This window comes from Pungitius pungitius, chromosome 17 (genome assembly GCF_949316345.1).
Source record: "Pungitius pungitius chromosome 17, fPunPun2.1, whole genome shotgun sequence".
NCBI classification, from domain to species: domain Eukaryota; kingdom Metazoa; phylum Chordata; class Actinopteri; order Perciformes; family Gasterosteidae; genus Pungitius; species Pungitius pungitius.
Window position 1 is genome coordinate 8,315,860 of NC_084916.1, and position 144,179 is coordinate 8,460,038.

Sequence of the window (144,179 nt, forward strand, 5' to 3'; positions counted from 1 at the left end):
TTGTTGACATTATGGCAAATTCAGCTGCGATGCCGAAGCTCTTCTCCTTGACATGTTTTTGTTTAACTGACGGTCTTATTTCCTTCCTGCAGGGCAGAGAACAGACTAAAAGACAGACCGTAAACACATTGGGCCTTCCTTTTTTGTGGTGATAAGGCACAATTGCATTTGAATAAGCAGCATGGGTATATGGTTCATTCCTTCCATTGGTCGAGATGGATGTGGTCATGCTGCTGGCTACCATCTATTCGCTGGACCACAACAGGGAATAGTCATCTTTCTTTCAGCCTAAACGTTGGCTTTTGTGTCCTGTTCTGTCAGATAAAGCACTTGGAAGGAATTGAACACGAAAGTCAATCTTGGTTAAAAAAGAAGTCTGGCTAACTGTTTAACAGGACTTTCCAATCCCTCCTTTACCCCTATTTCAAAGAAGGTATTTATGATAAATACAAGGGAGCAGTATCAGCTAACTATTAAATGATTAATGTTCAAATGACTTTGCCATTCATTGTCGTTAAGGCTTTAAAATAAATTGAGGGATAACTCACTTAAAGGCCTAAAACATTTAAACCACACAGATCCTAAAATGCTTAAAGGTTATTTTTGACTTTGCTCTTTTCTGTTGCTAAAGTTAGAGATGAAAACCATTGTTGTAATTAGGTGAAGTAATGTGTTTAATAATAACAAATAATCTAATGTGGGTTGGAGTGGTGATGAGTCAAAGGGCTCTGGTACCGACCATATAACAGCAATATTCACATTTTTGAGTCAACCTGGCAACTTTGGTATTCAAAATGTTTCCTCAACGTGACACATAAATAAGCAAAATTCAACTCATTGAAAAATGGAAGACTCTTTTTGATACACCAGGCAGGCATTTTCATAAGAAAAGTAGCTGAACGAGCCTCTTTGTTTGAGTAACTGGCCGTCTACAATACAGGCGTCTGCCAGGGAGCTACACTGACCAACTGGAAAAAATCAGCACGCCGCCGCCAGACAAGCGGGTGTGGAAGAGGGACAGAGACAAATGTAAGGAACTAAGCGCAGCACAATAGATTGTGGTTATACATACATAGTGTTGCTGTAGTTTTATTAAAGTTGTACCGGTCTTCTGTGCACACGACCATCCTTTTAAATATTCTAACAGAACAACGTGGTATTCCTTCGAATGGAGATTTTAGTGCTTGACTTTAGGAAACTGTCAGGGTAGTCCACACTTCAAGCAGACTTCATCAGGAACATGAACCTCTTCTTCAATATTGTGTTCTTCAAACTCTTTTTGTCTTCTACTTAAATCAATAACCGAGACATGCTCTTTTTTTGTTATTCAAGCTTTTTTTTCAGTACAGAGGTTTGGGTACAAACATTTAAAGTATTTAATAATCACAAAATAACAAAACTCTATTATCTCAAAAGCTCTTGATCTCACAGGGGTTGTGCATCTTGCTGATTACTGAAGTATGGTTTGCTGTTTATATAAACGCTCATTCATTGTCCTTTTTGTGTTTCCTAAATTAGGTCAGCTGCACCAAACACTGATGAAAACGGACTTTTACTTTTGTTTTCTTTTCACCAGACCTTGTCATTAAAAATAATATATCCTGTTTTTTTTAATTGGATTGCTAATGTAAATGCTAAAAATCATTTCAGCCGATTTTTTAACCTTAACTTAAATATTTTAAATCCATTCCATTTTCACTTTTTCTCCAGTTTTATACTTTAAAATCAGGTGTTGTTTTTATGAATCCTATTTCACAACACAAACACAATTGGCCTTTCCATTACCCAATTTACTCTTGAAAGATAGTCATTGCCCCGGATCATGTGCATCGGATCAATGCGTCCCTCACTAAGAAGAATTAAAGACGGGTCAGGAAGAGTGACACACTTTTTGCCATTTTGACTTTTTGCAAATTGTGTACTCTGTGACCACAAAAGGCTGATATTGCCTGCTGCTTTTTGGTTTCCTCTAACAGCCCTTTTCTATAACTACATGAGACGGAGAGAGCCGTTCGAGGAGGCAGAGGGAGGGAGCTGAGAGGGACGTGACGGATATACCTTGAAAACAGAAAGAAATGCCACATATTTCAGACGCAACATTGAGGAGGCGCGGATATAAAGAGGACTGTGACAACATTATTCAAACAGCACAGTGATGACAGTGACAACGTGAAACAAAAAGAAGGGTTTGTGGCTGTCATCACAGGTACATGTGTCATCGCAAGCAGGATTGATGCACTTTGTTATTGCCTCCACCCCCTGTTGATGAGTGCAGGAAACAAAAGATGAGGATTTTCTTTACCAACGGGACCATGTTGGTTCCCAATAAGATAAGGAAACCATGCAACAGGGGGAAAAACAATGTCTGCGTGGAAGGAATAGTGGAAGAAAAAGGCGAGGAAATGGGACATTTCTAAAAATAAATCTGTGGAACGCATATGTGATAGACTTGTGGCAGGTGGCAGGTGTATTATTTCCTCAATGTGACATTTCCTCTGTGGTCCGTCCGAAGCCTGCCCCACTCAGGAGGCGGTGTATCCAGCAGCGTGCGCCTGGAGGCTTTGTTAGCAAGAAAATCGCGCCTTTGGCTTTTGAAGGGCAGTGGTTGAAAACAAATGTTCACAGTCCCTTCCTCCCCATGGGGCATTGGGCGAGGGACTGTGAAGGGAAGGGTCACAGACTTCCCTCCGCAGCCCGGCTCTCACTCAATGCTAACAAAGGCAAATTTATCATTTAGTAGTATTATTGATATGTGGTTCTACATTGGGTGGGAATCCTATCGAGTTTGTCACTTGACTTATTTGTTTTGAATGTGTAGTCGGATTCTCTTGGTGCTGCAGGTGTTTTTGAAGTTCTTTTTAATTTTGCTTCACAAATTTCCTTAGGTTTTCCATTGAGGCTTAAGAAAAGTGGAAAAGTCATAGGGCGTCATTTTTTGACTTTTCAACAGCCGCTCAGCTCTCCTGCCTGGAAAGAAACGCCCTCCTCAGGTGCAGTCAACCAGGGGCTGTGTGCTGCCTGCTTCCCTTCGTTCTACTTTAGAACCGAACGTCGTATTTTGAATATTTTGTTCTCTTTGCAGAGTTTAAACAAATACTCACAAAGCAGTGAACAGAATATTGACAGTAAAACAGTGGCCCTATGGACCCGTACTGCCTCATCCATTGGTCTACCGAGTGAAATCATGAATAATATCAAATTGAGTTGTAACTTTACCTCTACTGTATCTACAGAGCATCACAGATGCACTTGCTATCCAAGACTTTGTAGATTATCATTTTATAATTATACATATCTCATGGAGATTTTTGATCCCGCTTGCCCAGGTGTCATTTGCCCTCAGGGTGAAGTGATACCAGATAAGAGCAATTAATATTTATGCTCATCCGATCATGCTGTGTAGAGGAGAAACCACGCAAAAATGTGTTTGATTAACACATGTATTATTAATCAGATCACCCAAGTATTACAATTAAGGTACACATGTTATTCAATTCTATAGTAAGATATTTGCATATTTTTCATTTTATAAATGTATTAAATGGTAAAACCATCCAAGAGGTACAATGCAAAAAAATCATTCTGCAAGTTATAGAAAACTAAAGAGTTAGATGCTGAACTGAACGTCCAATTTAGTAAAGTAAGTAAAATACGTGCACATGAAGCATCCTAGTCTGTTTTATATTTTCCATGAATCGTATGAATCATAATCAAATATCATTCAACTGTCTGAAGACGCTATTCATCACAATGCTTCCTTTGTGACATTTTAATACATTTCCTGCTCATACCTATTCCTTTCAAAGCAGGGTTTTTATTTGTAATGGGGTGTTTCTTCTATCAATATATTAATATTTTGGTAACAAAAAGATAATCAGTGTGTTTTATTTAACACTTAAAACTATGGAGTTTTTCCAGTAGTGCTATAGAGCAAAGTTTCAATATTGTTTTTATCTCATCCTGTAACAGTGTAACGCTACAAGCTTAGGGCGCAGTGATGTACATTCAATCTAACTCCAAAGAAATGCTACTGCATTTTAACAGTTGTTGGCGGTAATACAACATGAGGCAGTTGTGCACCAAAAAAAGGAGAAAGAAGAACTGTGCTGGTGCTTAATATTTTCTAACAAACGATTAGGCTACATTACTATTTAATGCCTTTTATGAGCATTATTTAAGCCTGAAGGAGAGAGTATTAATGTTCGTGAGATTGTGTTTATAATTAAAACTACAGTGTTCATTTAATCAATTCAGACTTCAGTTGAAATGTTAGTCAATTCTAAACGACTACTCAACAAGTAGTTTCTATGTTCTCACATTTAACATTTTATCATTATAGCTTTTGTTATCATTTGTATAAATAAGGTCATTAAAGTGCCGGTGTTCTTCATTTCAGTTGCTGATTTGGTTTTGTATAGTTTAGGTCGGGCTTAACTCAAACTTCTTCTCGGTCCTGGTCGAATTGTGTCCGAACTCTAATAGGTTAGATTGCAGTCAGCATCACTTTAAGAGTCCGTTTTCCCTGCTTTTAGTGGCGTAATTGACTTGGTTTGGTATCGACGCGGTAAACGAGTGAGCTGATGAGTGCGTGTCACTTTAAGAGTGCGTCTTCGGGTGGCTTCTTGATATTAATAGAGCTGCTGTGTCTTCCTCCTCTGACGTCATCCCCACAGCGTACAGAAAGACTGGCAGAGGTCCTGTCACGGCAACGCGATAACACTAGGCTGAACCAAAAAGTATATATATATATATATATACAATATATCAGATAACGAGCTGCTCTGGTTTGGTTTGCAGAGGCCAGCAAATCCGGGCTGCGGCCGGCCAGATAACATACTATAACATCGGAATATTGCAATACCAGAGACAATCTCACCAACCAGTCGGTATCAGCCTACTTTAAATGTGTTACTCGCCGCGAAGCTTTAACTATCTTTCTCTCTCCCTCCCCCAGACCAAAAGAAAAGAAAAAAAAGAGACAGCCAAGACACTGTCACCCCGTCCGACATCATCAACAAACAAAAAAAACCCTCACAAAGAGACGAACCGGCCAGCCAGCCACCATCTTAACAGGCTGCTGAAAGAGACACACACTGAGAAATAAGAGGCTAATGCTTATTTTGATCAACAGGTAAGCAGCACCAAAAGCAACACGACAAACGCGCGCCGTGCACACGGCTCTCTGTCTCTCTGCTACCTGGTGCAGTGGCTTTGCATACGGCACCACAACATCGGCGATGCACGGTCGGAGTTATAGATGGCTGACATGCATGCTCTCGGACCAAGTGTCTGTGTGTGTGTGTGGGGGGGCTGGCTGAGAGAGAGGGGGGGGGGGTGGTGGTTGAAAACGTGTTCCGGGGGGTGTGGGGTGGGGGAAACCGGGCTATCAAATGTTGCGTTCGGGGGACAAAACATTGCAGTTAGCCGTTAGTAGTTTTACGACGGGCAGCAGTCGCTTTGCGTCTTATGTAACTAACGGCCCGAGCGGCGTCGGCAAGGAAAGAGGGATCCGCTGAATGAGAGACACACACACAGAGAGGGAGAGAGAGGAGCGGCACCGCCGAATTCACATGGCAATTTACGTTTAAGGTTAGGACACCCAAACGCTGCTCAAATACAAAGTGGGGGGGCTTCGCGGGACGGCTACCGCTTTTGATTTGAGCCCCAGTGTGAAGTCAACGGCGAGGCGACGCGGAGTGACTTTAGTCGCCTCAAGTAGGTTTGTGTTTGTGCTTTTTTTTTTACTAAGTTTGGTTTCTTGTTGTTGTTGTTTTTGGGGGGGTGGCATTCATTCACGATACGCGGCATCCCGACTGGACTTGCTAGACAGTGATTTTTTTGTCACTGGGTAGCAGCTCCCGTGTAACTACAATGTGTTACTACTTTTAGAAAATATATATGAATCTAATTTTTTACACGTCTTTTTTTTTAACCATTGATAACTTTTCCATTTACTATTCTTGCCTGCGAGCTCGATGCCCAAGTTCAGAGGGCTCGCGTCCCGGCGAGTGACGCACGTCGCACAAGCGAACAGCTCGGTGCCGAAAAGGTAAACGTTAGTTTTTAGCCGCTCGCAGCAGTTTGTCTCGCGCTGAACGTGGGAACGCGCTGACACTCGAGATGAAAGAGATTGCGTTTGTCAAGTGGCTTTTACAGCCGATATGGTGCTGTTTTTTTTGTTGCACCTCTTTCATTGTTAGTAAGATGGTGGATGTGAAATGTCGTAAAAAGAAGAAGAAAGGATCCCCGAACACCCCCCTCTTGTCAACTAACGTTAAGTACTCCCCAAAACTACGTGTCGGCTCAAATATCGCGCATATATTGTATTTTTTTTGTTGAACTTTTCGCGAGTGACGCCGGGAAGCCTGAGTTGCGTTTCCACTCAACTTTGTAAAAGTCTACCCCCCCCCCCCCTCTCCTCCTCTTTTACCCCCCCACCGTGTCGTAAGAAACTGTGATGTTCCTTTGAGATAAGGGAGCCGGGTAGGCATGACAACTCTGTGGGGAGAGCGGAGTATGTGAAGGCAGCACAATGAGGCACACACACTGCAAGGAAGCTTTTTCACATAGTCCCTCACAGCTCTCCAGGCCGGGCCCCTGAAGCACTGTGCTCATGTGTGGACCGAATTTAATTCAACAGATAACCTCCGTGATTTGTGGGGAAGAAAAGCAAAGAAAGAAAAGCAGAGAAATCTCGTCAAACTTAAGTCTGAGCCTGCACAGTTTGTGGTTTTATTAGAAGTTGGTTTTTTTTTTACGCTGGCTTTACCCGTAAGTCCTTTTGCACGGTAAATAGTGTCTAGGATGATTTGATAATGTTGCTACACCGTTGTTACAAGTTGTTAGAAGTGATGATCTTTACCTCCTGCTCACCGTTGTGGCTTCAAATATTTCCTTGAAAAGTTACAAGTTTTTGAAAGTTTTGTGCTCTCTACCCTCAGTAACAGGGGACGGTGTACACACGCGTCTCCCAAGCTGTGGGGATCTCTTTAAGAAAAAATAGAAATCAAAATATGTGAGACTTTTATGTTTTGTTGGTTTTGCAACAAGCAGCATCCAAACACAAATCCGATTTGGAGGCTGAAGTCGAGCATTCGTATAAACTTTTTAAGCACTTTGTAAGCCAGCGTTCTCGATAAATGCTGGTTTGTTTTCCATGATTTAAAAAAAAATCCTATGCTTTACAAAGTGACAACTTTTTTTGAAGAACACATTCCACATTAGAAGCTCCAAATACTCCTGTCTCAGTTAAAGCCCCGTCAAAGTGTGTAACTTTTCCTCCTCAAATTCCTACGGATGCAATCCGGTTTTTACTTTTGCATTGTTCTCTCTCGCTAAGCTGCTATGTCTGATTTTAATTGAGCAGTTCTCAAGGCACTTTAAACACTGACTCTAAGTATACTTTGAAAACATCCCCTTTCCCTGGTTGTCCTCTCATGCCACATGAGTCCATGCCCCCTCGGGTTTGAGTATTTGTCGCTCATAACTTTGTGTTCTCATACACCTAGATATCTAGATAGACTTTGTTAAACTTTTGCAAACATTTAACAAGCTTCTTTTTTTTTAAACGTGATCAAGCGATGTATCACTCTAGTTCTGAAGGAAACGGTTCGTCCAGACACGAGATATTATTGTATCTCATGGCCTTGTTCTAGCTGCTATTAAACGTCAAAACAGTTGACGACTTCCTAAAGGAGACCTTTGCTTGTAAAATTCTTTCCTGTGTGTGTGTGTAAGAGAGAGCACAGCACTTTTTCCTGTATGTGTGCGTGTGTGTGCGCCATGGCTTACTCATATGGCTGCAACATGTGAAATCTCTGTGGTTGGAACTTGGGAAGAGGGAAAGTTTTGAGAGAGAGAGAGAGAGAGAGAAAGAGCACATGAACTTAGGGAAGTCAGAAATGTCCCACTAGCTGGAATGTCCCTGGTGTGTTTTATTGACTGTTTGATGCTCTATAAGACATGAGTAACAACTGTAGTGATTTTGCATAGAGTGCATGTGACTGATCTTACTGCCTCAAAGCATCATGGTCAGGGAGGTGTTTGGAAAGACAGAGACAAGTTTGTAATGCAGTGTAGTTTCTTCACATGCGTAATGATAGTCATCGGAATGGATAATTATCCAGGTGGGGAAGAGTTTGCTTTTTCTTTGTAAACCTTTTCGGATATTTTCTGTTTTGAGAAAAGGCAAAGTTTTCTGCAATTTGGAACTATAGGTAAGAGCTCATTAAATGTTTCTCCATGGAGTTCTTAAAAATAAATTGAGATATAGTGACGCAAAATGGCATCTTCTGAATTAATAATTACAAGCACATACTGGTTCAGATTCCTCAAAAAAAAGAAGTGAAATCAAAGTATTGTCTTTTTAAATGTCCCTGTATTTGTGTGCATGCATGTAAACACAGTCAGTCTGTAGCTGTATATTTTAGTTTGTTTTCTATAATTTCTCTCAAAACTTCTTAGTGTAATGATAAAAATACTTTGTGTTTTTTAAATGTCTAGTAGTTAATTCACACGGCGTATACAAAAATAGGCTCTACCATCTGGTTATTTTTTATAGCCTACTTATTAATTGATCACATTACCTGAAAACCTACTACAATGTGATGTATGTTGTTATTGATAAATGAACCATATCGCAAACGAGGTTTTGGTCGTAATTATTGCCAAAGAATGAGAAAACAGCAGCTTAAGTGTATAGGATACAAATATGGCAAAAAACTTTATAAATTGTGGGTCAAGACCTTCAGAAGTTGTAGAAATTTGAATGAATGGCAGAAAAAGGAATAACCTCACCCATGATCAATAAGAACCCAGACATCAAAAGAAAAAAAATAAGTTTATAGGATTCATAAAAGTTTACAAAACTTTTGCTGAATCTTCCTGTGTGTGTGTGTGTGTGTGTGTGTGCGCTGATGGCACCGAATGATCCCCTTTGCAGACCCGTTGCTCGCCACAGATGAATATTATGTTTTGGTAAGAAAAAAAAAGAATACGTTATTTGAAGTGGGACCAGCCTAGTCATTTAAAACTTTTGGTTAAGGGCTTTTCCTTGTGTGTATTTTGATGTGTCCGATAACTGAATAGAAACAAACAAAAATAATATGTAAACTTTTTTTTTTTACTTCACAAAGACGTTCCCGTGGTCCGTGATACCGTAGTCTACATAAGGTGGCATTTCCTTCATCCATGTGGATGCACCACATGGATACATGTCGTTTTTAATATTTAGTTTTTTGAATGAAGTGAAGTGTACTGTACGAACTTTTTTCAATAAGCGGAAAAGTGTTATCATCTACAGCACTTTGTCTTTAAATCAGATAAAGGAAAACATCTATTTGACACGGATAGTTTGTTTAAATGTAGCTTTTTTTTCTCTCTTGGATCACAGCTCTGTAGCTCACACTTCTGTCCGCACCGTCTCTTGTTTTGCTCGTATCTCAAGGACACAATGGGTCTGATCTTGTTCCACTGGCTGGAGGCATTGTTCTGCCTCTGTAATTGCTTCATTTCAGCTGCTTGGGACGCGGGTGATACACACGGATTTGAGCCCATTCTCATGTTGCAGTTACTGGAAGTCCTGCTGGAAAAGAGTGTCTGCTAAATGGCCCAAAATGTCATCCCCGCTCTCCGTCTGTGGTTAGCGCCGCTTTGTTTAGGCTTGAGTTTGTCTCTAATGTCTTTGGTTCTTTAAAGCCTGTCTTATAGAAAGGCCGCTTCAGATAACGAGCACATGGTCTTCGTTTAGGATGAAATAATTCCCTTTTTTTCATCTCCCATTTTGTAGTTCTCTTTTTTTTGAGTGGGGCAGACAAATCCTAAATGCAGCAAAATGTTTCTCTTTGATCTGAGAGTAAATAATCCCTCTGTCACGATACAGTGGAGCCTGATAAAAGTGTTGGTTGAGAGGATCCGGCAGAAGGTTGATGACACGGGCGCATTGCGGCGTCGTGGTCGGAGCGACTAAGCTGCTGCCAAGCGGCGGCGGCCCCCAACAGCACCTTCTGGCTCCTTTTTTCACCCCCCGTCATGTCAGTCAGTCCTGTTAAAAACACGCGGCAAAGGCCGTCGGTTTCGTCAATGGACCTCGGCGGGTACCAGAGGTGCTTTTGGACACCATTTTTAGGCAGGCTCGTTGTGTCACATGGTGTGAGTCGCCAGGTGTGTCTGCTTTGACTCGACCGTGTGTGTTTCCTGTGGCCCCCTGTCGCTCAGTATGACTTTGTGCCTCATGTGTGACACGGTGCACGATCTGGGCCCCGAGGCGGCGTTCCGCTGGCTTTCAATTCAAGCAGGGTCTCACTGGAAATGAATCCGTGGATGTTTGCTCGATCGTGAATGAGTAAGATCGGCTGCGTCTGGAGAGCAGCCGATGTGTGCTATCTGAGGGCGGTGTTGAAATTTGTTTTTTTGTCACATTTGCTGCACAGCTGGAGTTTCTCCCTACCAGGGACGGGCACATTTGAATTCATGCTTTTAATCATGCAGACACAATACACATTTCCCGCTAATCCCATATGTTTTTCGAGTTGCTCCACCCCTCCACCTTTTGTCTGAGCTTCACTGCAGGTGTTGTCCCAGAAAAACATTAGAAGGTGCGTTTGGTCGGGAGAGTCCGATCAGACTATATGAGAGTTAATAAGACAGGTGTTATACATTGTTGTCAAAGAGATGTGGACATGAATCGTTTGGGGGCACTGAGTTCCATGTTTGCAAAGGGAATTCAAACAAGATCCACTCCTGCTTTTTCCATTCTCATTGTGACACTATTTCACAAAGCTGTGGTGTGTGGAGCTGACCAAATGAACTGCCGAATGTGATGTCGCCGCGTGTACACGGTAGCAGGTTTGCTTTGATTTCCTCTCTCCCGAACAATAATCCCAATGGGGTCACTTTACAGAAGAGCAAACTCCAGCCTGTGTGTCTACCTCTTGGTATTTAGAAAGTTGATCTGTCCCAGTGGACGTGCAGCTTAAATCTGGTTTTGGGAGAGATTGTGTATTTCTTTGTGCCAGTGTTTACCTAACAGGAGTATGTCGTCTCCTCCAGTAAAGCTCTGCTCCTTGTCAGTAACCACGGAAACAACACCGGGAGGTCGGGACCTCTCTGACACAATAACGTTGTCATGTGCTTCTTGATCTATTGAAGGATTTCTGAGAAATTAACTTGCTCCTAGAAAATTGTAGTTAAAGCCAGAGGTCAGAGTGTAAATCAAGAGTAGTTTTGAGGTTTTTTCTAAATGTACACATGTGATATTAATAGATTTTTTTAACAGCATGGTACAATGAGGAAATAGAGTAGGGATTATACAGGCAGCCAATGCGACATGCTCGACAAGCTGTGACAAAAGCAGGCCTACTTTTGGTGTTATGAATACATTTTTGTATACTCGGCTCAAGTGTTCCCAGGAGCAGCCCCTTCGGTAATTTCTTCCAGTCTTCAACCAGCGTACTAGACAGCGAAAATGATCTGCGGAAACTGTGACAGTGACACAGTTGGTGTGAATGTGATTCGTGTTGTGAGCGAGCTTGACCATCTCCCGTCAGGACTGCGTGCTTAATTCAGCGAGACTTTTTCCTAAATCTTAGAGGTGTTTTTGTCATGTGGCGAATTCAAGGAAAGAGTACTTGGGATTTTATGCAGGTAGAAAAATTGCCCCGCTAGGGAAACAATACATCTGCCAGTGCAGAACTAAGCGCGCTCCACTTTTAAAGGTTCTACATTTGCATTTAACCAACAAGTCCTAATAGGCTCTTGGTGGGTGAGGGACAAAAGAAGCTGTATTTCATTTCACCTTACCGTAAGCTCCTAATCTAATTTTTGCACTAAAGCTGTATTTTAGAAGTGGCTGGTGTCTTTTCACAGGTAAATTGAAGCTTCCGCAGCACATTGTATTCCCTCAATACCACATACGTTCCTGTTGTGTATCAGGAATGAATCTTAGGTGCTCAGCTTGTCATGTTTTGGAGAGCATCCTCCGTTGTTGGGGTATGTTTCGGCAGCAGGCTGTCATTTCTTCTCGCTCGCTGCTCGGTTATGATTGAGTTGACTCACTGGTTGTATTTGTCTATTTCTGTACTGAGGGGTTAACCGTCTGTTCTGTCAACAGTTGAACCAAGAACCCCTGCACACACGCTGCTGTACGCAAACCCACTCAGATTTGTTAGCCGTCGAAATTTGTTTCTTTGCGTTTTATATTTCCCCTTTTTTTCTGTTTCCCTCGTCCTGTACTTTTCCATGTCTACATCTCTGCTTCTCAGGCAGAGGGGCTCGAATGCTCTGCGAGCACTGTCAAAATACTGCATGTGCTTGCTCTTGAGAGTGCAGTTTGGTTTCATTTCATGTGTAAATGGACGCTGACATTGTATTTGTATTTGAGCGTGTGATGGTGGGAAGTTCGAAGCGATTCATTTCAAATCTGAAACCGTACATGTCGCTTTGTTTTAACTACATGCTTACTGAGGAATGGAACTCATTTGTGCAGCTTTAAAACTATTTTAGCTCCCCCCGGCTCTCTCTCTCACACACGCACGTGCAGCCCCATTAGTGTTGTAGTCTAGGATCTGGCTAAAACATCTGGTGGCGGAGTAACTTTTCAAGGTAGCCTTTGTCCTTACTCTGTGTGCCTACATGCATGTGTCTGTGTGTGTGTGTGTGTGTTTGAGTGGTATCGGTCCCCACTATAAGGGGTTGACTTTTTACGGGGTCCTGTCAAATTACAGCTGTGATTTAAACAACTAACGTGTCCGCTCTTTTTTTATTTTTCATTAGAGCGAATAGCTACAATTTGTAGAGCGTGCTGCTGGCTTTGGGGCAGCAGTAAAATAATGATGGATCATTGGTTGAGTCGCCGTGACTCCAGTCCTGCATTGTTGCTTGTCTTTTATCTATTTTCTCAGAGAGCAAGGGAGAAAAAAGCACAGTGCGATATGACACCCTTCCAACTGGCCTCTGGTCCAGCTTGACATCTGAAAGAGCCAGTGACAGCAAACAGTCACCTGTTGTTCAAGGGCTGGGCTTTTTTCCGAGTGTGTTGAATAGACCTGCAGTAGCAGGGCACAGCACTGTAGACACATGACTAGCACTGAATCCTGCTACAAAATGTTCAGTTTAATGTGATTGTCATCTATAATTTAGGGCAATGGTCCCCCGACCAAAAGCTATTTTTATTTTTTTGAAAAATATTTTATTTTGAAAATGACTGGATCCTTTCCCAATTACATGCGCTTGTCCCTCTTGACACATTTCCCAAGCGTTTTTTCGTCGTTCTCGTCATCAAATATAACTCCTTTTATATTCTATGTTAACTGTATATGTATAAATTTGTCAAAAATAGATTTGATGGACAATTCTTTCCATTTGCAGACATTTTACAAAACACAAAAGGATTCAATGAATCCACAAAATCATGGTCAGATGATTGGAATGAAGAAAACTTTTTTGGAGCAGCCCTATCTGATTCTCACGGGATTGGGTGGGCTTACAGGGGAGTTCTTATAATTAAATGTTTGTACTGAACAAACATGGAATCATGTATTTTGAGTTTAGGACTTAAGGATACTTTTATTACTGTTGTTCGCAAGAAAATAAAAGTAAAATACGTTCTCTGAAGGAAGGAGTCATGAAACCATCTGCAAACACAGATATGTCTTTAAGTCTGTAAATGATCCGATATCTGTTATGATCAGCTTTCACTTGTTTTTCTCTCCAAAGTTGTGAGACCACTTGCTGAGGATTGTGTATGTGTTGCAGCGGGCTAAAGGGTCTGCTGTGTGTATGATCAAGTGGATCCTTGCATAGATGGATGATGGAGGGAGGGAGGTCTTTCTTTTTTTGAAATGGAAATTAAGGGGGCGCACATCTGGGGGTCTTTGAGACTTTTGTGGAGGGAGAGGAGAAGGTGGGTGTCAGAGGCCCACTCAGAAGTGTGTGTGTGTGTGTGTGGGAGGGGGGGGGGAGTTGTAGGAGAGGTTGGGGGTTTAGAGAAGAATGGATGAAGGGAGAAGGAAGGGGGGGAAATGCTTCTTTTTTTCATTTCTGGGGAGGTAGTGCGAAGATAAGGAACCGGGCTAAAGAGAGGTGTCTATGGTCAGGGTTGGCCTGTGGGGGGTTAGGACAGAGACGGGGATGGATGGAGCGAGGGAAGCAGAAAGGAAGCGAGACAAAGGGTGAGGAGAGTTAATAAAACAAGCCTGTGATAGACTTGAGAAAAGAAATGCTTAGAACAATAAGGTGGAAATGGAGTAGGAAAGGCAATAAAGGAGGAGGGGGCCGATGGACGGACAAGGAACTCATTTGCATAGGTACAGGAGTGGGAGGAGGAAAAGAGGGGAGAGGAAAGGGGGGGGCAAAAGATCACTCCTATAGTCAAAAACTTTACGGCTGACACTTGAATTTACTCTGGGCCTATTTGTGTGTGTGTGTGTGTGTGTGTGTGTCGGGGTGGGTGGAAAAGCACGGCGGGGGGGCACGGCGTTTGTTCTGCAACATGGCTTTTGGGCTTTTTCCTTTTTTAGCGCTTCACACACAACTCGTCCTCTCCGTTCTTTCTCTAATGGCTGATTCCACCCGGCTGTGAGTATCTCTCTTCCACCGCCTGCCGTCTCTCTCCTTCCTCTCTCTGCGGCTCTCTCAGATGACTCAGACCGCGAGCGAGGTGATTCGATTCTACAAATGCCAGTTCTTAGTTTCTGCAGAGCATCTGTTGGCAGGAGGTAAAAGGAAACTGGGGCAGATGACGACGTGCCTTGACAGACCGACTGAAAGCCTCTTCGGTTCGACCACTCCCTCTGTTGTCTCGTGTTCTTTCATTTGCAGGGACGTCCACCACTGTCACACTTAGTGTGCACTCCCCGGTAGCTTAGCTGCGTTTCTATTAGTTTTTAAATAAAGCATCGAGGGATATGTCTGTCGTGAGACAATAAAACGAGCGCTCGTTTTTTTTTTTTTTTTTTTCAAATCATAAAGAATCCTTTCAGGATTTGTTTGTGAAGTAGGGACGCGCTCGGGCTTTATGCTGACAGGTACCAAAAGTGGCTTTTAAAATACTGAAGTGAAGGATAAGATTCCAGTAATATTGCCCCGCAGGGCCCGAAGCTTCACTTATGGGGTTGTGAAGAGAAGTGTTCCAGGTCTCTTGTGAACAGCACTTGTGAAGAGTGAGGCAACGCCAGCAGCGTTCACCTTCTCGGATGAAAGCGGAGGAGAGGGCACAGACGGAAAGGGAAGAAGAATAAAGGAAAATTGTTGCGTGGGGTGGGAGGCAACGTATGTGAGCAGCTCGGGGAGCAGCGGTGGCTAAAAAGAGGTGAAGCAGAGCAAAAATTATAGTCATTTCCCATTCCCTTTTTGTCAAATATTAAAAAAAACCTGCGGAATAGAGTGAACGTGAGGATGAGTGAATCAACTCGCCTGGAGCCCGAGCCTCTGCCCGAAGAGAATACCTGCAGCAAAAGAGGCTACTTGGTTTATACTTGCAGATGTTTTGTACTGTCTTCGGTAATACTTTGATGCTAATGGAGTCCGTTGGATCTGAATAATAATAGAGTGATATGGCTTTGTGGCATTAAATCAGCTTCCTCCATCTCTTTGCATTTCAGCAACGCATCCCAAGAGACATTCCGCGCTGCTTGCCTGGCCAGGGTAGGATTCTTTGGTCATGTCAAAGAAAAACCGTGTACCTCTTAAGCACTACAAGGTTGAAAAATGAAGAAATATTTTAAAAAAGCACTTTTCATTTCTACAATAAATAAATGACAGCTAATCGCTGGGAGAGCATGAATATGGCTCTGAATTCTGAGTCCAGCGTCTGAATGGACTCCGGCGCTGCATTGATACCACGAGGCCTCCCGGAAAAAACCTCCCTGCCCCGACTTCCCGGTACCGTCGGACGGGAAACGCTGCTTCGCTTGGCCAGCGTGCAGCTCGAAGGGCTCCGGGAAGAAATATAAAGTCAACATTGTGGCTTGAAAAATGTTCCGTGGTGTGTGTGTGTGTGTGTGTGTCTCTACGTGCACTTTAGTTTGTCCAGAAATTCTTTCCTGTCGGACCGTGCCGCTTGAAGGAAACGTCCGATTCTGCAGGAGTGGAAAGTATGTACGCGTACGTGTGTGTGTGTGGACCTTAGAGAGGCAGTAGTTTTGCGACTAGCATTAAGTGCAAGGTCTTGTGCATCAGCGTGTGTGTGTGTGTGTGTGTGCGTGCCTGACGTAATGTTTGAGCCTACCCAGACTGAGACAAACTGTGTGTGTGATAATCAGATATGCTTGGCAGACCTGCGCAGGCTCGGTGAGACGTGTGCGGGTAAAGTGTGCGTCTCTGGCACAGCTGTGGTTTGTTTTCCGTATTTATTTTGGAGGGGGGGGGGGCGAGTGTCAACAATCAACATGTTGATTTGTGCAGCTACCAGTTCCTTCCATTACGCTTACAACTACCACTGAGGCAAAGGTTGTTCGCCATTATTTCTTGATGAATGAGGGTCTTGGCTGTAGGGAGCAAGGTCAAAACCAACAGGCCCGCGTTGATTTATGCGCCTGGGCTTCCTGCTACCGACATACATCGAGGAGGAACATTTACGCCGTGCATGCAGGGCGGATGTCCTCCTGACTGTGGTCCGTTGGTTTGCCGCTACCAGCCGCCCCACTTATTCGAACTTTGCCCAGCGAATTTTTCTAAATAAGCGGAGCAGTTTTAGAAGCACACTCGATTTCAACTACCCTTTTCAGATGCCAACTGGTTAAACGTAGAGCGGCCACAATGCGCTGATTAGTTACGTGTTGGACTAGGCAGACACATTTCTGTGGATTATTTGAGTGCCCAGAGTCAACCTCGGGAGCTTTTTGTTGCATGTCATTCCCCCTCGTTCTCTCCTCATCAGGGTCCATTCCAGGATTTGTTAAATGAGGTGTCACAGGAGGGGGTGGGGGTTGTGGGGGTGGGGAGGACAAGAACAAGAACCAGCCAAGGAAAACGGAAGGCAACCCCCCCCGTTGGCCCCCCACGACATTGCTACTTTTTTACCCTTATTAATCTACTACAGCTGTTATTAGTAGGCATTTTGATCATTTTTCATCTCGCTGCCACCAGTATACCGTATGGATCATCTCTGTCATATGCATTGAGCGTATTGTAAATCTTATATGCACATACACATGACAGCTGTTGCTCCATGGCCATCCTGGGGGAGGGATCCTTCCTCTGCTCTCCCTTTGCCAATGAGAGGGTTCTGGGTCGGAGGATGTTGCATGTGTACAGATTGTAAAGCCTTCTGAGGCCAATTTGGGAGGAATTGTAAGTCAAAATGTTCCTGCCGGGTGCCTCGTAGACGTCTTTGTGTGCAAGAAGCGTCCGTCCTCAGGTTTGGTTCAACCAATAATAGTACTACCTATAGTGTTCCCTCTAAAGGCTGCTGTGGGTGTTTAATAGGCGCTAATAGGAGCATATCTGTTACCGGGTCATACGTGTCACGGTGTCAGCAACTTGAAAGCTCTGGGCGTGGCTTACAGTCCTGAATAGACAGACCACACCTCAGCTTCTACCTCGACAACTGAGAGATCTGGTTGATCAAGATTTCTGATTGATGTCATTCACAAGAGAGGGAAAGGATATTTTTCTTAAACCCAAGGAAGGCGATGCGCAGAAAACCTTCAAAACGGAATCGCGTTACAGATAAACTCTGTGATGATCGGGTTTCATTAGGAGCTGTGAGATACTCGGTATGTCACCGTAGACCACAATCAGCACACTAATTTGACACGGACGTCAGCAGCTCCTCAACTGCTCCTGGTCCAGACCGTTTTCTGTCATGTCAGCATTTTGACAGATGACACTGTTGTCTGTTTGTCTCCACGTGGCAGAAAGCTGCTGCATAGGAGCTGTCAGGAAGTGACCCAAAGGGGCATCTTGTTCACTATCGATGACTGTAGGTGTTGCTGAGAAGAGGATCTATTTTTTCTTTTGAGCTTGTGATGTCAATTTTAAGCTGATTTGTTTGGAATGTTTGTTAATGTAGAACAGATGTACCTCCTCTGCTCTTGTTTTCCTGCTTTCTTTCTTTCTTCATCTTTTGATGTTAAATCCATATTGAAGTACTGATGAGTCAACAACTGAAAACAAGACACCATGTTTAGATTTCCAGGTTTTTCTGAATCGAGGGGAAATATAGCTCTGCAATATTAATCGCAACCAATTAAGAACTTTCAGACACTTTTTTGATAACCCAAGCAATGTATTTGGAACACAAGGCTAGTACGCAGACCAAAAACAACAAAAACCTTTATATAGGCCGATGCGCTAGTGGGATCATGTTCTTTTCAGAACAGTTTATTTTCTTAGTTCTACGTAAACCCATCATTTTAGGACTTTTGCGGTTGGAAAAAAAAAAGCAGCTTTTCCATTGAGTCTGTTTGTTATATTTGACTTCATGTCTGTCTCAAATATTTATATGGCTTTTAAACACCACACTTTAAAATACAAATAGTCAAAAAAGTGAATAAACCTCTTTTTCATTTTTATTTTTTTGATATGCAGCGTTGAAATATATAACAATGTGGTTTTCTGTCTGTCTGATGAGTAATTAAAGGGCCGTGGAACAAAACGATATGACGTCTAAAAGCAAACCAATACGCTTCTGATAAAAATCCTCTATATCCATCTGTCTGTTTCTATTGATACAAGATAAAATTGTTTGTGGTCACGCGAAGATCCGCTTTGTTTATTTAAAATCGAAAAAGCAAAACAGACTAAAATAATCCGATTCAGATGGAACGGTTGAGTTAAGTATAAAACAATGTGCTCTTTGTGCTGTAATGGGTGGAACGTGGAGCTCAACTCTGTCGACATAACATCGAGGAACGCAGTGAGACACGCGAAGAAAGGCTTTCAAAGACAATCATTTTTCCCGACGACTTGGGGGGGTGCAGGGAATCCCTGAAAGAGGAGGAAGAAACAAGCGTAATTAATTTGACCGCCGTGTCATTTGAAACGTCATTAGCAGTGAAAAAAATCCGAAAACGGGAAAATGAAAAATGAAAAGGGCTTATGGTTCATGGTAAAGATGAAATTGAGGGTTGTGAGTGTGCATGAGTAGTGTGTGTTGCCAGGATATATACGTGTGTGTGTGTGTGTGTGTGTGTGAGAGCGAGGCAGGGAGAGTTAGTGAGTGGGCATTTGTGTGTAATCATGTGCGTCAGGCCGTCATGAATGGTGTGTTTGAGACAGAGCGGAGTGTGGAGTTCCTCGGGCTGGACCAAATTGGAAACAGAAAAACAAACATTCCCTAGGAACCCCTGCTCTGCAACCCCTCCACCCCCACACCCCCCACCTCGGTCTGCCGGCTAGTTGCGCAGTTCAACCTGTCTGGGACAATGTAACGGTCTATAGCTGGACCGGACCACACACATTCGTAGGGGGGTGGGGGGGGGGGTCAGGAGGAGTCTGCGGATCTCACCCGTAATGACAGTTGGAAAAACAGACAGAAGAAGCATATGAAAATGACTGAGGGCTCAGTGATGGATTGATGGGAAAGGCAGCATGATGCTGGTGCTGTTGGGGGGGGTTGTAGTTGAAGTGTTGACATTAGATTTGGAAATCCGAGTTGTTGCAGAAAGGAAAACCGAGAGACAGGGAATGAAAAAAAAGAAAAGAAAACCGATGAGTCGTGTGGAGAAACAAAGAGCGCAAGGAGAAAAGCAGAAGGAGGGAAGGAGTGATTTAAGTAAATGAGTAAGCTGCCTGAGTCAGAGCTCCACGGGGAAAATATTTGGAGCCACACTCACTCTTTATGTAAAAGAGAACTTCAATCCCCTTTTTCTTTTACTGTTTTGAGCACCACCGCTGATTTTTATAATCAATTTTGTGGTGATTTTCAGGTAAAGGTCGGTGGGATTTCATGCTTTGTATCTTGCGTCATGGAGAAAAGATCACAATGAATGACATGAAAACACTTTGTGTTTGTTTGGTTGTTTGTATTGGGTCGGTGTGGCAGGAACATGCCAGATGTTCCCATTGAGGACACTTAACAAGGTCACATTGGGTCCTAGAATAGGTTTCATCCCAGACGTCTACCAACTATATTTATATCCTCAAAAACACTGTTTTAAATCACAGTTTTAAGAGGGGAGGGACTCTTAAAATGACTCAGAATTGCAGTAATGACTCACTCTGCTTCACTTTTCATGGAGGCAATCTTTTTCTCTTCTTTTCAAACAGCATATATCCTCTTTCAAATAATGACGCGCTTCAGTTCTCAAATGGCTGGTATGTTTATTTTCTATCTATAGTCCAAGCAAAGTGGGACCTGGGTGTGGATGTGGTGAGGACCACACTGAACCAGGTGAACCACTCAACAGGTATCCTGGAACAGTAAATACGACAGTGCTCCCCTTTGCTCGTGCTGTCTTGTTAAACTCCATCTTGTAAACATAAAACAGTTCTGTCATATCCAAGGAGGGAGTGTTTGATATATACACCCTTGGAATAACAAAGGTGATAAAACAGTGGCTTTATTAGGGACAGACGATGTTCTAAATATAGATTCTGCTCCAAAGATTGAGTGTGTGTGAGTGTGTGTGCGTGTGTGTGTTGAGATAAAAGACACGACACACACACACACGCTCTAGTCAGATTGACCCGAGGAAACGACTTTGTATAAATACAGACTCAGATTTAGATTTGTGGTGAGAGGGAGGTAAGATGGATGGAAAGAAGAAGGGGTGGCAGAGGGAGGGAGGGGGTACAGACGAACAGGGTGTGGTGATTTTTGTGGTTGGGGCAACAAAAGGGGGAACTGAGAACTGGAGAAACTGACATTTAACACTAGAATCGCCGAATGAAGAAAAACACAAGTGTCACAGCTACAGAAAACGTAATATGCAGCGATGAATGTAATTATTCCATCCCGGAAATTGCCTATTGATGACCGCTTTGTTCCGACTCATAAAGCAATCAATATTGAAATTGAGTGAGTAATGTAGAAACGGGGAAAGAGTTGCGTGCCGCTCCCACACACCGTAAAGTGTGTTCTAATTCGGATTAATTGCATGTGATATCATCAGTAGGGCTTCAGTGTCACACTGTCACTGTACACTATATTTAAATCATTTTCAACTGCTTCAATAAGCTATTAACACCGTGCTTGTTTTGGGCTGCACCAACATCTATTAGAGGTCACACACCTTTCTAACTCATTGCTGTTGTAAATTGCTGATTCTTTTAGAGAAAAATATGATACAAAAATAGGAAAGCTGCTTGAGGCTCTCCCCCGTCAATGGCACAAATGTTTTTGACATTTTCCAATATATAATCATCGGCTCAACTTTAACCAGGGGCCTTAAAAAAAAACTTCACATGCGGAGGGCTTTGTCAGCTGTCAACTATGGCAAAAAATTGGTACAATTAGAGAATTTGACTTTCAGGAGTCTCCGCAGGGCACCAGATTTTTACCTGTATCGTGCATCTTTGATCAGCCAGTCAATTTGGATGTCTGGACAAAATTTTTCCTGTGCACGTAAAATAGACAAAATGTCTGGCATTCATATATGTTTCAGTAAATGCTGCATAATGTGCACTTCTCTAATGTCTTTTGTCATTTTTTCCCAGGTTGTTAAGGTGATGGTCGACACCGACAGAGGACCTGAATCCTCCCCCGAAAACAAACAAAGGAAAAAACGTACGCAAATCTACGACACACTCGATCAGACTCAAAGCCGCGTTGCCCAGCTGTAGAGCGTTAAAGGAGGGCCAAAGGTCCCCAGCGCTTCTTAAACAAAAGTTCTAAGGCGGCCAAAAGGTTTTCGCTCCGATGTTCACGGACCTGTGTGGAGTTACGTGGACCCGATAAAGAAATGGAGGGATATTAGTTTGGGCCTCGACGCCTGGTTTCTGCTTCCCATCAACCGCGCGGAGTACAGAGGGCCCGGTGGCCAAACTGTTGGCGGCCGCTGGACGGCGTGGCACGCAGGAGGCGGGGTCCAATCAGACCGCTGCAGCAGAGCGGATGCCAAGGCCCGGAGTCAGCCATGATGTTTTTATAACCTGATGATCAGCAGAGGTAGGACAAAAAGGTCTTTATTCAGTCATTACTTGTTCAGGAATCCCTCGATATTACGGTTCATTTAATTTACTGTATATTTAGTATGAAGTAATTCATCATTTATTGTGGTACGCTTTTAAAGTAAACGTCTGAATGCTTCAGTAACATTCAGTAATCAGTGGTGGGATTATATCCCTTTAATTGCATTTAGTTATATTACATCATACATCGGTGTCATTTTCATGTATTAATTGATCTCTGTTCACAAACATCTAGATTTGCTCTAACATTGTTACATTTTATAATATAATACTTTCATTCATCACGTGAGACTAAATGGGTTTTTGTTAAATAAAATGATTTGGGATTTAAAGTTGAAAATACACAAAACAGCATGCATGATTTTCGTTTGGATGAAAGATAAGTCTTAACCTCTGTGTAGCTTTTCTAGATTGGCGCAATTGTCTTTAGCGAGAATGGCAACGGGGGTGGTGGGAATTGTTTTTTATCAACTGCTGATAAAATGAATGTTTACGCGGAGCATTGGTGTGGTGAGCAGTTTACTGAAAAGTGGCTCTTAGTCATCACTGTTAGAGGAAGTGACTCCGTTCGCTGCTTTACTTGCGAGGGTGGAAAGCGCGCGTGTCTGTGCCATATCCATCGAGAAAGAGCTGAGGAATGGCTGCAGCGTTACCCGCTCCGCTCCGGTTCAGTGAACCTCATTAGCAGCACAGCTCATTAGTTCCTTACCCTCTTTAAAGTTGAGTGGTTGCATCTCGCTCAGCTGTCTGATCGGAGGGATAAGATCACATGTACATGAGGCCAAGTCATTTCTACCAGCCGGGTCTCGTTAAGTGGACCTGCCTCTCATAACATCACATATATCTCCTTTTCACCTGCAAATACTGCAAACTTTTACTGCAGAGGGGGTAGTGTTGATAAATATTAGCAGTGTCAACCTGCTACATTAGTGATGAACCAGATACCCACCGGCCCTCGTTAATTGAATATAAAAAAGTCATTCTAATTCTTTCATTCAGTTACGCTGTGTATGGAAACATAAATATGATTTTAAAAAAACGTATTTTCTACTCATGTGTTGCATGATGTACTTTACCTGTACAAACCATACATTACTGGATTTAAAAAAAACACACACAATATGTTTAGAACTGCCTTTTTTCCCTTCGTCAGCAGTTGCACCTACACTTGTACAGCAACTGCTGTGTTATCCTTCGACACTTGTGTCACCACACGCACACTGAGGCGCTCTCCCACTGTTTCCTCTCTTTTTCACTCACGCTCATTGTCCTTTTATTCATTTCTTTCCTTCTATCTCAACAGTTTTTACTGTAAAATATAAAAAAAAGAAGGGTGTCCAAAGTGAGGCTTCTCAAACGGGGAAATCGCTTAAGTTTTTCCAAATATTATATAATATATTTCCTTTAAGGCCATTCACTCTAATGCTATTGACATAGTGGCAGAAGTCTGAAAGGAGAATTTCTCCAAATCTCCTCAAATAACGTCTGAGGCCAAAAAAATATTACAAGTGGAGAAAACTGTTTTCTTTGATCTTACCCTTTAACAGGGGTTCATTGGCTTACTCTGTGTTCTTGCTCACATGTGCGTGGTGGTATCCACTATTGACTTTCTGAAACTGCCTTATTTCTGTATTTAGATAGAGTTTTGGTGTGATTAACTGTAAAAAAAAAACATTTTTTAAATGAATATGTTATTTGTTTGCATAGTAAGAGTGTGGCATCTGTACGCATAAGCGTGTACGTCTTTCATCATGTGGCTTTGCTCGGTCATGCTGTTCAGCGGCGAAAATCATCTTTGAGCATCTTGATGCTTTTAGTTGTGGTCTATGTATGTGTGTTTACATGCATCCCTGCAACCATGTATGGATGCATGTGCATACACGGTTGAAAGGATGCACTTAAACACACACACACACAAGCGCGCTTGTGTGGTGTGGTATTGTAGTCTTTGATCTGTTTGTACAAGTCAAATTTGGAAGGCTGAGGAATGTGGAGTAGAGACAATTCAGTCAGGCCCACCAGCAAGTTTGACTCATGCTCTACACACAGAGACACAGCTTTCATTCTATAGGTGCCTGTGTGTGTGGGTGGGTGTGTGTGTGGGGGAAAGAAACAAATAGCCATTCATCATTCTGTAGAGAGGGCATTACACTTCTGTCCCTCAAACTCACTGACACAGCAGGTTTTCCCTCTTCGTCCGTCACATCCCAAACAACTATTAATTCCAATTAGGATTTATTAATTATGCCGACGAAGATTAATACAGGAGGTGTCACCAGCTGCCATGGCAATTAATGACTTAATTTGTTGGTGTGTTAATGATCAGCTTGTTTAAAGGTCAGCGAATCAATCAAAAATCAAAGTAATTGGTGAGTGCGTGTGCATCTGTGTGTGCGTGTGTGGCAATTCATATCGGATGACATTACCTTCGTCCTTTTACAAAGCACGCCGAGTCTAAATCCCAAAGCCAGGGCCAATACGAACCCCAGCGCACTCTGAGCCCACATCGTCCCCAAGTTTGCACAAATCTTGAAATTCACCCAATCCACCTATTAGTTCAGTTTGTCTATTGAGACACCCAAACAGTCAAAAGGGACATTCGCCTGCTGCTAAATTTTCCACCGCCGTTTCAAGCGTGCCTTTTTTCACTGTGCACTTTTTCCTCAGGAAAAAAAAATCCAATAATCAGATAAAGAACAGTGAGTAGGCAAAGCAGGAGCAATGCAGCCAACCTACTTTTCAGAGCCTCCTCCCATTTATCTTCGTCTGTGACTGTTTCTGCGTTTGAAGCAGAGTTAGGGTTAAAATCCATTATTCAGATTAGCTTAACAACTGACCACAAGCCCAACTATTGGTTCCGTATTTCCGTGTTCTAACTGTGTCCTACTGTACCCGCTCTGTTCCTAAGGCAGAGGATTCTTTTGTGGAAAAGTCATCATATGGGTCTGTATAAGTTGGTCTAACTGAGACTCAGTTAAGTAATGCTGCAAACTGCTTATGTGTTGTACCACACTAGCACTTGAACCCTTGCTTGATCAAAAGAGTGTATCAGTCTCTATGTATGCTTTTGTGTGCCTCCCAAGCCATAAGACCTGCGTGTGTGTGTCACTACTCGCTCCCACGATAACCAGCGCTGCACCCATTCACCGGCAAATCCCCTCTTTAGGGAGGTTTCCTTGTGTGCAAGGCTACCTTTTTGTGTGTATGAAGCTTGTGTGGGTGTGCGAAGATATGGGTGTGTGTGTGTGTGTGCGCTATGTTCAGTTTGGCTGCAGCAGCGTCAGTGTGTTGTAGCCAAGTGAACAAGTGTTAACAAGCTTGGTGCAGACTGTATTTATTTAATCCATATGCTGGTGAACTATACAGCTGTGTGCGGCCTCTGGTATGTCTGGGAGGAGAAATCCCTCCTCAGATACAGCCCAGTCTCAGAGGTAAAGTCATTCTCGCCAAGTCAGCTTCAATGTCACTGCCTATTTTGATAAAAACTTGTGCTGTGCTTTGTGTGCTTTATCCGTCCAGAATTTATTTTGGAACATTAGAAAACAACTAATGAGCATTATAACGCAATGGGAAGAAGTAATGTCACTGCCTTCTATGTTTTAGATAAGATAGCTCCTGAAATGAGCATGCCAACTGTTGGCTGTGTCCTCAGTCCATCATGATAGGACCGAAAAGGATCTTGTGTAAGTAGGAGGTCTTATTGCTGATGTGGTCATAGAGGTTTTGGGGGCGAACTTGCGAGCGGATCACCTCTTGTGGGGGGGAAGTACGCGGTTACTGTTGTCCTAATGTTGTACGTAGATCACCTACTCTCGGTTAGGAAACCGTCTCCATGTGCACACTGATGCCTCCCGACCCGACGTCCCTGCAGTTGGAGCCGAGGTGTGACGAGCACCGACACCGGGCCGCTGGAGGCCGTATTGCGGGTCTGGCTGGAGGGAAGGGAGGCAGGGAGAAGCGGAACCTCGAGTGCGAGGGGGCAGACAGTTTGACCCTGCTGCAGTAAAATTAGAGGCTGTGGTGCTGGCTCTAAAACCTCCCTCATGTCTCGCCAATGAAACATCCGCGGTCTGTGTACCTTTTTGAGTTTGTTTATTGGATTCATTCCAAAGGGTCAGAAGCGGGAAAACCACCCGAACTCTCGCCTCTTGCTCCTTGCTGACGGAAGGCTGCTTTACCGACAGGTGGAATTCCGGCTAGGCAGACCCCAGCGTGTGGCGGTCTGGTCTCAAGAGTTTCAGCAATCTGGATTTTGGGTATTGTTATTTTGAGCATTCTTGCCCTGCAGTTTGTATTGCATGGAGGCCGCAAAAGATTTTAAATGCTGACCATGTGGCTACATCCCACAAGTTGTCCTTTCTAAAAAAGCACTTTGCTGATGTTAAACAGTTTTGACCGTTTATTAGTCAATGCTGACGGGCCTTTACCGACAGTACTCGCTTTCTCCATTCACTCGTCTGACATTATAGGATGTGCAGTTTTGGGCCACGGATCAGCCAGCTAGCCAGACAACTTCACATTCTACAACGTGTTGTCAGAATCTATGCAGATTTATGAGAGCCGCAGTCCCCTGCTGAAGAAACGCAACAAAGACAGGAAGTGCCTCGGGCGGCCGCTGGTCATCCACAGCCAGATCAGCACCAGCTCGGCCAACCCGGGCCGATGAAGACTGGGGGCCGCTGGGAGCTGATAGGCTAGTGGCTAGCGGTGGCGCTGCCGCGGCGCGCCCAGCTACAGGCCCGGCAGCGTCAGCCGAGCGAGCCAGAACAATCCAAACAGAGAAGCTGGGGGCGGACAGATCCAGGTGCCCGTCGAAGCCAAATGTGAGCGAGGCAATGTTTGTAATAAGACATTTTAATGGTATTTTCTGTACCTGTTCTGTAGTTACATGCTAAATAAATGATATTTCTCTTAAATTAGTTGAAAAAAAGTGTGTACAGATGTCTATTCATGCAAGAACGCAGATATCTAGTTCCTTACCTCTTCTTGAGAGAGGAAGTTTAGCTCTCGCTGAGATGATGACTCAGTGCTGCTCTCCTTCTCTGCACCGTGTCTTACAGAAGTCACTTTTTGGGGTCTTAATGAATGACGGCTGAGTAAGCCGACCTGGAAAATCGGACGTTCTCGCTGCTTTGAGTCCCTCGGATCCGTTTGACTGCAACAACAAACACTGTTGAGTTTGACTCCTGAATCTTTTCAAGGCCAATTGTCAGTAATGGAACGTGCATCATTCCATATTGTTTTTGAATATTGGCAGACCTGCTTTGGGGGACTTTAGGGGAAATGGGACTTTGAGAGACTCTCCGAGGAGTAGACTTAAATACCTTCCTGGATAATACGGCTGTGACTAAAAGACTGGATAAGAATGTTTGAGGAAAAAAAAACAAATTTACACTTAAGTACTTCCAAAACGTTGGCCATATTCCATACGCTAAGAAAGACGCCACTGGAGTTAAAGGAGAGAAGGAGGAGGGAAGAGGGGTAAAAGACTGGATGCATCAGGTTCATGTTATGATGATCTCCAGGCAGGCTTAATAAGGAGGTGTTTCTGCTTTGTTTATTTAAGATCTTCTGAAGTTTGGCATGTGATTCTGTGCCAGAAGTGCTGCCGTTAAAGTTGTCACGTAGTTAAATTTGAATAAAAGCTCCTATATACAGGATTCAGAGGAGGAATATAGCAGCAATGTATTTGCCATGTATAGACATAGTAAGACATCAGCTGTCTCACTGATTCATTTGAAACTCTGTGCTGATACAGTCCATGTGAGCTAAAGCAAGATGCTAACAGCACTATATGAATCTGTCGACATACTTTAAGCTTTACTATCACCATCCACTGCAGATCTGATCTGAGATACATTTTCCACCTACTGTACGAGTCACATTGTGCGTACATATGCTTCGTTTGGCAGCCTACGGAAGGTTTTCATAGAGTTGCTATTGAACTTACTTTTCATTTGGGCTGTTTTGATGGCAACAAAATATTTCTAGTTCCATTTCAGTTCTATTAGCCAGGGTACCTCGTTGTATTCCTAAAGACCAGCTTCTCAAAGACCCAAGCTGCTTAACGGAACAGATTTACCACCGTTGGAATATTAAGTTGAATACCTACTTTTAGACTGGGGGAAAATAACTAACCCCTCTAATGGATAAGTGCCCTAGAATGCTTAATGCTGAGCCTCTGCGTGTTTATGTGTGTGTTTGAACGTGTGTGTGCGTGTGCGTGTGTGTGTGGTAATCTCCATGGCAGGTTTCTTGCCATTAGTGCACCGCTGAACAAGGCAGCAATTCATTCAGCAGGTTTAACTGTCTGGTGTGTGTGTGTGTGTGTGTGTGGCAGGTTTCTAAGTGCAGAGTGTGTGTTGTTTTAGAGAATTGTTTCCGTGCGCCTGTCTGCACCATATGGCCCAATGTGGAAAAGGGCCTCTTTAGGGGTCTGTGTGTATGGGAATAATATATATATATATATATACATACACATGCGTACATGTGTGTCTGTGTGTGAGAGATAGAATATATGCATTTGTGTGTATGCGTGTGTGTACAGCGGTCTGGTCTGGCCGGAGTGAAGCTGTAAAAACAAAAATGTCTCGAGATGTGAAGGAAAAAAGAAGACGACATAGCAGTAGTGATGTCAAATAACACACCGTTATCTTACACTAATGGGCCTGCATACACAGTCACTGTACTGAAGATTTTTTCTTTTTATGTCATTTTTTTCTTTTTGTGATTTTCTTTTGCCAGTGTCTCGCTGTTTTTACTTAAATAAGGACTTTTTTTCTTTTGTTTTTTTGCAATTATTTTCTTATCATTGGCGGTGTTTCATTTAAACGATTTCTTTTCTCTTGTTCTTATGTTTTCGCTCCTTGTTTATTTTGTCAATTTGGCATAAACCTGGCTGTGGTAATGACTTCTAAGGTTTCAAAACTTCTGCTAACAATCATTCACTTGCACATGTACACATTCATGAACATACCCACTTGCATGCCCACCCAAGGAAGCATGCATGTGCAGTGTACACCGTATCCTCAATAACAAGCACGTTCTTGCAAGGATGTTCACAGATACCTCTGCATTAACATTGTCGCATAAATCTGGCAAGATTTGATTCATGAAGCAAGTGTATAGCTTTACTTATTTGGTGCTAAAGATAGTAGCACATTTGCAGTAGAAAGCCCGATAGATGAAAGGTGTGATTTCAGCAAATAATTCCTGCTGGCCTTTACTGTAACATGTAAGAAACACTTTTTATTCAGAAATATCTCAACACAATCAAGAACTGAAGAAGAGATGAACGTAGCTGTCTGAATGAAATGATATGATGATATGAGCTCCTGTTAACGTCTAGGGAAGGATTGAGAGCCTCATTCAGTTTTGCTCTCTGGGTCAAATGTTATGAAATCGGCAACCATTGTCTGTTGTAATAACTACAGGTGTGCTTTGCACCTCAGACCAACATCCTTGTTGTAGAAATGGTGGCTCAGTATTTTAATATTGTCATGGATTTCTTTGTTTGTAGTTAAAGGCACCTTTTATGAGATTAAAATGAAAGAAAATAATAACAAAAGGACTTCCGACTTGAGGAAGGGAGAAGTGAGCTCTGTTCACTTAAGAATATCTTTTTTTTAAAGTTCATTTCTGATAACCGTATCATCAACCATCATGTGGTTTTTGAGCAGCCTTCAATGATGTTGCAAAATGTGACCGTTTTCATTATGGACATGATGCAATAATAACTGTAACAAAAGAAAAAACTCCACCCCCCTGCATTGAAAAGGAAGTTTGTGAGATCGTAGCGTGGGTGAATACACTGTTTTCCACTTGGAATACTTTCTTCTCTAAATGGCAGCCTCTGTGAGTATTGGTAAAGTTTATGCCGCCTGCCTGCCAGCATGAGGCCCTGGAGTGACGCAGGTTTCCGGTCTGTCCGTTCAAACTTCCTCTGCACTCAGCAACAGATCAAGGATCCCCAGATGCATAGCTCTAAGGTGCTTAGTTCCACTAAGCTTTATTGATGACTGGAGTCCTGCTGACTGCTGTCTCCTGCGAGTTCTCCTGGTGTGAACTCCGCTTTAATCTCGCTTTCTCTCTCGCTCTCTCTCTCTCGCTCTCTCTCTCTCTCTCTCTCTCTGGTATCTTGATATGGTCTGTGTTCTGCTGTGACTTTTAAACATTTACATTTCTGCTTTCAAGTGCTGTTTATATATGGCTCTTATCTGCTATCTAACACACACACACACACACACACACACACAGAGGAACATTCAGACAGGGACGGACGGTGAATCAAACCTTAGGTCGTCCCGACAGCAACACTGTTGCTATGTCCATAATAGGACAGGAGGAGAGTGAAAAGAGGAAGGCCCTAAGAGAAAAGAGTGCCACATAGACAGAAGGAGGGGGAGGCAATCATTTGCCACCAGAGTGTTGTGAGGTGAGGCTTGGAACTTTGGTGACTTTAGCTCACAGGCTGATTGTCCATTGATCCACTGAAGTGAAATGACCCCCTTGGATTGTAGCCTTCGCGTCAGAACAGCACCCCTGGGAGTTGCTCAAGGACACTTTAGCAGGAGGGATTCCTACAGTCACAGGGGAGATGACTTGGCCTTCTGGTTGAAGGATGCTTTAGTCTGTAGTTTCCTCTGCTACCTTGTTTTCCCGGTATCCTTGGCTTATGTGCTGGGATAAGTCTGAAAAAACCCTCTGGGAACGGTGGACCTTTCAATGGGACAGGAGAGAGAGAAAAGGCTTCCACAGCGCTACACTAAGCATACACGGGTGCTTAAATAAGAAGTCCTATTAGAGGAAACTGTCTTTTCTGACATAAAGTGGACAAAACAATTGATTACAAAGAGTGTACATTGATGCTAGTAGGCCACTGGCACAGAGGCAGTGATTTCGCCTGAATGCCCACGTCAGCTTGCTAACATGCTGACAATGACAAAGCCACCATGATGTCTCTCATATCTATAAACCCAAAGTACATCATGGGTTGTGGGACAAATAGTGTGTACTGAACAGAGGGAGGCGCAAGAAGAAGAGACCGCTAGAGAATAACATCCGAGAAGACGGCTTTTCATTTATTTTTCTTTTCAGTATATAGGTGAATATCTTTGTGGTCAACTCTGTTTGACAGCGCTAATCCTTAACTTTTTTTGAGGACTTTATGGCTTCGGGGAGAGGGGTTTGCAGGATGAAAGAGGAGAGGTGGCTGAAGGCGAGCGAGAGATTCTGAAAGGGCCTCCTTGAAGTGAAATTTTGATGGAAGTAAAACTCCATTTAAACCTCGCGTTCCGGTGCATTCGGGAGCGGTCAGATAGCAACCGGATAGTCCTTGACCACATCAAAGTACAGCTGTTAATGTGCCCCAAAGTGGCATCCAATCGGCCGAAAGATTTCCAGAGAGGTGGTCAGGGACAAGCGAGGTGACCACACTGAACGCACGTTCCATTGGATTCATCCTCCACACACAGCGCACTGGAAAACATCTGGTCTCGGTACTAGACTAGTGTCTCTCGGTCCTACAACAGTGCTCCGCGGTTCTTAATGGCTCTCTCAACAAGTCTGAATGCTATTTAAAAAATAAAAAGCGCCCGTGCAGAAGTAGGTAATAATTACGTCATTTGGGTAGCTTGGGGGGTCGGACAAAGCAACCAAATCTCAACGGGATACGGAGGACACGTATTGCTGTAATGCTGGGGGTAAATGTTACCTGGTTAAATATCTAGATACGTTCTGGGTGCAGGGAGATTTGTAATGCTACGTTTGAAGGGGGCAAGAGCAGAAGGAAGTGACACATAGGTGGAAAGAATCTCATCCCTGCTCCAGTCCACCACTGACTTTCTCTTTTACGGTGTGTCTCAACCATTTGCACAATTTACTCACAAACTATAATTAAGGACTTCTTGTCTTATCTCCAGAGATTCGAAGTAAAGCTACAAGGAGTGTGTGTCTGTGAGCGTGTGTGTCTGATTGTTATCACATTCTTTGACTAAGAGCTGCTTTTAAGGCAATGAATTCCCCTCTCGTCCTTTTTCTGTCCCCCCCCCCCCCTTCGTGGTTTAGCTGTGTGTCTCAATGCCGCCAAGTCTCTTCTTGGGTTCTAACCTCGCTTTCCGTGTGTAGCTCCATGCATGTTGCTGTGTGTGTTGCCCTCTGTGTGTTGCCCTCTGTGTGTTGCCCTCTGTGTGTTGCCCTCTGTGTGTTGCCCTCTGTGTGTTGCCCTCCGTGTGTTGCCCTCCGTGTGTTGCCCTCTGTGTGTTGCCCTCCGTGTGTTGCCCTCTGTGTGTTGCCCTCTGTGTGTTGCCCTCTGTGTGTTGCCCTCTGTGTGTTGCCCTCTGTGTGTTGCCCTCTGTGTGTTGCCCTCTGTGTGTTGCCCTCTGTGTGTGGCCCTCTGTGTTTTGCCCTCCGTGTGTTGCCCTCCGTGTGTTGCTCTCTTAGGTTTGACTGAGACAAGAACCACGAGAGTTTATACATGACTAGCTTCACATTTTACAGCATGTCATGCCTACAGGTTTTTCACTTTAGACTTTTACGGAGAGAGTTATTTTTTTTCATGGGTGGTTTGTTACGTTTGCCTTGTGGATCACTGAAGCATAATACCGCAGACACAAACATTCACTACAGACAACAGGTAGTGATTGATGGACATATTTTAAAGGCACAATTTGTACCGCCTGGCTAATTTTCCCATTGATGTTAATGCAGAATTGACGTTTTCCCCTATGGACATCTATTGTCTTGCACAGCCAAGGTATGGAGCTTTTCTCCTTGGTCATTCCTCTGCAGCGTAGATCAGACAGTGATTGGAGAAAAGAATAAAAAGAGATTGAAAGACAGTGAAGTCAGAGGGAGGGGCATTGAAATAATGAAAGGATTTAGGGTGCAGTTAGATCGGTTTAAGCCCTGAATGTTTTGTGTTTGTGCGTGCCTATGCTTGTGTGTGTGTTTGTGTATTTCTAAGGGTGTACCAGCAGTTAGATGGGTGTGAGAACTAAATATGACATGCCTTTCTGCTTGTTACTGATCCACACCCGAATCTCTTGTAAATCTTTGACCTACCTAATGTGGTCTGATCTAGCTGAGGTAGCATGACTGATCCTCAGCACGCCTTCAAAGAGCCTGATAAGCTCCAACACAACAGGCAAACTACGGTGTGTTAAGATTTCCCTTTTTAGCTTTCTTTTTACAAATGGGACCACAGCATTATTTTGAGGGCCTGGCAAACACAATTTGGGATATTAGAAAACAACGAATTATTGCTATTCTTTTCTCTCCAGATCCTTTAACTTTTGCCGCTGACAGGGTTCTATGTTGCTATCTCTTTATATTTCACAGTCCTTGTACTGTATTTGACAGGTGAGGTCAATGTACATGTGTATTAACAGAAGGACCAGATGGTAATGAGGAGAGATGGTTATCAGCATTGCTGTTTGTCTGTATATCCACGCTGCACCAGTAATACATGATGAAATATGCTGCACGAATCAGACAAGGTTGATGTAGTGTTGTGTCTGCCCTCGGGTGAGAATATGGCGAGAAACCCAACTGATGTGAGAATTTCCACATCAGGTGCTCACATTCCGCTGCTGGCTCTTTTTCTCAATTATTAGAGTGCATTGCAGAGGGGATGCCAGCGCACAATGGACCATTAAGGGTTAATAACCTTCTGTCGATATTTCAGTCAGAGGACCTGTGTCCAAACAACACTCCCCGAATAACTGCCACCTTCATTACAAAGGCCTCTGCTCCCCGGCCCTCTCTAAAATCACCCAGAGACGGATAATCACAGGATCGATTTCAGTTCATCACATTGAGAATGCAGAATAAGATCAAATCAGGTCAATGCACATTGCGGTCACCTCTCTCTCTCTCTCTCTCTCTCTCTCTGTGTGTGTGTGTGTGTGTGTGTGTGTGTGTCTGTGTGAGTGTGAGAGAGAGACACAATGTACGTGTATTAAGGAGCTGTCCGATGTCGCAACGACTTGCAACTTCCCCTAACACAGGAAAGCTCAAAGTGTGTGTGTGTGTGTGTGTGTGTGTGTGTGTGTGTGTGTGGGGAGGAGAAGAGATGAGGACGAGCAACAGGGGCTGTAACCCATTAGAGATGGATGTCAACTCACGAAAGCCCGAGGAAAACCTTCTCCATCACCGCACCACCGGGCAAGAAAGTAGCGGATTTAATTAGGGAAGAACCTTTGGGACTTGAAGAGAAATACAATATTTTCCCTTTGAATGTCTCGAGGTATCACCTTGTATCGCCAAATTCCTGTTTTAAGAGGGATGAGCTGAAAACGTGACACTTAAAACTCCTTCAGATTTCACCTGACAGAGTAACTGCGTCTGTGTGTGCTACCGGCCACAGATCTTCAAAGTGACAGCTTCGGAAGTAAAAGGAATATGTTGTAATTCTTCTGTTTGTTTTCTTATTGGTTTAATTCTTCTAGTTGATTTCATTCCAGCCACAGTAATTATTGTTCAGTCTGTCTTATTGAAATGAGCCTTGATTGTCTAAAGTCAGAACGGTCTTCTGCACTAATGGTCTTAGCTAGTGGTCTTCAGTGCCACTGTCGCCCCTCTGGGTAGGCCAAAAGTCTCATAACCATCCGCTCTCTCTATTTCTGTGTGTGTGTGTGTGTGTGTATTTGTTGGTTGTTATGCAGGATAGAGGAAATGAAAGCTCAGACTGAGCCTCAAGGCTTTCTAAACTGTCTCAGTGTCCTTCATGTGCGTGTGTTTGTGTGTTGCTGTGTGTGTGTCTGAGGCTGAGCACATCTGCTCCCATGCAAACGTTTGGGTGAAAAGACAAGTTAGTGACGAAAAAAAGGACAGAATACACTCAAGTAACCACATTCACACACGCGCACAGATCCAAATACACACACACACGTGCCTTAGAAGTGATTGAATCTCAGCTTTTTTTTTAATTCTAAGAAGTGCTGCCACCTCCTTCCCGTTTATTGTTCTTGTTAGTGTGTCTTCGTCATCTATTTTTTCTTATAAGTGATAGAACACACACACACACACCATTTTGTAGCACTTTCCATTAACGCTTCGCCGCGGGATGTTAACCTCCAAGCTCTATCCAGTAAAAGTGAGTTTTGGGTTAAAGTAAAGCATTGCGTTATCTTGAAAGTTTTTTTGTACAAAAGCAAATTTTTAAATAAAAATGCAATTGTTTATTTCATAACCATTTGAGTTGTGTGTGGTGTATGAAATTACCACTATAAGTGACAGCATTGCATTTGTTTGCTTTAATAGTGCGCTGAATATCCAATAGAGAAGCTTTAAATACCTCCACTTCCAGGAAAAACAACAAACACATTAGCTTATTCCGCCTGCTCACATTCCTACGACCCACTTTGTGTGTGTTAGTGTGTGTCATTTCCTGGTTGTCCCCCAGCAAACCCAAAGCTCTGATCACAGGACGTTGAGAGGAAGTTGTCGGGTCTCCACCACACAGACACACACATCTTATCCCCCGCTTTGACGCTGGTAGGAGGGACTTTAGTGGTGTGCAAAGAGTGACGAGCAGCAGAAATGGGAGGGGCCAACGCTCGGGTGCGATCGTCCTTTTCATTTCTGTTTTCACGTCCTGCTCTCTTTCCTCGTCAAGTGTGAAAATTCTGTCTGTTCCTGCGCCACCGTGCCATCTTTGTCATCTCACCTGTGCCCGGTCCTTCTGTGTGAGGCGTCTGCCGCGGACCATGTTCTCACACATCCGGCTCCTTGTAAACGGGTATATGGGGCCTGTTGTTGCGACCCCGGCGTCACCCGCTCACCTACTACGGCGACGTTGTGAAAAGGCGTGACTTTATGCAAATGTCGACCAGCTGACAGGATTCAAGTGGAATCAGCAGCAAGGAAAGCGCTGGCCCAGTTGGTACCCTTCAGTGACACTGGATTTTGTGGCCGCCTGCTACATGCTTAGCTGTTTGTGCAACATATCCACATTCACCTCACAAAGGCCGGCACGCAGATATGGAAATCTCTTGAGAGCAGTCTGTGGTGGGATGATAGGAACCATTGTTATTGATCAAAATAATTAAATCCTAAAGGAAAATCCGTTTGAGAAGATGCACCTTTGTCGCCGCGTGTTGCGTTCTGGCGCCAAACAGTTGGGGCCTTTTTTTTTTTTGGATCGGTTTGTGTGGCGAGTGGAAACTGTTCCTGATAGTTTTACAGTAGATCAACATCGTCACGCCGACTCAATCCTTTTGTGTCTGAACACCAGCGCAGGAAGTTTGGGAGCCTGCTATGAAACTCATAGGATACTGGACTGCTCTTTAAAGCATGTCTCGTGTACACCATGAATACCTATTTGAGGGGCAAAGGGGTAACTGTGCCAATTGTGTAGTGTGATGTTGTTTTCCTTTCATATTTCTATGATTTGGAGGGCGGCGCCCTTCTATCATTTCTTCACGCTGCTTTTGATGTGTTATTCTTTTCTGTGCATATAATGTGACTGTTTTGTGTATCTCTATGGTTTAGTTTATTTCCTTTGGTAACAAGATTGTTATTTAATACCATTTACCATAGCGGCGTACAATTGCTTTCTTTTTGCTTCGAAGAGTTCCAACACAAGAAAAACGTCTGTTTGTTTATTGGGTTTGCTCTCAGGCGGCAACAGATTTTCAACTGCTAATTGTGTGTGTGTGCCCGTGTGTGTGTGTCTGTGTGTGTGTGTGTGTAATGTGGCGCTTCGTTGATGCGCAGGAAGAAACTAAATGAGGATTTAATGAAGCTCCATTGTTTTTAAGTAATGTAAACGATAAGATGCAAATGGGGGAACTAATCTTTTAATATGGTTTTCAACCTTAATTATGATGGTATAGAATATAGTTGAATGGAATTCTTGTTGAGTTAATCAGTCCTTTCTGCAAAAGTGTGTTAATGTGTTTGTTCCATATGAAGGATAGATAAATGGTATGTTTGAATGTGTTTTCTCTTTCTCTCTCTGTGTGTGTGTGTGTCTGTGTGTGTATTTTTTTGCGTGTGTGCGTGAGCCTCACTGATCTTTTCTTCTCATCAATCTCTGACTCCTGGCAGCGAGAGTAACGATATTTAATGACACACCCTCTTTGCAGTCGCTGTGTGTGTTTCTCATATGCAGCGTGTGATGCTGTGCTCCCCCCTAACAGTAGTGGGATTTATCACTCAAGTTATTAATGTGATTTCACACACCCCCCTCCCCCCTCCTCCACACACACACCCATGTGCATTTAACTGTTGACCACATCTTGTGTACTGCGAAATCTGGTTACGGTGATGTTGTCAGCGATGGTGAAAGAGAGAGAGAGAGAGAGAGAGATTTTAGCTTTCTTAGACGTGACCGCACACACATGGTATGCTCCACAGTCACATTCACACACGGACAGAGTACGCTCTAAGGACCATACCAGGGGAGTGTATGTGTGTGTGTGCGCGTGTGTATGTGTGTAAAGTATGAATCCAGACAGTCATTCTAGAGGCCAGACTATTGAGTCTTATAAACTCTCAGGTCAGAGATTATTGAAATAGCAGAAGAGATATATAGTGTGTGTGTGTGTGTGTGTGTGTGTGTTCTGTTGCACCGTTTTACTAATACATTGCAAATTGCTGAGAAGACCCAGAAATACACACACACTTGAATGCTTGTGATGTAAAGAGCCTAGGTGTGTGTGTAAAAGATTTGGATTCATGCTGCTCGCAGCTTGGATCTGTGTGTGTGTGTGTGTGTGTGTTGTAATACTGATTTATTTGACCATCATTTATAGTCCCTTTGGGTACTGAACCAGCAACCTTTTGGCAGTCTCTCACACACACACGCACACACACACACACACACACACACACACACACAGGCAGCCCGTTGTGTAGGCCAATCGTAACAACATGTACCTTGCTTTAACCTAATAACCTCCAGCAATTTGGATAGAACAGCTTGGACAGCCTAATAAGGTCCCACACTCTCCTCCAGACAAACTGTGCAACTTGTTTTTAAACTCCTCTGACCCACCTGTGGGCCCACACTTCAAAATAAAGTTTTATAGAGTGTGGCTCCCAGGCTGTTGGTGCAGCGCACACACAAATGCGCCCAGATGAAAACAGCTAGTTTGTGTCATGCAGAGTAAGTCGCAGTTGGAGAGGTGGGGTTTCTCTCGCTTCTAACACGTTGTTTCCCTCTTGTGTGTTTGTGTGTGTGTTGTAAAGTTGATGCGTAAATTGAGCTTGAAAGCAGAAACACTGCTGTTTCTATTTGTACACCAGTTGGAGAGAGTCTCCCCCACAGAAGTGAGGAAACCTCTCTTCGTTGTCAGGTGGTTTTTGAGGTGCACATAGAAACCCCCAAGCTCTCTTTAGCCAAAAGACCATGGTTATACTGGACATGAACATGGACGTGTGTGTCTGTGTCTCCGGCCTCTACCAGTACTCTGCCTTTAGCTCCCCAGGGGAGGAAGCCCTCCTACAGAGTATCACACAGCCCGCACACTGAAGTGCTTCCCATGCAGACCCTGTGTGGTGCAGTAATCCCAAGCATTTAATAGTGCTCAGACTCCTCTTTTAATAAAGTTTATTTGGGAGTGGAGTGGGGGGGTATGTTTCTGTGCAGGAAGGATTGATACAGTAGTCTTCTGTGTGTTTTTAGTAATGTGTCGTGTATTGTCAGGTTCTGAATCATTGCTTTTTTGTGAAGTGTAATCAACAACATCGACTAGAATTATCAAGGCAGTTTCTTCATATTGTTTGTCAAAATCCAATTATCTTGTCTTCCTGTAGAACAAGAAATGATGTGTTCCTGCATGAGCTGGCATCATCCAATTTAGTCCATTAACGCCATGACATCCATTCATCAATCAATCTGCAACTCAAGAGCTTTGTGTGGAACTCCGTATCAGCTAGCGCATCCGTATAGCTACATTTTAATCCCGCCCACTTTCAAATAAGTCCCTACTGATTTCAAAACGACCCACATGCGCACACACACGCACACAGAAAACACAGGCCAAGACATTAGTCTCAGTCTCAGCCTGTTCCATTCTTTGAACATTTATTCGCCATATTTAATGGACGGATTTCCATCCGTCAGTCACACAGAGCGACTGAAGGTGTCGCGCAATCATCCTAACACACACTCACACTGCTACCAACACATCAAGGTTTATGTAAGGACAGCACAGAAGTATGGGCAGGAAACCAGTGGTGCAGATCGAGGCGGCTCCGGTGAAGGGGAGGTAGTCTCATAGCAAGAGGGAGAGGTATTGAAATGTGAACCTCTGATTAAGTTTGACATTTAAGATGGCATATTTCGCATGCAGTTACCCAATTACAAATGAGACCTACACAGACCATACGTGTGTGTGTGTGTGTGATTCGACTTGATCCGTGGCTGGAATGAATTGGGCCCCCGCTACCCAACAGATGAAAAGAGAGAGAGAGCGTGTGTGTGTGTGTGTGTGTGTGTGTGTGTGTGTGTGTGTGTGTGTGTGTGTGTGTGTGTGCGTGTGGTGGTCCATATTCAGAGGGATGGGTTTTGCAACCACGTGTGTGTGTGTGTGTGTGAGAAACTTCTGGCAGCGATTAGGGGCCTAGCAGGCAACTGAAAACTTTTAGTCTTAAAATGGCAGGTGGACTCTGTCTCGCAGTGATTTTATGTCCCCCCCCTCCTCTCTCTCTCCCTTCTGTTTCTGTCTCTTAACCCCCTCCCTGTCTCCAATTAGACTCCTGCCTCTGCCAAATCAATTCCAAGCTGTTACTTACCCTCCAAAACTGAAATGCTCCCTTTAGCCAATTCTGTCCATATTGTTTCACCCATCAGGCGTGGAACTGAGCCCGGCCGATTCCTATTATTATCCCTCCGCTCTAAATAGGCTCGGTTTCACGGCCGGAACGCTTTTGTCTGTGCGGTTACTAAAGCGGTCGCGTGCGCGCTTCCATTAATATTTCCCTCTGCTGCTTTCATTCACCGTCACGTCACCTGAAGGTAGCATCCAGTTCAGCGTGACTCCCATTTTGTGCACCAGTGGCCTTCCTGGAGCTAGTAATCTGTGACACCTTCATGGGAATAAACGACTGCTGTGTGATACGACGCAGTCTTGAAAGCTTGAACATTTCGCAGCCATCACAACAACAACAACAACAACAACAACAGCAGCAGCTGCCGTCTGCCAAGTCCTCCAGGGAAAAGTCCTTTTTAAGGACAGGACAGGAAGTGAAGTGTTTCCGCTCCCTGCAAGCTACTTGGCAGCAGTGGTATTTATTTGGTGTAACGAGACATTATTTAATCACGGATAGCAAGCCACAGGCTGAAGATACACAATGGGGTTTTATTTGCAGCCATAATTGTCTCCTTGATTCCTCTCCAAATCTGAATGTGAGAAGAATGTCTGTAAATTGTGCTTAACACGATCAATGATATCTTGATCAGAATACACTGGATCCAGTTGGGATGTTTTTTTTGCTGTCAGGTTGCTCTTTCATTGATCCAGCTGATTCGGCTAATAAAACACGCAGTTTTGTTGCTGTGGCCTGCAGAAACCACCGTGATGCACAACTCTATCTTCCAAGTTTTGGGCAAATCAGACCCAAAATGTGCCAGCAATCATGTGTTTGAGACTGTCTAAGTGTCCAGTGGCTCCATTGGAACACCGCTCTGCGTCTGTTGGCGAAACTCAAACTCACTTTGGGGATGAAGGGATGTTTTAAAGTAGACATACGAATAGTCATCCACCTTTTGGGAATGTGAAGCTCATCTGCTCTTTGTCTTGTTCCCTCCTGCTGAACTGCCTTTCTTTGCTCCTGTTTCCCCAGACCATCTCTTTTCATTTTTAAATGACGAAAATATGTATAGTCGTTCCTGTCTCCTCCTCTCTGAGCTCCCCTCCTTCCATTCACCCATCTTTGTTTTCATTAGGAGTCGTTTACCTTCGTTTTCCCTTTGCCCTTCCTTCCACAGTTAAACATACTCGCCCTCAATGCACCATCACTTCTACGTTCATCTATCGTTCCATGAACCAACAATGAATCAGAGGAACGGTATTACAAGGACGGAATGAAATAAAGACTTGAGACAACAGTATGAAACCAAAGGGCAAAGCTTGACGGATATCTCTGTAAGGCCCGGCCTTCGGCATTGTTTCTTCACATGTCACCCGGTAATCCTTTTGTTTATGAAAGTACAGGATGCCAATTAACGCTCACCCACAAGGAGGGGAGGAACAGAGCTATCTGAAGGCAGCAGTTATATGAGACTGCGTTAAGATTATGTATGAAACCCATCAATTAGAGTGACTTTATAATTAGCAGTCAGACAACGGGTTTGGAGTCACTGGATGTTGACAGATTTACTGTTTATCTATCGTTTTGCATTCGGGAGGTCGTTGGTGTTCTAATTAGAGTGTTATGTAAAGTGTTATGTGATCTCGTGCAATAGTTAACCCAAAGCCATCCCTGAGGAACATCATACCATATACTGATAAAAAACACAAAAGCTTTTCGCCAGGGATGAGTTTTATTACCATTGTAATTAAATTCACCAAGCTGGAGAAAGAAATCCTTTCATTTTATGACACAATCAAAATGTCCAAAGAGCAGAAATACACCACGGAGACGTACCTCGCCCCCCTGGGTACTTCCTCCACCGGATGTCTTGGGGGCGAGTATTGGCAAATTCAGACACAAGCCTCACTTGCGTTGGGGGTAGTTGTCGTTGATGGTAATGATTAACTGTCACATTCATCCTCTCTGTGGCATTGAGGCCATTGTGGTGTGTCGGGGCTAATTGTAGCTAGTAGCAGTAGTTGCTATGTGGTATGTTGTGGTGGGTTGTACCTAATTGTAGTTGATAGTAATGGTTCCAGTCTGTGTATACAGCCTGAAGCGGACAAAGGTTGTACTACATCACACACACACACACACACACACACACACCTCTTCTTCTTTCCCACCCACTGGATTCATGCAACTGGTGCGCCAGCAGTATGCAAAGAAATATATGATGCCAATGTAAATAAATGTTGGGTCATAATATCGCTCTTATAATTTACCTTTCCGCTCTCGTCCCCAAAGTAATTCGTAGTTTTCTTCTCGTTGCTTTGATTAACTTTTGAAGTCGCTGCTGGATTTATTCGGGGCAGATGGAAACAGTGTTGGGTCAGTCAGTGCTTCTTACAGTAGGTCGGGATTTCAGCTTCATCGCTTTACCACAACGATCTGTAGTTTTCCTGTGTGTGTGCGTGTGTGTGCGTGCGTGCGTGTGTGTGTGTGTGTGAATGATGAATTCTGACTGGGTGTGGTGAACATCAGATGAGATTTTCCTCTCTCCCTGCACTCTCTCACACACACACACACCCACAGTGAGTGCCAGGGCTGGTCTAGGCGTGGGCCCTTTCAGACATAAATTGCTTTATTTTAATAGTTGTATGGCGGAGAAAGAGGGAAAGAAGAAATGGTAAAATACTAGAAAAGGCCATACAGAGAAAATTGGATTCAACAAAGAAAGCAGGCCTGCCTCTGTCATTTCTCTACTGCCTTTTTTGTGAGTGTGATTTATTTTCTCTTCTCTTCCTAATCCTCTAGATGACAGGGTTGATAAAATATGTTCCTTAAATATAAGGTTTATTTATCTGTAAATCTTGTTTGTTTGTGGCCTTGTGATTTTCTGTATTCAACACTCCCTTTGTAATTGTCTTTCTCTAAGTGTGTGTGTGTGTGTGTGTGTGTGTGTGTGTGTGTGTGTGTGTGTGTGACTGCGCTGATTCTTTCGTGATTCTCTTTCACTGTTTGCAGTTTGCTATCAGTAAATAAAAACAAATGTTTATCTCTCACGCAAAAGTTAGCCACATGGTCGCACGCATGCTCCAACTGTTTCCAATTCACACATATCCTCAAAAAGGAATTACACACACACACAGACACACACACGCAAACACACACAAACGCCTCACTTTTATTGCATTGATATAAAAATGATCAGCTGTTGGCATCTTTGGCTTTGACTGTTTACTACTGCTCACACATACAAACACAGCGTATGGGTCAATGGGTTGACTGTGTTTACAACTGAATATGGACCACCGCACGCACGCACACACACACACACACACACGGTTGCAAAACCCATCTCTCTGCCATGACTGTTGTGAACAGAGCGACCACAATTGTTCTCTTTTCAAACAAAAGAAACATTATGGGTTTAACATAAAACACATGGTTGGTTACTTGATGGCTTTGTGGAGCGATTATAAGGGAAGAGATGGTGGGACAAAGCAGTAACTGAAAGAAATCTTTGTAATGATGGAACAACTCAAATTATCGTACCATCTCAAAGAGGATAGTGGAGACCAAAACATGACTGACTTTTGAGTTTTGTTATGTTGATTACAATGATGCATAACTAAAATGAGAGATTTAAAATGGGAAAGAAGAGCAGAGAATGAAGAAATGAGAAAAAAAGGTCAAGAGGTGATACAGAAAGAGCAGGAGGGACAATGAGAGATGAAAAAAATGAATCAAAGGCGCGTGGAAAGAGATGCAAGAAAGAAGGCGAGAGGGGATCTCCGGAGGGGATGAATTGCAGTCTGCCGCCTCCCCTCATCCATCTTTCTGATACGGCCAGTGGGGTTTGATGTGGTTGTCTGTCGTCCATTCTCCCCGTTCCTCCCGCTCCACTCTCCGTCTACCCCGTTTCTGCCTCGCCCTCCCTCCCTCTCTCTCTCACTCACTACCACCCCTGCCTCGCAGTCCCTCAGATATGGTTTTGGGTTTTGATGTGGTCCGGGCGTTGAAGTTTCCCACGGATGGTTTCCATAACGATAAAAACGATTCACTCCCTCGCTTAAGAGGGGAAGGAGAAATAAAGTTGCAACAAACATCCGAACACGCATCCATAGGAAACCTCTCGCAGCTTAGATGTTTCTGATTTGCTGAGTTCGCTGCTGAGCATCGTCACACACATTCATAAATCAAATCAAAGCTATTCTGTACACAGACATCATTGTCAGAAAATGTTATTAGCGTGTGTGTGTGTGTGTGTGCGCAATCCACTGTATATTATCGGAGACACCTTGTATCAGTTAGTGTCTTGATTTGAAGGGATTATGACAATCTGCTTGATATTCCCTACTCTTAGTTCTTTCCCATGTGCATGAACAATACATCATCTACAACATATCAGTGAACAATGCAGCGAAAACCAATTCATTCTGTCATTTTCTCCCGATGTCTCTTTCCAATTCTCAGCGATGGTGAGGAAGAAGAATCCCCCTATCCGGAGTGTAGGAGGAGAGGAGGAGGAGGAGGAGGAAGAGGGGAGGAGGCCAACGGGAGAAGAGGAAGAGGAGGGAGAGGAGGAGGGGAGAGTCGGAGCAGAGGCCGAAAGGATAAACCGGCCCTCTGAACCAGAATCCTCGGACCGGATCAGGGGCGATGAGGAGCAGGAAGAGGAGGAAGGGGGCGAGAGCGAGTGCGTCTCCTCATCCATCTCTCCCTTGTCTGTTGGGGAGCCCTACAGCAATGAGGAGAGAAGGGGGAGGAGAGAGAGAAGGGGAAGAGCCAACCACGGGGGAGCGGCGTTAAGTGACAGACTGGAGAGCCAGTCGGAGCTCGAGGACATTGAGAAGGGGTCAGAGGAAGGAGAGAGGAGGGAGAGAGGCCGAGGGGAGGCAGATCACCTCGCTGCTCATCTCCTCTCCGCCCCCCACCTCCTCCCCCGACAGGAAGGAGGGGAGGAGTCGACAACTGACACCCCGCCACTTTCTTCCAGCCCCTCTCCCAAACTCCAGGACTTCAAGTGCAACGTGTGCGGCTACGGTTACTATGGCAACGACCCCGCCGACCTGGTGAAGCACTTTAGGAAGTATCACCTGGGCCTGCACAACCGCACACGGCAGGATGCCGCCCTCGACACGCACATCCTGGCCCTCCACAACATGGCTCCCCAAAACACGCCTCTAGGTAACTCCAGCTCTCTCTGGAATGTCTTCGACTTGTAATGATGCTTAATGTGTAAAATTATTTACTGGAATTTATTGGAATTCAAACTAACAGGGATCTCAAAACCACATTTATTTTATTTTAATTTTGTAAAGCTTATTGATGTATACTCCAGGACGACCGGTTCCTTGCAACAACAACATCAACAACAAGGCCCTGATTGTCGATCTAAATGTTCCACTTCTTCTTGAGAGGTCACACATGTCCTCGGATGGTTTTGCCCCTGGCAGTCTGACCCCCCCTTTGTTTATCTGCTTTGAACCGCGTCTTGTGTTTTCTGCTCCCAGATGTCCAGGCCGGACAGGGGCAGAGGAACCAAGCCAAAGAGTCGTGGAAGACTAGACCAGATGTGCACATTCAACAGCACAGGACTGTTATGATGAACGGCACATATGACGTACAGGTGAGCACTCGCCGTGGTTAGTAAATACAGGTTTTGGTGTGACGGCATTGAATAAATGGGAAGGAGGGTAAGGTGGTCGACGGGTGAAACAAAGGCTTACCAGTTGAGTTGAGCTTTGGTTTGCAGCGTCCTGCCGTTTCCGCCGAAGTCCAATCCAAAGGCGCGTCATCGGAGCCGAAGGCCCTTAGCAACACTCACTTTCCTAATTTCCTAAAAGACTTCAACCCCACTGAAGTTTTTCCACTTGGGAAACATGGTTCTCGCTTTTATGGTTTTATCAATCAACATTTTCTTTTTAATTTGATGTCATGGTCCAAGAAAGCCAAAATGACAGAAAATACAGAGGATACAGTGTTGCCTCCTTTTTACTAAACTGCTCTCATGGCAACAGAAAATTGGGCATTATGAATGTTAGAGAGGGAAGGTGACAAGTTTTATTTCTAGAAGCTCTTTAGAGGTGTGCAGCGGCAAATGCCTCCCTTTTACATCTTTGCATCTGCCTGTCATGAATACAAACGTTCTGACAGCATATTGTTTATATATTTCAGTAGCATTTATTTCAAATGTACTACTGCAAAGACGGTACTTGGCAAATTCCTTAACCATTTACAATATTTTCCTGCAAATTTTTAAATGTTTGGGGACTCTCAAAATGAGGAACCAATTAAACGCTAACACCAGTTAGACAGAAGTAATAAATCTATGAATCTAATTTATTGGGTTAAACAATCTGCGACTGATTTGAGACATACGGTGTGTGTTATTTGGACAGTGAGGCATTGTGGGGCATGTCATGACATTTTATAGACTGGCCTAGAAAGACACTGAACAAATTGCACCTGGCAAACAGGCCACACACAGGTGTACTCACACATCAACAGGGACACGGTCTACTTATATATCTCTCGTTAGGTATTGCATCATAGTGGTGTAAATGATGGCTAACAAATCAGCATTTATTTCCCATCCCTTATATTCAGCACTAAGTTTGCAGAAAAAGGACAAAGTCCTTTATCGGATGGGAGCTACTGTGCAGGATAAAAGCAGGACTTTGGCAAACCTTTTGGGTGCAATTCATATTCCTTCAAGATACTGTCCATGTACTGAAAGATGATTAAATTTTACCTCAATTACTGTAATGATATTCCATCATGCCGCATTAAGATGTCAGTCAGTAATTTGCACCTGCAGTCTGGACATCAACAGATGAGACAATCAATTTGGGTCTTGGTGATTTAGTTTCAGTGAAACAGCCGTAGAGTTTGTTGAGAACAAAAAGCTGCCAAGTGTCTACTTAACATTGTACACAGTTTAATTATTGTAGATATTAAAGCCTCAGCCAAGTGTATTTATATGTTTATCTTTGCTCTAGAAATGTCACTTCAAAGCCTGCAAGCCCAGTATTTATTGCCTTGTGTAAACTCATGCAGATCTCTAGAGCTTCTTTTTAAGATGATTTATTGTAGCTGATTTATTGTATATTGTGTGTAGCATAGGTCTTTTTGGAAACTCGTATTGGAATATGCAATAGATACATATGCACTTATTGCTTGTTGGCAAGAATGGGAAACTTGATTAGATTAAATACAACTTAAATTAACTTTCAAGGGAGAAGTAGAAGTGAAACACCAACAACAGGCCATCATTGGAAAAAGAGGAAAATTTGTACACAAATGACTTATTGAAAGCAATTTTGACCTCATTACATTAAATGGATATGTTTAATTAGACAATTGAGATTGTAGTGTTGTATGAAAGCTGCAATATGTTCTGTCCATATGTTCTGGCTAATTATCAAGAATAAATCCATACAGATTAATGCTTTTTAGCAGTTGGACAGGTCATCACAATCCTTAAAAGTCCTCCCGCTCAAAAGTCAATACGGCAATTAACAAATAATTTTACTGTGTGCACATACATTTTAGTTACCTAATTGGATAATTAGTTGTATCTGATTTCAGTGTTTCATGATTCGTAAGCGTTTGTCTTAAGACAACCTTCCAAACAAGTTTTCTCCTCTAAAAGGAGCTGTCAAGGCACAGTTAATGGAGTCCCCCCCCCCTCCCTTGAGCATACCCTCACCACATGGCCTGTATCTCTCCAGCAGGTCAGATGTTTAACTGGGCAAGTCGACGCATCGGTGATCCTCCTGACCTTTAATTAAAGAGCGAGCATGGAGCCGACGCCAAATAGCCTCTCACCTGGGGCTTTCGTAGGAAGCCTCCAAAATCTGTGTGCGTAGAAGCCCGGGGCTAAAGACGTGCCGTGTTAAATAATCAAGCGTTCTCAGAGGCCCATGTGGGCGTCACTGGGCCCCACAGTGGTTGTTTGTAATTGTAATTTTTTTTTTCCTTGGTCTACTACAGTTACTGGTACACTTGGCTCAAGGTTTAGGACTTGTGTGTCAACAACAGAGCTTTGTCTGGAAGGTTTAAACGAGATGATTTAATAAACATGTAGGTTTTTCAAACTTGTTTATGTGTGTATGAGAAATTGTCGGAGTTTCATTCCACTTAAATCAGGACTCTGTAATGGCCATGTAAAAGTCACGTAATGTGCACACACGCACGCGTACACACGCATGCACAGTCAGAAATAGAAAATCCAGTGGGTTTAAGTTGTCATTATGGAGGAAAAGTGAAGAAAAAAAAAAATATATATATATATTTAAAGAAAAAAAAACGAATGAAAGGGCTCTCTATTCTCTCCATCTCTCCTTGCTCACTTTTTCTCTCCCGCCCACGTTTGGAAAATTCCATGTTGTCATTTGCTGAGGCGAGATTCCCTGTCAACCAATGACATTGCAGGGAAAAAAAGACTTAGGATGAGAGAGATGGAAGAGGAAAGGAGAGAAGGGAGCTGAAAGGACAGCTAAGAAGCCTTTGAAAGCAGTAGTTCTAATTGACTGTTAGGCTGTGTAATCAAACAGCTGTCAGACGCATTTAACTTTCTTTTTCTGGCTCTCTTCTCCAGTTGTCTCCCTCATCATTTGTCTTTGTCTTTGCTTCACCTTCAACTCAGCTCTGCCTTCTTTGTTTGCTCACTCCTTTCTCACTCCAACTCCCCTTTCTGTTGCGCTTACTTCTCAATTTGCTTTTCATCCATCTGTGGCCTCTTTCCTCTCCACCTTTCCACTCCTCGTCTTGCCCACCTTTCCCTCAACGTGTCCCACTTGTATTCGGCCTGTCTTCTCTCTAGTTCCCCTCCCCCACCGTGTTCCTCTCTGTGTCTTTCTCCCTATTCTGCTTGCCATAATGACTTGATGTTTGGCTTGTCTCTAATTGCCTGGGCCTGGTCCGTGGGACGTGATGATTGGATGATTGCTTTTGTGAGATCACACACAGTAATAGCTCTCATTTAGCCTTCTGAAGTAATTATCTTCCACCAAGCTGAAATGGACCGTTTCACATTTTTATTTTACTATCTGCCCTGTTTTTCTAGCGTGTATAAATGTTTTTCTCTGGCAATAGCTGACAGTTATTATCATTGTTATTATCCTTGACACTCAAAGAGGCGGACGGTTTATTGACCAAGATCTAATTGCAAAAATTGAAAACTAACTACATCTCCGTGTTATTCTCCTAAAATAACATAATTATGACCTAGATGGCGGCATTAATTAATGAAGAGAATATTCATTGAGCGTTTTCAACCACATATAAAAAAAAACATAATATGTACAATCAATTTAGAATTTCCACTGCAAAAATCCAGCTGAATGCCCTTTTATGAAATTATGAAAGCATGTCTTTACTTACTAAAAATGCTGCTTACCAGTTGCATTGCATTTTTGCCAAACCTCCATAACAATAATAACACCAATCCACTATAAAAAGAAACCAATCCATTTTGTGCAGCAATTGCAATGTATGTCAGCACAAGACTTGCCAAGTTGTCGGCTCACCGATATAACAAGCAGCACAAAATAATCTCCTTCAGTCAAGGAGCTGAACTAATAGAAAAGCAGGCTGATGGCTCGGTTATAACAAATCATGGCTTGTTGCATGCCACAATAGAGCCTGATATGAGTCAAGTCAGTTGGTTAGAAATGAATGACCTTTAATTGTGCCAGCTACATATAGAAAATTATGGATTGTGTTTGTTTTAGCATGAAGCATGGATTTAATACCTCCTCCATAGGAATTAAAAATGACAATTTCATTAGATTTTTGTAATTATGTTTAATCCCCTCACTGTGATGCGCAAGGAAAGAAAAAAGATGGGTTCTCAATCAGAACACAACAATGTTACTACATTACATAGACAAATCTTATTTTGCATCCCTTTAAATCAGGGACAAATCCTCAGTTTGAGGCTGATGTCTAAATTGCATATTGCCTTCAAAGTAATTGATGCACACTGATTGCTGAAGCAAAATGTCCTTAAAGGTCACCGACCTCTGACCTAAAAACAACAACTTTTGTAAAGTTTCAGGTAATACTACACATATACACTCACCGGCCACTTTATTAGGTACCCCATGCTAGTAACGGGTTGGACCCCCTTTTGCCTTCAGAACTGCCTCAATTCTTCGTGGCATAGATTCAACAAGGTGCTGGAAGCATTCCTCAGGGAGTTTGGTCCATATTGACATGATGGCATCACACAGTTGCCGCAGATTTGTCGGCTGCACATCCATTGATGCGAATCTCCCGTTCCACCACATCCCAAAGATGCTCTATTGGATTGAGATCTGGTGATTGTGGAGGCCATTTGAGTACAGCAAACTCATTGTCATGTTCAAGAAACCAGTCTGAGATGATTCCAGCTTTATGACATGGCGCATTATCCTGCTGATAGTAGCCATCAGAAGTTGGGTACATTGTGGTCATAAAGGGATGGACATGGTCAGCAACAATACTCAGGTAGGCTGTGGCGTTGCAACGATGCTCAATTGGTACCAAGGGGCCCAAAGAGTGCCAAGAAAATATTCCCCACACCATGACACCACCACCACCAGCCTGAACCGTTGATACAAGGCAGGATGGATCCATGCTTTCATGTTGTAGACGCCAAATTCTGACCCTACCATCCGAATGTCGTTGCAGAAATCGAGACTCATCAGACCAGGCAACGTTTTTCCAATCTTCTATTGTCCAATTTCGATGAGCTTGTGCAAATTGTAGCCTCAGGTTCCTGTTCTTAGCTGAAAGGAGTGGCACCCGGTGTGGTCTTCTGCTGCTGTAGCCCATCTGCCTCAAAGTTGGACGTACTGTGCGTTCAGAGATGCTCTTATGCCCACCTTGGTTGTAACGGGTGGTTATTTGAGTCACTGTTGCCCTTCTATCAGCTCGAACCAGTCTGGCCATTCTCCTCTGACCTCTGGCATCAACAAGGCATTTCCGCCCACAGAACTGCCGCTCACTGGATGTTTTTTCTTTTTCGGACCATTCTCTGTAAACCCTAGAGATGGTTGTGCGTGAAAATCCCAGTAAATTAGCAGTTTCTGAAATACTCAGACCAGCCCTTCTGGCACCAACAATCATGCCACGTTCAAAGTCACTCAAATCACCTTTCTTCCCCATACTGATGCTCGGTTTGAACTGCAGGAGATTGTCTTGACAATGTCTACATGCCTAAATGCACTGAGTTGCCGCCATGTGATTGGCTGCTTAGAAATTAAGTGTTAACGAGCAGTTGGACAGGTGTACCTAATAAAGTGGCCGGTGAGTGTAGGTTGTTGGTTCGTCCTCTTGCATCCACTTTATTGTCTCATAGAAATAATGACTTGGTTGCACTAATGGAAGTGTTGCACCCAACAATAGAAAGAATTGCAAAGGAAGTGGACAGTACAGAATGAATTTGTTCAAAACACCTTTTTACATGCTCTAATCTAGACTTCCATGTCAGTCTGTCATCCAAAATATCTACATCCAGACCCTATTTGAGTAAAGATTGTGGTTGTGTTGTTGCCGTTTCTTTCCCTCGTGGAAGAAACCTTCCAGTTTGAATCATATGTATAATATTCAGAGATTGATTGTCACCCCCGCTGTAACAGAATCCTCTCTGTCTCTTTCTGCTGGTCAACAGGTGACGCTGGGTGGCACGCTGATTGGGATTGGCCGGAAGACCTCTGATTGCCAGGGGAACACCAAGTACTTTCGCTGCAAATTCTGCAACTTCACCTACATGGGCAGTAATTCGTTAGAACTTGAACAACACTTCATGTCCTCGCATCCAAATAAAGTCAAAAGCCCGCCAACCACACCCCTGCTGGCCACCAATAACCTGGCAATGCACGACATCCAGGGGAAGGGGGGTAGTCTGATCCTAGACGGGGCGGAGAGAGTCGCGGTGCGAGCGGAAGATGACTCGTTGGTCGGTTACTCCATCCCGGTCAGGGGGTCCCCAGATTCGTCGAGCTGGACTGGGGAGCCCGCTCGAGACGCTGTGCAGACGTATTATTGGTGCAAATGCTGCAGCTGGAGCTGTGAGGGGTCCGGAGGCTCGGCAAAGCTTTTAGAGCACTATGAACAAAGACATAGAATGACCACGGGAGGTACTGTGAGCCCCGGCCACTCTACCCCTGGGGCGATGGACAGAGAGAGGGAGAGAGGGGGGAGACGAGAGGAGGGAGAGAGAAGCCGAATGTCATCCAAAAGCCGCAAAGACCTGTCATCCAACACATCCAGCACCAGCCAAGGTAATGAAACTGGAAGAAAGTATGTCGCAATGTGGTTGTGAATTTCTTTACGTGCTTGGCTGCAGAAGATCAAGTGCAGCAACTTTAAATAGCAGTCTCATTATTTTTACTTTGTCTAGTACTTCGTAGAGACAGATTTTTACTTATCTACTGCTTCAAATATCTCTACCCTAATAGGTGCCCCTACTCTCTTGTCAGCTCCGATGGTGGATTCGACCGTAGCAGAGATGTTCTTTTCAACAGGTTTGCTCTTTGTTTTCTGCTCCCAGGAGACCCCAACAGCAGTGATTCAGAAGCAGTCGTGACCAGTTACAACTGTCAGTTGTGTGACTTCCGGTACTCGATGGCCCACAGTGCAGACGTGATCGTGGTAGCACCTTTGCTACTGCACTACCAGCACAACCACTCCATCCACAGATGCTGCATCCAGCACTGCATGTACTGTCCGCAGGGCCTCTGTCAGCCACACAAGCACCTGGGGGAGGTGAGACACAAAGATATATTCAAATGTGTATCTGCTTGGTGTGTATTGGGGTTTACTTGGCAGTCGGGAGGAGAATTGCACTGTTTTGCAAGCACAGATGAATAAAAATGTAATATATTAAGTTTAAGTTTAAAGTTAATTGTTTTAATTTTCCAGCCTAGTTAAAATCCCTCGCCTCCACTACTCCGCCCACACACCCCCCACCCTCCTTTGTGCCAGCTGTTAAACGGTGCCGTTGCAGCTGTTAGAAATGAACAAAGAAAGAAAGATGGGGCTGACTTCGTTCAGTAAATGATCCACATTCACAGCATGTCACCTGCGTAGACAAAAACACAAAACAAAATGAACAAGATTCTGAACCCTCATAGTGTGCACGGTAATGACCGCAGCGTGCTTGTCTTCAATGACTCGTCCACACAGGTCTCTCACCCCTTTGCGTGTCGGAAGCCCAGCTGCCCCAAATGCTGTTCCAAGTTCCCGCCGTCCACCAAGCAGCAGCACCAGGACGCGGTCGGATCGAAACCCGCCGCCGCCAGCTCACCCAGCATGACCCCGCTTAATCCTAGAGGTGACCTCGCTGTGATTTCGGGATCAACTTTTTACGCCTCTAGCCCGGCCCACCCTGTTGTCACACAAGGTATTTGAGGTTACACCTCATCTGCTTTATTCTGGTCAATAGATTCCCTTTTGTTTCTTGCGTCCTGACTGTGTCCGGCTTTTTTCGCCTCTAAACCCAGGCGTCACCCACTTGTGTGACCAGTGTGCGTTTGCCACCACCGACATCGACGTGCTGCTGCAGCACTACGAAGGCTGCCACTCTCTGATCAACCTCAAGGGGGCGCCGCCAAATGTAAAGGCCGAGGAAGAGGCTGGCGGAGACAAAGAAGGGGGGAGAGGAGGAGGAGAGAGGGAGTACTGTTGTACAAAGTGTCACTTCATCACAGAGGTGGAAGAAGAGATTTTTCGACACTACAGGTAAGAGAAATTGGCACATAATGACACATTGAAGTCTGCTTTTCTACTTGACATATCGTTTTGATGGAGACACGATTGACATTTAAACATAATGCTTACCAACCTTTCTATAACAGGTCGCTGAATGTGAAACTTGATTTGCCAGCTTTATGACTAACTGTTCTTGTTACTGGATGACTGTTTACAAAGAGTTTACAAAGAAATCCAGTTTGATGATGAAGATGAAGTATTACTCGCTGTGGAGATTTTGAGCAAACGCACACAATTTCAGCATCTACCCATTTTAAACAGAGCCGACACCATAGACATCCACACATGGAAGCAACTCCAGGTTCATTGATATTAACAGATCTTTCAGCACAAAGCTGAGTATCACCATACGTGTGATGAGATCCACTTAAAAAGGCCCAAACATTTAGCAGCTCTACAAGTTCAAACGCTTCAAGACAAATTCTCCTTTTTACCAGAAAAGTATTCGCTCACTCTATGGAACTCATATCGATATCAAATCGGAGACAATCTAGTTTTGTTCCTGGAGAGTTTAAACAAGCGGCCTTCCATCTGTCCTGTGACACTTCTCTGTTATAGGTATACCTGAGATATCTTTTTATCCCCCCAATGTGTTGTCATACTTTGTATCCACTACAATCCAAAGCCTATGAAGCATTGGACTAATACTACTTGGATGATACTGCACAGGTTGTGTGTATGTAAACAGACATTTTGAAATAGCTTTTCCGTTGTTAGACTCTTCTTTTCAGCTGCAACCGGAAAAACTTTAATCTAGAAATCGAAGAGTAATTGATTCACCGATTGTCATTCTGGGTCTGAAGTATTTCTTTAACAGCGGCCTTGAGATGAGATGGGCAGTTTAGAAAAAAAGATGAAAAAGATTGCTGCAGGAGAACCTGAGATATCTTTTTATCCCCCCATTTTATTCCCAACATGCCGCCTTGCAAACTACGCACAATGCTACTTGCCTGGCTACATTTCAGCCAGAGATTAGGGGGTATTTTATTAGTGGCTGCAAATGTAGCCTCGAGCTGCAGGCCTCAAGCAAAGATTAAAAGCAGACATCAAATGTCAGAGTTTTTGTTTCATTTTCAAAATCGTACTTTTCAGTTTTCCTCAACTGATGCAATTAGATTCCATGCTGCTCCTTCTGGAGACACAAAAGGCTTTATTCAACTTAAATATGCAGCAGTACTCGCCATTACTTTTTGACAGACTTTGATCTGTGGTATCTTGGGTTCTGCTCTATTTCAATAAAGTACTAGAATTTCTTTACTCACTATCCTTCCTGGAGCAGCATTCTCCAAAAGAGATTTCAGCCCTGCCATTTTTTGGGGGGGTTTTCAACTAATACTAAACCGTAAAAATGTTGTTTCTTGGTACTGTACGTGTGTACCCTGTCTTCTAAATAAGACCGGCTCGGTTCCAAAGACCTTTAAGAGCCCGAGGGCTTAGACAAGACTGCACAGCGGTGAAAACACGCACGCACATGTTCACTGGGCTGTTTGTCACAAAACTTTCACTATAGAGAGAGAGAGAGAGATGATTGTGTGAGACATTTTTGTGTATGTAAGTATTGATCGTTGGAAGTTTTCAGATCTGGATTGCTCATTGATACAGGCTCACAAAAAAAGTCACATGTTTTTTTTCACACACACACACACACACATACACACAAGCGCAATTACTGTCTGAAAAAGGCATCTCGGTAAGTTTCTGCTAAGAATCAATGCAAGATTCAAAGGTTTGATTCATTTCGGGGGAGAGGAGAAGGAGATATAAAGACAGTAAGGAAAGTCAAATAGAAAGACAAGCCATTGAAAAAAAATCGAATAAAACATGAAATGTAGCCGTTTTATACTGCCACTAAAATCCACCACACCTTAAAGACCATGTTTTAGAAAAGCAAAACTCAGGATTGGCTTATAGCTTAAAGCTCGGGATAAAGGACCATTGTGTTTGGGGGAGAAAAGTTACGGGCTGAAACAAACTAAAGAATCTTCCTTTTTACAAACCCTCTAAGTGAGGCTCTGGTGCGTCTGAAAGGCTCGGGCACACACCAGCTGAGAATGTGCATCGTCCAGTATCATTACAATACTAGTATTTGTTGGACTATTTATGTTGAAGGTGTTTGGGTTTCAAAATCAGATGAAAGGATTTTACTCCACTTTTCCAGAGCGTGTTATGTGCAGGTGTGTGTTGACCTCAGAGCACGTCGGGTCCTAATCATACCCCAGGGATTGTTATTCTTGAGACTTTTTTGTTATGCACGGGGTAAATGTGTGGGGTAAGTTCTTTTATCCACATGGGGAAAGCGTGATGCCCGTACTTGTTGTTTTGAGGGATCCGTGCCTGCAACCCCCCCCCCACACACCGCCATTCATGGTTGTGAGGAAAATACAGCTAACCTTTCTTTAACACACTTTAATTCTCTTATTGATTAGTTTTCTATTACTACAGATATTTAAGGCAAAATAATGCAGCCGCTTCTCATACTTTTGGGATTTCAGCTCACTGTAAGAAATAACTTCTCAACCTTTTATTATTTTTCATAGATTGACCAAGTTAGCAAGTGTACAAACTTCATTAAGGTCACGGGGTCTTTGGTCAGCACCTGCAGACATTTGAGTCCAGTCCTTTAGTCGCACAATAAGTGCCACACATTAAGACATTACCTCTAGGCTAGTTTGATCCGATAAAGGATGTAGTGTAGTGGCTTACTAATAATAAAGGTAGTGTATTTGCTCTATGAACAAATACGTAAAAAGAAATAAAAAATCTCCTGTTCTCGAGATCAATCTGCATGAGAGAGATTTCAGATGTTTGCAATGAAAATGTTGGTATGATTATATTCCACTCATACAAAGCCAAGCCAATGCAATGTGGCAGCATTGTGAAGTCACTGGTGAGAGAAACTCAAAGCAAAAACAGCAGCAGTGTTGAGCAAATTGCTGCTTTTGGATGAGATATGAGTGAACTAAGTGGAAAAACTGATAATCCTATTCTGAGTCAAAGCTACACACTTGACTTATTTGCCAAATAATTGTCCAAATCAACTCCTACCCCTCACGCATGCCAAGTGAGACTTGTTTTTCTGTCATTTGCTTTAAAAGCCTTCCCTCCCAGGATAATCAGTCAGTACAACAGTCAAATAATTAGATTTTCTCAGTCCAAACAAAAAATATACCATTCCATTTGTTCACATGTGTTTTTTTGTTTATATCCTAGACCACTTTCTTACTATCATCTTTCCTATATTTCTAAATAAGAAGCAGCGGCCCATAATCCTCGTTATAGATGCTCCATTGATTCTGCTAGGTTGGCCGGCACAAGAGGCATCTAAACAGGTTCCAGAGCCAGGAAAAACCCCACGCTGTGTATGGTGTACGTCGTGTCTTGCATATTGTGTGGTGTAGCTTGCTGGTCAGCCAGGGCCGTGCCAACAGGAGGCCAAGGTGGTTTGTCGATGGGTGATTCATTTTTTGTCATTCAGATTAATTTACGCTCCTCGCCGCTTTGTCCTGATTCGCTGCGATTTATTGGAACAGCGAGTCACTTTTTGGCCACATGCTCGGTGTAGTGAGTAGTTCGGGGGCGGGGGGGGACAAATGCACTTAAATGCAATTTAGTCGATTCAGGGAGTGGATTTTCATCAAAATGTGATCAATGTAAAACTTTCTTATTGAATATCTGTCAGACGCAGCCTATTCAAAGCTGTTGGAAATGGACACTTTTCAAATCGATGGAAAGTGTGGAGGTATTTTAAATCTCCTGTATATTATATAAACATTTTAAAAAGGAAGGAATAGTATAAGCTTAAAAGCCGTAAACATAAATTATATAACAGATGAAGTGTGTGTAGCCGGACGCACTCTGGTTGAATGCGGTTGACCTCAGCAGGGTCAACTCTCATCTATACAGAGCGCTATATCTTGACCATTCCGTATATGGACTAATGTCTGGCATACCTGTGTTCAGCATCTCTCCCTGAAGCAGCATGGTTGCATGATTGAGCTTCATTGAAAGGAAATATTCTCCCCCCGTCTCTCCGCAGGCGGGTCCACGCGTGTTGCCGTTGCCGACGCTGTGACTTCACGGCACCCGATTCGTCGGCCCTCCTTGACCATTTTAACTCGACCCACTGCCACGAATCCTCTTCCTCTCTAAGCGCATTGACAACGACCTCCTTACCCTCCTCGCTGACTCCTCCGTTAACGCTCGCCGCCAACGGCTGCTCAGCACCCTCTACCTTGGCCATCAAGGAAGAAAGCAAGGGGGACCTTCGCCACCTCTACTCCCTCGCACCACCTGAGGGACGGTTGGCAGAGGGGGGCAGAGAGGAGGCTGGCGGGGTGGTGAAGAGTGAGCGAGGAGAGGAGAAAGAGAGAGAGCGGGAGAAAGGCTGGGTGCTTGGGGAGACGAGAGGATTAGGAGAAAGAGGAGGTGAGCAGGCCCACGGCTTACTCTGGGTGCCCAAGGAACGAATGGGACCCGAGAGAGGAGTAGAAAGAGGATCAGGAGGAGGGAGCCCCTCTCTTTTCTCCTCCCCCCTCTCTTTGTCGTTTGTTTCAGCCAATAACGAGGCCTCGCAGCAGAAAAGAGCCGTGACTTCGCCCAGCATGGTTTACCTGGGAGACACCAAGTCCTTTTTGGGAGATACCAAGTCCTTTTTGGGAGATGCCAGGCTGTATGGAGCAGGGAGGCCGGGAGGAGCCACCGCAGGCGGAGGGGAGAAACAGAGCCGGATGCCTCAGCAGTACACGGGAGGAGGAGGAGGAGGAGGAGGAGGAGGGGGGAGTGGCGGCGGTAGTGGTGGTGGAGGACAGGAGAAAGGACGAGCCGCTAAAGAGGAGTCCCAGTCCCTTCTACGGGTAAGTTGTGCACACACACCCCTCCCTCCCCATTCTCACCACCCCTCTGTCTTATATTCACCTCATTCTTTCATTTATCCTAATCTGTCCCTTTCGTCTCATTAACACCCTGATTTGAGCTTCTAGCTGCGACTGTCTGATTGAGGGCCTTTGTAGGCGGATCTCTGTTCCCAGATCCTACCTGCTGAGAGCATTAGTTTTGTGTGGACTTCCATTATTACGCCTTCATCTTCGTTTCCTTTGAATCAGATGTGAGGATTAAACCTCATGCAGAGAGGCGCTTCAATGAGACCTGTAATTCATCAGTCATATTTGGAGTGCTCATACAGATTATCGTTTGCTAGAAGAGCCGTCCTCCCGTTCAGATTTCTGAGCTCTTGTCCATGTGCTTGTGATTCCATGACTTCATGTCCTTTCCAATAAGTTGCATTTGTCCTTCTTTAAAATTAGATTTGAACTCGCAACAGGGAGAAACTTGCCTGTTGCTACAGTAACGTGGAGGCAAACTGACAGTCACCATGGCCACCAGCTGTCAATCAGTTCCGTCATCCTACTTTTCAGGCCACGATGATTTTCACTTCACAGTGATGTCATGGACCGGTAGGAACAGACTGTGGTTTGCCAGTGCTGCACGGCTTATTGGCTATGATCACATTAGATTGGAATAGACGTGTGTGTGTGTGTGTGTGTGTGTGTGTGTGTGTGTGTGTGTGTGTGTGTGTGTGTGTGTGTGTGTGTGTGTCTGTGTGTGTGTGTTTTTTCATGGCACTCACATGGGTCTATGTAAGTGGTAGTAATGAGTGTGAAGGGGTGTTCGGGAGTTTTGTGTGTGTGTGTGTGTGTGTGCGTGTGAGAGGTGTTGGCAGTCACTTGGCAGACTGCGCTGGGTGGGGCAGCAAGAGGTTTACTCATTATAGCGGGTGGGGCAGTGTGTGTCTGTGAGAGAGAGAGAGAGTTCATGTGTGAGGGTAGAAGGGAGGATAACTGAGATGAAGATAAAGAGGGCTTTTACATACAGTTTTCTCTTTTGTTCCTCTGATAAGAAGCACAGGCAAACAATAAAGCAAAGGGAGACATTTCACTTTCCAGCGTTCTCCTTTTGTTCGGTTATATGAAGAAATAGTCAAACCGGAGAATCCATTTATTTAATGGCCCGGACCATTATTACGTTCCAGCACAAACTCAGTTTGAGTAAATATTTGGTAATTGGGGCTCCCCCCTACCTGAGTTACTAATACAGTTGCACCGACTGCACGTGAGAACATCTGCATACACAGGCACCAAATGTTTTATTAACTTTTTGGGGACATTCCAGAGCATTATGTGCTTGCTGAAAGAGAGAACAAAAATACAATAAAAGTGAAGGGGAAAATACAAAGAAGGAGGCGTGGGAGGGAACAATTTAAAAATGTATTAGAGAAGCAGAACATGACTTATTACTTCAACAGTGTGGTATTATATAACCTTTGCTACTATCTTTCTCCCTCTCCCTCCTCTCACTACACAATATTTATTAACAGTTTCCATGGCATGCTTTTGACAAAACACACACACACACGCACACATGATGACTCATCAATGGGCTTAGTATGGGAGGGACACTGTCATATGAAATAGCTCAGTACATACAAACACAAGTAAATTGACACTAAAGAACACATGGATACGTTTTGTTCAATAAAATGTGACATTTTGACCTATCAGGGCAAAATTCTAATTTACTCTTTGTAAATGTCATGTGATAAGTAGTGAGGGAGAAGGGAGTAGGGCTCACAGGAGGGAGACAAAAGTCCTATTTCATCCAAAAATGTGTGTGTGTGTTTCTTTTCATATGCACTTGTGTGTGTCTCCCGAATCCCCACCTGTTCTTTTTTTTTTCACCCCAACATCGATCTGTCTCTCCCCTTCATTTCTTCATTCTTTTTCTTTCATTTCCCTTCTTTTCCTCAAAGGACAAGTCACCTGATACACAGGGATCGATACACACCTCGACCAACACACACACACACACATCAGAGTTCTTAGTATTCTTCAGCGTTTTGCTCTGCAGACAGAAGAGAATATTTTCTTTTGAAAGGCCTGATCTGTAATTGGTGCACAGTGTTTCCTTGTTGAGACATTGTCCAGCTATATGATTAGTTTTCAAAGTGATTTATTACATTGCAGACATTTTCTCAGGCTGATTTTATTCCTCTGACATTTTGACTGACTATATGAGGCAAGGATGGAAAGCTTATGAGGTTCAGAGATGAAATTAAAGTAAAAGCTTCGGTTAGCGTTCTAGTTTATAAATGGAATGAGACAGCCTTTTGAGTAATGGTGGTTTTTCGAGTTCGGCGGGGCTGAGAAAGGTCCGCCTCTGAGCCAAACATATGTGAACACGTGAAGATACCCAAACATATGTTGAATCAACCCCAAACTTGGATCATTTAATAAATTCCAGACCGCGCTTTCAAAGGGAATTCCATGTCAAGGACAGCAGGGGAGAGGAGATAAATTGACGCAAGCAGGGAAGGAAGAAGTTGTGGATGTGACCTTACAAACACAATATAATTGTGTTCATCTGATGTGGTCATATTGCAATACTGGAATGTGGACCTTCAGGGTTTTAAAAGTCCCATGCGTGACATCCAATTCCATATGAGCGGAGGGGCTGAAAATCGAGGGACGAACTGAGAGAGATAAAACGTGAATATGTGCTTTCAGCAGATCAGAGAAGAGTTTCATTAAAGTTTACATTTCTGCCTGACGGAGTTAATTAGGTTTTTAAAGAGACACACACACGCACACACACACAGATACACACGCGGCTGTATTTCCATAAAGTCTTCATTACTTTGCGTTCTATTTCCCGTCTCCCCTCTTTCCTTTGCGAAAATTCATGCGTGTCATTTGACACGTGCATCTGCACGCCTGTGTGTGCGTCTCACTGCCTGTGAACCTAATTATGTGCGACGCATTTGCATTCTCTCTGAGTGTGCGGGATTGCTTGTGTACGTGTGTGTGTGTGTGTTTTGTAAGGAAATTAAAGCATGAATTGACTTTTTTTTTCTCCCCGTGATGATAATTTAACATCACTTCATATCCGCTACAGGAAATTAGGGAGCTTAAGCTCAAGACAGTGTACGTGTTTGTGTGTTTTTGTTTGTGTGGGTCACTGTGCCGTGTTTATGTGTGGAATGCTTTTTTAATAGACAAAAAAAGGGGGATATAGAACTTTGGTGACTAAAGCTCTATATCCCTAACTAATAAATTGCAGCCCTTATTATCTGAACTGCTTTGTTATTTGAATCTTTTCTATTCTATTTCCTGGACCTTCTTTCCATTCTTTTGAAACTTGTGAGACCAGTCCTCTGTAATTGCCTTCATTGTGTATTAGTGCTCTGTACAGTTTCTTCTTTAGGCCCCATATATCAAAAGGTACCTTGAGGCTAGAAATTATCTAAAATAATTAATAGTGATACATGTGATTAAATATTTTTGTCCAAAAAAAAGTTCATACCGCACATATCTAGTTGATTAAATCCATAAGTATCTGAAGCGACTTACATTGCATTATAACCGTGCGTTACATTTTTGCCTGGGGAGCAATTAGGGGTTAGGTGTCTTTTTCAGGGACACTTCGACATTCGTACATGGGGCAGCCGGGATTCAAACCACAACCTTGTGGCTCCCAGCGCATCACACTACTCCATGTGCCACCATTGCCTGGAGATGGTTCTCATTAAAATGGTCCATCTTAAATGTCAGCCCGCCACAGTTGTCCCCAACCTGGGGACTACATTCCTCACTTTAATCATCAGGTAGCAGACCAGACACTTTTCACATTCATTCACCACAAGATGCACAGGCCCTGCACAGCCACCTTAACAGCTGTAATGTTTTGGGTTTCTTAGGCAAGCTATTTGTTAGAAGAAAAGAAGAAGAAGAAAAAAAAAAGTCACCATTAACATGAAGCCCCTTCGCATCAGACTTAAAGTCCACACACTTTTTCACAGAGTTGACTGTTCTGGGCCGTTCAGTTTGTTTGTGGAGCAGTCACCTTTCCCATCAGGACGCAGACTAAAATAAACACAGCCATGCTGGAAAGAAATATAAACGTGTGTGTGTGTGTGTGTGTCTGTGTGTGTGTGTGGTAAAATGGCCGGTAGAGGCTGTGTTTAGTGTAAGAGAAACATAATCAGACAACCGGTTTGCAGTTATTTTGACCCGCATGTTTGTGTTCTTTGTCTGTGGAGATACTGCTTGATGGGCTTGTGTGTGAGCATGTGCGCATACTGTTCACATGAGTGTGTGTGAGTCACAGTCATGACCGGTGTGTGGCTTTACGCTGTGTGACAGTCCACAGCAGTCTCATTGTCTGCTAGGAACATTACATTTGGCTTGAAAGAGAAATGACACCATTTTGCCCACATTTAGATCCCTTTGGGATGTTCCACACACGCCATGCTTACCCGCACACACTGCAGTTGACAACACGCGTGGTTGAAAGGTGACATTTTTGGGCTCCCACTATTCAAGAATCTGCGTATTTGCATGACTGTATCTTGGCTGGTGTTTGGACGTTAATCCTCTTTTCTTTTCGTGTTTAACAAAATAAATCAAAAAGCATTAAAAGTCGAGTCCTTCTCAACCTGCCTGGGGAAACCGCATCATACTACTCACAATAGTGTTTATGTCAGTCGTCAGTGACAGAAAAGAACATCAGATTGACTTTTAAATCCCACGTTTTGGCAGTTCTCTTGGGTTCGGGCTGAGGTGTCCTTGAGCGTGACATTGAACTATTAATTGCTCCGGGGCTGCTGCAGGGTAGCCGACCCTGCGTTCTGACCTTCCTGTGCATGGCGCGCTGCAACGTGAATCACTTTTCTGACACCAATGCGGCAATGTTTAAAGGATGCGCCCGATTGATACAAGAGCTTCATCCAAAATGCATTTTTACAAAGGTACCGTGGTTTATGTCTAGCAACAATGTTGCGTAATATGACATGATTAGCTTGACTTCAGGCTAACATGCCGTCCATTCAGATAGCTTGTCTTTCCACTGAGTGTTTCATTGGTTCAGATGCCCTCCGCTTCCACGCACTCTGCCTTTTCATTGGCTCGACCAAGGCACAGATGTTCCACCCTCCCTGCCAGTGAATGGACCAGGTGTTTTTCATCACGTCGTCATGGCAACGGGTAAAACACAGTGGTTATTTTAGCTTCTAGCTGTAATTTAAACGTTTACATCAATTACTGTTACAATTGACTTACACACTCACACTACTGGATCTGTGTGTTACTACACGCATGCACATTTGTGTTCTTTTCATGTTCCTCTGTGTTTTTCTGCAATGGCTCAGTGCTTGTAGGTTCCCCCCCTCCCCCCCCCTCCACCTTGTGTCTAATTTGGGAACAATTCACTAGAGGCTTTGTGTGTGCGCGTGCACATATGTCTATGTGCGTGCGTTTACACATGGAACCAATATTGAGGCCAGATGATCATTTTATCTACAACAAGACCTCTACACGCAACACAACACTAGCCAGCACCACACACACACACACACACACGCACACGCACACCATTCTGGCAGCACTTGTGTAATTAGGAAGCTGATTGGTTAGATTAAATGTCCATCTGACCCCTGACCAATAGATAATTTGAAAACCCTGTTTTTTTCCGTATCCTGGCTGTCCTTTGTTTTGCTTGGTTGTATCACCCAATCACGCCTTTTGTTTGAGAAAAGGGGACTGATATACTGCAGAAAAGGTATCCATGTAGTTCGTATGAAAATGTTAAATGACTCCAAATGGCCTTGTTTCAGTTTTTTCCATGAATGTAGCCCGTGTGTAGGATGCAAAATTGTCCGGCAAAGCAGAAACTGAAGACCAATGTACATTGATTTAATGTATATATTCTTGTCTTAAACATCTTCCCTTTTATTCTATATATATATATATATATAAAAGGGAACCTGTCCTTCTCTTCTCTACTTTACATATGATTCACAACTAGGCATTTTTCAGTCGAAGGATGTTCCCCGTAGCATTACAGCGTGTCACAGCATGCACGGTAAACGAAAAGTGGCCAATTGTTTAACTTATGAGGAGTGCAACTGTGCAGATCACCTGCCAAACTACAACGGTAAAACAAGGAATGATCAGTCCAGTTAATCCAATCTGCATTCCCACCTGCACTTTATTTCCTGTCAGTTGGCAGACTCTCCTCCCTCCTGACAAATCTAATATCTTCAGTATGTCTCGCATTTTGGCAAAGTTTGAGGTTGAAATATGGGAGTCATCAACTCGGCAGCACAAATTCTTTCAGTGTTAATAGGAATTGCAAAAGCTAAAGGTACAGCACCCATATTCAGATTCACATACACAAAAACAGAACCACACAATAATGTGGAGTGTATCCACACACCCACAAACTCAACCAGTAATTTGAATCAATCTCTCTTGAATCAGATCTGGTCACACCTTGTTTTGGAGTGTGTGTGCGTGTGCGTGTGTGTGTGTGTCTGGGCTTGCGTGCAAGATGGAAAAGACATTCAGAATGTGTGAGTGTTTTATTAGCAGGCAATGCCATGGCAACCTTGGCGGTCCAAGGCCCTCTCGCCGAGGTAGCAAGATGGCTCTGGGCACGTGCGCGTCCAGCAGACATTTCACCATGGCTCTGAGAGCGAGTGTGTGTATGTGTGTGCGTGCGTGCAAGCGGGTGAGAAGAATGTTAAGTGGGGATTTTCACTTTTAACTCTGGGTGGACACGCACATCCACCCTCAAACTTCTAATTCACTCACAGTGCCATGCATACTGAAAGCTGGAGACGACACATTGGTTCTTCCCTCTCCGTCTGTCTCTCACTTTACTCCTCCTTTTCGCTCTGTCTCCTTCTCAGTGTCCCCCGTGAGCTCTTCGCTCATTAGGAATTCTCCACTAGTGTGCGTCTGTGTGTGTGTGTGTGTGTTTATGAATTCTGCTCCACTGGCATGATGCATCTTGTATATTCGATTTCCCTGAGGATCATTTCTTGTCTGTTCTTTCTCTCTCTCAGTCTGTACAAGACAACAGGACCAGCCTCAACTATTGGAGACTTGTGCGCTCCCAGTTGTATACCCATGTCCATTGTGGTTTTCGGGAGTTCAGTGAAGAGAGCCAAAGCTAAAGACATTATGGACCGGCTGGGCCTTGTTTTGTTAAGTCTATACAGCTACAAAGCTCTGATGGGAGCCAGAATGGAACTAAGTTAGCTCAAGTTGCAGTGTGAACACAAATGTGGGCCTTTACTTTTAAACCTTGTGTGTGCTCATAAAAATGATGTCAAGTCAATTTGATTCATACAGTCCAACATCACGAATAAAACAAATGCTTTAAGGAGCTTTACAGTCGGCACAGCAGACAAACCTCTAGACAAAAAAAAGTGTGTCACAGGGAAATGATTGAAGAAACGTCAGAAGGGGCAGCCGAGGTGAGGAGTGATGCTTCTCCCGGGACAACAAACAAAAAGCCACAGTGTTTGTTTCCATAAAATCTGTGACCAATGAACAGAACCCTTTGGAGACTTGGAGAAATTAATCCAAAATAATTGACAAAGCCAAATGAGCTTCCTTGCATACTGAATTTCACAGCCCTCTAAAAGTTATCTGGCGTTTCACCTTATTGACACAAGTAATCAGAAACGCTCAATCAACCGGATAAATCTGATGCATTATGGGACATTATACCTTTTTTAATGGTAACTTTGGCACAAACGTTGAATTGTGTTTGTTCTGTTATTTGTGCTGTTACAAGTGGAAGTGCGTCATTGCTGCAGATGTTTGGCTTCTGAGGATGTCACACGCACACACACAGACACACATATATACCCTGACACTAACACAGTCAGGTCCCCTAGTCCCATCTATCCTGTTCCTTAATATACCAGGTGCAGTCAAACAATTGTGTGTGTGTGTGTGTGTGTGTGTGCTGTACTCGCATGTCCTTGAGTATTGTTTTTTAAAGCTGTATTTTTATGATTTTGTTGCATAAAACTGGATGCAAGACAATCTCACAAAACACACACACACGTGTTCACACGCACATTCCCTCACAGTGTCTATGGAGTCTGGCTGGACTTAAAATCGATGTGTGTTTGCCATTGGAGCAAACTTAGCTAACATAGACTCTTTGTGTCCCTTCGCAGCAGATCAGCACGATTACAGCACTGTTATCTCTTCCCGGATATATTGGAACCGATTTCCATCTCTCTCAATACAACTGAGTATTCTTCCGTTATTTAAGTTTGATAAGATCCACTTTTGGTCCTAAATTTGTTTCTTTATATTGGGTTCAGGTCACTGAGATAACCAAACCCGTTTTAGAGAGAAAATCCTGCCGCAAAGCACATCCATGTTATTCTTTTGATCCTAAACAGATCACTGATTAACAACATGAATGTGTGTGTGTGTGTGTGTGTGTGTGTGTGTGCTGCCAGGGCACTTGTTTGCTGTAAACAACATATAGATCAAATTCAAATTGATGAATGATTTAAAACAACGATTAAATAGGAGGCCGAAAAAAATAGTTATTCGGTTGAAAGATCTAGTTGTAATAAGGGGCTAACCGGCTCTTATTTTATATTTGCCATGTGACTATTTATATCAACAACAACATCGTACCAGCTCGCTCACTTCATTCCAGAGATCTATCCCGATGAATCATTTTGAAAATGCAGACGTTTTTGGATCATTTAAAATTCTGTTTTTCCATGGCTTGGTTTGTACCAGCACTGGATGAGTGGGACTGCGTGTGAGCGAGTTCTTTACAAAAAAACATGGACCCACTCGTGGAAAAAACACCACTCCATCGCGCTGCTTGTGGTGAAAAGAGTTCCATGGGCACCTTTGGGCACAGATCACACTTATGTTGGGGTTAGAGGGTTAGACTTGACAGACGTTTACAGTCTGCCTGTGTAAGTTAACGTGTTTTATGCTGCTTACAGCTAAAAGTTACACAGACACACGCATGCATACGCTAGGCAACACACGTTGCAAACAGATGAACATATGTGAAGGATCACCATTATGTAAAGCCCTCTATTTGCAGATCAACAAGGAAACAAGTGTTGCATTACCTCAAGACCACCGAGAGAGTGATCGGTCGGCCATGCAGAGAGAGAGAGGGAGAGAGACAGTGGGGAGGGCACGGAGTAAGAGAGAGAGAGCCAAAGTGACGAGAGCGAGACACAGAAAGAACAGAGACAGACAACGAAGACGGGAAGATGAGAGGGAAGACGCAGGGTGGAGAGACATGAAGGCATACAGAGAGAAATGGGAGCAGCTGCCAAGCTCTGAGTGGGGTTAAGCATCACCACAAGTAGAACCTAATAAGGTCCGAAAGAGTGCGCGCACACACACACACACACACACACACACACACACACACACAAACTCAGACTTGGCTAGTGTTCAGAATCTGTTTCTGCAGTAAGTAACAGTGAGCAGTAACTCACATCTGCCTCCTAAGCCTCCAAAGCTAAATACTGCTGTGATGCAGTTCCCTTTCTCTTCTTCTTTTTTTCCCCTCCCGCCGTTAGACGATTGAAACACATTTCATATTTATTATAGCGTTGCTCTTAAACAAAAGCACAACCGACTACTACGAGGCAACCAGCGTCTATTCTGCATCGGTGGAAATGTGTGACTCGCACATGGCACAGAGGAAGAAAAAGACGTTTTTTGACGTGGCAGGTCGTACTCGCACATCGATGGTCTCAGGCTGCGTGGTGACATCAGCCGGTGTCGGGCCTGCTGTGCTGTGGTGCGCTACCTAGCAAAGCTAAACTAGAGCAGGAGATTGCTGTCTCTCTGTGTGTGTGTGTGCAGTGTGTGTGCGCTCTGTTTTCTTGACAAGGCACAGTGTTTGTCAACACTACATGTAGCGCAAGTGTTTCTTTTCCCTCTGTTCCTGAAATTCTCAAATGTGGATTTCTGGGATACAGAACTGAGGTTTTTTGAAGTATGACTTTTTCTGGAGTTTGCTTTGAAATTATTGCAATGAATTATACCCCTCCCACCCCCCCAGCCCCCTCAAACCCCACATACCATTTCCAGAACCCACACTGCTTCATCCAATTGACTTGCCTGAGCATTAAATAGGGATCTCGTTAAGAGACTGAATGCAGGAAAACATTCCTGTGATTCACTGTAACTGAGCAGTTTTAATTAAATTTAAAACCCTTTATTGTTGTCTTAGTGTCTCTCCCACCAACTGTTTGTGTTTTTTAGTTTTGGTTCTCAAAATAGTATGAAATGATTGCAAAGGCCAAAAGTATTAGACGAAAGGCCGTGGTGTGTTTTCCACCATTACATTGGTAGCGAGTGACACGGCCTCACACTACAAGACCACAACATGCGACGTCGGACCGACGCCTACGAGCCTCACGGAGGCTGCAGCGTGGTTAAATTGGACAGCAGCAGTAGCAGGGAACGCCCAAACAATCTGTGAGCAAAGTAATAGATGTTCGGCCCCGTGTGTGGAGGGAATGTCGACAATGCAACAAAGTAACCTCCTATGTGGGCCAAAGATGAAAATGGTCAACTCCCAACCATAAAAATGAAATCACACAAACACGCATGTAAACTAAAGTAGACAACTCCTGCTCACTCCCCCCCCCCCCCCCCCCCCCCCCCCTCTCCCCTCTCTGTCAGGCAAAGGAGCTTTGCACAAACAAAATGAATAATGGGTGGATGAAGAGAGAACTTTGTGTCTCCCATCTCTCACCGAGTAGCTATTCTTCCCCCCCCCCCCCCCCCCCCCACTCTCTGTCCCGCTCTCCTCTTCTGCTGAATGAGATTAAAAGCTGATAGGATGTTGCAAAGACATGTAGCACTCCTGTTTCTGACACACACACACACACACACATAAAAACGGTAACATTAGCTCTTGTATAGCTTGGAGCTCCTGATGTAAAACACATGTTCCTACCTCGGAGTGTGCCGCTGTGTCCACGGCTGTTTAAACCAACTTTATCGCTCCATCAGTTCAGAGACAAGGAGCGATTCATTCAGAGGAGGGAGAGGGGGGTGGAGGTAGGAAAAAGGAGTGAGTGTGTGTGTAGATGTGTGTGGTTGGGAGACAGTGATTGACAGAATTCCTCCAATACTCCCTTCGGTATTGCCAAAATCAGACCTTTGGAACGTCAGACACGCTGACATTCAGGCTGGATTATCCAAACTCGTTTTAATTCTTTTTAATGATGGATGAAAACGGCTCCTCTGTGTAGTGAATCTACAAAACTTCTATCAAAATCAATTATGTCAATTCTAAAAAAAAAAAGTAACTGTTGGCAATTTTCTCTCATTATCTCTAACAGGTTTTGGAAACTAACAATATGAGCATCTCCTCCTGTGAACCAAAAATAAGTCATTATTAAAACATCACATTCTCGCAGCAGTAATCACAGAGAACAGGATGACTCTGTTGTGGAAAAAATAGTGTTGCAATTACCGCTGTCTACTTTCTTTCTTTCCATCCTGTGAAGTGATTCGCCAGATCTTCACAGTTCTATAAATGCGCCGGAAACGCTGTGATCGGTTCCTGTGTTTAGTTCCTGCGGCTTCTCTGTATCGGGAGGCTCTCAGTCAGAACGGCCTAGAAGCTGACTCATGGTGCCCAAGTTATAAGTATGCGTATAGGCCCCCGGAAAAGGGAGCAGCAGACCCGACACAATGTCTGCTTTAGGTCAGCCACCAGCCTGTTTAGTCTAGTGGAAAAGAGCAAAAATACCCGTGACTTCAACATGGACAAGTATTTTTCTCTCGCCATGCTGTGTTGCATCAGACGTCCAATTATCTCATCGTTTCGGTAACAGCGTGAAAAAGAACCAACAGGGACGGCTGTCTCCATCAAAGACGAATCGGCGGATTAACGTATGAACTGCTTTGTTTCTGCCTTTTAGTTTAGTTCCATCTCTGCAATTTGACGGCAGTGCGTCTCCTAAACTGTATTCACATTCACACCAGAGTGCCTCGACCTTGGAGCAACAAGACGCACGTCGATAGCGTTTTCTTAAAGCTCTTGATGGGATGGTCAACCGCGGCCGGTGAAACCGAAAACAAAGCGATTTGCTTGATAAAGGTTTCTTCTTACTGCTGCCAGGCGTTCTAGCAGACTGAACTCATCTACATTTAGATTCACCGGGCAATGTGTGTGGTCATCCGTGCCTTTGATTTACAACGGGCGTATTTGTGTGTGTGTGTGTGCGCTTTATTGACCTGCAGATGAAGGCTGTGTGTGTGTGTGATGAGAAACAGGCGACCAGATGGACTTATGGGAAATAAAAACCTTTTATTTATTTATACTCTTTGATTAAATGGCATTTGTTTCTGTCTCTTGTTGCATGTGTGTCCATGCGTGATGATGTGTGTTTGTGTGTGTTTGCGGGTGGCAGGGTGTGGGCCTTGTGTTTAATGACAAATAGAAATGGGGGATCAGAGCAATCAGGTTTGAATGATTACTATGGGAACGGGGGAGTGCGAGAGGAAGGGAGGGAGAAGGGACAAAGTTGGATTACAGAATCAACTAATTCTTACACAGCAGAATTGATCGCTTCTGTCCGGTCTCTCTCTGTCTGTCATGTCTCCTTCAGTCCGTTTTTACTGTATCTCTTGATTCACACTTCAATTCTTCCCCTAACTTCACTCATGTCATATACATCCATGACGCTTCTCTCTGCATCAGTGCTTCTGTAATAATGCCATTTAGCACAGCAGTTTTGTATTTTCAAAACTCTTGGTTATTTTATGATTATTTAATTTAATTATTAATTTAAAATGATTGAAGTAATAACATCGGGCTGATTGGCAAATAAATCCACTTGTTTGTCATCTATTTATTATCTATTTGCTTTAAACTATACAATTAGAAAATCATTACATTGTCACGCTAGAGGAGCTGGAACAAAATAACGGTTTGGTTTCATAATAGTGTGAAGTGCGTAGTTCTGCCAAAATGCATTTGTTGGCCTTCTAATTTAATATTCAGGGCATGTGCTCGTGCTGTACAGTGCAGCCTGCAAAGGTCAATACCCATTCATGCCAGTTCATAAATATTGCTTGTATAAGGCATTCATTCCAGGTTGGGAGAACTGAGATGTGTTTTATGCACCATCATCGTCAGGCTGTAACTGGAAGGGCTCTTATACTTTGCTTTTTTGTTTGTGGAAGTGTTAAGATGCGAGTCATGCATGACAAACGTTTAACAACTCAAGTAATCCCAATGGAAGTATCATATTTGTATCATCAACTGTTATATGTTGGTGTTTTTGTCCCGGGGGATTCTCTCATTAGGACCATTTTAGGTCTGATAGTCCTCCACAAAGGTTTTCCTGGATGTTAACTCAACTGATTTCAAAATGTGGCTCCCAGAAGAGCGGAAAAAAGCTGCTTTAGCCGTCCACTACATGTGTGGCTACAGCTTACAGGGGACGCAGTGTGCGACTGCACAACCTGTACCTGTCCACCGTACACCAACTAACAACCTGCTGCTTGCTTAACACGCTCAGTTTGGAAAGAGTTTGTGTGTGTGTGTGTGTGTGTGTGTGTGTGTGTGTGTGTGTGTGTGTGTGTGTGTGTGTGTGTGTGTGTGTGTGTGTGTGCGCAGGCTAGAAAGAACTGACCAAAGACGAAGAGTGTCTGCATATGTTCCAGCACAGATTCCAAGCTCATAAATCACTTCAACTGGTGTCCAACAGTCAATCTCTGTCTTTCTTTTCCTCTCTCTCTCTCTCTCTCTCTCTCTCTCTCGAAACACTGAGTTCTTCCTCTGCCAACAGTGAGATTTGTGTGTTCTGTGTCTCCGTCGGATAGGATTAGAGAAAGCGACGGAGAGAGCAGAAGGATGGAGAGAGAATGAGAGAATGATAGAACGAGAATGAGGAGGCACTAGATGGAACGGGTGGATCAAACAGAGGGAGGAAGACGCACGTGTGTGTGTGTGTGTGTGTGTGTGTGTGTGTGTGTGTGGTGTGTGAGAGCAGAGAGCGCCCTGGTAAGGCGTGTGTGTTGCTACCTGTCTTTGTGCTTCCACCGTTCCTTACCTGCTGGAGAGCCAACACACGGACCCACACTCCCACGCACACTTTAAACATGTGGACAAACTGCGTGATCAAAGTTTCCTGCAGTGTAATTGCCTGCATTATATATATCTACATATATATGTGTACAGGCTCTTTACTCCATCTGTTTACAATGTGTCCGGCTCCTGCTCTATTTGACCATCTGTGTTGGTAGATTTAAGGCAACTGGCAGCGATTGGGAGTCGACAGCTCATTGTCTTCTGTATTGTGGCTTTGTCAGAGCTGGGAGCAGACTATGTGCCAAAAGGGCCGAGCAATCAACCATTTTGGTTTCAAAGGTATGACGGAAAAGACGGCTATTTCTAACCATCGAGAGCTCTACATTTGACCATAACGTACAAGTAAGTTGCATAACAATGTGTAGCTGTGACTGTGGACATGTTTACGTTTTCAAACCATCCCTCCTAAAAGCATAGTTGTCTAGGTCTATTGTGAACTCTGTCCACATGGAACACGTACGATCTTTTACTTTCCCATCAAGCGAGTGAGATGTCATTTTGTCCGTGAATAAGATCTGGTGTCAGGTACACACGTGGCAAGCAAGAAGCGTCAGCTGGTCTTAAATCAAAACGAATAATTGATAGCACGTATGCGATGCAGAATGGATACCCAGCGCCTTGTCTTCCCACCCATCTGCGCCGACTATGTCCTGAGCCGGTGTTGCTATTTGTACTCGACAGTCACCTCTATGTGTCGTCCTCGATGCGGCTCACCGGTGAAACCACACAAGCAGTTGGCCAATGAGACGGGTTCTCTTCTGATCTCCGTAAATCACCAGAATCCAGCTGCCGTGCTGTGTCATTCCTTTCCTGCATCTTTACGTGATACTTGTTTACATCTTCCCACACTCAGGAGAAGCCTTTTGCTGCCTGCATTCATGTTCCATTTGTAGTCATTAATATTCCATCACTTTCTCCCGACTCTACTTACTGTCAATCATTTGACAGCTGCAGGTGGAAAGTCCCTGCCCTCAAAGTAATGTGTGTTTCCACCGCTGACAATATTATAAACAGAAACAGTTCATCTCAATTTAGGTTTGTCGCCTTGAGGGCAGGAGTTTTTCGAATAATAATGAAGTCACAAACACTTTCAGCGCAAAGTTGTGGAAATTGTAAAGGCGGAGCTAATCGGCGGGAGTCTTTCGGGTCACACAAGTCAGGAAGGAGGTGATTCTTCGACCAACAACTAGTGGCACTCCCGAGTGGAGTTTTGAACCACCAGAGGGAGCAACGAGCTCTGGCTTCCTGCACAAATAAATACAACCAATACGCCGCGTTTGCACAAGTGCACAGGCTGTGTGTGTGTGCAGAGAGACAGAGAGCTGTGTCTTTGTCAGCACACCCCCCTTTTTGACTGATGCAGTCTGTCCATTCGGCGCAGTGACACCAGAAGAGATGAACACGCGCCCAACTGGTTTCTGGTTTGGATTTCAACTTCCATTAAAACACTTTTTTGGGTGCAGCGTCGTTACATTGGCGATTACCTCGTCCGTCCAGGCTGTTTTTCTGAGGCACAGCTGCTCTTGTAAATGATCAGTGTCTCTGCCCCTCTCCCTTCTGTTTACCCGTCTCCAACCTGCAGGCTCTCTATTGTTTTTTATTTGTTTTCTGGCTTTGAAGAGATGAGAGAAGCAATACAGCAGGAGATGGGATAATGAAAGGACCAAAATAAGACTGACCAGAAGTATCGCCACTTCTCTTTGTCTTCCTCTCTGTATCCCTCTCTCTCCCTTCTCACTGTCAGCAATGACTTGGTGCTAACTATCACTTTGAATGGCTTGGTGTTTGCCAGCTGTAGGTCTCTTAAGCAAGCGTGTGTGTGTCTCATTATGAAGAGTGTCAAAGTGTGAGGAGAATAAGTCAGCCCCACGGCTGTATCCAAATGAATGAGTGTGTGTGTGTGTGTGTGTGTGTGTGTGTGTGATATCAAGCTGTTAATACAAAATCCTCTTCACTAGCAGTAGTTTGTCCGCGCTCTCTTTTTCTCTGTTTCCCTCTTGTTCTCTGTTCCTTTCTCAAGCAGATTGCTCTCGGCAGGGTTGGTAGAGAGGAAGAGAGACACGGGGAGTAGAAGTGAGATTCCTTGTCCTTCGGTGACCCTGTTCCATTTCTCACTGAAAATGAAAAAGTCCCTCTCTTCAGCTGCCGTTTCTATGAAAAGGATTTTTCCCTTCTCTCGAGGAGATTGTGTTTTTTTTGTTTGTCAGCAGGAGACAGAAACGGTGCAGCTTGGGCCATAGAAGAAGCCATTAGATTTTGGGATGGAGAGGTCTAGACTGTCCAAGTGTCCCTCTAGTTGTTATTGGTTCCTTGAATTCAAAACATTCTCCTCCTGTTATTTCATTCCTGCCGTTTTTCTTCAACACTCTGAATGTTTGATGCTTGAGATCAATCCAGGACAATAATAATTATTGATATTGGTAATTAAACAGCTCTCATTGTCAGAGTGATCATTGTTTTTTTTGTTTTACTTGACTGAGCTTCTGCACTCAGGTGTCCATGCCTAGCTTAGAACCTGTTGATAGATCTGACTGCTTGGCGGGGAACATGTCTGTGTGATAAGGCGCTTCTTTTGATGTCCAATTTAGGCCTCCGATAAGATGCTCGCCCGTTTTCGGAGCGAGATAGGACACCGTTTGGTGTTTTTCCTGTTCTCTCATTGGATGGAGGGGCTGTTGGAAGCACAACGGGAAAATAGGACGTCAGCTGATATTCCCTAAGAAACAATTTATTTCACTCTGATACCATGAAGGTTATCATACATGGCGCTGTCTGGAGCAAATGGAACAAAGATGAGACGTTGATTACACACACGCTCACACTCCTTGGAGGGTGGCTGATCTGTTTCTTGACAGGTAGAGCATGCCCATCAACACGGCAAAAATGTGGAGTGGGCGCGCATGCTTTGCCGTGCTTGTGCGACATATTGATGTGTTAGGCTCTAACTTCACCCTGAGGGCCTGTCAAGGTAGAAAATGTGAAATGGGCCCCGGGCCGCACCACTTAGCACCGCTGCAGCCCCAATGGTGACAAAGACCAAGCACACACAAAGCGACAAAGAACTGCACTCAGGGATTGCATTAACACGTTATTGAACTCTGCCACAGACGCACACATTGGCGATGTTGATGCCTGCATACATAAAAAAGACATTTTCATGGCACATCTTTACGGAACTTGCATATGAAAGGGAATTGTTTTCAGCCTACAAATATCCAAAAGTTCAGATTTAATTTACTAATCAATTTATTAGGTTCTTTAATTTTAGATTGCCAAGCAAAAAGTCCAAACATAGAAAAAGGTAGGTAGAAAAATTGTTTGCATATATTCATGGTGAATAACACATCAAGTGAGTAGTGGTATATCTGCCTCCTCTGTCCCACACGCACATGAACGTTTCCAAAGTCGCTCCCTCTTTCCCTGTCACTTCCAAGTGGTGTAGTATCCTCCCCATTAATACAAATAACCATATGAAGCCTTCTTGAGGATACTTCATACACCCATAGCTACCTCACTCTCTCACACACACATTGACCCGGTGGATCATATAAAGCAGCACCTACTCCACAAACAGACTTTTCTCATCATTGACACTGCTCGGGGCCACAGCACTGCAATAATATTCTGAAGGGTCGCTGACAATTGTGCGCCGTCATATTGAGACTTGCATAACGAAATGTTACAGCGTTGTCAGTGCCACAGTAATGATGGTAAAAGGTCACAGTGTTGCATTAATTTCAGGCCCCCTTTATAACTGGCGGTGGTACTCTTAATGGGAATTGCCTCCCATACTGAGTGAGGGACTGTGGCGAGATGGAGCCATCAGAAGACAGAGGGAGAGAGATATCTGAATTGAAGATATAGTTCATAGTTTTTTTTATGTTTAATGCTGAACTAATTTGTATACGTCCGCATTCAATGCATGAGCTTGTTTGTGCTGCGGAGGTAGAAGGGATGCAGCTTGGACTCTGCAATGAAGGAGTGGGCCTTAATTAACTTATAAGTCTTTTGGTTTCAATATCATGGTGCACTTTGACGATGCCAAACTGCCCAATTAGCCAAAAAAAGTAACTATTTTCTAAGAATCCTCATTATTTTTTATACTACATTCTTGATTTAATGACTGAAAACGTTTAATAACCAACATCTCGTTATTATTGATGAAACAGATGTGTAACTGGTCTATTTTAATTGGGCGCATGTGGGCTGTCCAGCACTGTGTGCACACATCCTGCTGTCTTTGTGTGTGTGTTTCTGTGGTGCGTGTTCTCCAGGGTGTTTCTCTGCTCAGTCTTCACCTTGACCTCCTGTGCCCACTCCGTGTTGCTCATTTCCCACCACCACAACCTCTGACAGTAACAAGGAACACACACACACATACTCACCTACAGCAGGAAAAAATAGTATGCAGAGGTGTGCCACCATATACTGTATATTTTTAATAAAAAAATGCTGTGTTTACTTCACTTGTCAATGCTTGTATTGACAGCACACAGCGGAACTGACAGGCAGGTTGCCGGGTGGGTGGACAGGTGGAAAAAATGCTAAATTGGGTGACAGTGAGAATAATTCACTCCGCTTTATGGAGATATGAATTAAAGGCTATCACGGAGAGCTCTTTTTACCACACGCTGTGGAATTTAAAATATTAAAAATGACAGTGTGTTGTGCGATTAAAAATTCCCTTCTGTACTTGTGGATTCACCATTCTCTCCCTCTACCCTTCTGTCCTCCTGTCTCACCATCCCAACTCGTCCCTGCTACGGCTAACTGGGGAGATAAAGTCATTTGGCAAAGCACTGAGCGTGTGTGTGTTCTATGTGTGAGGTTATTTCCAGGTGCAATTCTCTAAAGTGCCATCCATTATGAAGTTAGCTTTGAACACTCCTCATTCCCGTTCTCACTCCTCATTTTCTTGTTCATTTTTCCGCCTTACTGGCCGAGATTGTTAGTCAATTAAGATGCATTGCTGTTGTGTGCGCATTACTGCACATCCTTAACCTCCTGTAGACCTAAAAAATAGAAAACATTTAGTGAGATTAGGAACCAAAAATCATTACATTTAAGTACCAAAAATCCAAAATGGAAATTAGAGAGGTCGTTTTTGTGTCAAGGAGAAATGTGTTTTTGCACATTTGGGTCTATCTTTTGGTTTGAACTTTCCACATTCATTGCCTGTAAGGTCCGCATACAGCATGAGAGGTATACTGTACTGTCTTATTTAAAAATGTCAAATCATTACTTGACCACCAACAATTTAACCACAATAATCATAAAATTGCAACTGTTTTGCTGCAACAGTTTTCAAAGGAAGAGAATGGAAGGTCTAATGATGACAGCTTAACGTTCTCTTGGTAAATGCTCTGATGGCTGAGACGTCGACAGCCTGCGGTCACTATACTACCAGAAAATAGCCACCTAAACTTCACCTATGTTTAGATTGGTGTTGTAATTGATAATTCAGATAAACTAAACGGGATGGGATGGAATATGTATCTTGATCTGTCAGGGTAAAGGCGTGAATTGATGTTGAATGCCGAGAGGAGGCTAACACTTTTTTTGAAGCGCAGTATTAAAGTGCTCAACCAGTCATACATTCCCATTAAAAGGACTATCTGTTCCCCTAATTAAATGGCACATGTGTTTCAGCTTAGCCGTTGGAGCCCAAAAGCACCTGAATGGCTCATGTGGGTCTGTCTTGTGTGGGAATCAGTCCACCAAACCATTCTCAGAAAAACAATAAAATGGAGTCTGACAGAGTTAATAAGACACTTAATACCGGTGGATAAGACTACAGGTATTAAGGATGCACATTATAATAACTACCCCCCCCCCCCCCACACACACCCTCCTTCCTTTGGGCACTGGGCTGAGTTATGATTTCAGTGTTATGTGTGTTTGCGTGTGAGTGCATAGTGCAGCAAAGTGTGTTGAAGGCAACCTGCGAGGCGTTCCCACAAAGACACACATAGACAGATAAACAGATAACAAACAGATAAAAGGTTTGCTATCATGTTCACGTAGTGATACCCACAATGTGAAGGGAGTGTAAACAAACCCTCCTTACACAAAAGAATGCAGTCAGGCTCCAGGTCCAAGGAAGGAGATCTCTGCACACAGTCCGAGGTGGAATCTGAACGACTTCTATTAAACAGTGTTTTCTTCCTGCTGTATCTTTTGCTATCTAATCCCAATGATACGGTTCATTTTTTTGGAATCAGCGTGTTTGATAAACACCAATCCATGGGTCTGGATATCAGTGGAAGAGAGCACTGATATCCAGACCAGACACACAAACAGACAGCATTACAGCACCATAGTACACAACGTAGTCTGCAGGTCCACGGACTTGATTCTGCATGCATTGAGGTTGTTTATCAAAATTAGATAAACTTGAAACAATTTCCCAGGGACTGTGCTTTACTCTCTCTGCATCTCTCTTGCAGTTCAATGGTTATCAGCTTTTAAGCAGAACATGGAGCTGTAAGGCTGTGCACTCCTCTACAGAAATAGACTCTCCATCTTCTGTAACAAAAGTTAGCAACTACTGTATGCACTGAGCACAGGAGGGGGCGTGGGGGTCGAAAGGACCACGTCAGAACAGAAAGGAGGAAAAAGAATGAAAAGAGGTTGGGGGGAGCAAGATGGACCACAGTCTGTGGCCCACATCTCTGTGTGTGGGTGCTTAAGAGAGGGGGCGAGAGAAGGGGTGTGTGTGTGAGTGAGTGAGTGTGTGTGTGTGGGGGGGTGTCATAGTTGCGTCATCTTGTTCCGGGATTTCTAATGCTTTTCTTTAGACACTCAGCTGTCACTCTTAAATGCACACGTTCATACTGACTCACACTCATAGACACGCATCCTGAATGGCATGGATGTTTTAAAAGCTAACACATTCTATCACACCGAGTGGAGCGTGGATATATATATATATATATATGCCTTTGTGTGTGTGTGTGTGTGTGTGTGTGTGTATTGGTAGACAGGATGTGGCATGCGCGGTCTTCCTCGGCTGTGCAGAGACGGTAGCTATTTTTAACGTTCATGCAGCAGCTGCATCTGTATACGTTAAATATTCTCAATGCTGTTCATCACAGCCCAGCTTATATCACTCTTATAGTTTCAAACACTACTTTATTTTGTCCCAGAGGGCGGCAGCTCTAAGAAGCATCCGAGGCCTAACACCTCACAGTCACCACCCCAAGGTGCTGATGCAGAGTTTCTAACACAAATAACCGTCGTCATCATTACCACGGTCCCCACGGCCTTCAACGCGCATCAGTGACAGAAGAGCATCACTTTCCTCCTGCGAATACCATCAACGTGGAGGCCAAAGGCTGGAGGGAGCTGGGGGTCGTTACACCTGATGATGTCGGCAGAAGCGATTGTAGGGAAGTGGGCGATTTAAGAGTTATTTATGCTTTTATGTATCGAGGTGATGGTTGTTAACAAGAACAATCATTGCAGTTTCCCCCCGCCCCTCTGTGGTACTGCACTCAGGGAGCTACGGCAGTTTAAAGTCTACCTTTCAGGGTCGGCGCCGGCCTCATTCAACTCAACTCGCCTGCATCGTCTTGCAGTATTTAAGCGGGGGGGGGAAATCGCTTACCGGTGTTGTTGCAATAGATGGCTATAAATCCAGCACGTGGAGCGTCCGCCTCCTCCGCGCTGGGAGCAGCGCTGCAGGCGGCGTGCGGGGGGGCGGTCGCACACCGAGCTGAAGGTCGTGCCTGTGTTTGGGCAGCATGTGCTCTGTTAGGACACAAACATTTTACTCTGCCAAGTGCCCCTTGAGATTTTTCTCTTGAATGTTTTAATGTAGTACTTTTCTGATGCAAAAATCCATATGACATATGACATCAAGTGTGGAGAGGATCACCTTATAAATACTATTAATGTGTGCAAGTATGTACACGATTAAATTGAATTTCAATTCAGAGAGAAGAACACCACCACAGCCCATCATGTTGTCATTATCCTCTTGTTAATAGCTGTGGAGAGGGATTCGTAGTCACCCCTTCAGAGAGTTACCTGCAGGGCAACTTTTGCTTTGCCGCTGAATTAGTTCTCGTGAAGCGGTGTCCTCCACGTGGACTTGAGTCTTTACCGTGCCAGTTTGTACCTCTACTGCTCAAACCATGTTATCTACAGGTTTATTATTATTTATCTTAAGGTAATACAGAATAAATTACACCTACTTTCAACTTAAACTCAATTATTCTATCAGGAGAGGCAATTTAAATGCACACAGTAGTCTAAGAGTGAACCACACAGATGGACATCTGCAGCCTTATGCGTAATACACACACACACACACACACACACAGACCGACACACACACACACAAATAGTTAATGGTTAGTAGCACATATATGTCGTATATTGGGGGGGAGGTCTTTGTTTGATCTGTTCCAGATGTGTGTGTATGTGTGTGTGTGTGTGCCTGTATGCTGAATCTAGATCTGACGCTATCCCTGTCTATTTCTTCGTTTTGTGCACATGGGTTCGTGTGTGGGTGTGTGTGTGTGAGCGTGTGTGTGTGTGTGTGTGTGTGTGTGTGTGTGTGTGTGTGTGTGTGTGTGTGTGTGCCTTTAGAGAGGCTGATCCAGTGTATAGGATATTGGATTTGGCAGTAAGGAATTTAGTTAATTCCTCCTGCTAGTCTTCTAGCTTGATTAAATAATCGCTGATTTAATGCAAGTCAGTGCGTCTATCAATGCAAGTGTGTGTCTCTCTGTGTTTAAAGCAGGGCTGACTTACTCTTTAAGTGAATTAAATGTAATTTCATTTTGAAATACTTTAGAAAGCCCTCTCCTTTTTTATTTTTCTTAGACCACAGAGCGCATCAATCTTTTTCTCACGTTCCCTCTTTCTCTGCAGTTTTTTTCTCGACACATTTCTCTCTTTTTTGCCACTAAGCGCCAAGGTTGACAGCACTTTGTTATTTGAACTTTTGATGTGTTTAGTTTGCTTTCACCATACACAGTGTGCAAGATAGAAAATCTGGATGTTTTTTCAAACTGAGTGCATCGTTTCAAAAATGTGACCCTTCTTGTAGAAAGCACACAATCTCAAACAATGGGACTTCTACTTGTGATGTCAGCTCAAAGTATTGGAAAATGCTTCTTACTCATGTCCTTGACAACAAAGGTATTCAACTAGTATATGTATATGAGGCATTTTAAAACATGTTTTTTTTTTCTTGTTTAGACCACCTCCAGACTATTTTAAGTGAGGCTGTAGCACCACTGCAGTTTGAACCACGCACATTGGTTGCAGATGGAAGTTAAAAATAAATGCGAGGGACTCTGCACAGAACTAAATAAGTTGATGGTTATCTGTACCGGCCATCTCCTCCATTAAGATCTGAAAGAGCATGCAGTGTAAACAGTTCTATGACATCTGTAAATGGATGGCTTCAGGAGGCTGTCGCAGTGAATGGGCTCAGCCACTGTGCGGTTACACCATCTGTTTTGATGTAGAATAAAAATGTAATTCCCAGAATGAAGTTTGAATTTATTAGTACTTTTTATGAGTAGTCCCGAAAAAAACTCTGAGACACAGCTCACAACGTGGTTAAATTTAAAGGATGGCAATCACTTTAACCCATTTAATGAAAAGTCTAAAAGCAAAGAGTTTTAGAGCAGTTAACAGACACGGAAGGGGAGGAATACAAACACGGAGTATAAAATATAGCCTATTTTCAACAGTCTGAGCGGGGAGCCTCTTTTATGCACGCGTTAAACCTACTGCCACAAGGGGGAAAAAAGGTTCTCTGTTAAAGCACTTTGTGCGTTCCAGCTGATGGTGAAAGTCATCAAACCAATAAATGCCATTTGATGTGCAGCCTGCCACTGAGTAGATTGTAGTCCTGATGTTGCAGCCTAGTCATGAGCATTGTGAGACAATGAAATCTGGCAATTTCAACTACTTGCCACTTGCCATATTTTAATGCACCCACATTGTTTACACGATTCAATCTCCTGTTGAAAATGGCTATCTGATGTCCCTTATTTACGCATTTGAGTACACAGTAGTAAGGACGTTTTTATTGATAAGGTTCAAAGTTGATACATGGCCAGGACCTAATACAGCAGTGTTTACACAAGTTTTCTAAAATACACACCATGCTTAAGAAACCTCACTTTGCATCCAAACATCAAGTTTAAAGTTTGCTTTTGTGCTTGATTAGGAGGAAGTTGATTAAGACTTTAATTTCCTAATTAATGGATGCATTTTTGTATGTCCGTGTGATTCTGTGTGTGTGTCTGAGGGCGTTGTTGGCGGTGCTCACTGAACGTATCACATAAATAGATGTCGTTAAGAGCGGAGCTCTAATTACCTGTAGCCCTCCCGTGAAGGCTGAGGTGAGTGGGAGAGGTTAGGTATACGTCATCCATCAGAAAGAACACACTCACTGTAGACACACACCAGTACACACAGCAGCACACGGCCGTAGGTTTGAAGCCAGCAGAAGATGTCATCCCTACTTAAGCCCATGTTTAACTATGGTCCTATAGAGCAGAGTGTGTGCGTGTCTCGGAACGTGCGCGTTTACACACATGTCAAGCCAACCAGCTGATGATTGAAAGGGAAGTTTAAGATCACCAGCCAAATTTGTCATGTGTGTGATTGTGTGTGTCCGTGTGCACATTCAGAAAGGTGCTGGGGGCTATACCCGATATACACACACTTTGATATCCTTGTTTTGGGGTTTTGGAGTAGCCAACATTCACCCAACACACACACACACACACACACTTCTTGGATTACGGCCTCTATTCCAAATCTTGCATGCCTTCATTAGCCTGGGGAAGCAAATATGTGCAGGTGTGTGCGTGTCTGTGTGTTAATGTGAGTATGTGTGTGTGTGTGTTGCGATGAAGGGCAGCTGTGGGGCCATATGTGAGTGATTTGGGTGCTCAGAGGGAAACTGAATTCTGATGACAGATGCAGTGTTTGGCTTGCAACTAGACACACACACTACCACACTAACACACACACACACACTAGCACACAGAAACAGGAAACGTACATCAATCAATCACCTGGCTCTGTCTCTCTACATGTGGTGACCGTATGTTGTGCACACACACACACACACACACACACACACACACAGCGGAGGATGTAACTGGTCTGCTCTCTGGTGTTTAATGGATAAAAACACATGTAGTATAACAGATCTAATATTAGCTCAGGTGTTTGTTTCCCACAACATTGTAAAACAGGGTTGAGAGTCCTTCCAGTATGAATACACACATTGCTAGTGTTGTTTCTGATAACTGCAGAATTAACTAATTTGCAGAGAGAAAACACCAATATATATCAATAGATATGTACTGTATGTATGGCAATTGTGCTGTGATCCTACAGTGCATCAGATTGCCAAAAAACTCAACTGAACAGTGCTGTGTCCACTGGGCTCTTTTGCTTTTGGCTGTCAGCCTGAGACAGATGCTCAATGGAAGTGCTGCGAGTAGCTCCATCTGTAGCTCTGAGAGTACGGACAGCCTTGATTGAAGTGCGGTGCACTTTTGTGAAAAATGAAATGTTCCTAACTTATAGCACTGAGTGCTCTGAACCAAAGACTGTTTTTTTTCCCTCAGCACTGCCATGAACATAAAACAACAAGAAACTAGTGCTGAAAAGGCCCCGATGGAGGGAAAGAGAGATGAACAGATTATGATAAAAGTGGCACTACAAGAAGGCGAGAAGGAGGTGTTACGGTGCGAGGGGGAACCGGCACACAAGAAGGTCGATTATAGAAAGTCGTACCCATTGGCACCGCACGCAGACTTTCACAAGAACAACCCTTGAGAGATTATCATCAACGTCACAATCAGTGAAGGAAATGTAAAATAGCATGCTGCTGTTTTCTTTTTCTCATTTACATCAGTAGGTGGGAAAGTATTTCTAATTCTAAACTGTAATTCAGGGGAGAACATGATGATTAGATGGGCAACAATGCTGAGATATTGAGACAATTTAAGAATTAATGCAGAGGGCAAGAAATGGTGGAATAGACCGGCGGATGGAGAGGGAGAGAGAAACAGACGGGGCCGTGGAGGAGAAAGATGAGGTGTGCTGTCTTCTCAGGGTCATAAAGGTGGTGAATGGGGCCAGAGACTTAATGGGATGGAGAAACGTTGTGATTGGCTCATTACTGTGATGGAGCACGTTGCCACGACAATTGGCCTTTTCACCCCTCTACAACCTCACCCTCCTCCCTTGCACACACTACTTTTTTTTATGCACCAGTACTCCATAAACCGCAGAGTTGTGTGTCTGTGTATATGCGCGCGTACGCGTGTGTGTGCGCGCTCTAAAACAGTAAAAGTCAAACACTTGCCTGTAAAGTACATCCTGCAGTTGAGATACACGTAAACGCGTTACTACTTTTTGTCCATCACACCCGTCCAGTAGCACTTGCCTAGCCACATATTTAAAACACAAACACGGCATTCAACGCAACAAGAAGTTGCATTAAAAGTATCTTGTGTTGTTTTTATTAACCTTGTTCCCCAACAGAAGGAATCGGTGTAGAGCAGAACAATGGTCTCAATAGCATTTCCCATTAGACATGATAAATGAGAGCACATCATCCCTGTGCCACCAAGCCAATCTGTTTCCTCTCTCTCTGCTGACCTTACGTCAACGGTGTGAATATTAAAAAGGTATCAAGACTTGAGTCTTCTTTTTCAGTAACCCCCTCCCCTCTCTCTGTTTGACTTTGCAGCGTTTCTTCGTCGGTGTTCATTTTTCCTTCACGCTCTAATGTTGTCTTTGCTTCTTCCCCCCCATAGCGTCGCAGAGGCAGCGGGGTCTTCTGTGCAAACTGTCTGACCACCAAGACGTCGTTGTGGAGGAAGAACTCCAACGGAGGCTACGTCTGCAACGCGTGTGGTTTATACCAAAAGCTGCATTCGGTAAGGTTGTGCGTGGACAAACAGATGCTGCGGCGGTGCACTTCACTGCAGATTATATGAAACAAACTGCCCACTAGTTGAGGTGTGATACAGGACGTTTCTGTGTATTTGTCATCCTCTTTTATTAGAATGTCAGAATTAGGGGGAGACGCAAGAAGGAAGCTATACATTGTGAAAGGCATCTATACGTAGAAAGACAAAGAATCCCTAAAAGGTGATTTGCTTTGAGGGTTCCTGTATGCACGTAGGAGGTTGTACTGGATCAGGAACCCAGTCCTTCAGACTATTTTATACATCCACGGGGTGATCTTGACCAGTAATTATCATTCCTCCTTTCTGCCCGATTAGAATCCCACGCAAATCAAACGGTGCAGTCAAATTGCTGCATACTTTCTGTGGATCCCGCTGCGAAAACGTAATACAATGGAAAAAGTATATTTGATTTAGACGGAGGTGGGCGTTACAGCCCATTTCAGCAGTCACTGTGAGCCAGCTCCATGGAGGGAGAAAGATGACGAAAATTAAATAACTTTACCATCTAACCCTGGGGAAGGTCTATGGAAATCTCAAATTTAATTAAACTGCATGAATTACAGATAAGAGCCGGGAATTTAGCTTACGTTAGAACATACATTTCTCCCCTCATATGTTTCTAAGGAGTTAAAACTAATTTCACACTTCAACATAGCTATTTAATGCAAGGGTTTAGGGCAAATATTACCAGTGTGAAACAAGCCTCAACATGTATATATGTATATATGCCACTTTCATGCTCACATATTGGCTTTTTAAGCTCAGCCTGTAAATGTTTCAGTGTAATAAATCACAGTGTTGGTAAATACATCGATGGATCGACCGTGTTACAAGCCAGAGATCTAAGCTGCAATTATGGAATGGAGCTTTAAAGACCTTTCACGGGATGACAGGCCATGGTGGTTTACTCCTTCCTGCCCCTGCCGATGTCCTTGGGTCAACCCGTTCATCTCATCTGCTGCTCCAATCACGTGCAAGCCCCTGCTGCTCTTGACAATCTTCACGACAGTCGTATTTTATATCCCATAATAAAAGTTTTATATGCTCTACACACATTATTAGAGAGGATAGCAGCTAGTAAAACACTTCAGAGTGAGAGAGAGAGAAGGGAGAGTTATGAATACACATGGAGGAGAAGGTAGACATGAAGGCCGGGAGGGAGGGAGACCAGCAATGTAAAAAAAGGAAGGTAGATATAGAAAGAGGAGAAGATTAACGTAATGAGTGAGGAAAGATGTAATGAGAGGGGGGCGAGGGGGGGTGTTTCAAGAGATGGGATAAGATGCATAGGAGATATCAATGTAGAGATGAGTAACAATAAAGGTGTGTTTGTGTGTGTTTGCATGGCAGTTAAGGGGTCTGCCACAAGATTGTATGGACACAGTAATGCTACAATGGTTGAGCATCATATTTCTATGGACAATCTAATTGAAAACTTATATTCATTATATTCATTGTATGACTGAATTAATAAATTAAACAAAATGTGAGGAGTTATTTTGCTCTCAGGGAGGCGATGTGTTTCTGCTGTCCCCTGCTTTCACCATACTAGGTGCTATTTTATTGCTTCTCGCCTTTTTTTTCCCCTCAGCCTTCATTGTACCTTCATTATAATGTTACCAGTTTTGCTGCTGTCGAAAAATGCAGGTGTATTAATATATAATTGAAACGCAGCGTTGTGCCTCCTGAGGATGTGTGTAGAGCTTGTGTGCGCATGCCGACTGTTGATCGTCACAACGTTTGTCACAAGTGCAGCAGGACACACCTGGATTGGCCTCATGCTAGACTCATCTCCCCAACATTTTCAGTAGCAGCTCTGCAATGACTGCTGATGATCCGGCACACATGAGCATGCTTTCACACACTTTGTAAAGGACCTTGAGAAACACACTTAGTTAGTCACAGACTAACACAAAGGTACAAATCCTTTACCGTGTACACACAGCAAGGTTCACAATACCTTTTCTTTCCGTCAAAGAATTTTTTATGTTTCGTCCATGTTCCTCTATTGTAACTTCTACAGTATAAGAATCTGCCGTGATGTAATGTATGTCGAACGCCCTACACCGGCTACATACAAAGAACTTCCATCAACTTCCATTTTGTTTTTGCTATGTGTGTGCATAAAGGGGGCCTCAGAGAAGTCTCCTCTTCAATATTGGAGTACAAACACTAATTTGTCAGGATATATTAGTGATTGTATTAGTTTTCTTGGCATGTGTTAAGGAGTGAGATGCAAAAAGCTCATCACCTTGCATATATCTTTATTAGTACTTGATTAATTCCATTGGGTATTTAAATATTTTTAGAACTTTACTATTGCCTCGAGTATAAATACTGTATAGTTAAATAATCAAGCGATTAATTGATTAAAAGTTAAGTAAAAAACTCCATTTACATCAAATGTAATCGCTCCCTCTTGTGGTCAGGGCAAAATTACACAGTCCTCTGAATTGCTGGACAGTCAAGTATTTTGTAATTATGTCACAGTTTATTACATTTAGCTCAAGTTCATATGAATTGAGACTTTTAAAACTTAGAAAGTTATGAGTACTGAATACCCTTAAAATATTATTTCTCATTTACCTATGGTTCAAACAAGAGAGAATGAAGGTTATTAATCTACTCAACGTTATTGTTTTCCTCTATTGCAGACACCGAGACCTCTAAACATCATCAAGCAGAACAACGGTGAACAGATCATCCGCCGCCGGACCCGAAAACGCATCAACCCTGATTCGCTGTCATCTGAGACCCCCGCCCCCAAACAACAACGCATCACCAGCGAGGAGCGTCTGAATGGGGAGGAGTCAGACAGAAGTTTTGCATCAATCAAAAACCAGCAGCCTTCACCTCGCTCGCGCTCACCCCGATCCACTCAAGCCTTCCTAGCCAATCAAACTTTGGAGATCCACCGACGAATGCCTCCTCTGCTTCTCCCCTCACACCCCCCCTCCTCATTGGTTTCCGAGGGCAACGGAGGCGTGGTTGAGGGAGGAATAATATCAAAAGGAGACGGCGGTAAAGGAGGAGGGGGGTCAGAAAGAGGCAGTCCGATTGAAAAGTACATGCGTCCATCCAAGCCGTCTAGTTATTCCCCTCCTGGGTCACCCATCGAAAAGTACCAGTACCCTCTTTTCTCCTTACCGCTTCCATTGACCCTTTCGCCTGATTTGACTCCTGAATCCGATTGGCTCAGATTCTGGACCAAGTATAAGATGGCGGCTGCCTCCGGGGTTCCTGGCAGCATCAGTAATCTCAGCAGCCCTGGTGGCCTCGGGACTAACGCTCTTTACCTTGGTGCAATGGTGGCTCCAGGGCAGCATCATCAGCAAAGCTACACGGTGCCTTACTGCGCCTCTTCCTTCTCTCCTCTTCCCCCACCGCCAGCCCCTCCCCACTATCCTCCTCCTGTTCACTCTCAAACCTCATCGCCGTCATTAGAGAACGACGCCCCTTTGGATCTCGCAATAAGACAAAGAGATACAAGTGCTGCAACTACACACCTGTCAACAAACGGTCCAGAGAGGAGAAGGCAAGAGTTGCCGGTATCTGAAAGGTTGAGAGAGAACTGGAAGGGAGAGAAAGAGGAAGATGAGAGGATGGATGAAGGGGGTAGCTCAAAGGAGGAGGTAGGAAGGGAAGAAAAGGATGATTTGACAAAATGTCAATCGAGTGTCCCGTCGGCTCGCGCCATGGTGGAAGCGGCCACGCAAGACGACCTGACCAACCGCTGCGTCCACTGTGGGATCTACTTCCTGGACGAGGTCATGTATGCCCTGCACATGAGTTGCCACGGCGACCAGGGACCATACCAATGCGGCTTTTGCCTCCACGTGTGTGTGGATCGCTATGACTTCACCACGCACATACAGCGGGGCTTACACAGGTACTCAGACAAAACGCCGCATAAGAAGGGTCGCGAGCAAGATGGCCTCACTCAGGACGCCACACCGATGTCGGAGCGACAGAATGTGGCGTCGGGGGAAACCGACAAAGGGGATCGTAGCGAGATCACGGATGAAAGCGGCGACGCCGTCGGTGTTTGTCTTGACAACCAAGCAGATGAAACTACAGGCAACGAGGCCACGGACGATGAAACACGAGTTGAAAAGGAAGAGGATCCTGACACCACAAACCAGGTATCGGCAGATGAGATGGTGTCAGAAAGTAAAGATGTCATCACAAAACCCAAGGAGGTAACGACTGTTGCTGAATCTGAAAATGTAGATGAAAACACAGAGTAATGAATCGGATGCCTTTGACTCACGCAGACCTTTATTGAATGAATAAGCTGTCAGCCTCCACGTTCCTGGAGGCGAGCTCACGTCACAGTGGGCACTAAATGGAACACATCCTTATGCTGGAAGCACTCGGCTGTCAAATGGTCAGAAATCATCGCAGGATCCTGTTCGACTGCTGCAGGGACAGTTGGGAGAAATAGCCCCAATCCTACGTTGAGTGACAGCCACGTGACAGCTGGGTGGCAAGTATTCAACGACGGAGTCCGGGCACGCAGCCGGAATCACATTTTAACCAACAGCCACTTTGTGTGTTTACTGAATCGGAGGAAGCATGACTGAAAGTTTGACTGCTCCCGTTTGGGGTGAGTTTGAGGAGCTCAGCACTTGCACAGCCACCGTACAGCAGAGCAAAAGGAACATGTAAAAAATGTTTGAAGCAAAACACTTAAACTGGACTGACCTGACCCCTGAGCTGGTCCGATGCAGCATCCAGGATGGGAGCTGGCTCATCACTTTCTTTCTTCCAAGCGTGTTTTAGACTATTTGATCGCTGTGCTGAGGGATCCAAAACCAAAAGTTATTTTGACTCTCTGAAACTGGTCAGAGGTGAACCAGTTTAATCTGGTGGTACAAAACGACGAGGCGGTTTCATTCACTCGTGCCCTCATGTTTCTAAAACAACACCGGCTGCAAAGTGGCCCCCGACTGTGAGACCGATTGGGGCTGATTTGACCGAGACTTTCTGAACTTCTTGAAGCCAGTTTTAACTGGTAAAACCGGAGGAATCCGGACCGAAGTGTTCTCTCCATCCATTTGGATCAAACCAAGTGACATTATTTTCTACCTTCCTCTGTGCCATGATACTAGCTACGTGCCTGGCTGCCTGCCTAACAGATCATTCATCTATTAACCCGCTTAACATTTATAATGATGATAATGGTAATGATAATAATAATTATGATGTTATAGGACAATACATGCAATTTGTTACACCCTTTTTCCTATATAATATGTTATTTTGTAAGGGCAAATAATGCTTTTTGCAGGAAATGGTACTATACAGATTAGTTTATTTGTGTCTTTTTGTCTCTTGTGTTGCTATGGAGAGTTGTTGCATCGATAACGGCCGTCTAACAGAAATGGTACAGCAGAAGACGGGGGTTGCGTGTATGTGTGCATTTGTGTAGTAGCGTTTGTGTGTAAGGAGCAACGGATGTGTCCGTCCCAAAAACGATGATTTAAACATTATGAAGGCTTGCGCTCGATATTTCTGTACTCAGGGGTCACAAGTGTTGCACACCAACCCGCCTGTTTCATAGCATGTGACACATTTTTTACAGTACAGCGGTCTAACTGTTTTAGCATATTTCATAACATTCTTTCTTATATGTTGTTATTGTGTTCTTCATGTGTCTATAGGTCAAAATGGACTTAGTATGTCACTTTTTTTTCTGTCTTCACAAGGTTTTATAGGTAAAGTTATCAGAGCTAAACTTCCATGAGGATCAATGATTCGCGTTACCTGAATGAACTTCTGCTCTGTATTGAGTCTACAGAGCTCCTTCCCTACAGCGATTGACGCAGCCTATCTTGTATATCTGCGAGTTTGAGGTTACCTCTATGTAGCATGTTAGCATCTTATCAAATCTGCAGAATATGTTGCCTTTTCTATGGATGGAGGCTGTTACACTTTTGACCTTAATAATACTGAACAGACACAGGACAACGTTGTAAAGTTACATTTTATATTTCACTGAAGGGAAATGACCATGTTTCTAACTCACCCCACTTCTCTGCCATTCAATACCAATGTTTGGATTTTAAAATGTTCTAAATTAAGAAAAGGACCTGCCCTCCATCGCTTGTCCTCAATAGTCATGACAGTCAGGTCCTCAGAAGTCCCCTTTTTCTGAAAAAAAAAAAATGGAGCAAAACCGTGGCCATCTTGTTTATTTTTATAAAGAGTGAATCACTTCTTCTGCCTTGCTGCCTTAGTTACAAAAAAATGAAATCACCAAGAGACTCTTTGAAAGAAGTGTTAGTAGGCCAAAAGAAAGAAGAAAGAATGAGAACAAGATATTTTTCTATGCTTATCCAAGAGACAAGAATGAAAAATGTTCCACCCAGTGCCTGGTAACTTGTACAGTTTTTCTAACAAGTATAACTGTGTCTAAAAGTATTGTTATCAGTCTGCTGATGAGACTCATGAGAAGTCTGACTGCTATATTTAATGCACCGATATTATCATTATAATGCTTGATTGTCTGCTGTCTGGTTGATCAAATACTTTTGGTATTTTCAGCCTATGGGAAGATCTGTAGGAGCATTTAAAAAATGAAGTTGGTTGCCATGGTAACTTTCAATCGCTAGTTATCTGGATGTAATTTTTTGCATGTATGTTCACGAGTCTGTGGAAACGCTGAGACATACAGTATGCCTTGGTAGCTTTAGTACAGAAAGGTTGTTCTGTACTGTGGGTTTATATGGAGATGAATGGTGGCACGCAGTCAAGGTACCAGAAGGCCCAAATCATGCAAAAGGTACAGGTTTTAGTCTGGATTGTTGTTCTCTGAAGAGTTTTCTTAAAGTCTTTACCGTTCATGACTCCTCTTCATACCACACTGATGAAACTAATTCAAAATGTTGATTATGTAAAGAAAATCTGATTCAAATGGTGTTCAATCTATAGGAAATATCTTGTGCCAATGTGTTTAAGTTTATTTGATGTTTTTGTGATTTCCTAAGGGGCTGCTAGCATAATGAAATCTGTTTACATTTGAAAATGTAGCAAAAGAAAATTAAGGAATGAAGCAGTGCTTCCTTAAAAGACCGAACAAACAGAAGGACCTGCCGAGGTGGATAGAACGGTGCCTTTTGAAGAAAACATGAGCAGACGGTGGATAAAGAGTAGCTGACAAATATAGGTTAATGTCTCCATTTAGCCTTTCTTCTGTTGTCTCTTGTATCCTCATCACCTAATTTGACCAAGACCTCTCCATCTTTCCTCATATCTGTGCACCTGTTTCTCCAACCCACTGACTCTCATCTAGTCTCCCGAGTAATGCACATGGGAAGGTATTTTGGTAATTCTGTCATACATTCTGTTACAACTGACAGCCTCTGTGCTTGTGTTTACCTCGTTGAGTTACATCCCACTCAGATGGGCCGTAGGTTTGTTGAAACAAATCTCAGATACTTGGCCAAGCAAAGTTTTCAGATTTAGGTCAATTTGTTTGCCAATGGGACTCATCTTAGATTCATATTCAAAAAGTGTCCTCTTTTAAACAATGAAACTTCCTCCGGTAAAGATTGTAGGGGGATTTCTAGGAAAAGTAGGGCAAAGATATAAAAAATAAACTGGATGAACTATTTGTTTATGTTCAATCTGGGTGATGCCAAAATGTTTTAGAAGTTAATCTTTTGAAAGAAAATCCTTTCCCTAAACTTTCTAAGTTGGAAGTAAAAAGAAAACAGTCTTGATAGAGGGAAGAATAAAAATGCTCACACACTTGATACAGAGCCGTTTTCCATGTGCCAGCTTAGCATTAACGTCTCCCAAAGGTCACGTGAGGATACTGCTTATGTCAAACATACATTTGTTGAAAGGGAGAACATTTCAGCTGGCTTTGTAATAAAGTGGACAAAATCATTGTCTATAATAAGCAGATACTGCAGTACACACGTAACATGTTTTCCTTCAATAACGACTGTTGTTTTGGGTTTGATGGCATTTCACATCAGCGTTTACATTGGGGGGGACTTGACAAGTGTTTTTGTCTTTCTCAGAATGTGTTATAGAGAATTATGCTGTTGCTTGCACTCCATGTATTATGTTCTTATTGCTAAAGAAGGGACAACAACACACACACAGACACACACGTTGGCAGTGGTACGACTTGAGTGTACATTTTGGGATGTACTGTATTAATCATGGGAGACGAGGGAGCTACAGGCCAGTTTACTATTGGTCAGACACACATGCATGAACACACATCGACTATGTACATTTAACCAATATATTTTAGTAGAATTTTGTCTCCTATTACGTTGTATGGCTTTGATATCATTTCTTGTTTCTTTAGGCTATTTTCTTTCTCATGTTGTGTTTTATTCCGAAACCTTATTTCCGGTTTCATTTAATGCAAAAATGATATTTCAACTTTTTTTTTTTTTTGGCAGCCAAGAAAAAGTTTGTTACACAGCTAAACTTGAAGAATAATGTTGACGATGATGACGATAATAATTAATAAAAGTAATAACAAACATACTGAAAACGGACATGAGTGGTTAATTTATGAGTTATTAAATCCTCCATCAGTCTGAATCCCCTCATCATGTGATCAAAGGCTGGATGTGCAATAGAAACATCTTAAAGCTTTAAACATATCTCCTGCTGCGCTGCAGCATGGAGCCAGGAGATCCGCTTCTTTTATTCACTTGACTTTTTTTTTACTTTACAAGCTTGCTTTTCGTCCTCATACACGGTAAGTATTGGATTTTTTTACTGCTCACCACGTACCCCGAAGATCAGGTGCAACATAACGACACGCTGTTTGTTTCAAGTGTATTTTCGAGCAGAACATCTTGGTGCGTTATTAACATCGGCCGTGTTGTTCGCCGCTGGTCTTGGGACAGGCACTGGTTGAATTGAATGTCCCCGGCAGATGGATCCACTTGATTTACTATATATTTAGTATTTGATATAATGGTGAACATTTTTCTGTATGGTCAACACTTGTGTTACAAGTGTAACGTATCAAAAGACTCAAATTCTTGTTTATGTTCTTTGTTGTTTTTTGTAAAAAACATTTTAATGTCAACCCTCGTGTCCCTTAGAGCAGTGGTTCTCAACTGGTCTGGCTCCGGGACCCACCATCACCCCCTTAAGCCGGCAAAAAAAACGACACTCCGCTTCATTAGAAAAAGTCCCTTCAAAATAAAATCACATGAGTTTTTTTTATTTTTATTTTCCCATGCAACGGCCCGCGACCCACTAGTTGAGAACCACTGCCTTAGAGGATACATTACTATTTTGTAGAACTCATCAAACCAGGATTTCAAAATCCAGATTAGACAAATTTGGTATTAAAATAATCATTTACTTAATTTTACAGTCTTTGAGGTTTTCTCTTGAGCCGCTGCCAGTTAAAAGGTCAACTTCCCAAACAAGTCAATGGGGAGGTTTCTGTGATGAAGAGGATTTTACCGACCACGTCATCTTCTTCTAGCATTGCAACGGCACAGAAACTTCCATTTAGTGCAACAGAATATCAATTATTTATGTGTTCTGGGGTTACTGTTTATTTCATGGACCTGAGAAAGCATTTGGACCTCAGCCAGAGGCTCATTTCTCACCACCGCACACAAAATCTTTTCAGAGGCTGTTTTAATTCCCCCACAATCCTCCTCCTGCCACGGGGAGGACGGCAGACTTAATCGGAGCAGCGCTGCGATCTGTCAGACTCGTAAGACTTGTAATCTTTAGTCTGTACGATGTTCAGCATTATCAATCTATCTTTGTGTTCATAGGATAAACATTGATTGGAGTTGATTCAGTCTGCTTCGCAGCTGGTAGCGTGTGTGAGAGTAAAAGGGTGTGATGGTCGGGGGAAAGAAGCTGCTGTCTGCAGGAGAGGTCCACACACAGACACACAATCAGGAAAACATGGACCCTAATTGTTAATGCTAAAAAGGTGACGGACCACCTGCGCACGCAATGTTTCCATTGTCTGTCGAGCTCAAATATCTTCTCTCTATGCGCCCCCCTCCCTTCCATCCCCGCCCACAACCCCCAACCCCCCCACCTGCCTGTCTGTCAGCCAAACTGTCTGTTTAAACAGCTCGCAAACATCATTTCTGTTTTAAGTCATGTTTATGTATGACTTACCAACACTGTTGACTGAGGATACCTGTGTGTCAAAGAGCAACGTGTTAAAGAGTGTGTGTGTGTGTGCAGGTGGATTCGAGTTATGTGTAAATGTGGGTCACTTGAGATGTACTTTGTTTCACTTTCCTGTTCTGACCGACTCACAGCTAATTGAAGGGTGTGGATAATGATCTAGATTCTGGCCATTTCGGGTTATGAATGTGGCTCATGTGGACGGCTGTGTGTTTGTAACTCTGCAGGAGTATGAGAGAGAGCCATGGAGGGAAACAGTAAGAAAGAGATGATCTAGCTATGAGACATATTGAATATTGAATGATTTCCATGTTGACTGCTGTGTGAGCTGATTGCATATTCATTTTGTGATATTAAGCTCTCCCTCTACATAGATAGTGAGCGAGATAGATAGTTAGATGGGTGGACGTTGCATTAAATCAATCACTTATAACCACATGGGCTGCTGTACGATGAACTGCATCTCTGCCTCTCACTAATCCCAGTCCCCGCTGAAAGCCAAATTACAGCTCTCCATCGGCTCAGCACCTCGGGCGAGCATCATCAGATTCACAGTGAGGTCCACTGTGGAGGGATTTGATGTGTAATCTACTTTCCCTTTGTTTCCTCTTTACCACTCCAGTTGCTCCTCTCTCTTCTGTTACTTTTCCTGCCTCTCCGCTTTCTCAAATTCAAATGCACCTTATTAGGACAGCAGGAGGCTCTCCATTCCTGCACAAAGACGTTTTAGAAGTAAAAGGAATCGCTTAAGTTACACTTACAACTCTGTGAGATGCGTGCCTTTTTAATTAGTTTCATCTGGAATACACACGTCAGTGCTTCCACACACATGAGCACCAAACGGGTCACGCCTGCGTGCGTGCGTGCACCCATTGCATGCAGTGTGCACGTAAACAGGGTTTTGCTCCAGAAGTGGACCGTGGAACACAGACACGCTGAGATGCACACAGTCTCCCACACGCATTGCGGTATGATCAGTTTTTCCTTGCCCCGTCCTTCACATTAGGGCACGGGAGGTATTTAATAATAATTCAGTTAATAATATCTCCTCCTCACTAGCGCTGATAATAGTATGCACCTGTGTGTATGCGAGTGTGTGCGTGAGTCTCTTTAAATGACTTTTTCTATTTCTGTGGAAGACTGATAATCTTTTGCTCTGTTTCCTCACCTGCAACCTGCCAATCCACCACTGAATAACCTTCCCCTCACTTTTCTAAAAAAAAAAAAATTGCATTTTAATTCTTTGCAGAGCACATGAGAGGTCGTCAGGACCAGAAGTCAGAGGAGCTGACAGTAAAAAAAACGTTTTTACTCTATTTCTACCAGACTTTTGTTTTTGTCTTCGTCCTTGTTGACTTTCTCCCTCAGATTTATTCAGACTGTTCTAATGCAGAATCTGCATTGTATATTAATTGGGTTGGTTCTTGATGTGTTGCGAGAGTGTTTGTGTCGTGTGTGTGTGTGTGTGTACGTTATTGTGGCGTCTTCAACTATCAACTATCAACAGAATTAAGTAGGATAGAGACTCACATCCAGTCTGAGCACAGTATTTTTATTTCAAAGAAAATGTTTGCCTCGACCAATTTGGAAAGCGGTCCCTCCCTGGTGAAGTCGGTCTTCACGTTATCTTTGATCAAGCCGCCCTCTGATGTGCTCTCTCAAGCGGACCCGCGTCAATGCTTTGTCCCCTTTTATTGTCCCCCACTGTCCCTGCCTGTCCGATCGTCGGTCTGCTCACAGTGCAACGTCTGCCCAACAATTGGAGTTTGATCATATTTGGGACGCCGATGTGTCTGACTGCTGCATCCTCAAAATTGAAATTACCAGAAAACGTCCCGTCAGGATACAAAAGTCTGTTGAAATGGGCTCACTGTTGGAGTGGTAGAAGTCAACAAGGATTCTATTGTGGGAAAATAAGGACGTTAATAAAGCTTTCCACAGCTCTTTCCTTATTTGCTTTCACATTTCAAGAAACCCACACAAAGCAAATAATAAAATGTGTCATCATATTTGAAACTTTTAACCAATGCAGAGGCAGCAGATAATCAGTTCTGAGGGTTAGACTTACTTATTTATGAGCTAAAAAAAATATTCAGGTGCCCTAAAATATTTCATATATCATTAATAAAGTAAGACACAAAGACTAAAGTACAGCATGATGAAAAATAGAAATGAGACAGTATCTTCGGAGACAAAAACAAATTATAGATGAAACATGAATAAGCATCTTTATACATAATAAAATCCAATATAGTTCATGCAAGGCCTGGTTACATTTTAATGAAGAAAATGTGTTATGCTTTTACGTATTCGTCCTCAATGAAATAAATTCATAATTTCAGTCTGTACTGTATATGTCAACCAAAGCCAGTAACAAAAATGAGAGGCTTAAGGTCATAATGTTTTTCCTAATATGTTCTCATTAATAAGATAAATAAACCTCTCTGCTACAAAAACCAGCAGTGTGCGTATTTATTCCACAGTGCTGTGAGAGCACTACAAAAACACAGCAATGACCAAATTATTGGGTAAGTTAACCTTCTATTCAGGTTGATTAGATTTCTATCTGCGCTGACAAATCACAGCCACAGGTAATCTCCTCTTTTTACACGACTCGCGGATGTCCTGATTCGAGTCTAATAGTTTGTTTACATCTTAACTCTGCTTCAGGCTACGGACGTTTCACATCAACAGCAGCCAATACTACTGCAAAGACTTTAAATGTTCCTCCTGGGATACTGAACATCGACTTATTGATAACCAAAGCTTCCTTTAGAATCAATATTTCCTGCAGGGAGCCCAACAAAAAGAGATGATGGTGCTTATGAATATCGAGGGAGGTGTGGGGGGGGGTGTCAGCCAGCTCCATGGGCAAGGCCTTGAGAGACTGGTTCCCCACATCTGCATCAGCATCAACCTTCTCCACCCCCAATGATTTGTCAAAAGCTACCAGAGATGTGTTAGTAAAACGCAAAGATTTAAGAAGCACGCGTTAATCCTTTCAACATTTTGTCTTTTTTTCTGAGGCAGGACCTTTGAGAGGCTTGTGTGTAGCCTTGGACAAGTGGGACACGCATATCCTGAAGGTCCTTGCAGCCAAAATATGCCTCCTAGAGCAGCCTGAAATGATGTGGTGCCGTTGTCTGGACACTATATTCTAAAAAGGGGTTTCTTTTTCTGATAAAGTATAAAAGTAAATCCCCTTGGTGTTTTGGATTATGTCGGCCATGCAGCTGCTCAGGGACCAACTACGACCGTGAGATGATCAAGTAGCTCGAAGGGTTGAAATCCTTGGACATCTCTTGTGTACTATAAACCAATTTCAGCTGCTCCCGACGGCTGCTTTTAACTTCCATCATTGACTCCCTCAGTCTCTTCCCTCTGGGTAAGAAGAGGGTTTAAATCTCCACCGATGCTGCCCACGGCTTCTGTTCAAGAAAACCAGCGGCTCTCTCGCTTTCCCTGCCTTAACCTCTGTGTAACCAGTGTGGCCTGCTGGTTTCCTCTCCGGGATAAAACTCATCCTTGTGCTCCACTAATAGGATGTGTTTGGCAACACCACTGTTTCCTGTAGTGATCAGCCTCGTGCATAAGGATTACAGCGTATACATATAGGTCAGGAAAGCACCATTTTAACTCAATAAACATGAATTCATAAGATAACTGGTGTATGAGTTTACCCCAGTGATTTGCACACAGGGGTTAAATTGCACTGACCTTTGGCTGTTTCGTAAAGCAAAAGAGTTGCTGAGAAAAACATGTTATTATCTTCATGTTTTTTTTTCTATGATTATGATCTCACCCTGATTATTCTCACAGAAAATCTAATCAAGTCCATTTTCGGAGTGCGTTGAATTGATTATTTTAATGCAAATGTGCATGTCATTGAACCCAATGTGCCTTACAGTTTACCGTGAATGAGGAAGGGGAGAAAAGCACAAAGAAAAGAAAAGTTAGGAAAGGGAGAGAATGAGAGGATGGCGGCTCCTCTCCACCCTTCACTTCATCCATCCATTATTCAGTATAGCTGCAGGTCAAACTCTCAGCATCTTCTTGACATCCCACACTTTTCCTCTGTACTGTATCTCCCACTACTCTTTTCATCTCACTGTCACCCTTTCATTTTCCCTCCGTACAGGCTCGCCTTCTGGGCTTTCTGCCACAAAATCTGTACAGGAGAAAATCTCCTTAGGTTCAGGCAACAAACATGGTGAGGTTAAGGAAAAGATCATGATTTGGGTTACTATAAATGCTTGGAGGAAAACTTTCACCAGGTGCATTTTCCCCAACAAATTACACCGGGGATAAAATACCTTTGTTGTGGAACGTTAGATTGTATTCATGTTTTTGTTTAGGTTTTTTATTATGGGAATTTGCTTCTGATATCCGTTTGTGATAGTTGCCTCTTTGGTCCTCTCCTTTATGTTTGCGTGCCGGGTTCAATTCCCACTGAGTCACAAGCAAAGAAATCGAGACACGTAAATGATACATTTCAGGTTTTTATTCAAAAAATTGCGCTTCCTTTGTAAATTCATGAAGAAATTAGTCTAAGCATTTGTGGGTGTGTGACCGATAACACAACAACAAAAGCGGATTTTCTGTGCAGGCGAAAGGGTATTTTAAAGTGTCTGTTCAGAGGGAGGATCCCACGCGCAATGTCTGTCACCCGTCAACACAGAAAGGCATGATACTAAAGATTAACTTGAAGAAAGGCTTCATTTCAGACGTATTCCGCCATCTGTGAGGGAGTGTTTTGTTGCTTTGTCTACTATTCACTTGATTTCCATAACAAGGACAATTCTCAATGCTCACCTTCACATGTCACCACAGCCCACTATTTTCCTCAAAGAAACATTTACGTAACACCACTACTTTTACACTTACATTTTTTGGAAAACTTCTGCCACCAGGTTGGCTTTACAGAATAAATGTTGAAATGTTGTACTGTCTTAATGGTGGTGTCCAAACAGATGTTTCAAAGGAGCAAATGCCCATCACCAGTAACATCTGTTGCTTCATTAGTCTACAGGTGGATCGCCGGTGTGACGCCGGCGGCGCACGCGCACTGCGGTAGTGTTGCGTCCGTCTTCCGCCGTGTCCGATTGCTGCACGGGAGCCAAACGCGAAAAGTAAAACAAATACATTCCAAGAAACTTTTTTTCTTCTTCAAGCAAGCAAGCGAGGAGGAAAAGACGTGCCACCTGGACGCGGAAAGCCGGTGGAAGTGCGGCGCGCGAGCGGACCTCCTCGGTGGCAGCACCAGGTGAGTTAATTGATCCGTAGAGTCGGCCATGCGGCTGACTGGTGGCGTGTTGCAATGTGCGGTCTGAACTGAGTGCAAACACAACTTTTTTGCGCTGTTTCTGATGAGCAACGTGATGCCGCGTTGTGTCCGTGTTCTGCTTCGTGGGCTCATGTACACCTCACGTGGGATTGGATGCTGAACAATGATCACCCTGCGTGGTTGTTGCCTTGTCCCTTGAGCTAGTTTGTAGTGACCTGTGAGAAGGCCCTAAGACTTTATTTCCGTTGTCATTTGGTGTTTTGTGTAACCGACCTTTGCCCACCTGTTTGAAGGACGAGGTGGTCCTCCACTGAGCCTCTTTTTACTTCTTACAAACTACCTTCTACTGACCTGTCAGCTACATGCATCATTTCACTATACAATGACGCTTCTGTCATGTTAACCATCATAAGTTGTGCATTGGAACAACAACCCCAAGCAAAAGGAAATGCTATAGGCCTCAACACTTGACCCACACAGGTAGATGAAGGTGAGCCACACATCTTGAAGGATTGTACAATTGCTCCATTCAGAGAGGAAAAGTAACAATGACTTTCATATCAATAAATGAGTCAGTTGACCAATGCCTATAATAAGGAAAATGCCCATAATGAGAGCAGGTTAATTGGCTTTTTTCCCTCCATAAATATCCTTCTTGGTCTTCTATGGTGCATTGTTTGTGTTCATGTAGTTATGTGGCCAAACATGAATTAAATGAAGGTCCAAGCTTCTGTAGCAGTTGGTTTGTGAAGCCATCCGTAAACAGCTTTTTGCATTACTTACACATTACTCAAACTTATCGTAATTGACCTCTACAGTGCAGGTGAGGAGGGCATTGATGCTTTCAGGAGGACAGTGAATGTCATCTCGTGTTGCATGGAGGCTGGTTGTCACATATGTCATGTTGGTGTTTCAGATTGAGAACACGGACCTTGAGAGGGAAGAATTGTAGCAACGGGGCCAGAGAAATATTGAATAACAAGAAAACGATTGGGAAAATGTTCAGTGGGTGACTAAAATATTTAAATGACTTTGAAAACGATGGAGCCGTGTGGATAAACCATGCAACGAATGTCAAAGTGGCATTTCAAGGCCGGCAGAAGTTACACAGACAAGAACTGTGGCATGAACGAGCTATTCTTAAAAAGGAGATGAGTAAGTGAGCAGATAACACAAATGTACTATAGGAAAGCCGAGGGAATCCAGAAAATGAAGCGCAGAGGCGAGAGATTGAGGAGGAACATAAATTATGAAGCCAACGGAATAGCTTCTATGACAGAGAGAGTGGGAACATGAATTGTGGAGTGAATGAAGACCTCCACCAATGGACACTGTCTCTGCGGCACTTGAGGCCTTTCAAACTAGCGAGGGAGCTGGAGCAGAGAGATGATGACTGAAATGAACAAAAGGTAGGGGCGGTGGGACGGGGGCGGGACAGAGTGAATGAGCGAGACAGAGCGAGGTGGTGAGGAGGCAGAGCAAGAGAAATGAGGAACAAAATGCATCGGCAGAAGTTAAAGAGTGAATAAATGAAGCAGCAGGAGAAAGCATGGAATGATAATGATCCTCGCGGAGTTAAGGGGAAGAGTATTAGGAAGGAGCGAGGTGGAGATAAAGTGAGTGACAGATTAGGGAAGCGCCTGAGAAAAGGGAAATGGAGGGAAATGAATGGTGCGGACGCCATGACAAAGGATGGAGAACTGGAGGTCTTCTCTGCTCGCTTTTTCTAATACGTTATCGCTCCCTAACATCCCATCACTCAAGGGCTTTTTTTTTCTCCCTGCTTTACAGTTTTTCTTTTTAACCTGCTCTTCATTTCTTTGTCCCTTCCCTCTGTGTTTCTCTTTCTGCCAACCTTTGCCTTTTTATGTGGTAAAGTCCATAAAGTAAGCCATGAATACGTTGCGGAGCAACATATGCTACCCTTTGAAGTGGTAGAAAGAGGCTGTGTAGTGAGAGGAATAAACTCGCCTTGTCTCACCATCATATTTTGAAATCTAACCAAAAATACACCATCATAGATCATGATTTCACTGCAAATACATCACCACCACTACTTCTTTCACTAATGCATCTTCCTTTCAGTTTTATACTTTAGTTGTTCCTCTGGGGGTAATTTAAGTAAATTTAAGTTTGCAATTTGTTCATACAAACTTTTTTATACAAAAAAAACAATTCCAATAAAATATTTATAATGGCAACAGCCAATCGAGTAGTATCCAACCACATAAAAAGGAATTACATGATAAATAATCACTTTTTCTGAGGCCACCCCACAATCTCTCACAATTAGGACATACTAAACACTTTTTCCGTCCCCGGCTGCATCTTCAGAACCTGATATTGACAATCTGGCGCTGGATCTGTGACCAGTGACAAACCGGGTGGAGGCCAACACCCACAGGAAACGTGTTTGACTTCCTGCCGAGGAACTGAAGACTTTAAATACAACCAGCCGATAACTGATGATCCAGTCCACCAAATTAGTTTTAACATTACCTTTTTAAAACCACCAAAATCTCTCATTAAATATGAGTGGCATTGTGTGAGTGTTTCCAATGAGCCGCGGCAATCTGAGTGTCTGCGTGTCTGTCCTCTACCAGGTCAGGCCAGGTGGTAGATGGACCGTTAGACAGAATGAAAAGGAGAGCAGATGATTAAAGGGAGGAAAAGAAGACGATGGGAGTTCAGGACAGGTCAGGCATGAAGAGACAAGAGGTGGACAAAAAAAAACAGGATGAACAATAGAAGTGTACCCATGCCGGGACGATTAGTTCTGTGTGCGTGCGCGTTCCTCAAATACACTCACCTAAAGGATTATTAGGAACACCTGTTCAATTTCTCATGAATGCAATTATCTAATCAACCAATCACATGGCAGTTGCTTCAATGCATTTAGGGGCGTGGTTCTTGTCAAGACAATCTCCTGAACTCCAAACTGGATGGCAGAATGGGAAAGAAAGGTGATTTAAGCAATTTTGAGCGTGGCATGGTTGTTGGTGCCAGACGGGCCGGTCTGAGTATTTCACAATCTGCTCAGTTACTGGGATTTTCATGCACAACCATTTCTAGGGTTTACAAAGAATGGTGTGAAAAGCGAAAAACATCCAGTATGCGGCAGTCCTGTGGGCGAAAATGCCTTGTTGATGCTAGAGGTCAGAGGAGAATGGGCCGACTTATTCAAGGTGATAGAAGAGCAACTTTGACTGAAACAACCACTCGTTACAACCGAGGTATGCAGCAAAGCATTTGTGAAGCCACAACACGCAAAATCTTGAGGCGGATGGGCTACAACAGCAGAAGACCCCACCGGGTACCACTCATCTCCACTACAAATAGGAAAAAAAGGCTACAATTTGCAAGAGCTCACCAAATTTGGACAGTTGAAGACTGGAAAATATTGCCTGGTCTGATGAGTCTCGATTTCTGTTGAGGCATCCAGATGGTAAAGTCAGAATTTGGCGTAAACAGAATCAGGACATGGATCCATCATTACCACTGTGCAGGCTGGTGGTGGTAGTGTAATGGTGTGGGGGATGTTTTCTTGGCACACTTTAGGCCCCTTAGTGCCAATTGGGCATCGTTTAAATGCCACGGCCTACCTGAGCATAGTTTCTGACCATGTCCATCCCTTTATGGCCACCATGTACCCATCCTCTGATGGCTACTTCCAGCAGGATAATGCACCATGTCACAAAGCTGGAATCATTTCAAATTGGTTTCTTGAACATGACAATGAGTTCACAGTATTAGTATGGTGTTCCTAATAATCCTTTAGGTGAGTGTATATTATAAAGTGCCCTCTTTTTTTTTCAAGGGCACTTTTAGGCAGTACATATTTGAATATCAGTGAAGCAATTCCATGGAGATAAATCAAGAGACAAAGGAAGAAGGTGGAAGGAAAGATGGAGATTGAACTGAACAATATACAGTAGAAGATAAATGAAGAGTCTGGTATGCTCCATTCCTTCCTTTCCTCTCTACAAGTTTTCTTTGCTGATGGCCTGATGCTCATTTCCTGCCTCCTCTCGCCACAGCGAGTCGGTCCCGGCTGGTCTGTTCCACTGAATAACTTTCATCGTAGTTATTGTTTGCAGCTCTGAAATCGTCTCCCTGTAACCACCACACAAATGGCTCAGGTTGCTGTGTAGGCTCCTGTACATTCTTTCTCAGGACCGTGAGCTCTAACTCATTTCACACGTATACGCTTGATCTGTCGTTGTGCCAGAAGTTGCTACATCTCCTGCACGGTATTCTTTACAATGGCTTAAACTCTCATTGGGTGCTTTCTGCATCGTCCTGTGCATGATGTCAATTGTGAGACTTCTCAATCAAATGGCATTTATATTAATATCTGAATATATTAATGTGTGTGTGTGTGTGCGTGTACTCGCTCGCTGGTATAGCTCGCAGGGACAGTTTAGCCTCACTGTAAGATGTAGTTGTTTTAAATTATTGCTCACACAGCAGTATAGTGACAATAAACCAAGCTCATGCACGCACACACACACACACACAATTTCCAACAATACCCACGTATCTTTGGCGTATGCTGCAGCAATGAATCTTTAATGATGGCTGACATTCTGTTGGGTCATTAAACAACAAAACTTGAGGGAGGAATGGGCCTAATAGGTCTTCAAACTAATTTCATAAACGTTGTTTGCAGCAAGGTGACTAATCCCTAACCACAGTGGAAGAAATTGATGATATTTGAAATATAAATAATTGCACGATTCTTTAATGCTTCCTTGAATGGGTGGTTTTTGCAGTCAATGGATTACACGTCGTACATGAAACATTTTATTTTACATTTAACGTTCCTCATATAGTGTCACATATTGGGGCCTAATCAGTGGTCCGCTTGGGAAGGGGAGGAATGCGCACTGGAAGCTGGAGGCGCACCACCATCTGGCTAATGATGGTTAAATCTTTAAGTTTCATTGATTACATGTTGAAAAATATCACATCTGCTTGACTGCTAGCTATAGCTGTCCCACGGGTTTCTTATAAATACATACAATAAAATATAGTGGTCTATAAGCATTTAATGGAACACTAAAAGCAAATACTCTGTACAAGCCTACGAGGTTTCACTCCACAATAGTTTTGTATTCCATTTATTAGGTTATCCTTTTATTCATTAGATTAATTCATATTTAGTTCATTAGTTCTAGTAGAAATAAGAATCCGGATGGGCTCACCCTAGAACAATGAAAAAAATTAACTGACTTATCTTTTCCCAAAATAAACAAAAGAAAGCTTTCCTACCAAGATTAACACAAAGGGCTTCTCATCCATAGAACTACCCTGAGTGCTTGTAGGCTACATTTCATGCCTGGTCAAAAGAGCCGAATGAAACATCGAAACAGCCCCGCCCTGAGGCAGCGAGGTGAGAAGCTTCATGTTTCAACATATCTACCGATGCTGAAGTAATGGCATAATTCCACAACTTTTGAGTTGCTCAGAAACCCTCAGGAAAAAATACAACCTGTGTGTCATTCTTTTAGATAGAGGGTTTAGGCCAGTAAAAAACAGGAATCAATATTAATAAAAAGGCCGTGACCTTGGAGGCATCACTGACTGATGGACCAGCCTGTAGGGATGGGTATCGTTAGGATTTTATTGATTCCAGTACTTTAATCGATCCTGCTCTTCCACAAAAAAGTCAAATGAGAAATAGTTGTATTAAACTAAAAATTACAGTTGCTATGCTAACTAACTAACTAACTGAGGTTAACTATGCTAACTTCACCTCCAGTGGATGAGCACGGATGGCTGCTCAACAAAGTACAAAGCAGCGCATTTCTGCAAATTTTTATTTTCTTTATTAATCACTGGTAATGCCTCCCAAATTTGCATTTTTCAGAATCCGCTGTATTGAGCCGGGTTGGACGTGTGAGTAAAGCACGACTCCGCCTCTCGTACAGAGACAGAGCGGTGAGGTTTTCATTGCTGCTTTTTTCTATAGAGATCTTTCTCTGTAACTTCCAAAGTCACTCAAAACCATATACTAATAATGTACCATTCAGGGTCCGTCCCTACTAACCAGCAGGTCTGTGAGTGTAAGGAGAGACTCCACACTATTACCGCTGTACGGTAGCTCTACTTCTTTATTTCCAAATGCTAAGCTGTATTTTCTGCCCACACAAAACAGCAAATGTCTTTGGTCCCAGAACGGATTAAAATGATCTGTGTTGTGTGGTTACTTCAGAGAGAGAATAAATAATCAGTGAGGCGATCCGTGCTATCATTTACAGTTGGAATTGGACTATAAACTTTCATTCCAGCACTTCCGGATGCTAGAAATAGGGCCCTGAGATCCTGATGAGACAAAAGACAACAATAAAAAGGATAAATTGGCTTACTTTGCCTATCGCGTTTGGACCACAGACAGAATTGCAGAATCAGCCGATAGAGTAATTTCAGGGAAAAGTTGACTGAGGAAAGGCTGACATGGGGCTCAGTCTTAAGTCAGCTTTTACAGAGGCAGGTTGCTCTTTTGGTAGTAGTAGTAGTACAACAGGTACCTACTCTCAATTCGGTCAGCACATTTTTCTAAGGCATTGCTGGTGTCTACTGACCGTCTCAGCAGGACAGATGGCCCTGCAGATATTTCTGAGGAGGACTGGAGGACCGGAGCAAACTAGACAGTGATGGAGGTTGTGCAGATGCTTGTAAAAACAGGTCTGTGCACCTAGATAAGTAAACGTTATGACACATGCACTGTTTTTAGCTGGGAAATATAAAAGAAAACAACCTCAATCATGTTTTTTTCTGTTGGTGGATGGTGGGCAATATTTTTGGAGAGTTGGCCACAGAGACCCAAACCTTAAGAACCTTCCCGTTCGTATTTCTGTGCCTATTATTTTACAACGACGCCACACATTATTGATAGTATATGGTCCCTCTGCCGCTCACCCAGAGTCGGGTCACAGCACAGGGCTGAGCAACGTCTCCTGCTGCATGAGTGATGGCTCTCTAATAACTGAGCATCCCAGCTGCCTGTAATATCAAGAGGGTCTGTGAAAGTGTGAGACTTGAATCTTTATTGTTTGCTGCACACTAAGCTCCAATTTGTTTGTCTGCACTCGACGATGACAGCTGGCTGACCCATCTCGCATCGATGCCAGCGTGGTGTCATCGGCGACTTTGATCGATATGACAGAGGGGGCACAAGTGGGGCCATCATCTGCGTGAGAAGCATAGAGAGGGACGTGCTTGAGACGTGTGTCTCTCTGTACACGCATATTCCCACAATGGACCTGTGCTAATAATCGGGACGCAATTGCACACATACACAAATTTGCAATTTATTTTTCCCCTGGAAGTGGTATCACCAGACAACTCATCACTTGAAGCATGTTTAGTTACCATGGCAACACGCACTGCAGCTCGGGCAAGGGGCACGACGGGGAATGAATGATTACTGAGGGTGTGTGTGTTTTGTTCGTTTGGTGGAGATATTAAGGAGGGATGTGCATGCGTCGCATCAAGGCTCTGTGTGATATGGCTGAGCTTTTGTTTGTCTGAGATGTGAGATGAAAAATAAGAAAGGTAACAGACATGAAGACTAGAAGATATATGGATCTAAAGAAAGGGATACCACGCCAGAATGGCCTCCTTGTGATAATGTGACTAAGGTATTTAGGCTTGAGTATGAGTTCCAGTCTTCATGTTTGAAACCATCTACATTTCACAAAATCCAGATAGGACCTGATATGCACAGACAAAAGAAAATAACTATTGCCTTATAGTATTTATTTGGTAAAGAAACATTAGCACAATATGCTAATGAACAAGCTCCGGGGCTCAGGTTCAGGAAAACACTGCCTGAGCTTTACGAGAGACTGTGTCCTACTGTAGATGAGAAGCAAATATCGACTTGAAATACAAGAAATACAGAAGGAAAGTTCCTTCAAAAAACATCGACAAATGAAAAAAGTTGCAAAACCGCATTGCAATATTCCTTGGCTTTTTGTTGGAACTAGTTGCAATTTTGACTGTTCATTTCTAAAAAAACAAACAAAAAAAACATTAACATGAACAAATGAACTTACTTTGAAGTCTGGAGATTTGTTCCATGAAGGCAGGCAGACCGCTTACCAAGTGCTTCATGGCCGTTTTCTGGCATGATTTTAACATTTTTCTAGCGCGGCGATGCATCGAGTAAGGTTGGATTAATTGACTGATTTACTGAAGTTTTACAGAAGAAACCCTGTAAGCAAGTTGCATTGCTGGATACCTTTCTTTATGACATGAAGGAATTTTAATGGATATGGTGACATGTTGCTGTACATGTTTTAACCCAATGTCCATTCACAAGAAAAATTACTTTCAAGATGGAATTCTACTACTACTACTAGCCATCTTCATTTCCTTTTGCAGAAATGTGCGACTTTGATTAGGGCCAATGTCCTCCCATAAAAAGGTAATTTACTACTAAAAATGATTATGACCTGTCAAAGTGTTAATCATAATATGTACTCTTATGTATAGAATAAACGATTACAGCTTTCAAATGTTTAGTGGGGATCTATATCATATATTTTCGTACACACACATGGACAATGGCCTCAGACGCATTCACTACACACACCACTTAACGCACAGTCGATATCTCACACCTATTCGTAACCTTTAAATGTGAGCAAATAGGGCCTCTCACACAGGCAGACTGACACACACACACACACACACACACACACACACACAAACTGCTGCTTCCTGCAATCAATGGATTTAAATCAGTACAGCAAACATACACAACATCATGCACACATTGGTTTCAGTGGGACCAACCCGTATGTACTGTTGATCTAGGAAAATGCATTCATTACCTTTTTTGTATGTGCGGACATGCAATAAACACAGAACACCAACACACCCAAAAGGAGCCTGGCCTTTGTTGTGATTGATGAGCATATTGATGTTCCATATGGTCTCTGGGGGTTATGACCTAATGTTTTGATCAATGATCGAGTTTTGTATCTGTTATGCATTAGTATTCATTTGTAGGTCTTCGTAGGTGTGCATGTATGTGTATCGGCATGTCATAATATGCACGTTTTGGGTGTTCGACCTTTTGTCATTGATTACAGGCAGGTTGTAATTAGACTGATTTGTTTTGTGAGGGTTTGTACCTGAGGCGTTCACCACCTCTCAAATCCAAAATTGACATCATATGAAGTTTGATGTATTGTGCGTTTCAATAGTAGTGAAATTTGTATGGCATACCAAAAATACCTTTTTGATGACACTATTGTTAGAGCTCTACTGGGCAGAGAATGCATCTGTCTGATATATAATCCGGCTGAGATTAATGTTTTATACATTTTTATTGTTGCTCAAAGAACAGTTTTCCTGTACATCTGAAACAAGGAATCAGTTGGTAATTCTGGTTTCTTAATGATGTATTAAATCACTCCTATTGTCTATACTCCTAATTTCAAAGCTTTCCTCTTGGTTTCGCTGCTAGCCCTAAACCTAACTGGAGCTATGCAGAGCCTCACTGAAGGCCTTTGTGTTAAATGCACTGCAGGTACTGCCAGATTCCCATTGCACCACCTCCAAGGTATTCAAATATTTCACAATTGACTACCATCAAATACTAGCAGTGGAACAGTACACAGAATGTACTGTCGATGTATGTTGAGCTTGACTAACCAAGCTAAACTGGCCAAGCCAACTAGATATTAATACAATATTTTGACAATGTGTGTCACAGGGCGTAAAGAAGTGCCAACTGAAACTAATGTAGCGTATAAATATATATATTGACTGTCCTCTGTTCACTGACTGGATGCACTCAAAGTAAAGCAGCAGAAACTCTGCACAGATGTGGGGCTGAAAGGCTAAACATTTTTTCTTTTTCAATCAGAAAAATGACAAATAGATTTCTCAATTTCAAAACTAGGTTTTTACATTACATGTCATTTAGCTGATGCTTTTATCCAAATTGACTTGCATTGCAATACATTTAAGTCTGGGGAGCAATTAGGTGTTAGGTGTTTTGCTCAGGGACACTTTCGACATGGCACATGAGGCAGCCAGGATTCGAACCACCAACCCTGCAGCTCCCAGCGCACCACACTACTCCATGTGCCATCAGGTTTCAGAAAGCAACACGATTGTTATTTGTCAAGAATAGACTGGAGTAAAGCCGGGGCTTCATGAGTCCACAAAAGCGGTCTGTTTTAGTAGGCATAACAGAGATGAAAAGAGCTGGAAAAGAGATGCATATCTGAGTAATTCCTTTCTATTGCCCTCTATTTTGCTGCTTATTGTTGAGTCAACGTGCCAGCATGGGGAATAAAACCGCCTCAGAGTTTAAGATCAATGGATGAAAGGAAATCAGCAGGGGCCATCTACGGATACTTTATTGAAATAATATGCTGTTTTAACTTGTTCCTTGAATCATATAATGCAATTTGGCTGTTTCCCACTGATATGTATTCATAAAACAGTTTGACGTAAAACAATTACAAAAAGTTTATTTTATTCAACGGTTGTGTTGTTCTTGCGGGGCGCTGGGGCCCTGCCTGGTGCTATAAACGGTTCCCGTAGACATACGGTTTCACAGACATGCAGTGCTGCAGCTGGAGATCAATGGTCACATACACTATGCCATTGCCTAAAGCCAATCTCTACCTTTTTGGTTTTTCCTCTTTATTTTATTTCTGCTGACTTTGCAAGTTATCAGCCACACACACGGAAATATACACACAAACATGTACGCACAAATACTAGTTTCAACTTGTCAGCATTTACTGGTTTTTAGGTTTAAGAGAAATGGAAATTTCACAAACCTTTTAATCTGAAAAAAGCAATACAAAAAAAATGCATGTAAAACTAGTAATTTCACTCAAGTGGATGAATATTGTTTAACAGTTGGACCAACCAAAATGGTTAAAAAAAAATCTTGTTTCCTCTCTTTAGTGCTTTGTGCTACATACTACAAAAAAAGACTTCATTTTAAATCAGTAGATAAAAATTATATATATATATATTATATATTTTTCAGTTTCCTCTGTTTGATGATTGAGGAGGACCAAACCAATAACTTGCCTTTCTGCTTTTACACAATGTAAAATAATCACCGCCTGTCAAATTCTGCTATTTTCTTAAGGCAGGTTAAATTGTACTTATTTAGTGCTTAATTTGACTCTTGAATATGGCTAGAACTACTCGAGCATTGCTGGTTACCATTCAGGCCACATCAAAAAATCTTTTTATGTTTCTGTCAGCATGCCATGATGTCACCATGTCAGCCGTTACACATGTTGCTGCCTCAACTGTCAGCTGCCTGGAAAAAGGGAGGTGATAAAAGAAAGGTGGCAGCTTTGGAATCTAAATGGGAATGGAGACTGGAGGACTGGTAGCATGGATGGCTTTTTTATATTCGACGAAAAGATACATTAGTTATAGTACAGGTTTGTGAGTTGGTGAGAATTGCTCCTCTTGTACTATTTCCCGAAGTATAAAATCAAACAGTAGAGGAACATGTAACTAATGTACATTTGATCATTTATTTATATATATGTGTATATATATATATATATATATATATATACTAAACTGTAATCATGCAATTGAATTTGATCTTCTATCTGCATCCCAAGAACTCTGTCTTGCCATAATCTACCTGCGCCATTTATATTCAAATTCCTAAATCAAAAACTGAATTTCTACCCTACAAAAAAAGTAGTTCAATATTTGTGTCCTCCCCTAATTGGTATCTCAATTAGCTCAAATGAGGGTAATTACGGGGATATGAAAAAGTGAAACCTTTTTTAATTAAAGGATTTTAACTAACGTAGCTTGTAGTTGTGATGGTTATTGGTAAGTGGAAATTGCTGTTGCTGATTTCTATAATATCAAACAAGTGATTACATGTATCATTTGGCTGGTGCTTTTGTCCAAAGCAACAGTAAGTGCATTCAACCAAGAGTGGAACAGAACCACACCAAGAAGAATTAAGAATGTACAATTTCTTCAAGAAAGCGAAACTACAAAGTGCCAAAAGTACGTTTTAGTAATGTGCTATTGTCGAAGGAGGTGTTTTTAGTTTGCGTCAGAAGCTGAATAGACTTTTTGCTGTCCTGGTGTCCTTGTGGAGCTCATTCCACTATCTGGGAACCAGGAAAGAAAACAGTCAAGATGTTTTTTGAGTGCGTAGCTCTCAGTGAGGCAGCAACAAGCAGATTGGCAAATGCAGAGCATAGTGCGCGGGCAGGGACCTGAGGTTTGACCATGTCATTGATCTAACTAGTAACCCGTGGAGGAGCGGAATAGTTGGATGAATTTAGGTTGAAGACCAGTCGAGCTGCTGCATTCTGAATAAGTTGCAGAGCTACATCAGACCATTGATCAATAGTAAAGGCGTGAGATGACCAGAGCTTGTACCAGAACCAGTGTCACTTCGAGGTTCCTATCTATCGGTCTGGGCTGGGGTAAGGGCGGAGTTGTCAAAGGTGTGCGGCCATCCACTGAGAGATGTCTGTCTAACAGGCAGAGCATCATGCTGCTGCCTACCGGTGTCTCAGACCGGGGAAAAGACAGAATTAGTTGGGTGTCATCAGCATAGCTATGGTAGGAGAAGCAATGAGAACGGTTGGAGACAGTTGGTGTGCAGAGAGAAGAGGGGACATAGAGCAGAGCCTTTCTTTCTGCATAACATGTATTTGCATGGCATCAGAGGTCCTGATTATGCATCTACCTCAGGTTGTTATATAATTGATGTTAAGACACACACCCGCACACATACACAAGCATGCAAGGAAGTAATTTGTTTGCTACATTAAAGATATTTTTGGCCCTGCAAGAGTGCACTGCTCTAAGAATGTGTTGATCTGTCAGATGCCCAGTTGTTTGGTTCTGTGGGTAATATTTGTTTCCCAATAAGACGTGACATTGCTGCTAATGCATGGCTTGACTGGCACGCTGTCAGCAGATAATTCATACTGAGCACACCAGAAATCTCGCACACACATGGAGAATACATCCAGATATACTTGAGCCTATTTGTATTCTTAACTCATATTGACCCAACTCCTACAATGCTTGCAAATTCCAGCACCTTCTCCCCGGCCATCGCTTTGTAAATGGTAAATATACTGAACATGTGTAGTGCTTTCCAACTCCTGCCCACTCAACGTGCTGAAACACCTCATGACATCATCTCTAGCAGAGACAGCGCCACCTGGCCATCAGTATCTAGCCTTCACATCATTCACACCGTAGTCAGACACCATTCTTTAATACAATGTATTTTGTATTGCTGTAATGTCTATGTCAACTCACGAATGCTGACGCTTCCACTGCCACAAGAATGTAGCTTAATATGTAATAAATACTCTTTTACTTGACCTGTAGAGTGCTGTAAAAGAAAGTGTTTTTTGACTTGTAGCATTACTGTTGAATTGTAGGAGTCTAATGTGGAGGTGTGAGGGTGAGGCCTTGCAACAAAAACTGGCTGACCTCTCCATGTTGAGTTGACATGAACTTCTGTGCATTTGTTGAGGCACTCTTGCATTTCAAAAGCATGCAAATCCAGTGAGCTGGACTTTCCAAATTGCCCTTTGGCAAGGAAAGTGAGTCGATCTGTCTGTTCTGTGATTGGCTGTTGACCCGTCTAAGATGTCATGGTGCACTCCATTCAGTGCATATTGAGAGACGCTGTCTGCTTGTTCCTTCTAGACAATCCTTTTCCACTGCAATGGTTTGTTGCAACAGGACAATCAAAGAATGGACTCCTGAAGCTTAATAAATATTAGCAGTTGTCAATTTTAAAACTTAAAATCTAATGAGAAGCAAAAATGTTAGAAAACATTCCTGTTACAAAACTCCACTAATCAAGCGTTACTTCCAATACATCACTAGATAAATAGATGAAAGTAGGGCAAGGCCAAATTTATTATGAATAATCTTTTTTTTTTCTCAGGCAATGCCTTTTGAAGTCTATCATTACACCACCGTGAAGTTAACTACTCTGAATGTTGAGGGACAACCAGACACATCTGGTGTATGACATTTTCTAGAGCTTGAATTTTATAATTCCACTAAAGAATGTCCTGATACTGAAGCTCAGAGATGGTGTTCCCTCATTTTTAATTTTTTGAAAAGAGAGAAAGGTAAGGCATGAAGATAGCGGGGATGACCATCCTTGACTCGGATATAAACTTGTCCCACTGCAGACAGAACCTTAATGGTCCCCAACCTACCCACTGGATTTGATCTATTTATTTATTTCCAACAGGATGATTGACATTCAATTAACGAAAAGGTGCCGGAAGGTTTCTTTTTTTATTTGGACGTCAGTGTTCACCATAATGCCAAATAAAGACACATACCACATTGTGACTGCTAGTTTACTCTTTCAAGTGGAGGGTCGTCTATTACCACGTCCTTGCATTTAAACCTGCATTTGCTAATGGCATCAAGCTAACTATTAAGTATTGACATTAAATTAAGGTTAATTTTGTGGAGACCAACTTTTCATCCCCAGATGAGAGATTCCGAGTTTAAACATAGATTACACACTCTACTAATTTCAGTGAATAGTTTAAGTATTTGTGTAATCACTCTGATGTCATACCCTTCTATAAAACTTTTGGCACATAAATACATTTTGTATTTAAAAATGTGTGCCCTTGTCTTACTTGGTTTTTATATGGTCAAATTGTTTAGTCCCAATTGTGGGCTGTATTTATTTATTTAACACTTAGACTTAAGAGCATATTCTGTGCACTATTAGAGCTAAAGGCTTAGTTAGTGGGGATGCCGGGGTTGATGTTGTTGAGTTGATTGCATTTCCAGATGGCACTCAGAGTTAATCAGAGCGTGCGTATAGTATAGCATATATTAATTTAGCAGTGCCATCGAAGAATGCAGGTTGCAAGTTTTTCTCACATCGATTTGATATGAAAATCCCTCTGTGACCAGGCTTAAAGACTTTGGATTTAGATCATCCGTCATATCTTTCTGTATGCTTCCATTTTTTAAAATAAAAATTTGCCATTGCCACTTTTCTTGAGCATCGATGTTGCGTCATCTCTTCATCATCTCTGTGTCCGTGATGAGTCGTGCCTTGTGAGTTGGCAACATGGATCGCTGCTGTGGCATAAGGCTCGAAAAAAATGTTTGAGTTGGTGACAGCAAAACTGAAGGCCCAATCAAAGCAGAGCGTATCACAGGCCAAATTGAGCTGTGTCTGCCTTCAACAGCTGTTGGTGGAAACTTGTGACTTTGACAACCTTTCAGGAAATGGGCTGATCTTGGTTGTGGGTGTTCTTCCTTTAGGTGAAAATGGATTTGACATTGAAGTCTCTATGAGGAAAGTATTTGAGATGTTTAACTTGCAAAAATGGAGCCAACTTGTGTAGGCATATATATAAAAAATTAAGATATTTACAGCTATTTTAAGTAGTTCCGGTGAAATTTCCTTGTTTATATCTATAACCATTTATTTAAACATCTTAACGTTAATATTAAACTTCAATACCTCTGTCAACAGTTGCTACCCAAGGCTTTGACCTTTCTGCCTACCGGCTGATAGCAGCTTACATTAAAGCTCTATGAATGTCATCGTCAACACATATTAGTGGTTTACCATAAAGCATTACCAGGAATCTTCAACAAGGAAGCATTATTGCTTTTATGCAAATCACATATTTTTACTGATGGTCAGCTAATTCCCTTTCTCACATCACGTCATTTTAATTTAAAGACATCTGCATGAAGCATTTTACCTACTTAAACTCTATATACTTTCCATAAGCAGGTGTTATATAGCCGCACTTATATAGCCGTTGCTGCTGGCAAGGACGAGATGAAAGGGGCCATGACGGTGCATATAGTACCCCAGTATCACCCTGAACAGTTGTATCTTGGAGCATAGAGTTGTATTTGACCCAGTTAGATCAAACTCAGCCTCATAGGACAGTCCTACCACTGGGAATTAAATTCAACAATAGAGGACCTTCAAGCAGAATTCAACTCAATGGGTGATATTGTTAAGGGAAGGTTGCCCCATGGCAAGGAACACTGGTTGTATAATCCACAATGGAGGAAAAAGTGCTGGTACTCTTATTGCTCGTTTCCTATGTACCTGCAGCATTTCACAAGCTGGTCTTTTGTGATTGTCTGAGTTACAAAGCAGAGGTAATGTTTCCAGTAGCCTCGCTGATGTATTTTTTCTGCATACAGGGTTCACCGATGTCGTATACAGTACATCACACCTCGCTTGCGGGTGCTGACCTAACATTATTGTTAACTCAAACAGTCTTAAAGGTGTGTAGGCAGAATGTAAAGGCCTACAGCGGGAGCGACAATAGCCCACAGTGTCTGCAGCCTCTCGATTGTGTTCAATGTCTTCTCAGTTGATGCTCTATAAGAGAATCACCTTTTAGTTATCCTACCTTACCGAATATCTTTTGTTCAGAATTGTAATTCGGTGAGTGTTTGTTTCCAAATCCTAGTTTACTACAATTTAAGTATTTTCTTTTTGAAATGGTTTTGTAAATTATGTTTTGATGAAGCACGTTAAAATTGAGGATCAAAAGATCCCCTTGTAATTTGTATCCGATGATTTGTGCAGGCAATTAAAAAATATTTTTCACGCTATACTTGACTGGTATGGAGACAAGTGCCTAAATTTCAATGAACTCGAGTGTTAATTTCTATAACTTTGCGTCCAAATCTTTGAATTCAGCCTTTGATCTTTTTATTCTGTCTATTTTGATGTTGGAAACCAATTAATTCTGCTCCACACTGCAGTATATATTCTCTTGTGAAACATTTATTATAGTTCTTTAGTTTTGTCTCCTCCCCATTTACATGTGATATACCACTCTTTCTCTCTCCAATAAGCCTTTTAAGTACCCACTAATTATAGTTTAGGAAAGCGAAAGCGAGCCTTTGTTTCCATTCATTTAAATGACTATTTTACAATTATGGAAATTGAAATCTACTGTGCATCAAAGTATTATCTTAAGGCATTATTTTGCCTATGTATGTTTTGACCAGCTGATCGGCCATGACTGGAGACTGGTTAGTCAGTGTCAAATTTCAGATTTTTTTTCCTTTCTCACTGACACATGTATGCTGTCGCCCACAGCATGCAACCTAGCCACAAAGGTAGTCACCTTCAAATATGTGGAACAACTGACTTATTCTCTTGTAATTCGTTCCAATGCATTGTGGGAGGAGGAATCAATTATCAGCTCATCAACACACTCAAAACTGAAAAGAAGAAGAAGGAAAATGATCCTGCTCATGTGTTAAAATGTAGTCTGAATTTGTGTAAGCATTGAAAGGAGAATTCGTACATTTATTTATTTAAGTTAAAGGAATTCTTTCGTTAATTTTTAACGGTGGCACACTTAGTATTGTACCTGGTCAAAATGTGCTATTTAACTACTCTACCACATTATATTGTCTTTGCTTTTTGCTGCTAAAAAGAATCCAACTCATTTCTGTAAGTTGTCATGCATTAAAGTCTTGTTTTCTTTGCCCACTGTGTATTACATTACATTACATGTCATTTAGCTGACACTTTTATCCAAAGCGACGTACAATAAGTGCATTTCCACATAGAGATACAAACTTAGAAGAACAAGTAACAAGAAAGTAAATTTTTCATCAAATAAGCAGTTTCAAAACATGTTATAAAAAAGTGCTATTATAAGTACAATTTAAGTGCTATCATTTGTTAGTTCTACAGTTTGCTAGTGTTTTAGTCAAGGTAGAGTCTAAAAAGGTGTGTCTTGAGTTTTCGACGGAAGATGTAGAGGCTCTCTGCAGTCCTGAGTATCATTTTAAGACACACATCCTGTTTACCAGTGTCTAGTGTCTGTTTTGTCTTGGGTAAAAGCAAGAGTGTCTAATCCACTGTCAGTTAACTGTTTACCAGCTATAAAAACTGTAGGCAAGATCATGGCATCATTTAGCCTCCACCAAAGGTGAGCCTGTGAACATTGTTTGCACAGACAATTCTTTTTTGTCCTCCGAAACAATCCGCAGGTTTGTGAGCTCTGCCCTTGTCAATGTCTTAGTGATGCTTACTATTTTTTATCTGATGATCTGAACCATTTATATAAAATAAATAAAAAGGACCTTTCTTTTAGAAAAAATACAAAGGGTTTTCCACAGCACCCTCTCTCGTCACATAAGTCGTAGTTAGAATCTTGCTTTCGAGTGACTGTTGATCAGGTGCGTGCACGCAGGAGGGTCACAGCGCGCTGTTCATGGGGCTGCATTTGTGTGCAATCTGCCTCATGAGGACATTTTGAAAAAAGGCTTCTGTGCTTGTGGCTGGTTTCAATGTGTGCAGGTTTTGAATACTCAAAATAGTGGTCTCAGACGGAGAAGTCTGAGAACTGAAAGTAGATCAGTCGCTTCATGTTGTCATCTCAATCACATTCCTCTTGCGCTGTGGTTGAAATCCCATCAAAGTGTTGTGTGTCATTTGGCTATTACGAAGTCCTGATGTACAACTGTGTTTTCTACATTTCTTTCTCACCATAAATATGCCCTAAAGCAAATATGACATTGCTGCCTATTTTAAAACTTGCAACACTAACAATCAAAAATCACTTATCCCACACATGGCATGACTATTTAGCAGCCTAAACCCCCAAGAATGCACAACTTAATTATAGATACACACACGCATATATATAAATATATATATACACATACACACACACACACACACAGTTAAGCCCACCCTGAAACACAAGAACGAGACATCTGATTACACATTTCACACAAGTCTCAGGAATGCAACGAGAAAACAACAACTCAGAGGCCCAGATGGCCTTTTTCTCCCCACTTTCCTCTGCCCTCATTAAATATCAAGTATCTCAGGGTGAATTGGCACCCAAGGACTCGCACGGGAGATCTGTTTTTCTCTTTCTTATATTTGTTATCACCATTTACCTTTGTTACACATGTCCACAAGCATATGTCTTTAATGCTTAGTGAAGACATCTATGTCCCCTAACACGTGTACAAGCACTAGCACCACCTTATGTGGGAACGGACTGCAGGATGCACCCCCAACAGACAGCAGAATCAGTGCGTTCTCATTGTGCAACTGAGACTTTCTATTTTTGTCTATCGGACCTGCAGCCAGCGCTCTGTTGTTCCATGTCATCCTAAGCAGAATGCTTGTGAAATGTTCAGCCTGGTTTCAAGGTAATTACACATGTAATCATGTGAAAAGTGTAAAAATCCAGAATTAAATGACTCCAGAAGGCTCCAGAAACACCACCCTGATGTGATGGCTGTGGCTTTGAAATCTCAACAGAAGAAATTCAGCTGTTGGCTATTAAAAATTCTGAAATCTGACTGACTTATTTCAGGGATTTGTGATATCTGCACAGTTCAGTGGGCATGAGCAGATCAGGGAAATGGCCTGTTTGAAACAGCAGCAATAATGAGGTCTGAAATCCCCGGTTTCTGATGTATTAGCAGACTATCAAAAACCCTGTGTGAACATTTAAATATGAAACTGATAACAGCAAAGTGCTTTCGAGGACATTTGGAGAGGTGTGGTGGCTGCACATTAAAAAACCTGCACAATTACATATAACTGCTGATGTGTCGGGACTCATTGAAGACATGTCTAATCATACAAATGTAATCTTACTTAGGAGTACAATATTCTCAAATTAAAAGCATTTATGGGCTTCATAAATGTTCTCCAATTTCCAGAAATGTTCCAATATCAAACACAGAATCATATAATTGTCCTTGAACTATACAACCGTCAGAGAAGATGAAGACATTTACGAACAAGACCGTTCCTGTTAAGCTTGTTGTCTCTATGTCTCTCCATGTCTCATCTCTATTTAATGTTCATCAAATAAAAATCTTTGAAAAGCAATGTTTACATTAAGTTTACCTAATGCTAAGGAACAATATGCAAACATCCCTTTGCTTATATTTACTTTACAGATTTTTACATAAGATTTACAAATGTAAGCATTACTTGCACAAAATCCAGTCAGCCTGAAAAAGAAACAAAAACCTTCAAATGATTGAGAATCTGTGTTGCAGAGGCATAGTTGTCGGCCACTGGTCAAATCTGGCCGGTGCTGTGATGGGTTGGACTTGAAAAAGGGTCTCCCCCCCCCCCCTAAAAAAAAAAAAACATGAGACCTTTAAACCTTTCAACACTAAGGTGTAATGCTCAATGACTTGCACTCCAATGATCATCACAGTGTCCCCTAAACATTCACATAATTGTTTTAATATTGACTGTACAGTATCAAGATTTTATCGAATTCGGCATCACTTAAATATAATCATCATGAAGCAGAAATCAGCACTAAATATCAACATGTGCCAGTAGGAAACTGTCTCATTGTAGGTTAACTGAACAAAAACTGTGCACAACACAATTAAAAACACCACCCACTGTTTCAGTATGGGATAAAAGACGATTACAATTTTTCACTGTCTTTTACCTCCTACCTCTGTGACCGTTACTATGCCAACTCTTCATTTTAGTCCAGAATAACAATATGGGGCCATTGGAGAGCTCACCACCAGTTTAGACACAATGCTGCCAGTTTTTACCCAATCTTGGCACCCAGTAGAGGAGCAGCTCTGTTAGCCCCAAATCCAGTGCTGATTCATCATGCAGTGTCTTGATATCCAGCTATGTTGCCTAAAAGCAGCAGGAATTTGAAAAATCTGATCTATATTTCGACTGCTGAAGAGTGGCTCAATATTCAACCCTGAGACGCTTCATCAGAGTCTGTTGCACTGGATCGTTGTCATAAAATGTGATCATTTTAACGGGGCCAATGTTTATTCATTATTTAGGAGTAATTATTTAATGGCTAGTTTTACTGTCTTATCAAGGAAGAACCTCTCTGGTGGTGCATATGTGTCTACAGTAGGCTGAAACCTAATCAAGGGGTATAGTGGGACGAGGGGATCATTTGTGTTCCTTCACTTGCCCTACATGAGAAAAGGCGAGCTGACCTAAGATCTAGTCACTATCAGGTAAACCACTCAGGCCGTATGTTATAAAATAAAATTTGCGGTCTTTCACTTGCAATCAACCGATATAAAGAATGCCGGAATAAATGGTATGACAAAAGTCATTTGCTGCTGATACACGCTCTGTTTACATCTCTTAAGGCTCACCTGTGCAGCCCCACCTGCGGGCTCCTCCCTACTACATGTGTGCCTTTCAGAGGCAACACCCCGTGTGGATATTTGGTCAACGCGGCGAGAGCTGCTTTTCATAAACAGCCACTCCGTGCCAGGTTGGAAATGTCGTCCCCTCTCTCCCTTCTCTCTCCCTCTCTGACTTGTCTCATTAATGTGTGAAGCAGCCTCCAGGTGTTGCCCCCCTATCACACTTTGCCTTGTTATCGCTCTTCTTAATTGACCTCTGCTCGTTATCTCCTCTAAATTAAGGACCTCTAAGCCAGTGTTTAACGAGTAGAGGAATAAAGAACAGAGAAGGGGTGTTAAGGGTAGGACCTATGACATCGAAGCTCCCTAGGGGGGGTTCACAAATTCCTGCACACACACAGTAACACATTCATATGCAAAGAAAACCATGTTTGACGTTCACAAACAGACAACCACACGCACAGTGACACACAGTGACACAGGCCCAGCCACAGATGTGCAATTATGCATGGGTCAAGTCAGATCTCGGCATGTCAAAGGTACAAAACAAGAGGTCATGCTCAAAGAGACCGAATGGGAGGAGAGATTAGAAGCAAAAGAAAGGACGAAATGAGAATAAAGCGGGAGATTGAGGGAAAGACAGAAATCAGAAGACAGGTCAGAAGCTGTTTTTGAGAAAGAGACCAAATGTTAAATGGGAGACGGAGAGCACGATCATGAATTAATTAGAAGATTTATATAAACAAGACGACTAAAGTGAGCCACAGTAGGCCACATGGCAGCTGTTTTAGTCACACAACGGCGACTTCAGTCACCAATAGTAATGTAAATCAAAGGGCTGGGCTTAACATGTTTTGTTTCTAATAGCAATCAATGACTGTTAATGAGTCGTTCAGCTGCAGGTGTGTGTACACATAGGGTTATAAATGTTCACTATCCAAATTGGAGTAAAGAAATAAAGATGAGCAAAAGGCAGTGAAAGATGATGATGTGCAAATGGAATGATGAGTGATGATCTAATTCCATTAGTGGATTCATATTGCTGGTATTTTGTTAAGATACAAGTGCATCTTACATTTATTTGAAAACTAGAAACATTCAAATAATTACTTCCCAAATTGCAATCTTGGATCCAACACTTCCGTATAGTCTCGTCCTGCTGTGTGTGTGTGGGTGTGCATGCACGTGTGATTGTGATAAGTACTGTATTTCTTTGATTGTTCCCCTCTTACACTGTGCTCCACGGCAATCTCTTTCACAGCTCAGCTGGCATCCGATTATCTCTCACTCGCACACAGAAATACAAATACCGAAATACTCTCAGATACACAAACTGCATTATTTGCATACCGCTTCCATCTTGAAATTGTTATTTTGGTAATCAGAGAGGAAAGCTAATTATGGAACTGTTTCCACTTAGCAGCAGTGAAGCTTTATGGGTGTTTGTGTGCATGCATGTCTGTTAGTGATAAGTACCCTGTTTCTTCACAATTTTGTAGCAGAAAATGTCAGAATGCACTGGATGAACAAAAAATTTTTAATTTCCAAAAATGCAATTTTGAGCCAGTCTAGTTCCCCAGGGTGAACATTGGACTTGGGTTGGAGAAATTGCATTCTTCTACAGACCACGAAGAGGTTTAAGATGATTCGGGTTTCAGGCCATGACTATTGGTTCCACAATCGGATCATCTTACAATGTCCCTATATCCTCAAAGGGGCACTGAGGGAACAAGGACCGACTGGTCTAAGCAGTGGTTCCCAAACAAAGTCCCCCTTTGATGATACAGGGACCATGAAGGCCGCCTTCCCCTGAACCCGAATTGGTCGTCCCTCTTTTGTTTTGAATTAATTGTACTATATGAAAAAGCAATAAAATGAACTTTATTTCTGTTCAAACAACAATGCAAACATCATTGCTGGGGTCTCCCTTTGTGGCCGACCATAATGGTTGTAAAACCCAGTGATCGATATGCCTCGTTATATTTTCGTTCTTCTACCTTTTTTTTGCCGTTGTTGTTCTGGTCACGCTGCCTGTTATACCTGTAACAGATTGTCATCTGGCACATCACAACCCTTTATATGTCTTATCTTTTTTTCTCCCACACACACTCACTCAGCAATTTTACCGGTGTGTAAAATAGAGGCTCCCCCTCTAGTTGCACTGCCCCCATTCCCATTTGGGAACCACTGGTCTTAAGGATCTTGATTTTATTTGCATGATTTTAACTCTGTTCTTTTTATCAATTTCATTATTGTGCTTAAGAAGCTTTTTTTATTACAGTTTCCAATGACGTTCACAGTTGGTTATCATTTCACACTTACTGCTCGGATCTGAGGATAAAGGAGATATGCTATGGATTTGCATTGGGCATGCCTTACCTCTCGCTCAAACCTTTTATGCGCCATATAAGTTGTCCTAAAATTGAATTTTCTAGAATGTGTTGAACACGTGGCACAGCTGCAGCAAGATATGATCTAATTGTCCCATGCAGTGTTTAAGCCTCATAACATCTATTGGCCATGACTCAGTCATTTTAAATCTCATTAATTGGAGAGTTTGCATAATGTACTCTTGTTAAAATAGGATTTTAGCTAGGCTCAAACTAGAGAAGTTTGATTATAAAATCAGTAAGGAATTCCAGACACATGAGGATAATCTTCACGGTTGTTCTCATCTCTAAACTCAAACATGCACACTTCAAGATCCCCATAGTAACGGCGCGTCCCATAGTGTGGGATGTGAAAAATATAATAATAGCTCACATGATAACTTTCATGGTAACCCGAATGCTAATGCCTCTATTTTACATGTATTTCATCATGTTCTAGCCCAACCAAAAGAAAATCTTGTACTTGTGGAGTCTTTTATGTTTGTTTTTTTCTCGTAAAACACAATTCACAAAGAAATGTACATTGATTCCCATCTGCCACTATATAATTTTACCTTTTTAAACTACAACTTATCATTTGTAGAAATAAAAAAATAAATGAAACCAGTTGTACAAACGCATTTTCACATTATAATCTGCATTTGGGAATTGTGCGTTTAACCTCAATGGATTTGGGTGGATCTTTTTGACAGTTTTACCATAATTTTGTCTCGTACAATATTTCCAAGTAAAAAAAAGATCCAGCACTTTCCAGCAGGTGTCGGTAATGTAACATTATTGATGCCGAAGTTAAAAACAGATTGAAAATTTGACTAAATACAAAATGGTTATGTACACGCAACAGCTTAGGTGCAAACGCTTTAGCGTTTCAAATATAGAACATTGGACAACGTGTGGAATTGATATTACAGCAAACTATTAAACAAATGGAAAAGTTGCCGACGCGCTCATTACCACTTTGTGGTATTTTATAATTTAGTATTAATGCTGCATCGTGTGTGTGTGTGTGAGACCAACCAATCACAGTGGTTCAAATGGCTGTGTGAATTGTTTCCGTCGACGTCGCAGCGATGCGATGACGATTTAGCAGATTGTGTCATCCCAGGAATCGTAAGATAGACATGTAATGGAAAACCATTATAAACTACCAAACACAATTCAACGAGTTAATGTTGTGGAGTCTCGGCCCTAAGCTGCCCCCGATCAGGTGAGAGTTTCTATTGCAGCACGGGCGTACGCAGAGGGGGGCCGGGTGCAGCTCTTGGGGCGGGTCATCGATGGGAGGTACGTCCCCAGAGTAACCCTCAATCAGGGTGTTATGTTCCCAGCCCCGCTCGCAGGAGCACGGCTGTGTTGAGTCAATCAGGGTAGCGGCATAACAGGAGCTGCACCCTGGCCTGTGTGTGTGTGTGTGTGTGTCCGGCTCATATCCCGAGCAGAACTCTCACCATCGGGCGGTAAGTTGAGACTCCACTTTGTTCAACCCTGTAGAGAAGTTATGTTGATATCAACCCCTGGCTAACGACCACATCTCTGTCCTAGGCAAAGAAGGAAAACCCAGGACGCTTTAAGTTGTTTTTTGGATGCGTGTTTGAGCCCGGTGGGACCGGCAGCAAGCGGACGGCGTCTTAACCCAATGTGCTGTCCTCGCTAAAAGTTTCTTGTTTTTATAGCTATACAGCCAGCTTAACATATATTCTCCAGCACCTCATTCTCCAATGAACAGACGGGGTGTTGTGCTTGGCAGGATTTAATGCAGGAAAATAGTATTTGTAAAACTGAAAAGAGCACAATACAAAAAGTAAGTGCGTGGAAAGTACAAATCACATCGGTCACAAACTAAAGATTGTTAGTGTAAACCAGAACTAACAAGCACTGTGTGTTTGGTTTATGTTAGCGCCAAAACGTGGTCACCATGTGATAACAGACTCATATGTAATTTACAGGAAATCATCATCATGACTATGTAAGGATAACTTAACAAATATTGACCCAAACATCTTAATATAACTATAAATGATTGTCAACTTACAGATGAAGCCGGTTTGTGGACTTTAAGGCATAGGATTGTGAAGATGGTAAGCTGAGATGCTAACACTGAAGGCACGATCACTTCCTGAATCACACTTCTGTATGTCACATCCTGTATGTCACTTCCTGTTATTTTAGTCGCTAGCTATCCGCATTCAACATCAACATTCGCCACTAGGTGTCAGTATAGAACATACACACAACAATATAGTGGTTCCAATACACTCCCCGCTTGGCATATTAAGAAATATGCCACTATGAGCAACTTCTTCCAGAGTTTTTACCCCGGCCGGAAAGTCGAATGATGATCTTTTTCAGACTCCACGTCTTTTTGGGAGAGAAGCAGGACCACTTCAGATATGGGCCTGGAGAATACCTTGGTCACCTGATTTCTTGTGACTTTGACTTCTACCTTCCTTACTAGTCCATCTTTACTGGGAACGGCATTCACAACAACTCCCATTGGCCACTGACTTCTTTTCATCTGACTGTCATTCATCAGAACTATGTCTCCTTCTTTGAGATTGGGCTTCTGTGCTTGCCACTTCTGACGATGCTGTAGTGTGCCCAAATATTCTTTCCGCCACCTAGCCCAAAATGTCTCTGCCAAGGCTTGGACCCTCTTCCACTGGTTCCTGATCAAATCCCCTTTTGAAAACTCACTAACTGGACAAGGAGATGCACCCGTTTTCTGTGTCAACAACATGGAAGGAGTTAGAATGAGGGGCGCTTCGGAGTCAGTCGATACTGGGATTAACGGCCTGGCATTCACAATGGCGCTGACTTCTGCCATAAAGGTGATTAACACTTCGTGTGTCAGTTTGAAAGGTCCAACTGGAAGGAGCATGCAGTCCAGAATACGCCTTGATACTCCAATCATGCGCTCCCATGCGCCCCCCATGTGTGATGCATGCGGAGGGTTGAAAATCCAGGTGCACTTTTGTTCAAAAAGGTAGTCTTCTATGCTCGACTCACCATCACATGGTGAATCCATTTTTAGCTCCTTAAATGCTCCAACAAAATTGGTTCCACAGTCTGACCGAAGCTGTTTCGCATATCCTCTTATGGAGAAGAACCTTCTGAGAGCGTTTATGAAACTCGAGGAGGTCATTGTTTCAATCACTTCAATGTGAATGGCTCGTGTAGACATGCATGTAAATAAAACTGCCCACCTTTTGTCCCTGGCTTGGCCAGCCCGGGTGCGACGTGTAATTACTTCCCAAGGCCCAAAAACGTCAAGGCCCACATAGGAAAATGGGGGGTCAACTTGGAGACGTTCAACAGGTAGCTCAGACATTTGTTGCTGTTCCACTCTTCCTCGCAGTTTTTTGCATGTGACACACATGTGAATACAGCTGCTGATAAGACGTTTTCCTCCTACTATCCACAGACCGCTGGCACGGATTGCACCTTCAGTGAAGTGTCTTCCTTGGTGTTTCACGCGTTCATGATAGTGGCGTACGAGCAGAGTTGCGATGTGGTTACGGCTTGGGATAATGATGGGATGTGCTTCAGATTTTTCAAGCTGTGCCTGATCGACACGTCCACCTATTCTCAGCAGCCCGTCATCGTCAACAACTGGCCGAAGTCTGTAGAGGGGACTCGTTTTAGAGAGGTCAGAGTTCAACTCTTCTGCATAGCTTTCTTGTTGCACACACTTTATGATGACATGTTCTGCTTTGGTAATGTCAGCAACTGCCAACCCCTTCTTGCAAATGTGCCATCCGGCACAGCCGTGAGTGTTTGATGGGAGAGAGAAGCATTGAGCTATGTGACAGAGGCGAGCTACTGCTTTGGTGAGTGAGCTCCACTTGGAAAAATGCTCAAACCTTTTTGAACCCAGTTTGTCTTCTTTCACTTTTGTGGCAAGGGATGTAATGCTAGATCGAATCTCAACATCAGAATCTGGTTCCACAAGGACGTATGTTGTCTTTTCTTCTGTGTCAGCCACTGAACCTTTCCCGGTCAAGAAAGCTGGACCAGTCAGCCATGTGGTGTCTCTGAGTTTGGCTGCTGTAACAGAACGGGACCCATGATCCGTTGGATTTGACTCAGAAGGAACATAACTCCACTGCTCTGGCCGTGATGACTGTCGAATACGCTGCACACGATTACTTACATAGACATAGAATCTTCTTCTCTCGTTATGTATGTATCCTAGCACAACTCTGCTGTCTGTGTAGAATTGGATTGTATCTACTTTCAGGTCCATCTCTTTGATGACTAGTTCTGCAACCTCAACAGCTAATACAGCTGCACATAACTCTAACCTGGGTATTGTCAGTTCAGGCTGGGGAGCTAGTTTGGACTTACCAAAGACGAAGCCGACTTCACTGTGACCATGTTCATTTGTAACCTTCAGGTAAGCCACTGCTGATATTGCTTTCACAGAGGCATCCGAAAAGACGCACAGTTCTGTTTTCTGCGCTTTGGAAATTGAGAAAGACGCATATGTGCGTGGGATATGTATCTCATTCAGTGTAGAGAGTGATTCCTGCCATTTTCTCCAAACTTCTGATTTGTCCTCAGGGAGACATGTGTCCCATTCTGTGTCCTGAGTCGAAAGCTCTCTGAGTATCAGTCTGCCTTCAATGGTGACGGGAGCCAAAAAACCCAGTGGATCAAACAGACTGTTCACTGTTGACAGAACCCCTCGACGTGTGAACGGTTTTTTACCTTCGGGAACATGGAAAGTGAAAGTGTCCGACATTATATTCCAGCTGACTCCCAGGCTCCGTTGAACAGGCAAGTCGTCGGTGGAAAGGTCGAGGTCTTTGATATCCTTTGCTCTTTCTTCTGCTGGAAATGCATTCATGACCTCTGTTCGATTTGAGGCGATCTTGTGCAGCATGATGTTTGACTCAGCCAACATTCTCTGTGTGCGACGTACGACTTCGATGGCCTCAGCTTCAGTTGAAAATGATTTAAGACCGTCGTCGACATAAAAATCTCTCTCAACAAAGTGTCTCGCATCACTGCCGTAGCATTCCTCTTGGTGCTTTGCCGCTCGCCTCAGAGCAAAGATCGCCACTGCCGGTGATGGGCTGTTCCCAAAAACATGAACTCGCATTCGGTACTCGACCACGTCCTGGTTGAGATCATTTTCCCTGAACCACAAGAACCGTAGAAAGTCCCTGCAATCTTCACGCACTGAAAAACAGTAAAACATTTGTCGTATGTCTGCTGTTACTGCAACAGGTTCTCTTCTGAATCTGAGAAGCACTCCAATGAGGCTATTGTTAAGGTCTGGTCCAGAAAGCAACACATCATTCAGTGAGATTCCATCACACTGTGCACTGGAATCAAATACCACACGAATCTGGTCAGGTTTTTGAGGGTGGTACACTCCAAAGGTAGGGAGGTACCAGCATTCTACCCCTTCTTTGAGTGGTGGTGCAAGCTCTGCATGCTTATTGTCAAGCATTTTCTGCATGAATTCAGTGAAATGTTCTTTCATTCCAGGTTTCTTCTGCAGCGTCCGTCGCAGTGACATCAGACGGCCGTGAGCATAGTCTCTGTTGTTAGGGAGACGTCTTCGTGGCTGACGGAAAGGGAGCGGAGCGACCCAGCTGTTTGTGTCGTCCTGTGACAACTCTCGTTCCATGATCTGTATAAAGGCTAGATCCTCGATGGAATGAGCTAGCAAGTTGTCATTCTCCGTTGTACAGAACACCGCTTTCCCGAGGCTATACAGCTCTGGTATTATCGAGGTACTTGGCGTGGGTTTGTGAAGGAGTGGGTTCTTGCCATTGTTTTCAATACGATAGATTTCTTTCACTCGTATCTGATTCTCACATGGAGTAAAGCAAGTTGGTCTCCCATTTTCGAGGATGGAAGTCTTCATGGTACTGACTGTGTTAGCCTTGTGGGCACCTCCAAGGCATACGTCCCCTATTATGACCCACCCGAGGTCTAGCTTTTGTGCATAAGGTGCATCGTGAGGGCCATTGTGCTGTTTACGAACTTTATGGGCCCTTACAATGTCTCTACCCAGAAGTAGTAAAATAGCAGCGTCCGGATCAAGAGCAGGGATTTCGGTCGCGATCTGTCTCAGGTGGTGGTGGTGGTACGCAGCTTCTGGCGTTGGGATTTCTGCCCTATTATTTGGAATTTCATTACACTCGGTTAGTGTAGGTAGTGCCATGTTCATTTTTCCATCTATAGATTCTACGGTAAATCCACAGGCTTTTCTGCCAGCTGTTTCCACCATCCCTGCACAGGTTTTGAGTGTGTATGACACTGCTTCTCCCCTGATGTTGAACATTTCATAAAACTCAGATCTAGCTAAGGACGCATTACTTTGGTCGTCTAAAATGGCATACATTTTTCTCTTTAGGTTACGGTGACCACTGGGATACACATTCACAATGCAGATCTTTGAGCAGGATTTGCCTTTAAAGTCCTTACCGCAAACCTCGGTACATCGTGATGTGACATCTGGCTGCATTGTCTCCTCACACTCCCCGCCGTTCTCTGAGGGACGGAAGAAACATGGCTGGGACTGAGGAGGAGGGCCGGGGTGAAGAGCAGAGAGATGTTTGTTGCTGTCACACTCTGTGCATTTTATGAGGTTTTCGCAGAACTTTGCCTGATGCGTTGTGGAAGCACAGCAACGAAAACATATATTGTTCTCTTTTAGGTATTTCTTCCTGTCATCTAAGATCATTCTCCTGAAACCTCTGCATTTCTTTAGTGCGTGGGGCTTGTTATGCAGGGGGCACAGTCTGTCGAGATCTTCTGTTTTGGTGGTTGCGTCCTGGGATGAGATGCTTGTCTTGTGTACAGAGACCGGTTTAATATGAGTCAACTTCTCATTCTTGTAAGAGGTTGGAACGAAAGTGGGGACGTTGAAACTCGGGTCGTTTCTGTCTTCGGCTTCTCTGCAGACAAACTCTCGGAAAAATGAGAAAGGAGGAAAGGCAACACAATGTTCTCTTTTGTACTTGCATCCCTGAGACAGCCACCTGTCTTGTAGATGGACAGGAAGCTTCTCCACAATAGGCTGCACTCCTCTTGTTGTGTCAAGGTAAGCTAGCCCTGGTAAGTATCCATCTCCTTTAGCCACATCCAACTCTACTAATAGGTCTGCTAGCTCCTGGAGTTTTTTATTGTCTCTGTTATGGATCTTGGGGAAGTTCTCTATTTTAGTAAAAAGAGCTCTCTCTATGACCTCTGGAGAGCCATACGTTTTGTTTAATCTCTCCCAAATTGTTTGAAGACCCAAAGAAGGTCGCCTGATGTTGACAGACCTGATCCTAAGCGCTTGCTCACTGGAATCCTTTCCCAGCCATTTTATCAGCAAATCCATCTCTTCACTTGCTGACATCTCGAGGTTTTCAATTGTGTTGATGAAGGTCTCTCTCCAAGCTTGGTAGTGTTCAGGTAGGTCATCAAACCGTGTCAATCCTGAGGATACCAGCTGATTTTTAGCAAGAAATTTGGCAAGATCAGTTACTGTAGCATTATGACTTATGTTGTCTGAGGCGGGTGACTTTGAGGGGAGAGCATTATGCTGTTGATCATAATTCCTCGGCTGTAAGACTTCTGTGGGAGGCTCTTGTGTATCTCTTTGATGATACATCGATCTCCTATTGATGGTGAGTGACTGGGTCTGCTGGGGTGAGAGTAGTGCATGTAAGGGGTAGACTTCCTTATCCTCCGTTGGTGCCTGTGTGAAATGATGCAGGGCGTGATCGCTGACATAATCATGCGTTCTTTTAAGTGCACTTTCTTGAAGGGGCAAGGACTTTAGTTCTTTGTTATGCTCAGATCCATCCATATCTGCTGCTGCATTCTCCAGCACTACAGCTTCTGCGTGAGCAGCTTCCGCTTCTCGCTGTAAATTGATGTAGTCGATTCTGGCTTCCAGCTTAGCTCTTTCAATTTTTAGTTCACTCTCTTTTTCTGTGAAGGCCAACCTGGTTTTAGCTGCTTCTGCTTTAGCTCGGGCTCTTGCTGCGTCTAAGCTGACTCTAGAGCTTGTCGATGAGCGTGAAGAGCGTGATTTTACAGAGCCATGGTGTGAGGAGGCTGTACCTGTTTTGACACCATCTTGTGAGTAGTTTGCTGTCCATTCATCTGGAGCATCTACTGGCTTGGCTGTAGTCTCCATGGTGATGAGGTACGGAGTAGCTTGTCTATCTTGAAATCCTCTTGAAAGTCCCACGGTGGGTGGTCATCTTTTTACTGTGCTGTCCTCGCTAAAAGTTTCTTGTTTTTATAGCTATACAGCCAGCTTAACATATATTCTCCAGCACCTCATTCTCCAATGAACAGACGGGGTGTTGTGCTTGGCAGGATTTAATGCAGGAAAATAGTATTTGTAAAACTGAAAAGAGCACAATACAAAAAGTAAGTGCGTGGAAAGTACAAATCACATCGGTCACAAACTAAAGATTGTTAGTGTAAACCAGAACTAACAAGCACTGTGTGTTTGGTTTATGTTAGCGCCAAAACGTGGTCACCATGTGATAACAGACTCCTATGTAATTTACAGGAAATCATCATCATGACTATGTAAGGATAACTTAACAAATATTGACCCAAACATCTTAATATAACTATAAATGATTGTCAACTTACAGATGAAGCCGGTTTGTGGACTTTAAGGCATAGGATTGTGAAGATGGTAAGCTGAGATGCTAACACTGAAGGCACGATCACTTCCTGAATCACACTTCTGTATGTCACATCCTGTATGTCACTTCCTGTTATTTTAGTCGCTAGCTATCCGCATTCAACATCAACATTCGCCACTAGGTGTCAGTATAGAACATACACACAACAATATAGTGGTTCCAATACACCCAAGAACCCCACAATTGTTTTGTTTTTTGTAAATAAAGCCACGCTGACGGCGTGGTAACCCTTCCCCCCCTAACTTTGTGGTTGGTTTGGACCCAGACGCCTCACAATGTGCAGACATTTTAGTGAATAATGGAAATTATTCCGATTATTCTTATTTGGAAGGATGCCATATTTAAGGTGGCATTGGTTTAGCTGGTTTCAACTTTTTAAGTGAACTCTGGGTGATTATCAGCATAATTTAGAGCATGAGGACTGGTGGTTGGCAAGTATGCTCATCATCCCTACTTCAACATTGACAATGATTAATACTCACTTCCCTTTGCATTATAAAAGCATTAAAATTGAGGGTTTGGCCACTGAACCTTTTTTTAAAAGCACTTCCTTTGGATTGAGGAGTGACTTCTCTGATCCCTTGAGGTGGGTAATGCCAGAGAGGGAAAGGACCTGCTCATAATTATGACCCCTCTCACCCCCGGACATAAACTGTTTGTGCCCCTTCCATCCGGCAGGAGGCTGAGGTCCATCAGGACTAAGACCTCCCGCCACACTAACAGTTTCTTCCCAGTCGGGTTCATCAACCGAGCCCGGGTCCCCCCCCCCCTGACTGACTCTCACTCCATGTACATGCACTTTGTCACTTCCACTCGTCACTTTCGGTTGGCTGGTGCACTTTGTTTATTTTAATTTTATCTTTATTTCTCAACTGACTAACCCATAGCTTTACCTTTGCTAACCCATAGCATATATTTTTTCTTATTCCTGCACTACTATGTCTGTTGTCCATTATTCTGCTGTCATGCACCAACCGCCAAGTCAAATTCTATGTATGTCTCCATGTTGCAAAAATGCCAAGTTAACAGCGGCCCAGCCTTTGGGACGTGTCGTGTCTGTCGGTGCATTGGGGTTTTATGCTTTACAGCACTTTGTTTGAATACTTATGAGGCGGTTTTCCATACCTCACTTTCTTTACCAGTAGTTTTTCATGATTAATTCTCTCTCAAGGAAAATGTCCCCTTCAGACAGTCATAAATAGGAAAGAAATTATGCTCTGCTATATATATGCACAGAAAAATGCCAACCGCGCTACAGACATACATACACGCGGGAAATTGTAATTCTTGAACTCCTTAATACACACCCAGGAACACTGACAAACACAAACACACACTTTTCTCTCTAAGTGTGTGGTGTTATTATGGATATTTGCTTTCATTGACGGACAAGATGGCCCAATTGCATCCCGTCTCCCCATCTCCCACCTCCTCTCCTTTCCTCTGCTCTTTGATTTTGAAAAGGCAGCAACAATAACTGTTGTTTAAGCCATTGACCATTTCAGGGCTTGCTCTGTCTCTTGCTAGCTCTGTGCCCCTCTCAGTTTATCGCATCTACAGGAAATTTGTTGAATAATTCAGTATATTTATTGTACAACTATTTGGTCATTTTCTCGCTTTCTGACACTCAATGAATGATTCCTACAATATACTTTTGCCAATACAACTTCATAATGATTCTCTCTGCTGTTTGTGTATGTGCCTGTATTTGATCAGAATGTTTTTAAAGACTGCGCAGTAATATGGCTCCTGATAAAATGATAATGTTTTGAATTCAAGCAAATTGAATACAATACCATTTTTTTCAGAACGTATCTGTGTATTTTCAGCTGAATAAAATATCACATTGTATCTGTGGATAGTTCTGTTATACCAAATTGGCCATTTTCTCTTGGTGATGTGTTAAACAATATTGTTACAGGTCCAATTCCAGACTGCTGCGGGAGTGCATCGTTTATTGTGAAATATTGTCACTGCGTTTCACACATTTTTTTTCTTCTTTTCAGCCTTGTTTACATCACATGTAATTTAGCTGACGCTTTTATCCAAAGCAACTTACAATAAGTGCATTTCAGCCATAGGAAAACAAACTCAAAAGAACAAGAAACGACAAAGTGCAATTTTATCAAATAAGCCGATTGACAACTTGTTATAGATAAGAGCCATTACAAGTACAATTTAAGTGCCACAGTTTGTTAGTGTTTTCAGTCGAGGTATAGTCTGAAGAGGTGTCTAGTTTGCGGCGGAAGATGTAAAGGCCCTCCTGATGTCATTCCACCATTTAGGAGCCAGGAAAGAAAAGGGTTGTGATCTTGTCCAGTGTTTCTCTCTCAGAGAGGGAAGAACAAACAGCTTGCAGAGCAGAGAGTGCAGGTTGGGATGTAGGGTATGACCATGTCCTGGATGTTACCAGTGTGAATCCAAACCAACTGGAAACAGGATGATCAAAGACAGGATGATTTGAAAATCTTGTATAATGAACAAATGGTGATACTATAACGTTGAAACGGTATCATTACAGCAGCATCTTTGCAGTCTTAACAAGTCAGAACACAAAGGCAACATTTATGTTAATCATGTAAGCACACAGTGCTGCGTACACGCAATACCAAGCTTCGTAGGTAATTATTAGTAATTAACTGATCAGAAAAGTTGACTATAAATTGTAATTGCAATTGTATCTATTCATCCTTTATATCTCTTTTAATCTATATGTACAATATATTTCTATAATTCTAACTGTCTACATTTATTATTTTAAATCTGCAGCAAACATGCCAATGTACTTTTTGACAAGATGCCCCAACAGAAAATCTGATCAAACATACACTCACCTAAAGGATTATTAGGAACCGGTTTAATTTCTCATGAATGCAATTATCTATGAATCAATCACATGGCAGTTGCCTCAATGCATTTAGGGGTGTGGTCCTGGTCAAGACAATCTCCTGAACTCCAAACTGAATGTCAGAATGGGAAAGAAAGGTGATTTAAGCAATTTTGAGCGTGGCATGGTTGTTGGTGCCAGACGGGCCGGTCTGAGTATTTCACAATCTGCTCAGTTACTGGGATTTTCACGCACAACCATTTCTAGGGTTTACAAAGAATGGTGTGAAAAGGGAAAAAACATCCAGTATGCGGCAGTTCTGTGGGCGAAAATGCCTTGTTGATGCTAGAGGTCAGAGGAGAATGGGCCGACTTATTCAAGGTGATAGAAGAGCAACTTTGACTGAAACAACCACTCGTTACAACCGAGGTATGCAGCAAAGCATTTGTGAAGCCACAACACGCAAAAACTTGAGGCGGATGGGCTACAACAGCAGAAGACCCCACCGGGTACCACTCATCTCCACTACAAATAGGAAAAAAAAAGGCTACAATTTGCAAGAGCTCACCAAAATTGGACAGTTGAAGACTGGAAAATATTGCCTGGTCTGATGAGTCTCGATTTCTGTTGAGGCATCCAGATGGTAAAGTCAGAATTTGGCGTAAACAGAATGAGGACATGGATCCATCATTACCACTGTGCAGGCTGTTGGTGGTGGTGTAATGGTGTGGGGGATGTTTTCTTGGCACACTTTATGCCCCCTAGTGCCAATTGGGCATCGTTTAAATGCCACGGCCTACCTGAGCATAGTTTCTGACCATGTCCATCACTTTATGGCCACCATGTACCCATCCTCTGATGGCTACTTCCAGCAGGATAATGCACCATGTCACAAAGCTGGAATCATTTCAAATTGGTTTCTTGAACATGACAATGAGTTCACTGTACTAAAATGGCCCCCACAGTTGCCAGATCTCAACCCAATAGAGCATCTTTGGGATGTGGTGGAACGGGAGCTCCGTGCCCTGGATGTTCATCCCACAAATCTCCATCAACTGCAAGATGCTATCCCATCAATATGGGCCAACATTTCTAAAGAATGCTTTCAGCACCTTGTTGAATCAATGCCACGTACAACTAAGGCAGTTTTGAAGGCGACAGGGGTGAAACGCAGTATTAGTATGGTGTTCCTAATAATCCTTTGATTATTAGGTGAGTGTAAGTTGACCCGTTCATGTGTTCAAATTGTCCTTGTTATTCCGCGGGGGACCACAGCAGAATTAAAATTTAAAAACCCGCATGTTGTCAACTGCACAAAGAGTGTTTAAAGATTCGCCCCACATATGTAAAATTCTGATGGAATGCGAATTAACCTTAAAGCCGGTCGGGTGGAATACGCTTGTCTGTGTGTAGTCATGTGTACGTACATTATATGTGAAATATGAAACCATCAGACACTGGTGACAAGGGTTTCTCATGGGACATGCTTGGTGCGTCAATCCGACTGTTCTAGTGTTACTCTCCTGCATATTTGTGTGAGAGCAGGTTCATGACTATATTGGTAATGGTGGAAAGTAACTCTGCAGAGACCACATCAAACCGTCCTGATGTTTTTAGGGTGTGCAGATGCTTTGGAGGCAGGACTAATGTGTCTCCCATAGTTGCACAAGAAGGTCGAGCTAAATAACAGAAAGCCAAATAAGATGTTTTTAGATAACCTAAATTGTTGGAATTAACTTTCATGAAGTGAAAACACATTCTGAGAGTGTTTAAATAGACAGATGAAAACAAGGAACATTCCCAGACCAGACATGTACCCCAGAAAACCCAGTTTTGTGGTCTAATTTTTACTCTAAAAGGGACCGTCGTTTACAAAATAAACATCATGCTGTATTAAAGACAATTTTAAAGTTGCGATTGAGACCATTATTTTATATTTTCAACGTTTACTGAGGTAATAGACGATTTGTTCATAAACCTCTATAGACCAGGCTTTTTGAACCTGGAGTCTCTTTTGGGTCCAGACCCACATTCCGTTCTCACTGTATTGACTCTTCAACCTGGTATCATTGTCTGTCACTAAAGCATCACAGTAAGGTGTTGAGTTGTGAATAATTTTGAGGTCTGCTGAGAATAGACTTGAGGGTTGATTCAAACATTAGTTTGGTTTCTTCACAGTCCCACTCTAAACAAAGAAAACCAACAATGAAAGACTAAAGCCAGGGGAACCCAGGCTTTGAATGAGGAGACTTTTCATCTCAATGTCAAAGTCGAGGCTTTCTCAATAACTTTATGTATTTTTCTCAGTATAAATATTCATTCACACCTGCATCTGCTGTGCAAAATTCCATACATGAATCGGTCCTTCTGTAGTTTGTTGTTTCATAAAATATCTTTTCTCACTTGAGGTTACAGGTTATTTGAGTTCATTCTCTGCCTCTATCCTGGTTGCATACATTGACCTTACAGTCGCTTTCACCTTTTCGCTTCTCAAATATTCCCAAAGATGTTTGTTGAGGCTGACGCCTGGTGACTCTGAAGGGAAAGTAATGCATGTCAGCAGTCTTTGCTCTTCCCTCGACTTCAAACAGACCTGACACATTGTCCCTGCATGTTTAGGGCTCTTCTCCTGCTGGAAAATGAAGCCCCCTCCACATAATTTCAAGGCAGAAGCGATGGCATACCTCTGAAGAATAGAGTGGTTTTTGGTCGGTGTGTAGGTCGCCCCACGCGAGTCATCAGATTCTGCAAAAGCAAAACATCCACACAGCACGCACAATATTTCCACCCCTACATTTGACTGCAGGCGCTATGCCTTGTTCCATCAATCCCTCATGTGGTGCTAGGCCAGCGCGGCCCTTGCTTTGGATAAAAACCGTCTTGATCTGTGAAGATCTCTCTACAGTGGGTTGTTTTGCAACCTCGGCACGACGCACGGATAGATGGTTGGCAAGAAAATAATTCAGGCGTGCTCTGAACTGCTTGTAGGATATTATTACAATCGACTGATCGGCTCTTTTGTTCCAGATGAAGTCAGTTTTAAACTATTAGTTGTTGGAGCAATATAGTCAACAGCCATATTGACAAAGTGAATTCTTAAGAGCACACCAAAAAATCTAAAAAAATCAATTTTTGCAAATAATATTTTCAGAACTGGTATTAATGCCTTCTGTTTTTGGTAGTTTTTAGGGCTGCAACAACGAATCGATGAAATCGATTAGAATCGATTATTAAAAGCGTTGGCAACGAATTTCATTATCGATTCGTTGTGTCGCGCGACTATTATGTTTGAGTTTTAAAAGAAAGTTGCGCGCACCGCGCAGAGCTGAGAAAAAAAAAAGTTGAGCGCTCGCGCAGCAGAACATCGGAGAGACCCGTACTACTGTTCTGAAACATGCGGAGGAAGAGAAGCCAATGCGATCTAAATATTTCACACTGAAATGAGGGGTGCGGGTCCTAGCGGGCAAAGGGGGGGGGGGGTTCTGCGGTTTTCTTTGCAGCGCCAGTAGTTTTACGTTCTAATCGCCGCGCTCGACTTCAAGGTGTAACCTCTATTATTGTTCGGTCTGAAACAGCGCGCCCAGTGACGGGTGGTGCAGCAATATTGATGTCCGGGTGGAAATCAGGAGAAAGGTCGGTCCGGGATATTTTCGGGAGGGGCTTTGAAATTCGGGAGGGTTGACATGTCTGATTGTAAGATATGCAAAAGCGACATGGCCTGGCACGGGAGCACCACGGGGATGATTCATGATTTTGTGCCTAATATATTTAATTTGGCGGCTGTAAAGTATACATCATGCAATGTGTGTATGTTTTTTGTGTTAGTCCATTTTATTTGCTTACTTAGCAAATAAAATGTTCAAGGAGCAATCTGTTAGTGCAAAAGATATTTAGGAAGTGCACAGTCAGTTCTATTTTTCAATAAAGGGTTGGAAATTAATGTTTTTACATTTTTTATTTTTTTATCCGATTCATCGATTAATCGAACAAATAATCAACAGATGAATCGATTATTAAAATAATCGTTAGTTGCAGCTCTAGTAGTTTTCATTAACGATTGCAATCATTACTCATGACTGCAGCAATAGTTGCAGTTATAACCCAGGCGACAGATTCAAAATTCTTAGATTTATTTTAATTTCAAGTACTTGTCAGATAAACATTCTGGTCGTATTCTACATGGTGTGTACTTAAAATGAAGTGTGTTAGGTTAATGTAACATGAAATGCAATGCTGGTCATTGTTGCGTGTGAGTTTCTATCAGATGGCAGAATGAATGGTCTGCATTCTGCGGACAAAATTATTTTTGTTTCCCCCAAAGATGTTATACAATCCAAAGGATATAACAATCAATAGTTGCTTTAGATAAATAGATTCCAAATAACAATTCAATTATTTTAATGTTCATAATAATGTTTTACGTAATGGGAACTGTCACCTTTTTAATAGCTACTAATCCACATTCCTGTCACTCGTTTTGCCTGTTTGAACTTGTACAATAAGCTACAGTAGTCTTGTTTAACACCACAAGATGACAGCCAGCTGATTAAATCACCTTCTAATCAGGCATTGACCAATCACTGCCACCTCAAAGAGGGTCATTTCAATATGACTTAGTCCTCACTGATCCTTTCTGCACCAGTGTTGTTACAGGCCATACTGCTGCTCCAACTCGGCCTCAACCTTTTTCAGTTTAGAGTTTACTTTGCAACGAAAATTAATAATATGGTTTACTTCAGGCTCATTCTTGGCTTCTATAGAAGTACATATGATTTACCAGCTAGCTGAGTAACAAAACTCCAGATCATCAGATCTACAACACGTTTTTGATCTTATTGGGGGATAGAGGGAGAGAAGTAAACCAAACAAAGGGTGAAAGAGTGTTAAAGTAGTAAGTTTAATATTGCATCCGTATCATCTTTCTTCTCTGCTAATTGTGTGTGTGTGTGTGTGTGCGTGCTTCATGAGCGCAATATTATCCTTTCCAGTAATAGATAGATGTGTGTAAATCTCTCCACCTGTGTCAGTGTTTGTATGTCTGTGTTTGTGAGTACAGCTGGGTTTGTGCAGACCCTTTTCTACAAGGTGTACTTCCAAACATAGAGGGATCAAAGCAACTTGCTATTGCATAAAACACACTGCTGTAGGTGGAATCAGGGGGTCAGCCCACATTTGTTGTGTGTGTACTTCAGAGTCAATGGGAACAACCGTCTGACAGCAGACTGAAATGATCACATTATAATAATATGCACGGAATAACAAGATACATGAAAGAAACCTACTTTGCATAGATAAATACAAAAAACTGTAATCATAAAACTGATTGGTGGTTTGAATCCCGGCTGCCCCTTGTGCCATGTCGTGTCCCTGAGCAAGACACCTAAGACACCTAACCCCTAATTGCTCCCCAGGCAAAATGTAAGCCATGGGTTATAATGCAATGTAAGTTGCTTTGGATAAAAGCGTCAGCTAAATGACATGTTCCAATTTTGTTCCAATTTCAGTAACTTGGTCTGTATTAATATTTAGGCTAAAATAACTGACTGAAAATATGCAACAAAATAACCAGTTAAGTGAATATAAATACACATTATGGTGCAGTCTGTTGGTTCTGAGGTTATATAATTTTGGTGTAGCACCCTTGGTTACAAAAAGCTGGAGAAGGACCATTTGTGCACCGCACTCATCCAGTGTTTGACGTTCAGCATGGCTTCCTCCTTGCTGACTCGGCAATAGCTATACTCTGAGCCATGTTGAGTCAATCATATGTCGACATAACTTCATCCCTTCTGTGACAAAGCCCCCCTTGGACCTAAAAAGAATAATATAAGAAAGAATAAGAGACTTGTCACAAGATCTTGTTTCTTGCTGGTTAACTGACAGCTGTACTGTAAGAAGAGGATACAAAAGCTAGGCGTTTTGTATTTCCATCATCTTTGAATGCTTGTAATAGAGGAATGTATTCCTAATCTACATTTTCAATTGGCAGCCACAAATCCCTGAGAATCAACGCAACGACACTCCTAAAATGGAAAAACATAGCCAGACTTGTTTAAACGACACATGTGGGCACCCAAATTGAGCACTCTGTCACCTCGGGACCTATTGGCTCATTAGATGATGCCACAAATATTTTCACATGGAGATTCTAACGAGCTGTTGTCTCCCCGGCTTATTACAACCTATTAGCACTCGCGTCATTCGGGAACCTGAAAGGAGCAAATGCAGTGTCTTACCCTGTGAGCTGGGCACGTTACAACGTACTGGTACTCCTGTCGTGTGGGAGACCAAAATGAGTACATATATTCTGTCACCTGGCGGCCAAGGCTCATTAAAGCATATTAGTACCTCTGTCAGGTAAAGCGAGAACACAGTCCAAGCCATTTTGGGTCTTGACCTGCAGTAAAAAATGACACCCCCATTTGGCCGTAAAGGAGCAGCAACACGATCTCCTTTTGTCCGAGCTTTTTCCCATTAGTTATCCTGTTGCTAATAGCGCCGAGACAGGGTTGGCCCAGAGGTCATTCAGCCAATCAGCATAGAACGCTGTAAGTAGAAAGTGGAATGATTATCTCTCTTTCTTCTTTCTGTCTTCATGATTGCATCTCTCTCTCTCTCCCTGACTCCTCTCTGATTATGGTTGTCTCGCTCTCCCTGTCTTTTGCACTATTCTTCTTTCTCTCTATTGTTTTCTTTCATCTCCCCCATCCTCCTCTTTCAAATTCTTCCTCCTTCCATCTCATTAATCTTTTTGTCATTCTCCAATCAACTTCATTTCCACCCTCCCCCCCCCGGGTCACTCACACAAACGCATGCACATACCTCGGAGTGTGTGTAGATTTACAGTACCGATGAACACATGTGTGCATGCGGGGGTTCATCCAGAGTCTGACAGTGATTGAAGCATAGCGCGCTTCTCATCATGAGCGATATGTCAATTCACAGCTCTGTTAAATCTCGGCAGGAGATTGGCATATCATCTTTTTATTCCTGCAATATTATTATTGCCCCAGTTCGGATTAAACCCTTTCTATATCACAATTGAGAGATGACTCAGACGTGTATCAAATGTATTGAGCCCGTTTGATCGTGACAAACTGTAATGATATACTGTAAGATTTTTAAAAAAAAGGTTGGAGATGCACGCTCTTCAAAAGAGTGATGATGTGTTGAAGTTTGTGCAAAGAAATAATTAGAAGAGAGGAGTCAAAGAATGAAGAAAAGCCACAAACTAAAGAAAGAGGGGGAAAAGATGCTAAACAAAAAATTTCAAAATAGAAGGGACTTTTAGAGTGGGTACATTATGTAAAATGGAAAAGAGTCGGTTGAAGATTAAAGGGAGGAAGGAAAGAACTGAGAGTTAACCTAAATTCAGCCTGGTGAATCATGGTCACAAATTAAACTTATTCATTTACTGACCCTCAAACCGTCTAAACTGTGATTTCCTTTTTTTCTGTTTCTTCCTCTGAGACTGTCTACAGCCATTAGCACCGTAATTGGACACACCAATATGTGGGTGATGATCTCATTTACCCACAGGAGTAAAGCAACCATTTCCCTCAGTGATTGGATAAAAGCAGTCTATAATGAGGACCTGAATGCTCCCGGAAATAATTAATTCATGGATGAAGAAAAGTATTCCGTAAATATGAATCAGCAATGAGAAATATGACTTGGTTAAGATGAAGCAAATATGAGCAGCTAGATAGACGGATGATTCATGTGGCTTGATCCATGCTAATAAAAGCTATTTGCAATGTTAATAATGTGGGAACAATAGCTAATGCTGTCAGACAGCTAAGGATGTAGAAGCAGGGGTGCACATTAGGAGAAGAGGGCTGAGAGGGAAAGATATGAATGGGGAAAAAAAGGAATGGGGAGGGAGCAAAGGAAAGTGCAAGAAGAGGTCAGGGAGGCAGGATGAAGAGTGCTGAGTTACAGAAAGAAAGCGAGCAGAACATCAGATTGGAGAGGTAAAAAAAAATTGGGCCAGAAGGTGGATCACTAGAAAAAAACAGAAAAAAATCTCATTAATCTAATGATTATAAACTTGCTCATATTCTATTCATTAGTTATTGCTATCACTAAAAACAATGATCAATTGTCGATTTACAATTAATTGTCCATCAATTTATTTATAACTATTTTATATATGCTATTGGGCATTTCTTAATTTCTTAAGCTTATTGCATTTGATTTGTGAAGTAACTATAAAATTGA

General features: G+C 42.8%; 1 protein-coding gene across 8 annotated transcripts; it reads left to right on the forward strand.

Moving 5' to 3' along the window:
• Positions 1–4,620: 4,620 nt before the first annotated feature.
• On the forward strand, positions 4,621–93,998 carry trps1 (trichorhinophalangeal syndrome I). Of its 8 annotated transcripts, none has more exons than XM_037474103.2 (12): positions 4,621–4,736; positions 4,955–5,131; positions 21,598–22,048; positions 44,290–45,003; positions 45,330–45,445; positions 51,476–52,088; positions 52,358–52,572; positions 52,993–53,209; positions 53,310–53,547; positions 57,614–58,430; positions 85,338–85,460; positions 88,148–93,998. In XM_037474103.2, exons 3-12 carry the CDS (start codon positions 22,036–22,038, stop codon positions 89,738–89,740), a joined length of 4,659 nt encoding a protein of 1,552 aa, XP_037330000.2. In that variant the 5' UTR covers positions 4,621–4,736; positions 4,955–5,131; positions 21,598–22,035; the 3' UTR covers positions 89,741–93,998. The 8 variants fall into 8 exon arrangements, with proteins under 8 accessions (XP_037330000.2, XP_062414421.1, XP_037330002.2 ...); XM_062558437.1 differs by having other exon boundaries at positions 4,674–5,131; positions 57,614–58,002; positions 58,132–58,430; XM_037474105.2 differs by having other exon boundaries at positions 4,674–5,131; positions 21,607–22,048.
• The last annotated feature ends 50,181 nt before the right edge of the window (positions 93,999–144,179 follow it).

Bases quoted from the DNA above. Each gene is read 5' to 3' on its own strand.
- trps1 (XM_037474103.2), top strand. The intron at 52,089-52,357 runs GTAATGAAACTG...TTCTGCTCCCAG, and splicing joins CACATCCAGCACCAGCCAAG to GAGACCCCAACAGCAGTGAT. The intron at 52,573-52,992 runs GTGAGACACAAA...TCGTCCACACAG, and splicing joins CACACAAGCACCTGGGGGAG to GTCTCTCACCCCTTTGCGTG.